Source organism: Schistocerca piceifrons, chromosome 11 (assembly GCF_021461385.2).
Source record: "Schistocerca piceifrons isolate TAMUIC-IGC-003096 chromosome 11, iqSchPice1.1, whole genome shotgun sequence".
Classification (NCBI taxonomy): Eukaryota; Metazoa; Arthropoda; class Insecta; order Orthoptera; family Acrididae; genus Schistocerca; species Schistocerca piceifrons.
The window spans coordinates 48,410,433-48,522,921 of record NC_060148.1 but is presented as its reverse complement, the minus strand read 5'-3'; the positions used below and the strand labels follow the sequence as shown (position 1 = coordinate 48,522,921).

General features: G+C 42.7%; 1 protein-coding gene and 1 long non-coding RNA gene across 2 annotated transcripts; both read right to left on the bottom strand.

Annotated features, from left to right (window-relative positions):
- Positions 1–9,488: 9,488 nt before the first annotated feature.
- On the bottom strand, positions 9,489–11,706 carry LOC124720099. Its single transcript, XR_007006063.1, has 2 exons — positions 9,869–11,706; positions 9,489–9,777 (listed from the first exon to the last, which is right to left on the bottom strand). It is a non-coding gene; the product is annotated as an uncharacterized LOC124720099 (long non-coding RNA).
- A 2,105-nt stretch (positions 11,707–13,811) lies between these two features.
- On the bottom strand, positions 13,812–67,485 carry LOC124720098 (ankyrin-3-like). The gene is made up of 6 exons (XM_047245391.1): positions 67,410–67,485; positions 46,824–46,993; positions 46,664–46,708; positions 39,312–39,888; positions 26,047–26,196; positions 13,812–14,347 (listed from the first exon to the last, which is right to left on the bottom strand). Exons 2-6 carry the CDS (start codon positions 46,909–46,911, stop codon positions 13,855–13,857), a joined length of 1,353 nt encoding a protein of 450 aa, XP_047101347.1. The 5' UTR covers positions 46,912–46,993; positions 67,410–67,485; the 3' UTR covers positions 13,812–13,854.
- Positions 67,486–112,489: the final 45,004 nt, after the last annotated feature.

The window sequence follows — 112,489 nt, the reverse complement described above, 5'->3', positions numbered from 1 at the left end:
CTTTGAACGTTTGGACCAAATTTTCCGGACGGTTCTTACATACATAAAAAAATATGGGAGCAGTATTCGAACACGGTACCTCCAACACGGTAGCCGTGAACTTTTACCGCTACCCTATACTGACTTGGTCGGAATATATGTAATTTTACGGGTATACAAAGCGGGCAATGAACTTCAAAATCGATTTTCTCAAAAACCAAGGCACGTCGCTAAAAAACCGGGTAGCCAGGTACTCAGGGTAAGTGCCTCTACAACCCAGTTGAAGCGCATCAAAATCCGTGATTTACAGTATGGAGGTTCCCCTTGTTAGTCGTAGAGAAGCAGGGACACTATATTGAAGAACTATTAGCGGGCGTTATTCATGAAATGTGCCTCGTATGTGTTGTTCAGAGAGGCCCTGCTGTACGGGCGAAAACACGAAGTAATAGGAACGGGCGCCCTCTGGTGAATATGGCGTGTGGGAGTAAGCTATCCCATTGTAGTCGGTTCAAGGTTTCCTTCACTCTGCTTGCAACATGTCGTTTGGCACCGCCAGGGAGCTCTATGACTGTCACTTCTCTAAGTGCACGATTTAAATCGAGCAACTGCACTTTGTAGCATTCAGCATTCGCCCCCGGACTCGGCCGCAGCAACTCACTGTAACTACACCGACTGGGACGTCTTTTGTCATTCAACTCAAAACCATTGTCTCTGAATCATCGAAAACAATCTCTGCACTTTCGGAAAAGGCGTGGCCTCCACACGTTTCCACTGCACTTTGTAGATCATAAGAATAAACCTGCTGTAAACAAACACAAGTCCGCAGCTCGTGGTCGTGCGGTAGCGTTCTCGCTTCCCGCGCCCGGGTTCCCGGGTTCGACTCCCGGCGGGGTCAGGGATGACTGGGTGTTGTTTGATGTCCTTAGGTTAGTTAAGTTTAACTAGTTCTAAGTTCTAGGGGACTGATGACCATAGATGTTAAGTCCCATAGTGCTCAGAGCATTTGAGTCTTTTTTTTTTTTTTTTGAACAAACACAAACGCGATCATTGGCTAGCAGCCATAACACACGTACGAGGATCACTCCAAAAGAAATGCCCACTATTTTTTTTTTTAATCCATCTTTTATTGTACATGTTTGAAAGTTTTACAGTGTGTAGATACATCCTTTAGGAACAATATTTTCATTTCTCCACATCATTTCCATCCCTCTCAACTGCCTTACGCCATCTTGGAACCAGCACCTGTATAACCGCACGGTAAAATTCTGGCCCAACCTGTTGGAGTCACTGTTTGGGACCGTGCACAAGAGAGTCATCATATTCAAACTTTTTTCCACGAAGAGAGTCTTCCAGTTTCACAAAGAGATGAAAGTGTAACGTTCCCTGGCAAACTCACACATTAACAAACTAAAATTTATTTGTACCATATACGCCACTCTGAGCAACTTGTATATAATGTAATTATTTAATAAAAAATATTATTGAATTTTGTGTAAAAGACATTTGTTATTATTGTAATATTTTTTGTAGTAATATTCTCTCTGTATTTAGGATGGTAATATTTCTATATTAAATATGTAATTGCGAAATGTGTCAATATCTGAGATAACAGAGATGTGAAATTCAGCCAGAGGGAAATAATGTCGTGAAATTACAAAGAAATGTTAATAGTCAGCAATACTATAAAACCACAATGCACTATGTATTCTTTGGTCTTCCTCGTTTAGAGCTGAAAGCGGTAGGAAGCTGTGTCGATGTATTTGGTGAATGGGTAGACGTCATTTGTCTGTATCTAGATTTAGCCGCCATTGAAAGAGAAATTACGAACTAATGTGAGTTGAATTATTGCTTGATCTAAATATATCAGAATTTATAAAAAGTGTGTATTATTAATGTAAATTAGCTTGCCCATGTCATCTATAATATTTCTTTAAAGAGTTTTCAGCATTTTTTAGCGGTGTTGCTGGGCTGTGCCGCGACCGATCGATTTACAGCGGCGGCACATTTAAAAAATTGTTCCGCTAAAGGAAAAATCAACCAAACCCGTAAATCGGGAACAGATAGATAAACATTAACAGTGAACTAAGAGAATGTTCTTCTTTTACAGCGATCCAGAGACTGACTGAGATTTTAAAAAAATAGTTACACATTTGTGCATTCTTAGACGGATAGTTAACATTGAAATTTAACAATTTTGGTTCTTTCAAATAACTTTAATGTATAGCGAAGTAGGTTTGATAAGTGATAATTAAATGTCGGCTTGGTAATAATTAACCATTTTCTGCTAATAGTGATAATCTTGTGTTCAAAAGCTAACGCCGGGAAAGAATTCAGTAAAAATATTTAACAAAAAATCCACTGCATTTAGAAAATGTGTGCCAAGGCCGAATGATGTAAAGAATTTAATTTTCAACCAAATATTCTTAATCAGTTAATATGAGTTCACGTAATTTTTAAATGTACGTAATTCTTTTGAAAGTGAAAATTTTTATTACCACACGTAAATAAGAGAGAGGTTCTACAACAAAGTTCGCACGCAAAGAAAGTAAGGTAAAGAAAATTAACTTAAAAGCAAATTTTATTCTTTAACGAAATTTAAACAGCAATTTCGTTAAATTGGCGCCCAACGTGGGGCACGAATATGCAGTGGCCACTAAATACCCATGAGATAACTAGGGAATTATTATAGTCGAACTTTGTTGGAGAACATTTAATAATTTTTCCATATATTGTATGTATTGCATAACCAATATTGTGTGGTAATACCTGTATATGATTTTTTTGCATGAGAACACTATATACCCAGAGGCAAGCTGAAGAAGAGAGCTCATTATTTCGAAAAATTAATTACCTACCACAACATCAGGGGGCAGCTGCACCCAAGATAGATCACGAAAAGGTAAAGCTACAGTGTAGTTGTCCTGTGGGTAGTACAGTAGCCTCAGTGCAGTGTTCTCGGATCATTAGTGGTGTGCTTGTTGTTAGTGCTTTGTTTTAAAATAACAGGACATTTGAGTAGTTAGTCATTGTAGTATATAATAAGTGTGTTTTAACAAATGACCATTTCTTGTGTGATTATGTCAGTGAAACCTGAGTGTTAGGATATTTAGTTCAGATTTTATTTCTTTTGTTTACTATGGTTAGATTGCGTAGTCAGAAGGATATCAACATGGATAATGAACAACAGTCAGTAAGTAGTGATACCGAGTTAGAAAGTGGGACACAAAGTAATGTTAGTGACGTAGTTCAGGAAGTACAATGTGAGAATCTGGGGGCAGAAGGGCAAGAAATGTTGCCACTGCTACCCAGTGATTCAGTTGATAGCGGAAATACTGTGCCACCCGCAAGCACTGGACATGGACCAGAGAGTGGTGAGGTGTCAGAAGTGCAATCATTAAGAGTTATGTTCGAGCGCATGCTCAATTTCCAGGCTGAATTTGTACGTATGCAAGCAGAACGCGAAAGAGAACGTGATACTAAACAAGCAGAGCGTGACCGACGCCTGCATGAGAGAGACTTGCAGTTAATGCAATCCTTGGAAGCTATGCAAAGTGAGATAGTTAGTTTGAAACAAAACTATGAAACCATACCCAAAACGGTGCAAGAACTAAGCGAAAGAGTAGATAGCATCCAAGTGGCTAACGCCAGTATCGTAGAAGAAATCAGTGTACTGACTAACAGGGTGGAACAATTAGAAATTGACACAAATCAAGTAATTGAGCACAAAATGTCCGAACAAGTGCACGAAATTGAAAACGAATTTATAAAAAAATAGACGAGAAAGTGCACGCCGCGATTGAAGCCAAAGATGTGGGCTCAAATGCGGAAATGCAGGACCTAAAAAAAGGTGGTACACACTGACATTCCGCTGTGGCAGCGGAATGTCAACCGTCGTCTTGCCGAGCTAGAAATCAGCTTGCGGCACGACCAGGCGTATGTCACGCCAGCCAGGTCCAACAATGATAGGCTTATAAATACTGCAGTAAAAAATTGCGACTGCGAGACAGAACAGGCAACCAATGTTAGCGAAACAAATAAATGTCGCCCCAAAATAGTGACTGAAGAAAGCCTGATTAGAAACCGACAGTTTCAGATCTTTACAACGGAGAAGAAATCTGTTCACCCTGTAGTGTTTATCAAGGGATTTAGAAACATTTTGCCTAGCGTTTGGAGTCATACACAGAAAATACAGTTCGTTATGTCTTACATACAAGGAGATGCTGCATTATGGGCAACCGAAGCAGCTGACAGTTGCGACACATATGAGCAATTTGAAAAGGCATTCTTGGCCAAATATTGGTCAACATGTATTCTGGAGAGATTACGGAAGGAGGTATATAATCCAGAGCCGTATTCTCCACGACTAGGCAATTTGCGAAAATATTTCGAGAAGTACATTAATAAGACCCGTTACTGGGACGAACAGATTTCATCCCGGGATTTGATCAGACTTTTGAAATCACACTTGCCAATACATGTAAAGGAAAAACTTATACACGTGCCTGAAAATGATATGGAACATTTCTTGTCTGTTCTGGACTCAATTGACCTGATTCAGGAGGATGTTAAGGCAGCCTCTGAACAGGCTAGAAGTAACGGAAACGGTTACAGAAATGGTCGAAATAACACGCCCCCACCAAATAATGGAAACGGCGGAGGTAACAATAGGAGACAAGATTATGTACAAAACGGGAATAGAGGTAGAGACCGGAACGGCAATAGTCCGCCGGTGAATAATGACCGGAACAGGAGGTTCGATGACCGGTATGAGACAGGCCCACCAAGCAATAATAGATGGAAAAATGCCAGGGGGCCGAGCAACACTAATACTTATAATGATGCAAACCGAACTTGGCCGCAGAACCAGAGGCCCAGTCCGGACCGGCAAAACAGTGATAGATATGACAATAACCGACCGCCACCACAAAATGCGCCAATTGCGCAACCGTGGCGGCCGACGCAACACAACGTGCACATAGTGGAGGTCAGTGACACAGAGCAGCCACGCCCATCCACTAGCAATAATTCAACAAACTAGATGCAGCCGAGATACGCTCTCCATCGTCGGCTGAGGTTTGGAGTGAGAGCAGCCCGACACAGAACAAAACACCGAACAACATCTGTATCCTTAGGTATAATGACGGGGTACAGATGGGAGATGAATTAATAACTGAACCATCCACGTGCATAAAGGAGCACAAAGACAAAGTACAAGCGATAATGGAGATCAAAATTAACAATATTGATGTGCAAGCGGTCGTAGATACAGGTGCTACTGTCAGTGTTATGAGTATGGACTTATTCAAAGTACTGGGGAAGGAAAGGCGTATGCTGACTTTTCCCGTGAATAATTGTAAAGTCACTGGAGCCATAAGTGCACAGCGACAAATAATTAAACTCCAAGTGCGGGTAGAGATGTATTTAGGGGATGAAGCCATAGCGTGCTCATTCCTGGTAGTAAAGGGTTTAAAGGTAGCCTGCATTTTGGGGGTAGATTTTTTGAGAGAAAGGGACGCAATAATCGACCTTTCTCGGGGAAAATTAAGTTTGATGAATGCTGGTAGGAGAATAGAATTGTCCATGCTCAGATCCGAAGAGGTACCTGTACCTAATTGTAATGCTATTAACATAAAGTGTAGGAATCAGTCGATACTACATTTAGACAATCATTGTCTAGGACAGAATCTCTATTATCCTGACGTACAAGGTGATCAATTAAAAGCAAATGTGGACGCACTTGTGAACAAAGTATCACAGTCCGAAAATTTGAATTCAATGCAACAACAGGATTTGGTGCAGTTATTATTTAATTATGCAGATGTATTTTCTGAACGACCAGGAATTGTTAAGGGATATCAGTACAATATCGAGGTGAAGCCTCACAAAAATTACTGTCGAGCCTCATACTCCATTCCTTGGCCCAAGAAGGAAAAAGTTTTTTTACGAACATTTGGAGAGTTAAATAAATTTTTCAGGTTATACATTGTATATAAGCACACAAGATAAGAAAAGCAGGATGCAACCTTACCAGGTGCGCTAAAAGAGGGAAGAAAAATATAATCGACATGTGACGAATAACCAAAAATTTAGTGTTGGGGACTTGGTACTCTTACGCAATCATCCTAAGTCCTCGGCATCCTTGAAACAGGATAGCAAGTGGCAACTGGTGTACAGTGGACCTTTTAGAGTAGTAAGTGTGCCACATGAGTGTAGCTATCTCTTAGCAGATCCCCACTCAGGGAGAGCACGGGGACTGTATCCGTGTAAGGATGTAAAAGCATTCCTACAGTAAAAGACTAATAGTCATATGTGGACACCATTCGTTTGTAAATAATGAACATTAATGATGTGTGATCTTTAGAGATAATGTACTAGTGTAGAAGTGTTTAGTTATAAGAATATGACTGACTTTCTCATGTGTATGGATATTTGTGTTATGTACTCTTTTAATTTGTGTTATCTAGAACATGCTCTAAATGTTTGCACAGATAATCTGATTAGTGCAATTATTTGTAGTGTTAAGCTGTGACAGAGTTCAATCAAAAAGAACATTTTAGTAATGATTAGTTAGTGTACTACATAATTTTCTATGTGCCCAAATTTGAAATATTTCTTGGCACAATCTTTTCTATTATGTGTATGTATGTAGATATGTGTAGCTGTCAGATTGAAAGATTCGAACCCAGAATAATATCAATAATATGAGGCCCTGAGAACTTTATTATCTCACCAATGTTATTAGAGAAAATAATGCACCCAGTAGTGACCCGAGGGCACCACGGGAGGCAAACTTGTTGCAAATTTATGTAATGCAAAGTTACGCACAAAGAAACTTCAATTGAAGCATGTGCAGATTCAAACAGTAAAAAAGAGCTAGCCAGATACAGTCCAAGTCAATTTTTGCCTACAGAGACTACACTGTAGTTACGTAGGACGTTGATAGTAAAGTGTGACATGAGTTCAAAGGAGTTATTGAACAATATGCCTGAATCCGGCTGGAATGCACAAATAAAATCTACTCGAACACGAATATAGATGACTTTTGGGCAAACTAATACCAAATTTTAATATTTTGTTACCATGTACGCAAATATCACACCTTGGTAAAGAGTTACGAATGTGCTATTACAAAAAAAAAAAAAAAAAAAAAAAAAAAAAAAAATTATTTGCACAGCGGACATTGTAAATAAAAATAAAGGAACTTAAACAAAAGTGCAGTATTGTGCGGCAGAGACAGACAGTGACCGTTAAACCTGCAGCAATACGTCACGGAGTAGTTGTGTATAAGTGATAAAAAACTGTATCATCGCCGTGTGTGCAAATGGACAAGGAACTAGCACGACACGAACAGTGAACCGATAACGGACGGTGGATCAAGCTAGTGTCAAACTTTAACTCTTTGTGTGTCAAGGGACGCTAAGAAAGCGCATTGACTACAGAGATACATTTTGTCCAAAGGTGAAAACTTGCGTGTGACTAATGACAAGTCATGACATGGTGAAAAATATTGTATGCCCATAAAACGTGTTACTGTGACAACGAAACATTGTGCAAACCAGACTAGTGAAGGCCTACTGAGTAATAACTGCCACTAACTGTGTGCGTTCTTTCCCACAGCAGGAAAAATGCCTATAAGGATAGTACACTGTTTCTGAACTTGTTGCATGTTTCCTGGAGCACTGCAAGAAGACGTCGCACGGGCGAGCGGATATCCAACGCGCATCCGGCTACATCAGCTATGCAGCGGCCGCAGCAGCCCGTAGCAGACCAGACAGACAGCCACGCCCCTCCGCGCCGTAGCTGTCAACGCCGGGGGCGGTGACCTACACGGAGTCAGCGCGCCGCGCCGAGCGCCGCTCAACAATCACTCCGCACCGCTCACCAAATGCAGCATTATTGATTTTTTTTTATGTTCACATAAACTGAATAACATGTCAATGACTTCATTTCGATAAACATTGAACATTTACTACGTAGGACAAGTGACCTTGTAGTGTATCACAAGAATAATAGTATCACACACAAAAAACTTCAGTCGAACTGTATGTGACTGTGATATTGTGTAATTGTGTAACCGTTTGTGACGAACTGCAAATTTAATTCAAATGAATAACTGTTAAAGAGGCAATATTGACCATGAACCAACTGGGATGGCTGGGCTCCGGCACAGTTTTGCCCAGGTTTTCTGTTTGCCTACGCCCAAATGGGGGAGCCATGAACTTATATAACCCTGGGACTAAATAAAAGAGCCATTCCGTAAAATATACAAGTGTAAAGAACGTTACTGGCACCATTGTGTCAAAGTGTAAAAACTCTTTGCCAAATGCTGCCAGGGGGCAATGTAACGTTCCCTGGCAAACTCACATTATTAAAGAACAAGAGTTTATTTGTACCATATACGCCGCTTTGGGCAAGTTGTATATATCGTAATTATTGAACAAAAATATTACTGAATGTGGTGTAAAAGACATTTGTTATTCTCCTTATATTTTTTGTTGTAATATTTCTCTGTATTTAGGATAGGAATTTTTCTGTATTTATTATGTGATTGTAAAATGTGTCAGTATTTGCGATAGCAGAGATATATATAAAATGTTGTCGGAAGAGAATAATATCGTCAATTTGCAAAGAAATGTTAATAGTCAGCAATACTATTTAAGCACAATGCATTATGTATTCTTTGGTCTTCTCTGTTCAGAAGTCATTGCGGTAGGACACTGTGAAAGAGTTTTTTACGAATGGGTAGACTTCTTTTGTCTCTGTCTGGACTTAGCCGCCATTAGACGATGCGTTACGAATTAATGTGAGTTGTATTGTTGTTTGCTCTAAATATATTAGAGTTTATCAAAAGTGTGAATTATTTATGTAAATTAGCTTGCCCACGTCATCTATAAAATTTCTTTAAGAATTTTTCAGCATTTTTTAGCGGTGTTGCTGGGCTGTGCCGCGACCAACAATAGGCGGCACATTTAAAAAATTATCAAACCCGTAAATCGGGAACAGAAGCATAAAAATCAATAGTGAATTAAGAAATTGTTCTTCTTTTTCAGTGATCCTGTGGCTGATAAAATTTTAATTAATTATACGTTTGTGCATTCGTAGGCGGATAGCTAATGTTAGTTAACATTGAAATTTAAACAGTTTGGTTCTTTCAAAATATCTTAAATGTGTAATGAAGTAGGTTTGATCAGTGATAAATGTCGGCTTGGCAATAATTAAAACATTTTCTGCTAATAGAGGTAATCTTGTGTTCTATGGCTAGAGCCGGGATAAAATTCAGTAAAAATATTTAACAAAAAAAACCCACTGCATCTGGAAAGTGTATGCCAAGGCCGAATGATTTAAAGGACTCAATTCTCAACCTAATATTCTTAACCAGTTCATATGAGTTCACGTAAATATTATTTTTTCTTTAAATGTACGTAATTCTTAAGAAAGTAAAAATTTGTATTACCACACGAAAATAAGAGAGTGGTTCTACAACTAAGTTCGCACGAAAGAAAATTAACTTAAAAGCAAAAGATAAAATTTATTATTCTTCTTTAACGAAATTTCAAATCAATTCCATTCATTTCGACGATTTCGTTAAAGTGGATGCGGAGAAGGAATTAGTTGCCAGCGTTCCAGCTGCCTGTGATGTGATCCGAAAGACACCAGCGATCTTTGTCAGGGTGCGTCAGAATCTTGTTCGCCGATGTTATACTTGGAGTGAGGTTGATGGCCCGCAATTTCAGCACATTTTGTAACACAAAGTATAAATGGCACGTTCATCGTGCCACTGATGGTATTTGCCGTTAACTGTAACAAATATAAATAAAAAAGTACACAGTAATGTGATTTTATTCCTATTATCTCTATAAGATGGTTACTCTGACCCTATGTTTCTTACCTGAAATTCTTTAGTGGAACATATTTTCTGTACTGTTAAATTTTTGCACCCTCTTACGGAAACACCCTGTACAAAAGGCCACCGAATGAAAGCATGCGAGATCGGTTTTGCCACAAGAGCGGCACTCTGGGATTAGTGCATATCCACTTCCCACACAGCTGCCAAAAGATGGGAGCACAGGGAACAGTATGATTAGAGAATATACTGTACGGATGGATAATCAAACAAAAAATGCACAAGAGATACTGCAAAGGGTATAAAAGAAAAGGGAAAAGGAGCGTAAATAAGGTAAAGAAATGACAAAGAAATTCGAGGAAGACATAAAAGGCAATCTGTCTGTACTCACGGAAAATATGTCTAAAACCAAGCAGAGAGCAACAGAAGGGAAGCAGTAGGCAGTAGATGCACAGAGAGATGCTAGGCTAGCGTGTATCCAGGTTATGGGAGACAGAAAAAAAAGCTCTAATAGTCATGTAACGCATGAGACGAGCGACGAATGTGGTTAGCCAAATGACAAATTTTGTTACTATGCTACAAAAACACTAGAAGGCATTGATAAAGGGAAAGAGCGAATAGGCATCACAAATTTCGTGTATGATGATTCACCTGGAGCAGCAGCAGGGAGAAATGAATGAAGTACTGAGGAATCTCTCTCAGATTAACTCACAGCAAAAAGAAGTGGCCAAAGATGTGAAGGAACTACAGGGTTACGTGAAGCTTATGTAATGTCGTTACAAAAGGAAAACTTCAGAATACTAGGACAGCAGGAGAATGTGGAACAAGATGAATGAACAGAAAGTGTGACCATCACACTGGACAACGTCACTGCAGACCGTTGAAACTGCTATGTTTTGCGCCGGCCGGGGTGGCCGAGCGGTTCTAGGCACTTCAGGCGACTGCTACGGTTTGCAGGTTCGGGCATGGATGTGTGTGGTGTCCTTCTGTTAGTTAGGTTTAAGTCTTTCTAAGTTCTAGGGGACTGTTATTGAAGTTAACGAGCGGTATCTTCTGCCTTGTGGCCATTGACGTTCCAGTTACCTGTCCTGGTCGTTGACGTAATTTTAGGCAGTGTTGTTGCTGTCTAGCACAGTGTGTAGTTCGGCGGCTGCGGTGTTATTGGTCGTTGTGGGCGCCAGTATTCTGTGTGTCAAAGTATTGAAATCTTGTGATCGTTTTGCTGGCTGCATGGAGCGGAACTGATCTTGTTTATTGGTCGGTCGGCTGTCTGTCGGCTTCGTTGCCGTCAGATTAAGAAGCTGTTGCACAGGCTGCCTGTCTTACCTAAACGGGCGTTAGCATTACAATTCCAGGCCAACCCTTGGAAACTTCTGAGCGCCGTTCCTTGTGTGTTACATAGTAATTTCCCTCTTTGGGTTTTTAGTTATTTGGTTAAATATGTGGCCTTCAGCCGAGTATCAATATCTCTCAATTAATGTTCTTGTCTTGCCCTTAAGGCATGAGTTTGTTATTTTTTTATATGTGGCCTTTATTCCAATTTTACGCGAGATGTTTTAAGGTACGGCTTTCTGCCTAAAAGGCATTAAGCCGTTAAACATACTTTGTCGGTATGTGGCCTTCAGCCGAGTATTACTATCTCTTAAATTAAATTTCTTGTCTTGCCCTTAAGGCATGAGATTTTTATTCTTTACAGGGCCCTTCAACCAACTTTCATATGAAATGTTTTAAGATACGGCCTTCTACCTTCTAAAATAGGAACTTTTCTTTCTAGGGACTAAGCCGTTAAATTACACTCCTGGAAATGGAAAAAAGAACACATTGACACCGGTGTGTCAGACCCACCATACTTGCTCCGGACACTGCGAGACGGCTGTACAAGCAATGATCACACGCACGGCACAGCGGACACACCAGGAACCGCGGTGTTGGCCGTCGAATGGCGCTAGCTGCGCAGCATTTGTGCACCGCCGCCGTCAGTGTCAGCCAGTTTGCCGTGGCATACGGAGCTCCATCGCAGTCTTTAACACTGGTAGCATGCCGCGACAGCGTGGACGTGAACCGTATGTGCAGTTGACGGACTTTGAGCGAGGGCATATTGTGGGCATGCGGGAGGCTGGGTGGACGTACCGCCGAATTGCTCAACACGTGGGGCGTGAGGTCTCCACAGTACATCGATGTTGTCGCCAGTGGTCGGCGGAAGGTGCACGTGCCCGTCGACCTGGGACCGGACCGCAGCGACGCACGGATGCACGCCAAGACCGTAGGATCCTACGCAGTGCCGTAGGGGACCGCCCCGCCACTTCCCAGCAAATTAGGGACACTGTTGCTCCTGGGGTATCGGCGAGGACCATTCGCAACCGTCTCCATGAAGCTGGGCTACGGTCCCGCACACCGTTAGGCCGTCTTCCGCTCACGCCCCAACATCGTGCAGCCCGCCTCCAGTGGTGTCGCGACAGGCGTGAATGGAGGGACGAATGGAGACGTGTCGTCTTCAGCGATGAGAGTCGCTTCTGCTTTGGTGCCAATGATGGTCGTATGCGTGTTTGGCGCCGTGCAGGTGAGCGCCACAATCAGGACTGCATACGACCGAGGCACACAGGGCCAACACCTGGCATCATGGTGTGGGGAGCGATCTCCTACACTGGCCGTACACCACTGGTGATCGTCGAGGGGACACTGAATAGTGCACGGTACATCCAAACCGTCATCGAACCCATCGTTCTACCATTCCTAGACCGGCAAGGGAACTTGCTGTTCCAACAGGACAATGCACGTCCGCATGTATCCCGTGCCACCCAACGTGCTCTAGAAGGTGTAAGTCAACTACCCTGGCCAGCAAGATCTCCGGATCTGTCCCCCATTGAGCATGTTTGGGAGTGGATGAAGCGTCGTCTCACGCGGTCTGCACGTCCAGCACGAACGCTGGTCCAACTGAGGCGCCAGGTGGAAATGGCATGGCAAGCCGTTCCACAGGACTACATCCAGCATCTCTACGATCGTCTCCATGGGAGAATAGCAGCCTGCATTGCTGCGAAAAGTGGATATACACAGTACTAGTGCCGACATTGTGCATGCTCTGTTGCCTGTGTCTATGTGCCTGTGGTTCTGTCAGTGTGATCATGTGATGTATCTGACCCCAGGAATGTGTCAATAAAGTTTCCCCTTCCTGGGACAATGAATTCACGGTGTTCTTATTTCAATTTCCGGGAGTGTATTTGCAGATGTGCAGCCTTCAGCCGAGTTTTAATGTCTCGTAAATTAATGCTCTTGTCTTGCCCTTAAGGCATAAGATTGTTATGCTTTTGTTTTCAGATAAGGCCTTCTGCTTTTTGATTTAAACTCTTCTTATTTCTTAATATGCAGCCTCGAGCCAAGGTCAATTAAAATTAAATTGCTAAGTCCTTCAGCCTGTTTGGATTGAAGATTTCGAAAATATTCTTGGGTGGAAGCTCCAGAAGAAGCTTGTATTTCAATTTCTTACTTAGGTCTTGTGTCTTGGATTTTGAGTATGGCCATCAGCCGATCTAAGGTTAATCAAAGGAGGTCGATTAAAGTTTTGAGTGGTTTGCATCCTTGTTGTAATATTGTGTGTGTTGATGAGTAAAGTTTGTATTTTGAGTGAAACTGACAGCAACTTATTATGGCCCCTTTCCACAACCTAATCTGCTCTGTCCTGTTAGCCCAGGCATTTCAAAAACTTCTATTAATTTTCTCATTTTATAGAAGTTCCACATAGCACCAAAAATGCACCTAAAAAGCATTTTCCACTAATAAAATACTGTAGAAACCTGGTGTTTATAAGTAATCGAGAATTATTTAATTTCTTTTGAATTTTCAGCAAAAGGAGTGCCCCACCTTTTACCTGTAGTAGTCTAGAAGCATTCTTGTTGTAATGGTACTGGGGTCGTTGTATGTACTATGTAAATATGGGTGCAAAGCAAGACTGCAGGATTTTCTTAATTCTTTATCTTAAAAGTAGCAGAGGTCGCATAGAAAGCTTTATTCATTTTACTCCAGATTCGTTTGCATTACACTGAACTTGATCCTAGGATGTATGTGAGCCGCTGGTGGTTGATCCGCTCGGCTAGGGCCAGCGGCGTGTCCCCATCGTCATTCCTGACTTCCCTGTCGGCCCCTGCCTCCAGTAGCGCAGTCGCCGCATCTGCGTGTCCACGCCGTGCCGCATAGTGCAGTGGTGTGATCCCACTTTGATCCCTGGCGTTGGGGTCGGCAGAGGATGCTGCCAGCAGCCGCACCACAGCCGCATTGCCTATCCATGCAGCCATGTGCAGAGGTGTGTTCTGCCAGCGGTCCCTGGCGTTGACATCTGCTCCATCCTCCAGCAGACGCCTCACCACCTCCACGTGTCCCCTCCTTGCTGCCCAGTGCAGTGCTGTCCACTTGTCGTCGTCCTTCGCCTCTACGTCCGCCCCCATCGCCACCAAAGTTCGCACCTTGCTCACTGACCCCTCCTTAGCTGCCACGATCAGCATCTTGCCCTTCTCTTCTCCGGAAAGATCCCTACAACAAAAGAAAGATACTTACAAATTTCTCTCAACACACATATCTGAGGACGAAGCACTATCGCAGAACTGTGATGAGTTCCAACAACTCATCTCTCCAAGAAGTTTACCACAATAGACTGGTGTCCAAAGTTAAAACAACAAACTGCGATTTCCGCATCGTGTGTCTCATTCCAATGTATTCATACCAACTGTCAGCAGATGCCTGAACCATGGTGTTCTGCATGGTAGCTGGCATTCCAGTCAATGAACAACTACAACGATGAAGTCAGTGAAACTACAAAATGGGGTAGTGTTTGCTGGGTAGTCCCACATCCACAATGTAGACACAGTCACAGACGGTGGAGTATGGTACAGAGAAGACGCCTACCAGGCTCCCTGCGCTCTGTTGTTTCTCAGATGTGGGGATAGTTTGTAGAGACAGAAACTGTATCTCAAAGGCGGGGGCAGGACCCAGCACGTGTGATACCAGAAAGAAAGAACCGCTATCTGGCTAAAAGGGCATCACAGCACCGCCTTGCAACTGCATGGCAACTGCCATATAACCTCGCAGCATGCACTGGGTGTGTTGAATCGAGGTAGACGTTATACAGAAGGCATTAGCAGAGTGGCCTTTATTGTCAGAGACCTGTTGTATATGTACCTCTGACACATCTTCACAGAAATAAATGTTAAAGTCGTCAACATGCCACCTAGATGGCCGAGCAAATAGTCCACGTCCTTTTCACAGGTGAGTTCCAATATAGTCTGTAGAGTGATTCTCGACGGATTTGCATATGGAGGGAATGCGGAACACGATTTCGGAAACCAAACAGCTTTGTAAAAGACTGATATTGAGGATTACCCCTGATGTTGACTACTCGAACACCTCTTCATGATGTTGTACGGGTGAATCGGCTAGGTTTAACTCCTGTCAGGTATCGCGACGAGATCTTGGGACCTCATATGCGGTTTTTGCGAGGTGCTCTGCCGTAGACTTCGTATTGGTGGACGATAATGCTAAGCCTCATAGAGATCAGGTGATTGACGTTTTCTTGGGAATAGGAGATATTGCACGTATGGGGTGGTTCGCTCGATCTCCCAATTTGAATCCCATAGAGCATGCCGGGGACACACTAGGGAGATGGGTTGCATCACATAAGCTTCCACCAACAATTCTATAAGAAACTTCCCGGCAGATTAAAACTGTGTGCCGGACCGAGACTCGAACTCGGGACCTTTGCCTTTCGCGGGCAAGTGCTCTACCAGGCAAAGGTCCCAAGTTCGAGTTTCGGTCCGGCACACGGTTTTAATCTGCCAGGAAGTATCATATCAGCGTACACTCTGCTGCAGAGTGAAAATCTCATTCTGGGAATTCTATAAGACTTGCGAGTAGCTCTGCAATAAGAATAGTGTAATTGCCTCCACATGAGATCGATGACATCATTCACAGCTTTCCCTGTCACTGCCAGGCTTGTATGAGTCAGAGGTGGTCACACCCGATGCTGAAAACATTAACCAGTTGTCGAATTTTGTGTGCAAATCGGTTAAGTTTAAAAAAAAAGATGAACATTTTTATCTACCTTTGTGCATTTTGTAGCTGTTCATGTTTTTATATTTTACATCGTTTCTATTTTACTATCACCTGTTTCTACTATTTTATGGCAAAATATACGCAACCTTGTAAAATTTCCATTTGTTGCTTTAATTTTGGACACCGGGGTACATCAAATTTCACGCGCTTTTTATACCATTCAAATTACTAGCCGAGCTGCGTGTTGGCTTCGTAAACATACTAAAGACCTAGTGATTGGGCCGGAACGTCGGTTTTAGTTTATTATTGTTGTTAGTTTTTAGCAATGACGCGGCATAATACCCAGAAGAATTTTAATCACTATGACACCGGCCGCGGAATCCTACGTTCTTATGACACTAAAGACCTGACAACATTTAGGTATATTGCTGTTGTTGTTGTGGTCTTCTGTCCAGAGACAGCTCTGATGCTGTTCTCCATACTACTCTAGCCTGTGCAAGCTTCTTCAACGACAAGTAACTTCTGCAACCGACATCCTTCTGAATTTGCCTTGTGTATTCATCTTTTGGTCTCCCTCTACGACATTTATCCTCCACGCTGCCCTCCAGTACTAAGTTGGTAATCCCTTGATGCCTCTGAACATGCCCTACCAACCGATCCCATCTTGTAGTCAAGTAGTACCACAAATTCTTCTTCTCTCCAATTCTGTCCAGTACCTCTTCATTAGTTACCTGATCTACCCATCTAATCTTCAGCATTCTTCTGTAGCACTGCATTTCTCTTCTATTCCCTTCTTGTTTACATCGTTTCTTGTCCATCTTTCACTTCTATAGAGGGCTACACTCGATAGAAAAACTTTCAGAAAAGTTTCTCTTCTTCTGAAACACTTCCCCTGCCATTGCCAGTATACATTTTATATCCTCTCTCCTTCGACCAAGATCAGTTATTTTGCTTCCCAAATAGCTTTACTCGTTTACTACTTTAAGTGTCTCATTTCCTAATTTAATTCCCTCGGCATCAGCCGATTTGACTGCATTCCTTTATCCTCGTTTCGCTTTTGCTAATGTTCATCTTCTATCCTCCTCTCAAGACACTATCCATTCCATTCAACTGCTCTTCCAGGCCCTTTGCTGTCTGTGACGGAATTACAATGTCATTGGCAAACGTCAAAGTTTTTGTTTCTTCTCCATGGCTTCTAATTCCTAATGTAAATTTTTCTCTTGTTTCCTTTACAGCTTGCTCAACATACAGATCGAATAACATCAGGGATAGGCTGCGAGGTACGCTACACTCTCAGCTCAAAAGTATCTAGATACCTCTATCTAATGTGTGTCTGGCCAACAAGTGTAATTAGAGGCCGATCCGCTAGTATAAAAGGAGGCAGAGAGACTTGTGTCGTCAGTACAGAACCAGAAATAGCAGAATGGGTCCATCACGGGGGTTAGGGACTTTGAATGTGCACTAGACACTGGATGTCACCTGAGTAACAAATGTACCAGGAATGTTTCGACCCTTACACAGTAGCTCTAGGCGACTTTTGGAGACGCTTTTGTGAAGTGGAAATGCAGAGCAACAACCATAGCAAAAGGTAGAAGAGGCATGTACTGATGGACAGGGACCATGAAGCTTTATGGAGGGTCGCTGTAAAAAATCGCATCAAGCACTGCAGCCAGCACAACGACTGTGCATAGGGAGGTAAAAAGAATGTTGTAAAATGGTCGAGCACCCCCCCCCCCCCCCCCAATGAGGCACACATTTCTGCAGTCAGTGCTACGCAACACTAAAATTGGTGAAATGCGTGACGCCACTGGGCAATGGATGAATGGAAACGAATGGTCTGCACAGATGAACCACCTGTGGCAATCCGATAGAAGGCTCTGTTTTTGGCTGATAACTGTTACCTGCCATATTGTGTAACGTCAGAAGTGAAGGAGAGAGGAGATGGCGTTAAATTATCGGCATATTTCCATGGTTATGGTATCATTCCCCTATTGAGCTTAAGAGAACACTAAATTCGACAGCATTGCAAGCACGTTTCCCAGCTTCGTGTACTGCACACTGTAGATCAACATTGTTTGCGTTAGCAAGACAGTGCTTCTTATCATAAATCATTACCTGTCAGGCAACAATTTTTGGACAACAGCTTTATATGAATGTACTGTCCGTCCAGAATTCCGAGCTAAATCCAATGCAATTGCTCTGGGATGAGTTAGAAGCTGGCTTCGCTGGAGACTGAAGCGCCAACGTTGAAGAATATTGGGTTCTCATTTCTCCATATAATTTCACACCCATTACTCAAAGTTCCCTCAGCAGAATAAAAGCCTTGATAGAGATGAAACTTTAACACACCCTTTATTAATTTTCTTTAATACGTGTCCATATACCGTCGATGAAACTGAATGTCTACTGAGAAACGGGCCATGTTATTTACATGTGACATAAACACCTACATTTTGATACTACGAACTGCGTGTTGCATGCTCAGGAATAATATGTAGCACTTCCTTTATGAAGTAAAGACAATTAAGTACAGATACATTCTATTAATCTGTCAAATGAGATTATTTTAGCCAGTAGTTTTCTACTCGGTTTGATGTGGCCTGCCACGAATTCCTCTCTTGCACCAACCTTCATCTGAAAGTAGCACTTACACCCTACACACTCAATTAATTGTTGGATGTATTTCAATCTCTGTCTTTCCCTTCAGTCTTTACGCTATACATCTCCTTCGTCTTGCCAGTGATTCCGTATGTCGCTGATTCTGGAGAGTACTCCCTCATTCCATATCTGACAAGTCCACCTAATTTTCAACACTTTTCTCTATCACCACATTTCACACGCTCCTAGTCTCCTCAGTTCCGGTTTTTTGCCACTGTCCACCGTTCAATATCATACGAAGTAGTAATCCAAACATAAATGTTTCATAGCAGCGGAATTATGTTGGCTAGTTGTACCCATATTGCCTTTGCTACTACGCTTCTCATGCCCTTCTGGCTTTGTATATCAAGGGTTATTTTGGTTCCAGAATTTCTTAATATCGGCTACTTCGTGACCACCAATTTAAGTGTTAAGTTTTCTGACATCTACTATTTCTCAGTAGAATTTTCTTTTAGTGATTCATTCTCAATTCACATTCCTTGCTCACCCGACTCTCCATTCAATCAGCAGATCCTGTAACTATTCACTTTCGCTGAGGATAGCAATGTCATCAACCAAATTTTTCATTGGCATCCTTTCACCGCGAATTTTAATTCCACCCTAGAACTTTTATTATATTTCCATCACAGCTTCTTGAATGTGTAGATGGAATAGCAGGGGCAAAAGACTGCTCCTGTCTTACACACTTAATCTGAGCACTTTGTTCTTTATCTTCCAGTCTTACTGTTCCCTCTTGGTTCTTGTACATGTTGTAACCTACCCGTCCTTCCCTGTAACTTAATCATATTTATATAAGACTTTCGAAGATCTTGCAGAGTTATATAATGTCGAACACTTTTTCTAGGTCAAAAAACTTTTTAGTTGCTTCCATTATAACGTACAACTTTCGAACACCGTGTCTGGTGCCTTTACTTCTTCTAAAGTCAAACTGACCGTCATTTGACAGTTTCTCAATTTTCTTTTCACTTTTTCCGTATATCATTCTCGTCGGCAGCTTGGATGCATGAGTAAGAAAGGTGATTGCGCACTAGTCCTCACACTTATCTGCCCTTGCTATCTTGGGAAATATGTGGATGATATTTTTGTAAAAGAGTGATGGTATGTCGCCAACTCACAGATTCTACTCTCCAACTTGAATTGTCGTTTGGTTTCCACTTTACCCAATGAACCTAGTAGTCCTGATGAAGCGCTAGGTACCCTGTCAGTTTTATTTGTTGTCAAATCATCCAGAGGTCTTTAAACTACTGGCTCTAATAGTAGATCCTGTATATCTTCCCTGTCGACACAGATTCCTTCCTCTATCAAATCATCGAACAAGGTCCCTATTCGTAGAGGCTCTCAGTGTAATCTTTCCACCTATGTGCTCTGTCTGCTGAGGCTGGCAGTGGAATTCCCATGGTGTTTGTAATTTAGATTTTTCTATATTATTTGTCAGTCCTGCAAAAGACTGTTTCTTTTTAGTTTTTTCACAATTTTTCTGCAGTTGTTTCACCTAGTCTACGTGGCACGTCCCACATATGTCATTTCTAAATGGCCTACACTGAGGTGACAAGCCATTCAATAGTGGTGTGCACATATACAGACAGCGGCAGTGTCACACACACAAGGTACAAAAGTGCAGTGCATTGGCAGAGCTGTCATATGAACTCAGGTGATTCGTGTGAACGGGTTTCCGTCGTGATTATGGCCACACAGTGGGGATTAACTTTCAACACCAAATAGTAGTTGGAGGTAGATGCATAGGACATCCCATATCGGAAATCGTTAGGGAATTCAATATTCCAGGATACACAATGCCAAGGGTGTCCCAAGAATACTAAATATCAGGCATTATCTCTCATCACAGTGAATGCTGTGGCTAACAGCCTTCATACAACGACCAAAAGCAGCGGCTTGTGCATGTAGTGGTCGGTGCTAAGAGACAAGCAATACTTTGTGAAATAACCGCAGAAATCAATGCAGAATATACGACGAACGTATCCACAAGGACAATGCGCCAAATTTGCCGTTAAGTGCTGTGGCAACAGATGACCAATGCGAGTGACTTCACTACCAGTATGTTACCACCAGCAATTCCTTTCCTGGTCTCGTGACCATAATGGTTGAAGGCTAGACGACTGGAAAAGCGTGGCCTGGTCAGATAAGCCTCGGATTCAGTTGGTGAGAGCTGATTGTAATGTTCAAGTGTGGCGTAGAACCCACGAAGCATTGGACTCAACTTGCCAAAAAGGGCCTGTGCAAAATGGTGTTGGCTCTGTAATGGCATGCTATGTGCTTACGTGGAATGGGCTGGGACCTCTCGTCCAACTGAACGAATCATTGACTGGAAATGGTTAAGGTTACCTACTTGGAGACCATTTTCAGCCATTTGTTGACTCAATTTTCTCAATCAGCGATTTAATGTCCGTGGGCAACAACTGTCCACGATTGATTTGAGGAACATTGTGGACAACTGGTGTAAATGATTTGGCCACCCGGATTGCGCATCATGAATCCCACCGATGATTTATTGGACATAATAGAGAGGTCAGTTCTTGTACAAAATCTTGCAGCAGGAACACTTTCGTAGTTGTGGATGGCTATAGAGGCAGCCTGGCAATGTATTTTTACAGGGGACTTCCAACGACTTCTTGGGTCCCCACCACCTCGAGTTGTTGTTCTAGGTTGCGCACAAGGAGGCCTGACATGACATTAGGAGGTATCCCACGACTCTTGCCACCTCAGTGAACGTAGCTTTATTCCTGTCTTTCTCTGAACATTTACATGCTTTCTTATTTTGTTGATCAGTTGCAGTCTTTCTACAGTTACTCAAGGTTTCTTCGAAGTTAGCTTCCTTTTATCTGTGTTTATCTGTCCACCACCTATGATTTTACGTTCTAGAGATGTCCACTCCTCTTCAATTAAATAGCCTACTGTGATATTCCTTACCGCCGTTTACACATCGTTCATTAACTTCAAGCACATCTCATCATTTTTCATTACTGCATGATGCTACATCCTTCTATGCTGATTCTTCTGGACGATTCTGCTAAACGTCACTCTACTCTTCATAATTATTAAATCTTTGTGTACATCTGGGTACACCTTACGTTCCAATATCTGATGTCGCAATCTCTGTCTGACCATGAAGTAATCCAGCTCGAATCCTTCAGTGTCCCTGTGTATTTTCCAAGCATATTTTTCCTCACATGATTCCTGAACAGAGTATTCGTTATTACCATTTCAATTTGACTGCATAATTCAACTAGACGTTTACCTCTCTCATCGCTGTGCCAAACCCATAATCCCCATGACAATTTCTTCTTTTCTTTCCTCTACAATCGCATTTCAATTCCATGCTTCCTCTCTTTTCTCCTTTTCATGTGTCGTTGCCATCTGTACCTGAACTACTGTTGTCGGTGTTCGTTTGATGTCGAATCGCCGGCCGGTGTGGCCGAGGGGTTCTAGGTGCTTCAGTCTGGAACCGCGCGACCGCCACGTTCGCAGGTTCGAATCCTGCCTCGGGCATGGATGTGTGTGATGTCCTTAGGTTAGTTAGGTTTAAGTAGTTCTAAGTTCTAGGGGACTGATATCTCAGATGTTAAGTCCCATAGTGCTCAGAGCCATTTGAACCATTTTTGATATCGAATCTGGTGAGAAAAACTCTGTCATTGAGCAGTTCACAGTAGCCCACACACTCCCCTGCTTTCCTATTTATAACGAATTCCATTATACAATTTGCTGTTGATATTACCCCAATGTATCTTATGACAAATCCTTTGCTTTCTTCTATTTCACATCAATGACCCCACTGTATCTACACTGGGTCTTTGCAGTTCCGTTTTTAGACTCCCTAGCTTTCCAACTACAACCAAACTTAGGAATTCAAAGCTCCAAGTCATAGAATGTTATCTCTCTGTAACTTATTCTACGGTCACTTCCACCTTGACAGTCCATTCCCAGGGATCCAAAAAGGTAAATTGTCCAGAATATTTTCGCAATGCAGATGGCGTCACGACAAGGTTCTTCTGGAGGTTTCACCCTAAAATATTTTCTAAATCCTCAACCGAAAGAGGCTGAAGGTCTTAGCAATTTAATTTAACTGGAACTTGGCTGGAGGCTGCATGTAAAACAATAAGGAGAGTTACCATCAAAAGGCAGAAGTAGCTATCTTAAAATATTTCATGTAAAAGGGCAAGACAACAACATTAATTTAAGAGATATTGAAACTTGGCTGAAGGAAGCACATCAGTAAATAATGTAATGGCTTAAGCCCTAGAAAGAAGAGTTTGAATTTTAAAAGGCAGAAAGCCTTATCTTAAAAATTTTCATACAAAATTAGGCTGAAGGGCCCTATACAAAAATAAAAATCCCATGCCTTAAGGACAAGGTAAAAACATTAATTTTAGGTGATATTGATACTTGGCTGAAGGCCACATATCAAACAAATTGTTCAACGGCTAAAGGCCTAGAAAAGAGTTTAAATTTAAAAGGCACAAAGCTTTATCTTAAAACATTTCATGCAAAAGGGCAAAACGAGGAAATTAATTTAAGAAATATTAAAACTCAGCTGAAGACCTCACATCAATAAAATAACTAAAACCCAAACAGGGAAATTACTATGTAGCACACAAGGAACGGCCCTCAGAAGTTTCCAACGGTTAGCCTGGGATCGTAACACTAATGCCCGTTTAGGCGAGAAAGGCAGCCTGACCAACAGTCTCTGAATCGGAAGGCAACCCAACCGACAGACAGCCGAAGAAGCAAGCACCTAATTTCGGTCACCGGACCAAAAACATTACAACCAAATTGCCAGCGAGGCGAAGAGACCATTAACACTCGTCTTCAAATATTGTTGTGTTAATAGGCCCAGGCGCAATAACTACTGACAGATATGAACATCGCAACGGCTTTGGAACTACACGTCGTGGGGGACAGCATCAACTCAGTAAGAAAACATTCACTCGCTGCTGTCTTAGCCGATCAACTGGCTACTGCAGTAAGCAGACAGCATTACAGAACTTCTACATCTACATCGATACTCTGCAAATCATATGTAAGTGCCTGGCTGAGGGTTCATCGAACCACCTTCGCAATTCATTATTCCAATCTCGCATAGCACGTGGGAAGAATGAACACCTATATCTTTCCGTATGAGCTCTGATTTCCCTTGTTTTATCTTGGTGATCGTTCCGCCCTATGTAGGTCGGTGTCAACAAAATATTTTCGCATCGGAGGAGAATGTTGGTGATTGGAATTTCGTGAGAAGATTCCGTCGCAATGAAAAACGCCTTTCTTTTAATGATCTCCAGCCCAAGTCGTGTATAATTTCTGTGACACTCTCTCCCATATTTCGAGACAATACAAAACGTGCTGTCTTTCCTTGAACTTTTTCAGTGTACTCCGTCAGTCCTATCTGGTAAGGATCCCACACCGTGCAGCAGTATTCTAAAAGCAGACGGACAAGAGTGGTGTAGGCAGTCGCCTTAGTAGGTCTGTTACATCATGTAAGTGTCCTGCCAATAAAACGCAGTCTTTCGTTATCCTTCCCCACAACATTTTATATGTGTTCCTTCCGATTTAAGTTGTTCTTTACTGTAATACGTAGGTATTTAGTTGAATTTACAGCTTTTAGATTAGACTCATTTATCGTGTAACGGAAGTTTAACGAGTTTCTTTTAGCACTCGTGTGGATGACTGCCACTTTTCGCACAATTCAGATATCTTTTCTAAATCGTTTTGCAGTTTGTTTTGATCTTCTGATGACTTTATTAATCCATAAACGACAGCGTCATCTGCAAACAACCGAAGGCGGCTGCTCAGATTGTCTCTAAAATCTTTTATATAGATAAGGAATAGCAAAGGGCCTATAACACTACCTAGGGTAACGCATTGCTCAGTCGAACTGACACAGGGTACACAGTGTTGCACGAAACACTGCCACAAGAAACTGGAACACTCGTGAAACGAATGACTGATGAACAACTAGGACATATCACAGGAGGACACACACACAAAATCGAAGGACAGTCGGTGACGAAACACGTCGTCTGACCACACGACCGACCAGCATCCAACCAAGGTCATTGGCACTCAAACCACGTGTATCAGCAATGGTCGGGCGAGTCTTGCCTATCCGGAGCTCACTGCAGCTCCAAACCGACTGAACCCGATGTCTGTCGGGAAGTGGGAGACACGGCGATCCTGGCACGATGGCTCTGACCTAATCATGCAGAGGAACTCTTGCCCATTGGCCAAGACGTTCCGCACAAGAAGGAACCAAACCACATCCAGCAAGATGAGCCAGTGATGAGGCCCAGAAGCGGTGAAAAAGACCAAATATATGTCGGCCGATGAGACGACCAGCAGTCGTCCCGCTCCAATCTCTGTCCGTCAAACAGTTCATCCTCTGTCACGAGCGGTCTGCGAGTACTTGCTGTCCGCGACTCACCTGCTCTCCGTGCCCGACTTCACTGCTGCTGCATCCCGACTGCACTGCTGGTGCGTCCCCAATTCAGCCGACTTTCTTCGGATGGACGACGTTCCAGAGACATTGGCTCGGTCCCAGCCATGCAGAGGGAACACAGCCGACATCTCTGCACAGGAAGGAACCGAAAGAAAATACACCTCGTCGATGAGGCGACGGACCGAACGCCCAACCAACGGTCGACCTCGCTGGTACTAGCTGTGCGGACCTCCCTGAGGCTCAGTATCTGACTGCACCTACGTTTCGACTGCACTTCTGCCGCGTTCCAACTCCAACCGCTCCAGGTCCGATCACCCTCACTGACTACCAGACACACGACGACACGGAAATACTGTCGGTCGCTCCAGAGATGGTACGACAGTGCACGTATCGAAAGACCTGCTGCTGCCACTCACGGACAAGTAACGTAGGAAGGTAGTGACGCTAGTAAGTAGAATAAGTAAACTAGGCGGGGGTATTGTAATAGAAGATGACATGGAATAAATGTCATGAAACACGAGCCATACACGGCTCAGGCGTTCCCACAGACCCTGTGAGAGAATATCTCGTTACAGTGTAGGGAGAGTAATCCTGGAGATGCAAGACAATGCAAGTTTCAGAAAGTCCTGGTCGTGTGGTGATGCATCCTAACAGTGAAGGTGATTGCTAGTCATAAGCAACAATCAAGATCCAGCCCCTACAGAATTAATTCATAAGATAGGGAACCTTCCCTGAAAACAGAAACTGCCTCCAACACACCAACACATTTGCTATCTTTGGGGATGTATTCAGTATTATCGCATCTTACAACAAGTAATTTCATTCAGCTGCTCAGTTGTGTTAGGAATTGAAAATACGACAAGTTGCAAACCTGTAGAAGAGTGCAGAGAATCCCTTGCATCCTTGCCTCGTCGAACGTCACAGTTTATAAAAGCAGTAACTTTAAACGAGAACTATAACTTCTGCTTTGTCAAAAACAGGAATCAGCGACATTCCATTTCTTTACTTTAACACTAGGCTATCTCCCCAACATGTCGCGCTGTAGTTGTGGACAGTCTGCACAAGAAGTGACGGAACTCACCGCAGCAGAGAGACGGCGGTGTCATCAGGCTGTGGAGTGGCCTGGGGAGTGGTGGCGGGCACAGCTGTGGCTGGGCTCCGGCCGTCGTCGCTGTGGCCACTGTGCGGCTGCGAGGAGGGGCCGGTCCTGCTCTCTCCAGCGCTTGGCGTGCTGCACAGAAGGAACACTGCTTCGAGTCCACAGTGGTCAGATTACCATACACGGTACTGCTGAGGTACTGTCCACACACAGATAATGGAAAACACACTCGCAACTACAGTAGCGAGCCCACTAAGATGAATCACTCAGAATGCAGATAATCAGTTTACACACTGCTTCTCCTAATTTTCTCATACCTGTAGCCTAGAATATTACACAGTATTTGGTACAAAATAAACCATAAATATAAGGCTCGTACGAAGCTCAACAATTGTTTTTATGACCGCTATGTGTTGACATAGTTTCAAAGCACAACAGCATAAATCACAAAGGAACTGGAATGACAGTTCCCCTTCAATGCACTTAATGTGTTGCTGCCGTCATGAGATGGTGTTTGTAGCTCGTGTGTTAAGGGGGGTTGAACGTCAAATGGGCAGACGTGGAGCAGGTGAGGCACCACAGGACACTTCAATTTTCACTGTCTATACTTTTACAAATAAATTCGTGTAGATGTGTCAGCACGAGCAAGAAGTTCCAGATTCACACTCCTAACAGTGGAAGTTCAAAAACATAACAAAATAATTTTTTTTTTACATGTGACATTTCATAATTTTTTTCACTTACTGTTGGCTGCATTTATTGCTATAGGTACACTTCCCTTCATAAGCATGAGAGATTCTTCGATGAATTTCGCACGCCATACAAACCAGTTATAGGTGTATGAAACTAAAAAAATTATTTAATTCATGAAAAAATTAATTAGGTGTTTCATTTTGAACTTCGTCTTTAGAAACAATTCAAATTTTGTAGTTAAATATTTCAATTATTACCATAATTTTTAATTGATTTGAAAAACTCTAGAATTTTGCCCTAAAGAATTTGTGTTTAATAAACATACCAGGTTAGAAAGTAATAGGATATTTATTTTGGATGTTATATGTACCCAAGTACAGAAATCTTTGTTTTGCAGAATATGGCAGTTAACGTTTCTCCTTGTATTTGTTATTCATTTACAGCTGCCCCCTTCCATAAGAAGGTCCTTTTCAATTTTCCAAAACCAGCTTTCTTTCTTTTCACATTTCTGTGATACACTCTTCTCTCATCCCCAAAAATAATTTATTTGTTTCACTACACTCTCTCTCTGTCCATTGCATAGAAAGCTTTCATGGAGTTCCCTCCTGGCTTCATTCTCAATTTCTCTAAAACGTATTTCCTGCTTTTCGCACCATCATTAGAACACGAAATTGGATCATAAACACCAATAGCATTTATTCCCGCAAAATATGGTTTTTATGACTCTTTCCTATACACATTGTTTAAAGTTTTGATTTGGGTTTTGAGTACCACCAAGAAGACATTTCTTCAATAAGTTTTCATTTGCAAGTCTCTGAACATAGGTTTGATGGCTTCCATTACAGCAGTTGGTAGATAATTCCTGTGATGATATTCTTCACTACCAGCACTAAGAGATTGCTGTCCTGAGCCACTGGTGTCATATTTGTTGCAGCACCCTTCACTGTGTATATGTTGCCCTGGTGACGTTGTTTAAGGTTGAAGCAACGAATTCTAGGCATCTTGTGCGATAATATGCCACAAACGAACACAAAACATTCTGTGTGAATTTGACCCGATTTTTCAACCACGGAAATAATGTTACATACTGTCTCAACCTGTGAAGAATCATTTCATTTCGTTAGCCATTGTGGATACTTTGGTTCTTGTTGAGGCATTGTATACTTAAAGATAGACTCTACATCATAGTCTTAGATGGAGGTTATCTTTCCAGTCTTACATGCTTCACTGTCTACAGACTCTACCCTTCTCTTCTGCTGCTGATAAACCCCATAAATTTATGTTCATGTATGTTACTCGTATAGCAATGCACCATCAACCTGCTTCCTCTTCCATTCCCTTCAGGATTAATTTGGGAGATATGTAACCAACAATGAAACTAGAAACTCTATCCACTACATCAATATATCCAGTATTGTATTGCGTTGTATTGTATGTTAACTGGGGACCTAGAAACGAAGGAGAGGCTCCATTCCCACCACAGCCGCAGTGGTCTAAAACCCCACGACGACTACCACAGTCCACTGCACCCCTCCGCCACCCCACACCGAACCCAAGGTTATTGTGCGGTTCGAGCCCTGGTGCACCCCCCAGGGAACGTCTCACACCAGACGAGTGTAACCCCTATGTTTGCGTGGTAGAGTAATGGTGGTGTATTCGTACATGGAGAACTTCTTTCCACAGCAATCACCGATATAGTGTAACTGAGGCAGAATAAGGGAAATCAGCCCGCATTCGCCGAGGCAGATAGAAAACCGCCTAAAAACCATCCACAGACTGACCACCGGACCTCGTCACAGATCCGTCGGGCGGATTCGTACCAGGGACCAGGCGCTCCTTCCCACCCAGAAAGCCATGCGTTAGACCACAGTCAACTGGGCGGGCTAATATATACGGTAACTTTGGAAAAGAACTTAGCTTAGCAAACATTCCCCATACTACTACACTGAGCAAACATTTGGTATGAAAATAATCTACACAGTCAGTGCAGATGAATACATGGAGATTCAAAGTCCTTACATTAAATCTGTAAATTGAACGCCATTCCTCTCTGAATCCAAAGAAAGATGGCGACATCGATTAAAACAACAAGTTTACTGTTAACCATCACAACCTCTGCTTTTAGAAACCAAAATATTTTCTCAGCATAACACTTCGCTAACGCCACCCCCTCTAATTTGTTTACATATATGGTTGTGTAGTGACAGAACTCAGGACATGAAAGAGACGGTGGTACCATCTTGTGCGGGGGTTGAGTGGGGACCTGTGGTCTGCGCAATTGTGACGAGTGTCTGGCAGTAGTTGCTGTGCTCGCTGTGTGGCTGTATGCTGGTGGGCTCGCATCTCGTGGTCGTGCGGTAGCGTTCTCGCTTCCCATGCCCGGGTTCCCGGGTTCGATTCCCGGCGGGGTCAGGGATTTTCTCTGCCTCGTGATGGCTGGGTGTTGTGTGATGTCCTTAGGTTAGTTAGGTTTAAGTGGTTCTAAGTTCTAGGGGACTGCTGACCATAGATGTTAAGTCCCATAGTGCTCAGAGCCATTTTTTTGTATGCTGGTGGTGGTCCTGTTGTGTCCAGTGGCTGGCACGCTATGCAGATGTAGACTGCTTGGATACATGTATTCACACAGAGACCAGACGCCATCTGCCCATCCACAGATAATGGGACAAATACAGCCAAAGACAACAGCTGGTCCACTAATTCACTAAGATAAATGACTTACTAGTGAGACAATCAGTTTACACGCTGCTTCTCCTGAGTTCCTCATACCAGCAGCTTAATATACCAAACAACAATTACACCGAGATTAGAAATGCAGTAACTCTTAGACGTACTTAATATGCTATTATGTCCATCAGATGGAGTTTGTAGGTAAAATGCTCCAGACCAGGCTGTGGGGGGAACATATAGTAAATATGATGACAGATGCTTCTGAAATAACTGGTGAAGGAAATTCAGAGAAAAACGTTTTGTCTTATTTGTTATATTACGAAGGAACTACAGTAAAAATTTGACTTCCATTAAAAACTTTATTACAGAATTGAAACATCAGCCAATAGATGTATTTGACACCAATGAGCACTCACACGAAACAGGTGATGTTGAATACTACCTGACTGGAAGGATGAATGAGCCTATGGGTATGATCAGTAAAATAAGCAGATACATCAATTCTATATATATATATATATATATATATATATATATATATATATATATATACCTACTGAAATTAAGAATTTAGATTCGTTACTGTGTTCAGTGTAATCATATTTATCAGAGTGTGATTAATGGATGTCATGGATGCAATATGAGTGAAAACCATGAGAAAGAGGTTACATAAGGCTATGCACGAAATATATCTATGTGAAGGCTCATGAAATCATGCTTTTATGTAGAAATTAGGGAAAATCCATTGAGTGTTCTCCAACTAAAGAGAAGATACAAGCAGATGTCTGGAAACTGAAAGGTCGGTACTGAAGTCAATGAACGTGTCTGTGTGTGTGTGTGTGTGTGTGTGTGCATCTCTGTGTGTGTGTGTGTGTGTCTGTTATATCAGTGTTTATTAATTGTAGATGGTGTTTGGATGACATGTAATTTACAATTGGTGCATATGATGCAAGTGTTGTCATGGTAAAAGACAAGAAGCAATTCAAGAGTTTTGTGAACCATGCTACATGTAACAGCGGTGTTTAATGGCTGTAACTGTTTGGAAATCCATGCATCAAATGAGTGAGAACTACGTTACTGAAGATGTGGCAGTTTCTAGTTTTGACAGCTGTAGTTGTGTTAGGTGTGTGAGTGTGTCTGTTGGTTAACGTTTGTGATTTCTCATGAGGAGCAATGAATATACCATTGACATAATAAGAGAGGCTTCATGTATATGCATGTGACATGGATGGATAACTGTGTGTGAACTGGTTGTCATTGTAAGCAGATGAATAGCTACAATGCAATAGTGTACATAGCTTGAGGCAATGAAGAAGATAAGGGTTCTGTCTAGTGACATGCATCCTATTTAAGTGAGGAACTGCATTTCCCAACTTTGCTTCTAAATAATTCAGATAAAATTACACATTTAATGCGTGAATAATGGGCATCTTGCAAAGCTAGCTGTGGCGATAAGCATTTTCTTTCAAACATTAATTTTCGCTTATAATTATAGAATACAGTTCTATAACAATAAAAAAAATGTCATTCAGTGTAAGGATTATTGTCTGAAGGATAAGAAATCCAGTTTTTCAAGCAACTCAGTAAGTAGTGCATAAATATTCAGATATTTCTAAAAATAAAAGTAATGTATAATAATTACTGGTCAGAAGCATTGTAGACCTGCCACATTAGCTGAGAGCGCTAATGCGCTGCTTCATGGACTCGGGTAGGCGTGCCGGCCCCGGATCGAATCCGCCTGGCGGACTAACGACGACAGATGTAGTTTTTAGGCTCTTTTCCACATCCCCCTAGGTGAATACCGGGGCTGGTCCTCACGTCCCGCCTCAGTTACATGGCTCGCAGACCTCTGAACACTTTCGCATTATTCCACGGACTACACTAGTCGCAGACAGGTGGGGTACACTAATTCTGTCCAGGGGGGTACAGGATGGTGGCAGGAAGGGCATCCGGCCACCCCTTAATCTAACATTGCCAAATCCGATTAACCATGCTGACCCTGCATACCTGCAGGACGAAAGCACAAGCAAAAGAAAGAAAGAAAGATAGTGAGAAGCATTGTAGTAAGTATTTATTATTTGAAATGTTTATAACAAAGAAAAGAAGGATCTAAAAATCTCTTTCATATTGACGTGGTTAGGGATGGACATGTAATTGGAACAGGCCATATATGGAAAATCCTAAGATCTATCAGAACAAAACACTGCAGGACTAACCTTTACTAAAGCCGCATCGAAAATTAAGCGAAGATTAGTCAGTAGATATTTGACAGCCTCTAAGAGGCAAGTACTTAGTTTTCGCACATAAGAGTGCCTTCCATTGTTGTTGCACAAGGGAGTGCACCGAAGTATGGCAATATCATGAGAAACAACACAGTAGAAGTGGGAAGGAAATGTGAAGGAAGACAGAGCGATATGCAGAACGGCCTGAAGTGGCAGTGCTGTTGTGGAACTCGGTCTCCTTTCTTGTGAGGTGTTCATGCGGTGTTTAGGTTCTTACATGACCTTCTTTGCCGGCCAGTGTGGCCGTGCGGTTCTAGGCGCTTCAGTCTGGAACCACACGACCACTACAGTCACAGATTAGAATCCTGCCGGCCGCGGTGGTCTAGTGGTTCTAGGCGCACAGTCCGGAACCACGGGACTGCTACGGTCGCAGGTTCGAATCCCGCCTCGGGCATGGATGTGTGTGATGTCCTTAGGTTAGTTAGGTTTAAGTAGTTCTAAGTTCTAGGGGATTGATGACCACAGCTGTTAAGTCCCATAGCACTCAGAGCCATTTGAACCTTTTTTTTTCTTTTTTACCTTCTTCAAGAGAAATGTTCCATATATGCTCCGACTGAGAACGACACCAATTTCCTTCAAGCATAGTATACTTCACAAAAGTTACTTCTAATTCCCTTCGACTACATGATTAGAGTGAACGAAGTTTTGTAACAGAAATGGTCACTGAATCCCTCATATGTATGTAGAAAGTAAAAGGGAGATACACAACACACATAAAACGTACAACAGACGAGGTTATTGCTGTGTTAACACTCCGCTATAGGCTGCGCATTATGAACAGGTTCTTGAAAGTGTTGAAAGATGCAAACGCCATTCCCAAATTGCTCTTCAACAGTGGAAAGGAAGAAGGTGCATAAAACATCAATGTAGGCCTGTGCTGTGATAGTGCCACGCTAAACCTCCAAGATAAATACGTCCACATCATAAAACCAGCGCCTCCGAATTTTACTGTTGTCACTACACACGCTGGAAGAAGACATTCATGGGGCATTCGCCATACCCACACCCTGCCATCGGATCGCCAGATTGTGTACCGTGATTAGTCACTCCACACAACGTTTTTCTACTGTTCAATCGTCCAATACTCACGCTCCTTACACCGAGCGAGGTGTCATTTGGCATTTACCAACGTGATATGTGATTTAAGAGCAGCTGCTTGACCGTCATATCCAAGTTGTCTCACCTCCCACCTAATTGTGACAGTACTTGCAGTGGATCCTGATGAAGTTTCGATTTCCCGTGCGATGGTCTAGATAGATGTCTGCCTATTCCACATTAAGACCTTCTTCAACTGTCGGCAATCTGTCAGTCAACAGACGTAGTTGGCCTGTACGCTTTTGTGTTGTATGTGTCCCTTCACGATTCAACTTCACTATCACATCGGAAACAGTGACCTAGGAGTGTGAAAATATCGCGTACAGACGTATGATACACGTGACACCCAATCACCTGACCACGTTCGAAGTCCGTGAGTTCCTCCTAGCGCTCCATTGTGCTCTCTCATGAAGTCCAGTGACTACTGAGGTCGCTGATATGGAGTACCTGGCAGTAGATGGCAATGCAATGCACCTAATATGAAAAACGTATGTTTTGGGGCATGTCCGGATATTTTTGATCACATAGTGCAGATGTTTCTCTGGCTCAGATAAGGTGCGACTAACTTGCTCCGCTTCTTCACTTTCTCTTTATACATCATAGCGCGATTTATAGGTACCACATTGTCAGTAGCGGGGTAGACAGCAGACGAGTAGAAAGGTTACTTTGAACTAATTGCCCTAGGTACCAACAGTACATGTCACTGCGTCTCTCTCTGATCTGAGCTGCCCACCATTGTGTCCATCACTAGAATGGCACCTGCAGTGTCCACAGCTCATTTTCCTTGTGCTTTAAACATATGATGATGTAAATAATAGATTGTTGTACACATGCAATTTAATAGAAGTGACGACTGCAATTAGGACCTAAATAATTCATGAAGTTATTAAAATCTTATCTATTGCATGATTTTTGTGGGCTAACCTATCTGCTAACAAACTCTGTTCTGTGCAGAGATTTGATGAAACTGTTGGGAGAATTCAACGAAAGCATCGTGAGCCATCAGAAAATGCTATTGCTATTTCCAGTGTCTATGTTTAAGGGTCTACTATGCAATGACCTGCAGACATGCATCTGTTAACAAACTCCGTTCTGTGCAGAGATTTGATGAAACTGTTGGGAGAATTCAACGAAAGCATCGTGAGCCATCAGAAAATGCTATTGCTATTTCCAGTGTCTATGTTTAAGGGTCTACTATGCAATGACCTGCAGACATGCATCGGTTAACAAACTCCGTTCTGTTCAGAGATTTGATGAAACTGTTGGGAGAATTCAACGAAACCATCGTGAGCCATCAGAAAATGCTATTGCTATTTCCAGTGTCTATGTTTAAGGGTCTACTATGCAATGACCTGCAGACATGCATCTGTTAACAAACTCCGTTCTGTGCAGAGATTTGATGAAACTGTTGGGAGAATTCAACGAAAGCATCGTGAGCCATCAGAAAATGCTATTGCTATTTCCAGTGTCTATGTTTAAGGGTCTACTATGCAATGACCTGCAGACATGCATCGGTTAACAAACTCCGTTCTGTGCAGAGATTTGATGAAACTGTTGGGAGAATTCAACGAAAGCATCGTGAGCCATCAGGAAATGCTATTGCTATTTCCAGTGTCTATGTTTAAGGGTCTACTATGCAATGACCTGCAGACATGCATCTGTTAACAAACTCCGTTCCGTGCAGAGATTTGATGAAACTGTTGGGAGAATTCAACGAAAGCATCGTGAGCCATCAGAAAATGCTATTGCTATTTCCAGTGTCTATGTTTAAGGGTCTACTATGCAATGACCTGCAGACATGCATCTGTTAACAAACTCCGTTCTGTGCAGAGATTTGATGAAACTGTTGGGAGAATTCAACGAAAGCATCGTGAGCCATCAGAAAATGCTATTGCTATTTCCAGTGTCTATGTTTAAGGGTCTACTATGCAATGGCCTGCAGACATGCATGCATGTTTGAAGAAACAGGTACAGCTGTGACCTACAGCTGCTTGAAGTACAAGAAACGTATCCACAACAGAGAATACTATGACACTGACTGTACAGTTTACTGGTGACGTAAGAAGCGTGATGGACCTGCACTGGAAACCGAATTTCCCACTTCCTCTATGCGTGCATGCTTCAGTGATCGACCCAAACCTGCAAACATCACCATCAGTTTCCATGTCTTGCTGTAGAACGATCACTGTGACACAGGAAGAAACTTACTCATTTTTAGTGCGGCCTTTGCCTGGGCATGCAAATACTACTTAACATGCTTGCTCTTAAGAGCCTTCTATGGCATATCCTTCAGACAAGGATGCGTGTCTGAAGGAACGGACACAGCTGCAGTTCACAGATCTACAAAACATAAGAAATGTGTTCGCAATAGAAAATACGATGAGATTCCAGCTCTACAATTTATTGGTGACATATGAAAATCTGCGCCAGACTAGGACCTGAACCTGGATTTCCCACTATGTGCGAGCAATGGCCTTAACAACTTCTGCTATTCGATCGTAATTTTATCATCCGGCTTGGAATCTCAGTTTCGAAAAAATAATTTGCTGTTTTTATACAGTGGATTGGTAGTCCGGGGCTCGTATTTGAGCCGTGCATGGCTCATGTTCCCGCTGTTTTTAACGTACTTCCACCTCACTACGGTAATTTAAATTACTACTGTCAGTGAGTTGTTGTTTTGCCTGACCGTGAGCGGCGTTAGCAGCGCGTATCGATATACCCCCTCTCGTAGTACCTTTGCTCGACTGCTATTACTTCCCGGTTGTTGTCTGTCGTAAACTGTTCGGCTCTGGAGTTCGTGACGGGAGTTTGAGTCTGCCAGTCAGTTGGAACGCGTGTGGAGCGCAGTCCAGTCATGCCAGTCGAGGGTTGCAATGCGGCATTAGTGCAGTCGGGTTGGAGCAGCAGTAAGGTTTGCGTCGACATGGCTCGCCCGACCAAATGCCGCCACGCATCACTTGAGCCGGGCAATGGTCTATCGTCGGTCGGTCGTCCTACCAGATGACGCGTTTTGGCTCGCCAATCGTTCATGAGTCGGCTGTGGAATTGTGCATCGACTCCCGATTTGTCTTCCTGTGTGCTTAGTTACCGTTGGGTATCGTTCAGGTCTTCGTGCAAGTGTTTGTCAGGTTGTGTGTGTTGTTGTTGTTGTTGTTGTTGTTGTTGTTGTGGTCTTCAGTCCTGAGACTGGTTTGATGCAGCTCTCCATGCTACTCTATCCTGTGCAAGCTTCTTCATCTCCCAGTACCTACTGCAACCTACATCCTTCTGAATCTGCTTAGTGTATTCATCTCTTGGTCTCCCCCTATGATTTTTACCCTCCACACTGCCCTCCAATACTAAATTGGTGATCCCTTGTGTAGTGGCGTTATTTCCACTGACAAATATTTTAGATGTTGTCGGCATTCCAAGGTGGTCTGGAGTGAGTCGGTTGGTTGTTGCAGACGAGGGAAGGTATATCCATGCGGTGCAGTCTTCTGGGGCCGCTGGCAGCCCCTGGCGAGTGTCGGAGCGTGTGTGGAGCTGTCTGATCGCTACGTGCTTCGTGGTTCACCGACCCAGGACGTCAAGGTTGAGGAGCGGTTCCAACTACCCAAGCCACGTCCATTTATGTTGTGCTGGTTCGCTTCGATGGTTTGCTGTTGGGGAGGTTTTCCGGTGAGCAACATCGAATGGTTCTGCTGCTGAGAGTTAGCTGGCATGCGGTGCAATTAACTACTTTGGTGGGCTACGATTTGAGTGCACCAGCGGAATTTTCTGTCTTGCGGCCATTAGTGTTCTGGTTACCTGCCTGGCCACTATCGTAATTTCAGGCAGCGTTCTTTCCTCACCTGTTGTCACAGTCCAACATGGTGTGTAATTTTGACAGCTACTACATACTCCACTGTCGACTTCCACGTTTGTAACATTACCGGTTTGAGTTCTCATGTAGTCATTGACGGGAAGCAAGTCGTTGTGTCGGTCGGTCCGTGGCTGTCCCCTGGTGGGGTTCCAATGGATCAAGTATAGTTGTGCTCACCACGCGTCTCACCTAAGTGAACGAGGGCAGACCGACCTCTCTGGAGGCCATCTGAGTGCCACCGGTTTTTAATTATCTGTTGTTAGTTATTTTAAATTTTAGGCTTATGGTTATTTGTTTTGTTTTCTTAAAATTTTGCAAAATTAATTTTTTAATTTATCTTTCAAGCTTAAACACTGCACCAGCCTTCTGCCTTTAAAGATTAAGGTTATATAATTTAAAATTTTGAAGTTTAATTGTGGCCCTCAGCCATTGGTACTGCACCTTGCATATGTTCCCCTTTAAATTATTTTGTTGCTATCTTAACTGGATTTTTATCTTGCTGGTTTGTAAGTTTTCTTGTTGTTAAACATGCTGGCTTTCTGCCTTTAAACGTCTATGGTAATATATTCTGAAGTTATGAAATTTTTGTCCCTCAGCCATTTCTGTTGCACCTTACATGTGTTGCTTTTTTGGGGGTTTTAAATTATTTTATTGCCATCTAAACTGAATTTTTGGTTCTTGTAAGGTTTCTTGTTCGCCTTCTTCCTTTAAAGGTCTATGCCAATATATTCTGAAATTTTCGAATTTAATTGTGGCCCTCAGCCATTTGTATTGCACATTGCGTATGTTGTTTCTGAATTATTTTATTGTTTTCTTAATTGGATTTTATCCTGTTAAGATTTCTTGTTGGAGGCCTTCAGCTATGAAAGAGTTACATTCGGTAAAGATTCGGCTATGTGCCATTTTAGTTGTACAGGTTATTAATGTAGAATGAATGACAGTTGGAAGCAGTAACTGACTTCAACCCTTGGCCCTTTCCACAATCTTATTACCTGTTCTGCCCAGCAGGTTTAGCAGGCGTATCAGTATTGTTAGACAATCAATAGATTGTTTTAATACCTAGGAATCGTATTTTTGTGCAAAGATACACGTTTTTAAATAGAACAACTCCTATTGACATTAACAGACTAAAAGTAGCGTAAATCAGAATGCCAGTGGTGTTTGCTGCAGGAGTCGTTTACGAGATACCGAATTTTGAAATGTTCCAGATTGGCACTTGTTTGAGGCATTTATCCTGCTTAGTTGCTAAGTATAGTTTCTTTATATTTGCTTACATTGTGCTTGCGTGTTCTTTGAGAGCATTTCAACATGCTATTCAGTTAGTGTGTGACAGTCCAATGGTAACAACGCTAACATACACTATCTGACCAAAGGCATCTGGACACCCCCAAAAACATTCGTTTTCCATATTAGGTGCATTGTGCTGCCACCTACTGCGAGGTACTGCATATCAGCGACATCAGTGGTCACTACACACCGTGAAAGAGCAGAAAGGGGCACTCTGCGGAACTCAAGGACTTCGAATGTGGTCAGGTGATTGATGTGTCACTTGTGCCATACATCTGTAAGCGAGGTTTCCACACTCCTAAACATCCCTAGGTCACTGTATCCGATGTGATAACGCAGTGGAAACGTGAACGGACATACACAACGCAAAAGCGTACAGGCCAACTACGCCTGTTGACTGACAGACTGCCGACAGTTGAAGAAGGTCTTAATGTGGAATAGGCAGACATCTATCTAGACCATCACACTGGAAATCGAAACTTCATCAGGATCCACTGCAAGTACTGTCACAATTAGGTGGGAGGTGAGACAACTTGGATATGACGGTCAAGCAGCTGCTCTTAAATCACATATCACGTTGGTAAATATCAAATGACACCTAGCTCGGTTTAAGGAGCGTAAGTATTGGACGATTGAACAGTAGAAAAACGTTGAGTGGAGTGACTAATCACGGTACACAATCTGGCGATCCGATGGCAGGGTGTGGGTATGGCGAATGCCCCATGAATGTCTTCTTCCAGCGTGTGTAGTGACAACAGTAAAATTCGGAGGCGCTGGTTTTATGATGTGGACGTATTTGTCACAGCACAGGCCTACATTGATGTTTTATGCACCTTCTTTCTTTCCACTGTTGAAGAGCAATTTGGGAATGGCGTTTGCATCTTTCAACACTTTCAAGAACCTGTTCATAATGCGCAGCCTATAGCGGAGTGTTTACACAGCAATAACATCCCTATAATGGACTAGGCTTCACACAGTCCTGACCTAAATCCCATTGAACACCTTTGGGATACTTTGGAAAGCCGACTTCGTGCCAGGCCTCGCTGAACGACATCGGTACCTCTCCTCAGAGCAGCACTCTGTGAAGAGTGGGCTGCCATTCCCCAAGATACCTTCCAGCACTTGATCGAACGAGAGTGTAAGCTGTCATCAACATTAAGGGTGGGCCAACACCATATTGAATTCGAGCATTACCGATTGAGGGCACCACGAAATTGTAAGTCATATTCAGCTAGGCGTCTGGATACTTTGATCGCATAGTGTATATCAGAAAAAGGATATCAATTTTACTGTGCAGGTACATCTAATTAAACTTAGTGGTGGACGTATTATACTTGGCAGTACACACACTCAGAGCTGTGCAACATAGATGAGTGGCTTACCTGGTGTCTGTTGGCGTCTCTGCAATCAGGTGAGTCAGCTCCACAACAGTTTGTGGGTCGTTGACTACAGCCTCACCCCAGCCCTGCGTCGCCACCACACGGAGCAAGTGGGACTTTATGAAGGCGATGGCGGCCTGCTTCAGCATGTTAGCTGAGTGTCTAATCGCGAAAACACCTGTGGCTGCCGCAGTCTCGACAGACAGCTGTGAGGCCACCTGTTGCTCGCAATGCGCCTTCAGTACCGACAAGCCGTATTTGTCGGCGGCGACCAGCAGCTTTGGGGCCATGCTGGCCAGCTGGGGCACCTGCAGGGTGTAGAGGTATGCCAGCACCTGGCGCAGCACAGGACCCTCTGTGTCCGAGAGTACGAGCTGGCTGCTGCTGCCCTCTACAGTGGCGCGACGGAGCATGTCCGCAAACACGGGACTCCTGGCGGCCAAGACAGCCCTGTGAGCCACGAGCCGCGTGTCTCCGGCCAGCAGAGTCACCACAGCGCCGTCCCCAGCGTCCAGCAGGGCGCCCAGATCCTCGGCCGTGGCCTCCTCAGCCTCATGAACTCGTCCCACTGTGAGCGAGTCTGGAACACAGTGTCACTGATCACTTCTTTGCCCTCACACAGCACTCTCTATACTTGTATGAGCCGCAATCAAATCTGTATGAACCTGCAGTTAGGATATGTTTCCAATCGCATGCCAGCTGCAACAATATGATATCTTTGCTGTGTCAAACTAATGCCGAAAGTGAATAGGTAAAAATAATTAACAATACTTTATAAGGGGGGATGTAACAGAAAATGATAACATTTATTTAAAAATCATTACCGTCATATTTATTAATGTGCAATCTAAAATTTTGTATGCATAAAGCAAAAGAGCTGTGTTTCAACAGCAAAATATAATAAAATATGCATCATTAATATTTTGCCTAAATTTGAATTTTTCATTTTTTATTGTCTTTTTTATAAAAAGCCATAGCTCATATTCTAATCATGTAATTAATCTGAAAATTTTATTGTAGTGTCCTGAAAAGGTTATAAGACCACTGAACCACAGTTATTAATTGTGATACAAATTGTATCATTAAGAGTTTTTAATTTTGTGCATCCAAATTTCCTTTTTCTACATACAATCATCTAAATATCCGAAAGTAAGTGGTGGATCCAGAATTTTTTAGTTCCAACGAGACAGCAGAGCGTTGTGAACAGTTCCTGAAAATTTCATAGCATTAGAGAATATACTTTTTGAGGCAAGGCTTCCAATAAAGTAAAAAAAATGTAAAACAGAGAAAATGATGTCCAAAGATTTTCTTCTCATACTTCTATATGTAATAAGCTTACCTCAATTTTAAAATCCTCCATACTGATATTCCTCATCCTCCAGGTTTATCTTCTCTCCTCTTAGAATATGCATGGTCTGTATTTGCAGGTAAGACACTGATCTGTTAGCTTTCTTGACCCTACTCTCGTCGATGGTGTAAAATGCTTTTCTTGTATACACAGCAGGATCTGTACCAACTCTCTTCAGAACTTCAATTCTGCCATTATTTCCATTATTGTAACATATAACGGCATCATAGACACCTATTTTAAGTACTTCAAGTCCACAGAATGTCCTTTTTAAGCATGTAATCCAAATTAAATTACTGAGGCTTTCATATGCAATTTTGTGACTTTCCGTGAAGACAGTTCCTCAATAAATCAGGGCTTGCAAGAAACTTGAATGTGGGATTAAATAAATTCATTACATATTCTGGTAATGAGTGTTATGGGAATACATCTCATTTTATATTGTTCAACTTACACTGATCGTCTGTTTGACACAGATTGTACATTGGTGCTTTGTCACTGGATAAGCTAAGAGCTTAAGTTCTTCACTTCTAATTTCTTCCTCTTTCTTTACGGTAACCCGAGTTCCATGAAACCTCCATTTCCTAAACATAGTTTTGCCACCACCAATTATGCATAAATCTGGACTCCCACGTAAAGATTTGTGAATATAACCTTCCACCTACTAATATGTGTTAGTATTGTCAAAACGTAAATGAACCACATGCAAGAAAGTTTTCAGGCAATGATATAGATGTCAGCCAAAGGAATCGAAAGAAAATAGCTTTGACACTGACAAATATTCCGCTGAAGCAACCAGTTTCCCAATTGTTGGAAAAGGTACCGGCTGTGTAGAGTTAATCAGTTTAACAATTTAATGGCATTTCTAAAACCGCTATCACGATAAAATTCACACACAGCATAGAGTAAACTGTGTAGATGAAGAAAATAATATTTTTGAAAAATCCATTTTTGGACCTAAATCTATTACATCCCCCCTTAGAACTTTCCTATTTGCTTGTACAAAAAGCCCAGAAGGAACAGACCTCTTATCGTTAATCTGTTTCTACAATTACCTGTGCAGAATATCAAAATGGAGATCTAGCACAATACTAAGAGCGTCAGAAGGTAGTGTATTCAACACACAGTCCCGATTTCTGCAGTTATTTAAGGAAACAACGATATTCTGCGCCTGAAATCTGTATCACTCCGCCCTTAACCGCTAATCCAGCATGTTTCTCTGCAGGAACTGATACTCACAAGGGATCAACTAACTGCTATCATGGTCTGATATGACTTTCTACAAACATAAGATCGAGATGGCGGGCATAGCCAGATCCAAATCCTGACATCCTCCAATCTCACAACACCCAACATTGTGTAGAGTAGAGACATAATTAGCCCCCCTCCCCCAATGGATAAAATTAAATTTATGAGGAATGAAAACAAATGTGTCTAAATGTGTTTCGCTCACAATACTAAATTACTTCCAAAAGATTACTTTTATTATTACTATTTCATAATGATATGATAGTTATTGCATAAGTTACCATTAATTAATGGTTATTTTCAAATAAAGCATTAACGAATTACACGATGTGGTGCAAATAGAAGTTGCCAAACGAATGTATGGACTTCATCTTCCACACATAATCCTCATGCTGTACACAGTAGTTTGTACTTTGTACCATGGACCTATGGTAGAGATATCGAGGCACATAAATTGCATACGGTAAATGTCTCATATAATGCACAGTAGTTTGTACCATGCACGTATGGTAGAGAAATCGAGATACACAAACCACATACCTTTAAATATCTCCATAACAATAAATGAAATAAATTAAACTTTAACTCAACACATATTATGTTGTGGCCCCTGTTCTGTTGTAGGGTGTGTACAGTATTATTATTATTACTATTATTATGATTATTATTTGTAGCACCTAGTAAGACACAAAACATTGGTAAAATGAAATAGTTCGATTTCTGACAGTACAGGAGTAAGGAGTCCAGCAATCAAGTGATTCAGAAAAAGTAAGTAGAGTGCAAGGATTTTAACTTGATTGATTTTAAATAAGGCTGTAGGTGAAGCAAGTGCCATGAGAGAGAGAGAAGTGGTGTGGAGGAAGCATGTTTTGCAACAAGTATATACCTTCACTGGAGACAGTTAACTTGCGTTTTCAAGGAGTAGTAGATGCAATGAGAAAGGCTACATCATACTACGAAAAATGGTTGTTACAAATAAGATGTACCAGTCATGTCATTGACTCATTCGTTATGGTGATGGGTATGACGCGCTGAGTCCTCCCTGATGCATGGAGCCCAGTCCTGCCACTGACAGGCTTCTCAGAGTCAAGTGGATGAGTGGTGACAGATCATGGACTTCCTGTAGAAGCTGCTGACAGTCCAGTGTATAAGCGGCGACAGATCATGTACTTCCCGTAGAAGCTGCTGACAGCCAAGTGGATAAGCAGTGACAGATCATGTACTTCCCGTAGAAGCTGCTGACAGCCAAGTGGACAAGCAGTGACAGATCATGTACTTCCTGTAGAAGCTGCTGACAGTCCAGTGGATAAGCGGCGACGGATCATGTACTTCCCGTAGAAGCTGCTGACAGCCAAGTGGATAAGCAGTGACAGATCATGTACTTCCTGTAGAAGCTGCTGACATTCCAGTGGATAAGCGGCGATAGATCATGTACTTCCCGTAGAAACTGCTGACAGCCAAGTGGATAAGCAGTGACAGATCATGTACTTCCTGTAGAAGCTGCTGACAGTCCAGTGGATAAGCGGCGACGGATCATGTACTTCCCGTAGAAGCTGCTGACAGCCAAGTGGATAAGCAGTGACAGATCATGTACTTCCTGTAGAAGCTGCTGACATTCCAGTGGATAAGCGGCGATAGATCATGTACTTCCCGTAGAAACTGCTGACAGCCAAGTGGATAAGCAGTGACAGATCATGTACTTCCTGTAGAAGCTGCTGACAGTCCAGTGGATAAGCGGCGACGGATCATGTACTTCCCGTAGAAGCTGCTGACAGCCAAGTGGATAAGCAGTGACAGATCATGTACTTCCTGTAGAAGCTGCTGACAGTCCAGTGGATAAGCGGCGAGAGATCATGTACATCCCGTAGAAGCTGCTGACAGCCAAGTGGATAAGCAGTGACAGATCATGTACGTCTTGTAGAATCTGCTGACAGTCCAGTGGATAAGCGGTGACAGATCATGTACTTCCTGTAGAAGCGACAGCAAGAGGCGATAGTAATTCAGGTATCTGTGGTATATCTGATAGATGACTGTTGAGAACTCACCAGAAACACCCATGCACAGCAGCTCCCAGTCGATTGATCCTAGCTTATGAACGTCAGCTGACTCTTCCCACATTCAAGGATAGTTTACAGAGTGTGGCTGCAGTATGGTTGGTGTAATGTCTTACAGAACGGCAAACAAGTATCGCTAAAGTAATCCTGCTATTCTTTTTTATACTCTGGACCAGTTACGTTCGAAGGATAGCTAGTTACCGTTAAGATCTGAAGCAGTCTGTACACAAATCGAGATTTTCTTTACGGCAGCAGTAGCACCTTCTATAAAAGCTAGTAATTTCCTGAAAGTGTTTAGATGTAGTAGTCGAAAACAAAATCAAAATCATCGTTAGTTTACAGCAAATGCAAACAACAGAACACGACATGTTACTTACAACAAGCACTACACACACACTGGTTTTCTATGACGTACCAATACACATCATTGGGAACTTACGAAAATTCTCAAAAATTTACGTTTATTCACGTTGATACACAATGAAATATTGGGTAAATGTGTCTTTGAATGGGGTTGCTAGTCCAAAGTTTTTATCGAGGAGAAATGTTAAACGCAACTGATGTTATAGCTCAAAGTACAGTTCCAGTGGCACACAGCGTACGAAAATACTTAATTTATTGCAACACAAGCTCAGATTTTGATGCAGTTGACACAAAGAACATGTTTAAAATTGATGTGAAGTTTTGGGACCTGAATTTTAGAGGCGAATTAATCTGACACATCTGATTTTACTTGGACACGAAGGAAATAGTGGAAATTGTGAGTAAATAGCCATGGGAAAAAAGTGCGGTGTGGAGGACAACTCAACTAAAGGAGTGTTGGTAAACTTTTGTGAAAATTCCATGTACAAACCCTAGGAGTCGATGAATGGGAGTATACGGAACAAAAACTGTCCAATGATGTCCGGAAATGCATGCTAGGCACTATTTATTGAATCATACTTTGTTACAGAAGCTACAGTGTAATTCCATGCAGCCACGGTTACAGTATTCACGGTTTCCTCCTAGAGGGTGATACTGTTTCTCGCACATAATGACCTAGGATGCAGAAAGTCATGAAGGACGTACCCTAAATGATCGGACACCAGAGTTGGAAGAAAATGTAATCAGCACTGTGGAAGGCGACCGCCATATCAGTAGCAGGCAGTTGGCCCAACACTACAGGGTAAGCCAGACGACCGTGTAGAACATTCTCCATGACAACTGGTACTACCCTTATCAGTTAGAGCGTGTGCAGGGCTTAGTAGTGACAGACTTTCCACATCTGTACCAGTTTTGTCACTGGTTTCTTCACCAGGTAACCACGATTCCGGGATCTGTGTCATCCATCCTATTCAAAGATGACGCCATCCTTACGTGATCTTCAGCTTTTACAACAGCCATCTTTGGGATGGTATGCAGAAGGCCCATGGTATGATGACAGCGAATCATCAGCATCGTGGCAGCCTGAATGTCTGGGCTCGGATAATTGGCGACCTATTTTGGGACCAGTCTTCCTCCCACGTCGCCTGACAGGTCGGAAATATCGGCGTTTCTTGTGGGTGACTTGCTGGAAACAGTGCACTGATGATTCTAAGGGTTATGTGGCTGCTACACGATGGTCCTCCAGCCCACTTCGCCATTAACGCCTGGACGCATCTCAATCGCATCTTTTCTGGTTGAAGGATCGGACGAGGAGGTCCAGTTATACGGTCTGCTCGTTCACAAGATTTCAACCCGCTACATTTCTGGTTACAGGGTCAACTAAGAAGTAGCGCGTATGAAAAGTCCATTCCAGACGTGGAGACACTGGCGCAGCGTATTCATCCTGCCTCTGACACTGTTCGGCTGCAGCCTGATCGATGTGAGCGTGTGAGACAGAGCACGCTACCGCGCGTATACACGCATGCGTTGGAAACGATTTTCAGCACACACTGTACTTGTCGCTGCGTGGTACAGCGCGAATTATACCGCAGTCTTTGTAACAGTATGTGACTGAATAAAGATTCTCTAGCGTGGAAACCATGCATTTTCGGACATAAGTTCGTTACATATTTCTGTTCCGTATCCCCTCATCGATCAATCCCTAGAGTCTGTACACTGTGGTAAAAATCACCCAGTATGTGCAACATGACGACTAAATGGCATTCCAACTGGAGCTTTCTACAATACCAGAGGCAATGATACACTGATACCCAACGGCGTTGCGTAGTTCGGTCGCAGAATTCTTGTGACTTCCCCTTGACACAAAGCAGATATTCCAACAAGTCCACGCCGGCGTGTACCACGGGTGGGTCGCGCCCGTCTCTGCCAGTTATGCTACTGGAAAAACAGTAGCGTGTGAGGCACGTATTGCCTATCATGTAGGAGCAACGAACAGTGCTGAATACAAGTTTGTGTGACCCTTGGACGAGAGAGATTTCTGAACAAATGAGATATCACATAATTTGTGATTAATTTAGTGTACAATCATCTTACATCCTCTTTCGCCGTTCTAAAAATAAGTAGCAATGCAGTGTGTTTGAATACGACCGCCACGCCACGGCGAGAAGCAGGCAACAGGTGGCGCAGGCAGCTGGAGGGAAGTTTGTACACGCTCGCCTCCCCACGGCGCCGGCGAGGACGTCTCAAACCACGAGATAAGACTACTGTGATTAAATAAACTAGTACCAAAAGAACCACGTGGACCATGAGGTGTCTGTAGCAGCAATGGATGAAACACTTACCTTTGTTGGTTGTTAAACTATGTGCGGTGACTTCTGTATAGAATTCTGAAAGAGAAATTCGTAACAATCTCAATGAAAAAATTAAAAATATATTTCATTTCTTATGGTTATCTACTATCATACCCAGACTCATATGGATCGAACAAAGTAAAATTTTTACCTGTAACAGAAATTGGGTGGCTGCAGCCAGTAGATATGACTACCGCCACAAAAATGAGGACGAACCAACTAAAGCTTCTGCAGAACATGGCGGAAGGTCTCAAGTGTCGCGACAAGTAAGGAAGTTTTCTGTGAAAATAACCTCACCAAACTTGCAGTCTGCTGAACAACATGAAATTTACGGAATAAGTGTAACCTAAAAAGACATTTTCTAGCAGCTAGCTTCATAATAAATAAATTAGCGTAAATTAATCTTGATTTCACCATTTTACGAGGCGGCTGCCACTCCGTTGTTCCGAATATACTGGGTGACTCATGAAGATATACAGTTGTTTTAATATGTTATTCTACAAGTAAAATCAAAGGAAAAAGTTCATATAAACATAGGTCCGCAAATGTTTATTTACGCAGTTACGGTTAATAAAGGTTTTTGCCTGAAATTTACCAACTTCGCTAATATAAAGGCATCGCAAAACTGTACGACGTTAAAGTAAAGCACGATTTCCATTTATCTTGTTGTTGTTGGTCTGGTGAATCTAATAAAACTTGTCCCAGGCGTGTATCTGCAGTAATTTTCCAGAACATCCAGAAAAGAAAAGAAACAATTTCATAAAGTTTTCAATTTATAAACTAGTTGGCCCAATTTGTTTTATAAATTCCAGATGTTTCCACAAAGTATTTAACAGAAGTTGTAGAGAATTTGATTTTGGAAAATAATGCTAATAACGTTAACTGAAACTCTATGAATGTGTCAGATAATCTGCTTTAATTAATACCACAGCACACATGAATTCCTGTTAAACCAGAAGAGACAAAGCTCACTGTTAAGGAAGTTGTACATTGAACATACAATTTCTCAATACATTATAAATAAATGTTCAAAAATGTCTCCACCGAGTTCAGTGCTTTTACCTGCATGTGTAGGAACAGATTTTGTTGCTTGTTTCAATTTCACAGGGTTGTTCTTAATTTCGCCTACTGCATTTATAACGTGAGCAAGTAATGCCTCACGTGTATTGACTTTTTCCTCAGAAACTATGTCTTTCATCCATCCCCATACAAAAATCCATTGGCGTTAAATCGGGCGATCTGGGTGGCCACAGACGTGTAGCACCACGACCAACCCATTTCTGAGGAAAATGATCATTTAAACGTTTAGTAACGGCGTTGGCGAAATTTGGGGGCGCACCGTCATGTTGAAAATACATTTGCAATCGCGTAGCTAGTGGAACACCTTCGAGGAAGCGGGGCATTTCTTGTTGAAGGAATTACAAGTACGTCTCGCCTGTTAGACGTCGTGGGAAAATGTTTTATTAGATTTACCTTATTAATAACAACAAAGTAAATGGAAATAGGTTTTTTACTTTAACCTCGTACAGTTTTGCGATGGCTTCATATTAGCGAAGTTGCTAAATTTCAGGCAAAATCTCCTATGAGCCGTAACCCCGTAGCTAAATATTTGTGGACCTATGTTTATTCGAACTTTCTCCTTTAGTTTTACTTGTAGAATATAATGTTAAAATGTTTGCATACCTTGGTGAGTCACCCTGTATACTGGCTGATCAGCTGAACTGTTTACGTCAGTTTCGAAACCGTTTAAGGGATCGTTATCATGTTTGCACCTGCTTAACTGCGAGGAACTGCTGGATGAGCGACTTCGTACTCATATTAACTGCAGGGGACGGGGATCAGTCTCTCTTTTTCAAATGAAGTTGCAGTGTGTGTCAATACGTGGTGATGTATTATGCAGAGCTGGAGGAGGACAGGGGGCTGTGTCTCGCCTACAGCAGTGTCGTTAGCCGAGTTAGGCGAGCCTCAGGCGGCTAAGGACACGCCAGCGGGTACATCCGAGTGCGGTGCTGGTGGAAACTGCGCTCTATGAAACACAGAGTGTGTCAAAAAGTGTCATCCGATTTCAAAAAGATCATAGCTATTATGGTATTTGAGATATGTGAGCCGGCCGCTGTGGCCGAGCTGTTCTGGGCGCTTCAGTCCGGAACGGTGCTGTTGCTACGGTCGCAGGTTCGGATCCAGCCTCGAGCATGGATGTGTGTGATGTCGTTAGGTTAGTTAGGTTTAAGTAGTGCTAAGTGTAGGGGACTGATGACCTCAAATTTTAAGTCTCATAGTGCTTCGAGCCATTTGAACCATTCTTTGAGATATGTGGGTGAACAACACACTCCTGGAAAGAGCAAACTTTCGAGTTTTACATGGTTACCAATAGGTAGCAGCAGTGTGCGCCACCTTTAGTTCCCCTAATAATAAAAATGGTGTCGGGACAACGGAAAGCGTTTTGCGAACTGCGTGTCAGTAACAACCATTCAGCGTGACTTTCGTACTGTGTACGATGTGGATCCTCCTACAGCACACAGCAGTAGTCGATGACGTGAACTATGGCGAGAAACAGGTTGTTTGTGTAAAGGCAAATCGCCAGATCATCCCAGAGTCTCTGACACACACGTCGAAAGCATCCGCCATAGTTTCCCAAGGAGTAAGCACAAATCCGTTCGCCGTGCATCTCGACAGCTTAACATACCCCCGATGTCCGCCTGGCGTGTGATGCGTACACGTTTACTTACGAAACCGTGCCGGCCGCGGTGGTCTCGCGGTTCTAGGCGCTCAGTCCGGAACCGCGCGACTGCTACGGTCACAGGTTCGAATCCTGCCTCGGGCATGGATGTGTGTGATGTCCTTAGGTTAGTTAGGTTTAAGTAGTTCTAAGTTCTAGGGGACTGATGACCACAGATTTTAAGTCCCATAGTGCTCAGAGCCATTTGAACCATTTGAACGAAACCTTACAAAATTCAGCCACTGCAAGCTCTTCGAGAAGGTGACAAACAACAACGTGTGGAGTTGTGTCATTTAGGTCTTAGCAAGATGGAGGATGAAAGTTTTCTTCCGCGCTTAGTGTTTAGTGACGAGGCAACATTCCATTTAAATGGAGAGGTGAACCGTCATTATGTGAGAGTATGGGGTAGCGAACAACCACATGAACTTGTACAACATGAGAGAGACTCTCCAAAATTGAATGTGTTTTGTGCAGTTAGAACAGTAAAAGACGTACGTCCGATTTTCCTTGGCCTAGAACTCTGTTACAAGAAGTACATATTTCGATATGGTGGAGAAAGTTCCTATCCCACAGTTGGAGACTGGATTCGAAAGACTTCATTTACCAACAGGATGGGGCACAGCCACACTGGCATCTGGAAGTGCGGGAATTTATAAATCCAAGGATTACCGAACGATGGATCGATCGCAATGGACCAAATCATTCACCCTTACATTACTGGCCTCCAAGGTTACCGGACCTGACTGTATGTGACTATAGGAGGGGATCTATGAAAGACTCCGTTCATGTGCCTCCATTACCAACAACAGTGAATGAACCGAGACATCGCATAACAGCAGCTGTGGAACCTGTAACTCAAGACATGCCCGCTGCAGTGTGGGAACAATCTGAATACAGCACTGACATATGCCGTACATTTCAAGGCCGGCATAATGAACACTTATCAGAAGGAATGAAAAAAAGAACTTTTTGAGTTTTCCGTTAATCAAAACACAAAAGTCATTGTGTAAGTTTGTTAGTTACAGAAATATAGACGTGTCAAATAGGATAAATATTTTTCATATACCCTGTATATGGTGACAACTGAGTGCTGACTCGAATGGGGGCAATCTATCATGAAACCGAAGATATCACAGAGATATTGGTGAAGAAATGAGCTCACCGCAACATTGATCACAATTTTGTGACAATTATTACAACATTTACGAAGCTTTTGATTACGGATATTGTCAGAGGCCACTGACAATTAACAACTAACACACTCTTCGAGCTGTAGTAGCATATGAGGTGTCACATCAAAGCTAAACACTACTAAAACCAGATTTCATTTACGCAACTTGCTCTGTTTTGTAGCAGTACGGTTTATTAAATGTGCCAATACTCTGAACTTGCCACAGTTGCACGTAATAAGGGGAAGGTTGAGATATTTAGATTCAAACGTAATCATAATCTATGATGATTACTGTAGCTGATGTTGAATGCTATTTAATCCAAGGTTTACTAATTAATGGAAATGGGCTTTAGTGAAAATTCTAAATGAAAAAGGAAAAGCTCCACTTTGTGTAACTTCTTAGAGAACAAATGAACAGATGGCGGATGGGCACTCCTCTTACATTAGCGACACGTTAATCGTATATCTCTAAGTAGCATATTTCGTGTGTGCACAGAACGACTTACTTGAATATGATTTACGTTTTTGTTAATATCTTATGTAATATCACACTGCTCATGCTTCGAGTGACCACAAAATGTCCGTGACGACTAAGATTATTTGGAATTTAACTATTTTGAATTTAATGTAAAGTACGTATGTGGGACAGCCTTAAATATGAATATTTCTCAGGGTCAACGCCGAGTCAGTGTTGGGCGATGCCACAGAGAATGTGGAAGGGCGTGGATCACTGCGCGTGTTCTCTTTGCGTCTTTCGGTTCATTCGGTACTTGGTGTTTCGTCGCTCGAGTTTCGGCAGCTTTCTGTCTCGGAGGGTCGTTCCGGTGATCTCACGAGAGGTAAACCCGTAGACAGATCTGGTCGGCGAGTTAACGCAAACTCTATCTGGGTGCAGAGCGCTGGACTCCAATTAATTTACTGAGCTCTGCCCCACGCTTCCTGCAGGATTTCGAATACTATAAATACAGTTTCGATGATTTATTTTGGAACACTTGTTGGACCTCTAGCTTCGTACTAGTGAGAACCAAGGCAGAAACGAACTTGCAATATTATTGAAATGAATGAATAAAATCGCAAAAAAAAAAAAATGGTTCAAATGGTTCTGAGCACTATGGGACTTAACATCTGTGGTCATCAGTCCCCTAGAACTTAGAACTACTGAAACCTAACTAACCTAAGGACATCACACACATCCATGCCCGAGGCAGGATTCGAACCTGCAACCGTAGCAGTCGCGCGGCTGCGGACTGAGCGCCTAGAACCGCTAGACCGCCGCGGCCGGCAATAAAATCGCCATAACTTGCCAACGGTTTGCTTTAGGACGTTAAAACTGCATGGTTAGCCACGGGCCATGATGGGAATTAATATCCGCATGCGTTTGGTTTGCTTTAGCGACGAAGCCCACTTTAATTTGCGTAGATTCGTCGATAAGCAAAACAAGCGCATTTGGGGGACTGAGAATCCGCACTCCGCAGTCGAGAAATCTCTCCACCCTCAACGGGTCACGTAATAATCGGTGCGATACTCGTCGATGGCACGGTGACTACCGAACGGTGCGTGCAGGGTTTGGAAAACGATTTCATCCCCATTATCCAAAGACACCCTGATTTCGACAAGATGTGATTCATGCAAGGCAGAGCTCGATACCATCGAAGCAGGAGAGTGTCTGATGTCCTGGAGAAGCGCTTTGGGGACCGCATTCTGGCTCTGGGGTCTCAAGGGTCTCTATTGGCTGCCATATTCTCCGGACCTGATCACATGGGACTCCTCATTGTGCGGGTATATTAAAGACAAGGTGTACAGCAGTAACCCCAAGACCACTGCTTAAATGAAGACAGCCATTCAGCAGGTCATCGACAGCATCGACGTTCCGAGACTTCAGCGGGCCATGCAGAATTTCCCTATTCGTCTGCGCCACATCATCACCAATGATGGCAGGCATATCGAACGTCTCATAACCCATGGACGAATATCAGTAGTGATATTCACATGCTGCACGCCCGACAGCTTGTGACTAATTCGCGATTTTTCTCATACAGTTGAATAATTCTGACCCTGTAGATAATTTTGCTACAGCTGTGTTATTGGTTGCATGTGAGCAGTGAACGATGTTTTGCATCGTGTGAAGGATCAAAATTTTTTGAAATGTTTGCACACAGTTTCGATAATTACTGCTTTGAGAAAAAAAGAAATCTGCAAGCATATGTTCTGCTTTTACGCTGTACTTCTGCACTTTATTTATGATTATTTGTTAATGACTTTGCTTTGAATCCACAATGAAGTGAGATCACCATTCACAGACATTTCAGTAATATCAATTAATATTTATGAATGATGAACTGTAATTCGATTGTGTTAGTCAACTTTATTAGCCCTACGGTTTTGATTGTTCAGTCCATTTCTCAATACTCCGCTAAACATCCTATAAATTGTTAGACAAATGGATCATTTCTTATCTGCGTACCGGCGCATTAAAACACCAGTGTGCGACTAACCTCTGTGACACGTAAAGGCGAGTCAGCCCGCAGTGCAGGTCAGATATTCCGGCCTTGCGAAGTCCAGACACCGCTGCCAGAAGGTAGGGAAGAGACTCATTTGTAAATAAAATCTACAGCTTAGGATTTATCTCCTTTGAACACCGAACCGAAAGTTTTGTTATATGTAAATTCGCTAATTCTTTTGACAGTAGCGTAATACGAAGTTTTCTACTCTCAGTACAGAACTCCAAAATTGGAAAAATAAATTATTTAATGAAGCAACTCAATTCTACTGCTCAGCAAGTCCTTTGTACAAAAGAAAATAAGCTGTATGATTCAACGAATTGGAAAGTTACATCACATCTGCTGACTTCAAATAAAATGCTGAGTAGTTTTATCCTTCTGTTAGGTCAGTGAAAATATTGAAGTGATAAGTCCCCACATTACGGCATCGAAATGGCGGATGACAGAGATAACTGACATACTACACTTTGTTCCAAAATTGTTTCTCTGAGGAAGATCTTACAGTGGTTCCTTCTTTAATTCGTCAAGCGAACGCCTGAATGACATATGCCGAAATAAACGTCCATTGGGCACAAAAACTACTGAAATCACTCTACAGAGGAATAGCCACTGGATCTGACAGAATGTCAATCTGTTTCTATTTAGAGTATGCGAAAGAAATTTCTCCTCTTCTAGAAGCAATGTACCGTATGTCATTTCAGGAGCGAAGCGTTCCTAGATTTGGAATTGTCTCTTCTCAGTTTCTGATTGTATTGTTGTTGTTGTTGTGGTCTTTAGTCCTGAGACTGGTTTGATACAGCTGTCCACACTACTCTATCCCGTCCAAGCATCTTCATCTCCCAGTACCTACTGCAACCTACATCCTTCTGAATCTGCTTAGTTTATTCATCTCTTGATCTCCCTCTACCATTTTTACCCTCCACGCTGCCCTCCAATACTAAATTGGTGATCCCTTGATGCCTCAGAACATGTCCTACCAACCGATCCCTTCTTCTGGTCAAGTTGTGCCACAAACTTCTCTTCTCCCCAATCCTATCCAACACCTCCTCATTAGTTATGTGATCTACCCACCTAATTTTCAGCATTCTTCTGTAGCACCACATTTCAAAAGCTTCTATTCTCTTCTTGTCCAAACTATTTATCGTCCATGTTTCACTTCCATACATGGCTACACACCATACAAATACTTTCAGAAACGACTTCCTGACACTTAAATCTATACTCGATGTTAACAAATTTCTCTTCTTCAGAAACGCTTTCCTTCCCATTGCCAGTCTACATTTTATATCCTCTCTACTTCGACCATAATCAGTTATTTTGCTCCCCAAATAGCAAAACTCCTTTACTACTTTCAGTGTCTCACTTCCTAAACTAATTCCCTCAGCATCACCTGACTTCATTCGACTACATTCCATTATCCGCGTTTTGCTTTTGTTGATGTACATCTTATATCCCCCTCTCAAGACACTGCCCATTCCGTTCAATTGCTCTTCCAAGTCCTTTGCTGTCTCTGACAGAATTACAATGTCATCGGCGACCTCAAAGTTTTTATTTCTTCTCTATGGATTTTAATACCTACTCCGAATTTTTCTTTTGTTTCCTTCACAGCTTGCTCAATATACAAATTGAATAACATCGGGGAGAGGCTACAACTCTGTCTCACTCCCTTCCCAACTTTCATGGCCCTCAACTCTTATAACTGCCATTTGGTTTCTATACAAATTGTAAATAGCCTTTCGCTCCCTATATTTTACCCCTGAAACCTTCAGAATTTGAAAGAGAGTATTCCAGTCAACATTGTCAAAAGCTTTCTCTAAGTCTACAAATGCTAGAAACATAGGTTTACCTATCCTTGATCTAGCTTCTAAGATAAGTCGTAGGGTCAGTATTGCCACACGTCTTCCAATATTTCTACGGAATCCAAACTGATCTGCCCCGAGGTCAGCTTCTACTATTTTTTCCATTCGTCTGTAAAGAATTCCCGTTAGTATTTTGCAGCTGTGACTTATTGAACTGACAGTTCGGTAATTTTCACATCTGTCAACACCTGCTTTCTTTGGGATTGGAATTATTATATTCTTCTCGAAGTCTGAGGGAATTTCGCCTGCCTCATACATCTTGCTCACCAGATGGTAGAGTTTTGTCAGGACTGGCTCTCCCAAGGCCGTCAGTAGTTCTAATGGAATGTTGTCTACTCCTGGGACCTTGTTTCGACTCAGGTCTTTCAGTGCTCTGTCAAACTCTTCACGTAGTATCATATCTCCCATTTCATCTTCATCTACATCCTCTTCCATTTCCATAATATTGTCCCCAAGTACATCACTCTTGTATAGACCCTCTGTACACTCCTTCCACCTTTCTGCTTTCCATTCTTTGCTTACAACTGGGTTTCCATCTGAGCTCTTGATATTCATACAAGTGGTTCTCTTTCCTCCAAAGGTCTCTTTAATTATCCTATAGGCAGTACCTATCTTACCCCTCGTGATATATGTCTCTACATCCTTACATTTGTCCTCTAGCTATCACTGCTTAGCCATTTTGCACTTCCTGTCGATCTCATTTTTGGGACATTATATTCCTTTTTGCCTGCTTCATTTACTGCATTTTTATATTTTCTCCTTTCATCAATTAAATTCAATATTTATTCTGTTACCCAAGGGTTTCTACTAGCGCTCGTCTTTTGGTCTACTCGATCCTCTGCTGCCTTTACTATTTCATCTCTCAAAGTTACCCATTCTTCATCTACTGTATTTCTTTCCTCCACTCTTGTCAATCGTTCCCTAATGCTCTCCCTGAAACTCTCTGCAACCTCTGGTTCTGTCTGATTATGCGGGTCCCATCTCCTTAAATTCCCACATTTTTGCAGTTTCTTCAGTTTTAATCTACAGTTCATAACCAATAGATTGTGGTCAGAGTCTACATCTGCCCCTGGAAATGTCTTACAATTTAAAACCTGGTTCCTATATCTCTGTTTTACCTTAATATTATCAATCTGAAATCTGCCAGTATCTCCAGGCTTCTTCCATGTATAAATCTTCTTATATGATTCTTGAACCAAGTGTTAGCTATGATTAAGTTGTGCTCTGTGCCAAATTCTACCAGGTGGCTTCCTCTTTCATTTATTAGGCACAATCCATATTCACCTACTACGTTTCCTTCTCTCCCTTTTCCTACTACCGAATTCCAGTCACCCATGACTATTAAATTTTCGTCTCCCTTCACTATCTGAATAATTTCTTTTATTTCGTCATACATTTCTTCACGTTCTTCATCATCTGAAGAGGTAGTCGGCATATAAACTTGTACTACTGTAGTAGGCGTGGGCTTCGAGTCTATCTTGGTCACAATAATGCGTTCACTATGCTGTTTGTAATAGCTTACCCACATTCCTATTTTTATTCATTATTAAACCTACTCCTGCATTACCCCTATTTGACTTAGTATTTATAACCCTGTATTCGCGTGACCAAAAGTCTTGTTCCTCCTACCACCAAACTTCACTAATTCCCACTATATCTAACTTTAACCTATCCATTTCCCTTTTTAAATTTTCAAACCTACCTGCCCGATTAAGGGATCTGACATTCCACGCTCCGATCCGTAGAAAGCCAGTTTTCTTTCTCCTGATAATGACGTCCTCTTGAGAAGTCCACGCCCGGAGATCTGAATGGGGGACTATTTTACCTCCGGAATATTTTACCCAAGAGGACGCTATCATCATTAACCATACAGTAAAGCTGCATGCCCTCAGGAAAAATTACGGCTGTAGTTTCCCCTTGCTTTCAACCGTTTGCAATTCCAGCACAGCAAGGCTGTTTTTTTTTTTTTTAGTGTTACATGGCCAGATTAGTCAATCATCCAGACTGTTGCCCCTGCAACGACTGAAAAGGCTGCTGCCCCTCTTCAGGAACCACGCGTTTGTCTTGCCTCTCAACAGATACCCCTCCATTGTGGTTGCACCTATGGTACGGCTATCTGTATCACTGAGGCACCAAGCCTCCCCACCAACGGCAAGGTCCTTGGTTCATTGGGGGGGGGGGTCTAATTGTATTAGAATTACTTCTAATTGTATTGTGTTAGAAGTAAAAAAAGGAAATGGAAAGTTATCTACACCTTGTACAGAAATTGAACTGCAGTTATAAGGACATGAAACGATAGCTTTGAAGCCTTTAGTGTACGTAATTGAATCTGCACATTGAGTGTCTTGCGAAGAAACCAAGGACAAATTGAGCAAGGAAATAAAAAACTAAGGGAGAAGAATTGTAAAATTTAAGGTTATCTGACGAAACTGTAATTATGTCATAAATAGCAAATGATTTGGAAGATCAGTTGAACGTAATGGATACAGTCTTGAAAATAGGGTGTAAAATGAGCATCAATAAAAGTGTAACAATAGTTCTGAAATGTCGTCGAATTATATGAAGTGATGACTATAGAATTTGGCTAGGAAATGAGTAAGTAAAAGCAGTTGCTAAACTTTGTTATACGGAGAGGAAAATAATTGTTGATTGCCAATGTAGATGGGATATAAAATGCTGACTGGAACATCAAGAAAAGAATTACTGAAAAGAAGGAATCTATTAAGATCTGATATCAATTTAAGTGCCAGTTAGTGGTATCTGTTACGAGTGCAGCCGTAATTGGAAGTGAGACGTGGAGGATGAATAGTTCAAGCAAGGAGATAATGGTACATTTTGAAATGTGGTGCAACAGGAGGACGCAGAAGATTAGATGGGTAGATTGAATAAGAAATAAACATGTAATAGATACAAAATGAAATACAGATATTTTATCTTGAGTGTAATCGTTCAACTATACAATAATTTCTGTCACTGAAATGAAATGTCATGTGACGAGCGCCTCCTGTCGGGTAGACCGTTCGCCGGGTGCAAGTCTTTCGATTTGACGCCACTTCGGCGACTTGCGCGTCGATGGGGATAAAATGATGATGATTGGGACAACACAACACCCAGTCCCTGTGTGGAGAAAATCTTCGACCCCGCTGGGAATAGAACCCAGGTCCTTTGGATGGGCAGTCTGTCGTGCTCACCACTCAGCTACCGGGGGCGTCACTGAGCATTTGTGTAGAGTCACAGATATAGAACATGCAGTATTTTCGTTGGATGAAAGGATAGACTCTTATTGTATAACTACTACTTCATATGGCGGACGGCCATGTATTTATTTCAGAAAAGGATCAGAATTCGAAGCAAGATATGACCTTAGCACGATAAGTACAGAAAAACTCTGCTACATCGGCTATTTAATGGCCAAGAAATTAATCAATATGTATGTGTTTATCTCGATCTCCTGGTGATAGTGTGGACATTTTCCTCAATAAATTAACAGAAGTACCAACTAAAATCTCAGGTAGAATAGTCTACATATTGTTGTGCGAAGACATAACCATGAAGATGAGTATCACAAAAGAAACTAGTAGCATCCCCACAAATATCCTTCAGGGTTTTGGGATATCCCAGTTGGTCAATAGTACAATAATGGCTACTACAACAAAGGCATCAGTGATTGACCATGTGGCCAAAAGTATAGACAGAGAAAAGTGTGAAATAGCTGTACTAGATCTTAGATTATCAGAGCGTTTCTGTCAAATAACAGTAAAATCGGGTATGGAAAATTCCCTAAACTGCAAACTTATGAAACATATTTATCAGAAATTGAAGTACAAGATTTTCCAAAAGAACCAGCAAACCAAACCTGGGATGAATTGTAGTGAGAAACGAATGTAAATGTAAAATCGTCTATATTCTCAACATTATTTAAATTGAATTTTCAAAAGACCTTTTGAAATATTTTTAATGTTTCACAAAAATAAATGGATAACAGCAGTTGTTAAGAAATCTTTCCAAATGCTTCTGTACCTCAGTTACATTAAAAACAGTCATAATGAGCCAGAATTATTAAATCTTTATCGCACGTGGCGAAAGATTTAAAAACGTTGCTACCTGCAGCAAAAAGTCATAAGTACACTTTTGTTGCTAGAACAACAGAGCAAGAAGCTAGTAAAACTATGCAAAACTAAAATATGAAAGGTCAAAAGGATTAGATGAAGTAACAACGTGTGTACTGAAACACTGCATAGAGAGTATACATGCTCCCTTAATACACACGACAGACGAGTTCTTGACATCAGGGAAATTTCCAGAATGTTTAAAACAGGCAAGATTTGCACCCCTGCTAAAGAGAGGTAAGCAGACAGTATAGAAAATTAGTGGCCCATTACCCTGTTTTGACCATTCTGGAAAATATGAACATTTATGAAAGATTAATGAGTTACTTGAATAAATACATTTTAAGTGAATAAGTGTTTGACTCTCGAAGTAGTAGGAGTATAGAATGAGCCATAGTGTAATCATAACTTAATGCTCTTGACACACGTAGTTTTTAGATGATTCGATTGCTTGTGATACTGTTGACCATAACATTCTACTAAATAAGGTAAAAACATTAGTGATAAGAGCAGTAGCTAGTGACTTGTTCTGACCATACCTATCACACAGGGTAAAAATCATACAGATAACACATTCCTCAAATAAGCCTAAGGTCTTAGTAAAGCATTTATCAGAGTCAAAACATATTAATACAAGAGTGCCTGAGGGTAGCATTTTAGGAACAATACTCTTCCTGATACACATCGAAGGCTCTCCCACTAGTGACAGTCATGGAGAAATAATATCTTTGCTGAACTCTGAGAAAACTAGGGAACTCCTTGTAGAGGGAGCAAACAAGGCCCTTAAGGAGTTTTACAATCGGAAAATAAGCAATAATGTGACATTTAACATAAAGAGAACAAACGTCATGAATTTCAGTTTGAAGAGGGAAAGTGATTCTATTCATTTAAATGTAGTGGCACCTCTATAGACAATGTAGCAAATGAAAAGCTTCTAGGGATGAATACTGAATCTCAGTTGAACAGCGAAAGGTACTTGCTACGTGATGTATTCAGCATCCTATTCCCTTAGAGACCCGCCGTCATTATACACTGAAGCACCAAAGAAACTGGTATAGGCATATGTAATCAAATACAGAGATACTTCAAAAAGGCAGAATACAGAGCTGTGGTCGTCAACGCCTACATAAGACAACAAGTGTCTGACGGAGTTTCTACATCGGTTACTAATGCTACAATGGCACTTCATCAAGAGTCAAGTGAGTTTGAACGTGAAGTTACAGTCGGTGCACGAGGGATGGACACAGCATCTCCGAGGCAGCGATGAAGTGGGGGTTTTCCAGTACGACGATTTCACAAGCCTACCGTGAATACCGGGAGACCAGTAAAACATCAAATATGCTACATCACTGCGGCCGGAACAAGATACTGGAAGAATGGGACCAATGATGACTGAATAGAATCGTTCATCTTGACAGAAGTGCAACCATTCCCCAAATTTCTGCAGATTTCAATGCAAGTGTCAGTGAGCGAACCATTCAACGAAACGTGATTGATACGGCCTTTCTGAGCCGAAGGCTCGCTTGTGTAACCTTGATGACTGCACAACACAAAGATTTTCGTCTCGCCTGGATCTCTCAATACCGAAATTGTGTTACTGACGACTGGAAACTTGTAGCCTGGTCGGGTGGGTCTAGTTTCAGATTATATCGAGCGGACGGACGAGTACGATTATGGAGACAAGCTCATGAATCCATGGACCCGGCATTTCAGCAGGGGACTGTTATGGCCCGTGCAGGCTCTGTAATAGTGTGGGTCATGTTCAGTTGGAGTGATATGGAACCCCACATATATCTACATCCGACACTACCAGGTGACGTGTGCGTAAGAATCCTGTCTGCTCACCTCCACCGATTCATGTCCGTTGTGCATTCCTACGGGGTTGGCCTATTCCAGCAGGACAATTCCAGATATGAACATTATTGAGCATACAGAATGAGAGCTTCTGTAAAGTTTGGAAGGTAGGAGACGAGGTACTGGCAGAAGTAAAGCTGTGAGTACCGGGCGTGAGTCGTGCTTCGGTAGCTCAGTTGGTAGAGCACTTGCCCGCGAAAGGCAAAGGTCCCGAGTTCGAGTCTCGGTCGGGCACACAGTTTTAATCTGCCAGGAAGTTTCATTATTGAGCATATCTGGGATGCCTTGCAACGTGCTGTTTAGATCACCACACTCTCGTACTACTACGGATTTATGGACAGCCCTGCAGGATTCATGGTGTCTATCCCCTTCAGCATTACTTCAGACATTAGTCGAGCCTGTGGCACGTCGTGTTGCGGCACATCTGCGCAGTCGAGGGAGCCCTGCACGCTACCAGTTTCTTCGACTCTTCAGTGCATAACAGCCAGCATCTTGTAGTTACATACTGTTCATATGTACGCTCAAATCTTGATTATAATATTCTCTTCTGGGAATCAAATGTACAAAATACGAACACAATTTTCAAAACTGCAGAAAAGTGTCATATCATAAGTAACCAACCGTAGAACTGGAGGTGACTGCAAAGATCTGTTCAAAACACTGGGGTCTTAAGTGCACCGTGTGTGTACATTTACAAACAAGTTGAACACATGATAGATAACATTCGCTTTTACTGTCCGAAGAGCTGGAACAAGATGAAGACGGAACATACTTTAGCAAGAAAAAATAAGCATAATTTTAAGTAAAGCAATAAAACTGAACACTAAGTTTCCGAAGGAGATTACGGAAATTGCTTGCTCAATATACAGATTGAATAACATCAGAGATAGGCTACAACCCTGTCTCACTCCCTTCCCAACCACTGCTTCCCTTTCATGGTCCTCAACTCTTACAACTCCCGTTAGGTTTCTGTACCTATTGTAAATAGCCTTTCGCTATTCTACCCCTGCCCCCTTCAGTATTTGAAAGAGAATATTCCAATCAACATTGTCAAAAGCATTCTCTAAGTCTACGAATCCTAGAAACGTAGATTTGCCTTTCCTGAATCTATCTTCTAAGATAAGCGTAGGGTCAGTATTGCCTCACACGTTGCAACATTTCTACGGAATCTAAACTGACCTTCTCCGAGGTCGACTTGTACTAGTTTTCACAGTCGTCTGTAAAGAATTCTTGTTAGTACTTTGCAGCTGTGACTTATTAAACTGATAGTCCGGTAATTTTCACATCTTTTAACGGCTGCTTTCTTTGGGATTGGAATTATTATATTCTCTTGAAGTCTGAGGGTATTTCGCCAGTGTCATACATCGTGCTCACCAGATGGTAGAGTTTCGTCAGGGCTGGTTCTCCCAAGGCTATCAGTACTTCTAATTTAATTTTGTCTACGCCCTGGGCCTTGTTTCGACGTAAATCTTACAGTGCTCTGTCAAACTCTTCACGTAGTATCATATCTCCCACTTCATCTTCATCTACATGCTCTTCCATTCCCTGAATATTGTCCTCAAGTACATCGCCCCGCTACATTCTCCGTCCAACTTTCTGCTTTCTCTTCTTTGCTTCGAACTGCGTTTCCATCTGAGCTCTTGATATTCATACCAGTGGTTCTCTTTCCTCCAAAGGTCTCTTTAATTATCCTATAGGCAGTTATCTTACCCCTAGTGATATATGTCTCTACATCCTTACATTTGTCCTTTAGCTATCCCTGCTTAGCCATTTTGCACTTCCTGTCCATCTCATTTTTGAGACATTACATTCATTTTTGCCTGCTTCATTTACTGCATTTTTATATTTACTCCTTTCATCAATTAAATTCAATATTTGTTCAGTTACCCAAGGGTTTCTACTAGCGCTCGTCTTTTGGTCTACTCGATCCTCTGCTGCCTTTACTATTTCATCTCTCAAAGTTACCCATTCTTCATCTACTGTATTTCTTTCCTCCACTCTTGTCAATCGTTCCCTAATGCTCTCCCTGAAACTCTCTGCCACCTCTGGTTCCGTCTGATTATGCAGGTTCCATCTCCTTAAATTCCCACCTTTTTGCAGTCTCTTCAGTTTTAATCTACAGTTCATAACCAATAGATTGTGTTGAGAGTCCACATTTGCTCGATGGAAATGTCTTACAATTTAAAACCTGGTTCCTAAATCTCTGTCTTACCATTATATAACCTATCTGAAACCTCCCAGTATCTCCAGGCCTCTTCCATGTATACACCCTTCTTTCATGATTCTTGAACCAAGTGTTAGCTATGATTAAGATATGCTCTGTGCAAAATTCCACCAGATGGCTTCCTCTTTCATTCCTTACCCCCATTCTGTATTCACCTACTACGTTTCCTTCTCTTCCTTTTCCTACTATCGAATTCCAGTCACCCATGACTATTAAATTTTCGTCTGCCTTCACTGTCTAAATAATTTCTTTTATCTCATCATACATTTCACCAATCTCTTCATCATCTGCGGATCTAGTTAGCATACAAAGTTATACTACTCGGCTAGGCGTGGGCTTCGTGTTTATCTTTGCCACAATAATGCGTTCACAATGCTGATGGTAGTAGCTTACCAGAGCTCCAATTTTTTTTTATTCGTTATTAAACCCACTCCTTCATTACCACTATTTTATTTTGCGTTGATAACACTGTAGTTACCTGACCAGTGGTCTTGTTCCTCCTGCCACGGAACCTCACCTAACCATTTCCCTTTTTAAATTTCCTAAACTACCTGCCCGATTAAGGGATCTGACATTCCACGCTCCGGTCCGTCGAACGGCAGTTTTCTTTCTCCTGATAACGCTGTCCTTCTGAGTAGTCCCCGCCCGGAGATCTGAATGGGGAACTATTTTACCTATGGCATATTTTACCCAAGAGGACGCCTTCATCATTTAAGCATACAGTAAAGCTGCATGCCCTCGGGAAGAATTACGGCTGTAGTTTCCGCTTCCTTTCATATACATTTAATTTCACTTAATGATTTCTTCATTTTTTGACAAATTATTTCATTCTGTTTGAATTTAACTAAATGCCTGTCTCGGTGTAAAGTTCGAAACAACCTCTTCTGTGAAGCATGAGTAATGTTGCCAGATGACCTCAGAGTAATAAGTACATTCAAATTTTGTTATCATGTAACACAGATAATTCTGTAATTTTTCAAGACATAGAGTGTGTTTGATGAATTCGTATTGTGTTGTAAACTGTTTCAGGTGGTAGCTTACCCCTCCAACCGAGTTCCCTGCCGCCTGAAGTACTGTACGCAAGGGATAAACCGAATTAGCTAGCACTGTCTTAAACTGACTGGCCTTGTATTCGGGAGGGTGGATGGTCCGCTCTTCATTCTCCCACCCTAATTTAGATTTTCGTGGTATCCGTAAATCATCTCCGATAAATGCTAGGTTTATTCCTACTATAAGGCCACTGCTAACTATTTGTCACGCTCTTGCCATTCTAGACCTATAAGCCTACAAATGTCTCTATATGTGAATTATCTTATTTTATCGTTCCTAGATTGTAATACCAGGACGTGTCCGATATGCCTGTAAATAGTGATCTACTAATAAACAACTACTACTACTACTACTACCACCATTACTACAACAACTACACACAAATGCTAAAGTACGCTTACATACCTGGTCAATACATGCATGGGAGTGTGATCACGTGTGTTCTGGACATAATGTAAAGCGCTCATGCGGACTTGTTACCTCATTCCTTCCTCAGTTTATCTGCAATCAGAGGTACAGTTTTCAGCCCTTTCTGGCCTTCTACTGATAATGGTCGACCTATCGTAGTCGCTAAGTAGAGTGCCATACAGCTATAACTGCTGTAACCAAGTGCGTACTTAGTATCTGAGCTAGGAGGTAATTCCTACTAATTTTGTGGATGGGGAATGTGTGGAGAAAACTAAGCATAATTTATTACGACGAGAAACTAAGAAATTATGAAAAACAGTTTATCAGTGCCACATCGTCGTAGTAGGTACCTACCAAAATAAATAGCTCCCTCATAACCTGATTACCGTGTGGGTCAGACCCGCTACCGTGTCAATCTCTGCCATACCGACTCTGGTTACTTCTTCAAAGTGGCAACAAGCCCAGTACAGGCGCATTAGATTTATTTCTATTTTAATCTGGTCCAGAGTTGATAGGAATATAATTAAGTCTGTTTGTAATCATTTAATGACTGGGGTCGTACTTGGTGACAGACTTCAATGAAGTTTGGAAACAGAGATCTGTAAAAATGCAGATAAGCGAAATTAGTTACAGACCTATTAGAGTCCTTCAATTCCTTTCAAAAGTCTATGAGAATGTGGTTCGGATAGAATACTGATTTGTGTGAGTGACCAAAACTTCTTACCAGCCGCACTGTTTGCCTTTCGCAACGAGTTATGTATAGAGAAAACACTACCGAGCCTCAGAAACTGAATGATTGCAGAGGTAAGCAAAATTAAATATCCCGCTGTATATTTTGCGAAGTTGTCAAATTCTTCCACTCTGTGAGCCACAAAGCTCTACAGAGCAGACAATTAGCTGTGGCATTAACGGCATCATTTCTACACTGGTGGAGTCAGACCTTCATAACAGAAATCATAGGGTGTCGCAGGAATGAAACTGCCTCGGAATGGGAGAAAATGTCGCGCGAGGTCCCTTAAATGGCACATTCTTGTTGTTAAACCTCATAAAACTATATCGCCGTCTAGCGACTTTAAAGTGAGGTCTCAGACATGCAATAATTACCTGTTACCAACACAAGTAGGCATTACTGATCTTAAACTAAATTAAACGCAGTGTGTATAAGATTCCTATTGCTCTGTGCGTAAACGAGAATACTTTAGTCCGATATGAGAATTTTAACCTGTGCAAATTTTGTGAAGACGAAAGCGAGTTAGCTGAACCAGGTGTGAGGCTGTGTAAAGGTGGGCAGAAGGGAAGTCTTGTTTTATGAGTAGGAAAAGTAATAGTCGGAGGGAAAAGAACTATAGCACGCAGGGAGTTGAAGTAGTTTGAGCACCCAGAGACTAAGGAAGAGGTTAAGTAGCCAGCATATTAACACAGCAGCACTATCGCATTACAGTACTAAAATGTAAGAGGAGATCACACTATTCGTTTCGAAACTATCGACGGGGAAGAAAAGTCCGAAGACAAGGAAGAGGAAAGAGAAAAGGTCCAAGAACTTAAATTTCAGCTGTGTATCGACGGAAACGATATAAGATTATCAAGAAGAAGGATGAAGACAAGGGAAGTACGAGAAGGTACCAATAGTTGTTACAGAACACGAGTATAAGTTACACAAAGAGAGGATGTGTACGAAATAAAACAGTTATATGGTCTCAGAAATAGAGTGAGATTTTGAACTACAGCAATGGTGCAGACTTTGATATAAAACGTGAGTGTGTACCGACTTGGAGCTTGAGCGAATGGGAAGTAATAAACTGATTAAGTATTGCACAAATTATTTAATGACAGGACCAAAACACACGTTCTCAAAAGTGTGAGTTCAAATAAAGTGACCCCATCCAACGTGAGTGACGGACTGTAAATTGTACGGCAACACGTGTTAACGAAACTGAACTCTTACAGACACCGTGTCATGTAGACGATGTTGTTGATATGACAAGAGATAAAAAACATTAAGAGGCGTCCGATGAGGGGAGCACAGGAGACATGCAAATTGGTCTCCACATTCGATCTAGTGACTGCGATATGTGGCATCGTGTATGTCACGTACTTGCACAGATAAGGCTGTAGGCGTTCCAATTAGTCGTCGTTTCGAACACCTACTGTTGTGCACAACGTTGCTGAGTAAACTTTGGGAATCAGCCTCTACATAAATTCAACATCCAACTTTCCTCCATGTTGTTACTTAGTTTAGTAAAAACATTTATGAACCCAGAGCATCTGAATTTCTTCCAGCTGGCAGATAGATGTTACGTACATTACCACTCTGTAGAAGTGTTCCAGCAACTGTCGCCTGAAACGTCCTGGCAGATCAGAGCCGTGTGCCGGACCGAGACTGGAATTCGGGACATTTGCCTTTCAAGGGAAAGTGCTCTGCCAGGTAGTTTCATATTACTCACACTCTTTTGCGCAGTGAAAATTTCATTGCGGAAGCCTCGCCTGCTTCAGTTGTCATTTAGGTCCGACAAGCATACATCAAAAGCAACATTCGTTCTGAAACCTGTATCCAAACCATCCAACTCCGTACAATAATAACTAATGCTGGCAGCACCATTATTTACATTGTGCTGTAAGAAGGTGTATTTACTAAAGATCATAGCTGACGTGAGACAATACAGGAGTTCATAATAAGAGCTGTCGCGCTACAGGTAGAGGAAAATAGTTGGGAAAAGTGAAAAACATCTCAGTCTCCCTTTAGTTTTCCCCCGCTTTCATACCCGCCGCTTTTAAGTGTGGATAACACTGAGAACACAAGAATGTCAAATAGAGGGAAGTTACACGCACAGTATATACCTACCGTACGTTGATGGAAGGAGTACGTGGAGACTCACCAGACACGTCGGGCGCCGGTGTAGCTAGTGCAGTGGTGGTCGCCAGCGGGACTCCTTCTTGTCCTGGACTGGGCTGCCGCCTCCCACCCACTCTGTCCGCAGTTTTCCTCGCGACCCCCTCCCTCCCCCACTCCTTCCCCCTCCCCCCTCCGCACCGACAACGATAACCCTTGTATAGGTCTGACGTTCGAAATATTTCTGCCATGTGATCTTAGCCGAAACACTAAGAATTCTTGCTCCTACGCAAAGGCTGTAAGTGAATTCATATCGCGTATTCTGTCGCCCAGTGGCCATTCTGGCACCGTAATGCAAAGTGATGCATTCGGTATTTCTAAACTGTTTCACCGTGAAATACGGTCCCTTCTTTCGACCATCGCACGAAGCCCCAAACTGCAGAGACTGAGATAAGCGATCGCGGAACAGAGTGGCTGGAACCTCTGACTAGCAGAAAGCCACGTGTGCCACATCAGATGCTGTTCGTTCCCAGCCTCTGTCCACTCCATTTCCCGGCAGCGACGTACTTGCCCACCACGAGGTGTTCATTTCAGTCGCCTTTCCCTCTCCTTCTCCGAGATACGCACCCCGGACAGACCATTATTCGCCCTCTGGAGGCGCCTCTCACATGCTGTCAGCACTGCGTCCAGCCATGACAGTGGTCTCGTTGCAGCGATGCGCCCTACAATTGATGACTAGATTTGTAGAGTTACAAAATTGAGAAGATCTTGACTGCTTATTTTCACTCGCTCTGCCTAACGGTCCTTGGCCTTTTCTATATCCTTCCTGTTGGACGAGAAGGGGTGCGCACCTGAAAGTGTACAAAACTATCGATAATTTTGTGATTGAGGGGGAAACCACACGAGGAAGCTGTTTGACACCGAATTTTCGAGATTCTTTTGGGGTAGGAAGATTTAATTAGAATTTGAAGCAATTTTTATACCACTTAATTCATATTTCGAACACTTTTTGTGAATTTTTTTCAATAATTTCAGCCAAAATTAACAAAGTTAGGCTGTGATGTCCGCTGAAGAGTGTGAGTATAGTTCTCCAATTGCGTGCAGTACAGCCATTCCGATTTTCATCTGAAATCAAAAAGTTTTTGATTTTACATTAATAGCTTATTTTCTAAGAATATGAAGCTCAGTGCAGGTGAAAATAATGAATATTAAAATGTCTGCAGGCGTTGGAACAATTTACTTCGATTTTCAGGATTGTTTTTCTCTAATTAAGCAAAGAAAAATACCCTTAAAACCATGATATCATCTCACACGGTGGTTCAAATATTTCGTAATTTTATAAATAATCATACTATCAAATTTCATAATGATCGGTTCTCTACCTTTTGAGTTAGATTGCACGCAAATGTCAAAAAAGTCATTTCGAGATGAACGCTTTTGAAAAATAAATTCTCGGAAACTAGAAATTCAAGGAAGTTAACAATAATGTAAAATGCTTTCCGATCAATCTGGGGCTACAGCAGCAAACAGTAACCCTTCCTCTTCCTCATATGCTTCGTTTTGCGCTTGCAGCTGTTCTTTCCGAGTTTTCTGACCTTCTTTCGATTCCAATCAAGTAAGTGTAAAATTCGATGACCCGGTAAAAATGCAACTATTACGTTACTTGAGATATGTGCGTGAATAATGTACTGATGGAAAGAGGAAACTCTCAAGTTTTACATGGTTCTCGCCAAGTAGCAGTAGTGTGCACCCACTTCAGTTCTAGTAAAGTCAAGAGAGAGCGTTTTGTGTTCTACGTTTTGTGCAGTGCGGGACGGTAATAACTTTTCAGCGTTACTTTCGTACTGGGTATGGTGTGGATCCTGCTACAGCAGAGCTACAGCACATTAGACGATGGCATGAACAATTGCGAGAAACAGGTTGTTTCCGTAAAGGCAAATCGCCGGGACATCTGCGAGTGTCTGACACAAACGTCGAACGCATCCGCCATAGTTCCACAAGGAGGCCGCAGAAATCCGTTCGCCGTGCAGGCCGACAGCTCAAACATGCCTCCGATGTCCGTCTGGCGTGTGTTGCGTAGACGTTTACACGTGAAACCGTACAAAATTCAGCCACTGCAAGCTCTTCGTGAAGGTGACAAACAACAACGTGTGGAGTTCTGTAATTTCGCTGTCAGCAAGATGGAGGGTGACAGTTTTCTTCCACCCTTAGTGTTAAGTGACGACGCAACATTCCATTTAAAGGAAAGGTGGACCGTAATGCTGCGAGAGTATGGGGTACGGAACAACGACATGAAGTTGTACAACATGAGAGGGATTCTCCAAATGTTAATGTGTTTTGTGCAGTTAGACGGTAAAAGATGTACGGTCCATTTTGCTTTGCCGAGAACACTGTTACAGGAAGCACAAGCCTCGATATGTTTGCGAGCGATCCTATCCCACAGTTGGAGACTGGATTCGAACGACTTCATTTACCAACAGGATTGGGCACCACCACACTGGCGTCTGGAAGTGCGGGAATTTTTAAATCAAAGGATTACTGAACGATGGATCGATCGCAATGGACCAAATGATTCAGCCTTACATTACTGGCCTCCAGGTCTACGGTCCTTACTGTATGTGATTATTTCTTATGGGGGTTTATAAAAGACTGTGTTTATTTGCCTCCATTACCAACAACAATGAGTGAACTGAGACATCGCATGACAGCAGCTGTGGAGGCTGTAACTGAAGACATGCTAGCTGCAGTGCGGAACAGTTTGAATACCGGATTGACATTTGCCATTCATGTCAAGGGAAGCATATTGAACACCTACGAAAAGATATGAAAAAGAAACTTTTTCAGTTTCCCGTTAATGAAAAAAGGATATTCATTGTACGAGGGTCACTGAGTAAGTAATGCTCCACATTTTGTTTGGAAAATGCGTTAATGTACAAAGACAAATGTCCTTGTTGATGCTTCACATTTTATGTTTGTTCTGTGCCCGGTGAAGTTTCGAACCGTTCTGGCAGATGGCAGAGCCGTAGTACAGCGTCAACATTGCGTCTACATACGACTCACGTTACAAGCAGCATGCTGTTATTGAATTCTTGTGTACAGGAAAACGAACTGGGGTCAACATCCATAAAATTTTGCGTACAGTCTCTGGCGATGATGCAGTTGATAGAAGTACAGTTGGACGATGGGTAAAGAAAGTTACAGGCTCAGGAAATTCAGAAACAGAACTCCATGATCAGCCATGCTCGGTACGTCCTGTCACAGACATTCTGAGTGGTGGGGAACCCATTATTCGTGCCGACCGGCGCAACGCAACTCGACAATTGGCTCTACGGTTGTCGGTCAGCACTGGAAGTGCGTCTGCAATGATCGAGACTCTCGGATATGCAAAGAGGTGCTCACGACTGGTTGCACGAATGCTCTCAGCGGACCACAAGATTAAAAGAAAAGCCATTTCATCTGAAGTTTTGAGACCGACGGAGGGACTTTTCTGTCACGGATCGTTACCGGTGACGAAAGCAGGGTGCGCCACTTGGCGCCGGAAACAAAAAGGCTGTCGATGGAGTGGCATCATCCTCATTCACTACAAAAGAAGAAATTCAAGACAACCCCCTCTGTCGGAAAAGTCCTGATAGCAGTATTCTGGGGTTGTCATGGCGTCATTCTGGTAGATGTGATGCCAAGGGAGTCAACCATCCGTTCATTGACATACCTGCAGACTCTGAAAAAAGTCATGATGACAGTATTTTGGGATTGTGATGGCGTCATTCTGGTAGATGTGATGCCAAGGGAGTCAACCATCAATTCATTGACATACCTGAAGACTCTGAATAAAGAACCGTTTCCGACATGTGCGATCGGACAAGAATCCAGATCTTGCTCCTAGACGATAATGCATGCCCGCACATAAGTATGAGTACCCGGGAACACATCGCCAAACTGGGTTGTACATCATTGCGGCATCCATCCTACCGTCCAGACCTCCTCCCCCCCCCCCCCCCCCCCACTTCCATCTCTTTGCGCCGCTTGAAGATTCTCTACGGGGAACACTGATGATGATGAAAGGTCAAGTTATGCAGTGAAAACATGGCTACGCCCGCAGGACAAGAGCTTTTACCAGCGGAGAGTACATGCTCTTCCACAACATTGGGGTACAGCCAAAGAGCGTGATGGAGACTACGTAGAAAAATAGGACATGAACAAGACATGTTGATGTATATTGTCACAAAATTCTGAGTCTTAACAAAATATATGTTCTGAGGAAAAAATGTGGGGCATTACTTAATGAACCAACCTCCTATATCTTTGTTAGTTTCAAAAATGTAGACGTGCCAAATCGGATGATTCTTTTTCATACACCCTGTATAATGAAAACGGCGATATAATCTGACGCGAACCTGTGTATTAAACATATCATAAAATGTGCAGACAGAGAGTGCCTTTACGTCTTTTTCCTCATGTGCAGCGCCCTTCTTCGCAGTTTGTCTGTTGCTCAGCTGCACTGGTGAGTAATTACTTCTCAGAAAAGAAAAAATAAACCTTGATAGCGACTGCTGGCGGTCGAGGGCAGTGGTTCACAAGCGATATGCGGCGCCTCGCCTTCGCTAAGTCGGCGGCTCCCTACGCCACACCGACAAAGCGCGGTGCACTCGAGAGGCTGTTTCAGTTCGCAGAGTTGCAACATGGCGAGCGAGGCAGGAACGTAGTGGAACCCATCCTCCCCCACCACCTCTAGTGTTTGTGATATGACGTAATAAATTTAAAAAGATTAAATTATTCAAACATATGTTCATTTTGAACTGCGCATCTTTCTCGAGGGTTTGATGTATAAAATATATATGTTCAAGGATTTGTAAGACAAGTTATTCGGTCTTAAGTATGCCAAACTGGAGTGCCACGCTTCTTCACACAGCATTCGTCTATCACACGTCACTGTATTTTGCTCTGTGGAATTCGATCGTGTATATTTTGCAGTGGAAGGCATCAAACGTATATTCAGGGTAGTGGAATTTAAATTGTCCTGAAGTGTCTTTCCTGCTCCTAGTCATTCGGTTTCACATCCTGCCTCCTCCTAAGGAAGAAAAAAAAACAGTAAAAACAAGAGACCATCAAAACAATACACATCTCTTTAATCCTTAGGTCCCAGAATTTTTTTGTCTCTAATCTTGCTACAGATTTCCATGGTGTGCCTTCCTTACTGTGAAAGAATCTACTACCTCATCAAAGTCCGTCAAACGGTCTGCTATATGCAAAATCAAGATGTCGTCTTCTAATACTGTAAAAGCTGTTAATACGCGTAGTACTCAAGACTTGTGTGGTTTTTCGACTTGATTATGTCTATTTTTCCACTGTCTGCTAGATAAAAAGAACTGCCCTTCCTAATATTGCTGCAATTGTGACACACACCAAATAAGTGAGTCCGTTTTCGCACAAATGATCATTTTTATTTACGTCGCTTACGTAAGTAACATGACAGCATAATTCACGAAGTATCAATATCAAATGCCTATTAGGCCTACTATAAGCAGAAAGTTTTATATTAGGAAATAGTATCACGTTTCGTTCATGAGATCGAAAAACAGTAGTACCAAATCTTTTACATAAATTTGCAGTCGTCATATTCTTCCACATAATTTGTGTGGCGTCGCCGTTTCCTCTCCTTCCTCGTTCTAACAAGAATTTTTTCATCAAATATTCTGTAAGTATTCCTTCCATTGTGAAAGCTTATTCCCTGCTTAATTTCAGTAACCCTGCCAGCACCACAGGTTCAATTATCACGCGTTTATTCCCCGTTCAGGCGTCATTACGTATTCGTACGACTCGTTTTCCGCTCTCTACCGAGAACAGACCTTAATGCGACTGCTAACCGGGGAGTGTACAACTGGTAATGTAGCGATCTGGTAAAAATTTTCTGTCAAAATTTCCTTTTATTGGATAAGCGCAGAAATATAATATGTAATCCGTCTTACCAGTTATTTCCACTCTGATAGTCTGAATTTATGAATTTAACTAATAAAATAACGCTGATAATTCGCACTGCCAATCAACCACATAAACAAACTGCAAATAGCATTCACCCGTTCGGGTTTATTCGGCTCAGCTCGTATAGCACCGTCCTCTGTTTTTATTTCTAGACGCGACGGAATTCCCTGGTAGAGATATCACTTAGACTTTGTATACATGCGAAAACAACTTATGATTCTTTCAGATACCAACGTAGAACGTGTTCAAAAATATCCAGAAAACAACTTAGATGCATTTCAAAATCATATGAATTATTGATAGACAACATGTACTGGATGCTCAGGAGACATGTGAAACAAGGTTTCTTTTTTCAAGAATATGTACTTGGCGCCCTGTGAAATTGCCGCTCTGGGCAGGTACTCCTGTCTGCCCCCTCCCCCCGCCCAAACCCGGGCCTGAACTATTTTCCTCGAGCAGTCCTCAGGTGCGTGCAGTGTATGTTGATATTTTTCACGTTAGGTTCAAATGGTTCAAATGGCTGTGAGCACTATGGGACTTAACATCTGAGGTCATCAGTCCCCTAGAACTTAGAACTACTTAAACCTAACCAACCTAAGGACATCACACACATCCATGCCCGAGGCAGGATTCGAACCTGCGACCGTAGCGGTCGCGCGGCACCAGACTGTAGCGCATAGAACCGCTCGGCCACCCCGACCGGCTTTCACGTTAGGTCGTTCATAGTCATGTGAATTAACGAGTTTTATGAGGCTATTAGCCTTGATTTTTTTCAGACGGCGATGTCATTGGTAGGGTGTGTGAATCATGTTCTGGTTTTTGTTCTATTCTTGTCCTTCCTTTTGTTCGATGGATCAGAGCTGGCAATCTGAAGGTTATGTCACCTCACGTTATCTTTTGAAGATAACACGGAGAAAACGAGTATTCTGACTATCAGTGGCGTGCTGTTGAAAGTTCCAATGGCAGGAAGATGAAGAACAGCGCTGAAACCTGAACAAGGACGAGCTGTTTATCGTATGTCGCATGGAGCAACCAAGCGTAGCTAGCGACTGAAAAGAAGCGCAGGTCATTTTCATTTCGAAGAAGGTTCATAAGACCGAGGTAAATAATAATACGCCTGTATCGTTGACATCAACCAAGAATTACGGAATATGAACTACGCTCACGGAAGCCTACTGTATAAAAATCAACATGGATTCCATGTATAGAGATCTTGGGACACTCAGCTCGCTGTGTTCTTCCACGTGGCCCACTACGGTGTATACACCGGTGGCCTTGTTTGTGACGTTTTCCTTGACTTCAGGGAAGCATCCGACACAGCTTCACACTGCCGTTAGTGATAAAGCAAAATCGACGCTGTTATTGTGGGAGACCAAACACTTCCTATCTCAGACTGCACGCGCGTCTTTATAGCATCTGAAGTGAGCTGCTGAGCATTGTCATGAAGAGGGTCACTGCCCAATGGCAGGGTTCCTCTCCGCTTCTTCTGGACTGCCCCTTAAGGTCGATTTTCTCGAATCGCCTTATCCAACCAGTGAACAAGGAAATCGGCTGTCATTCGCTTCCTTCCCTGACAGCCTGAATCATGGACATCCTGCTTCAAAGATCTTGCATGACTGCCACTCCTTGCTATCACACGTGAGGGTTGTGTTACATGGGCCGCATGAGATCAGGCGGAATCCTTCAGCATAAAGAAATCGAACTGCGGCACACACTTCTCAGCTGGAGCGTGTCTCCGTTGCTTACGCCGCCAGCAGCAGCCCATTTTGTGCTCAGAGCTGGAAAGTGCGACGAGGCGCGACCAGAGGCACTGCACAGCACAGCAAAGTTGCCTGGAGTCCATTTGACAGTGAAATCCAACAAATAACCAGCATTTCTCCGGAAATATGCGCAACCACCGTTGTGATCCTAAACAGCAGCGAACGAAAAAAAGGAAAAATAAAACCAAGTGCAGAAAAATCGTCCAAAGAAATCTTAAAGCGATTTTGTACAAGCTTCAATTATTACTGCTTACATTGATCAAAATTATGTTTGCTTCTAGATTTACGGCAGTATCAGGCCTAGGATGTATAGTTGCTGTTTCGTCCGTACGTTGGCCGTTTTCAACACAGCTTGGAACGCACAAATTGGTGTTACACTTTTTCCAGTGTGATAAATTCGGCGTTACAATATATCAGTACGGTTTTAGCGAGAGGAAAAACATCTGCGAAAGTATGTCGAATGAGGGAAACTAACATCTTGAATCGTGTTTTCAAATCCATGTGCAGAATTACAGGCTTCATCGTTCTACTTATCTAGAGCTATATTGTCGTTGAAAAGTGAAGCTAACTGTCTGCTATATGAGGATTTCACCAAACGATATGCTGTACTGCACCACACGGCTCATGCTCAAGGCATTCGTTTGTTTAATTTCTCCTATAGAGCTCAAGTGAATTAGGTTCAGGTGGAATGGAAGGAACTAGACCATTTAAAGTGAGGAAACTATTACTGCACTTACCTCTGACAAGACTAGCGACACCACTGAATTCAAATGATGAGCGAAACGGTGACCCGACATTGCATTAGAAGACGTGTCCACACAAATGACCGACAATAACTGCAGCTCCGTCGTAGCTCTGAGAATGTTCATTACCTTTAAAAAAAATCTTTGTTCGACTTCAGCAACAGCTGTGACCTAGCGAAGTATTGGGAAGACATACAAGAAAAACTGAGGCAAAATTCGATTCACATATCGCTTTCTCTATTCTATGCGTGAGCGTCTCTGCAACAGAAGTATTCAGTTCATTCTGTGTTAGATTTTACACTCGTGCAAGCACACCAAAAAGCTTCCAAATTTTGCTTAAGCTGTTTATTTGTTGAAACTTCCTGGCAGATTAAAACTGTGTGCCCGACCGAGACTCGAACTCGGGACCTTTGCCTTTCGCGGGCAAGTGCTCTACCAACTGAGCTACCGAAGCACGACTCACGCCCGGTACTCACAGCTTTACTTCTGCCAGTACCTCGTCTCCTACATTCCAAACTTTACAGAAGATCTCCTGCGAACCGCACATTCTGTTTATTTGTTGTATTCACAGAAAAGAAATTCCGCAGTCCAGCGTTAAACCAGCTTCTTTATAGTGGAACATCTTGAAAGTCTCTTGCGATGTATGATTCAGTTGTAGGTTAGTGTTATGTTCTTCTCCTGTTGCGAACTGCGGGCACAAAAACTGTGCCGCAGAGTCCCACGCACATACTAGTGCAGCCCTGCTTGAGGTTCCAAGGTTTCACCGCCTAGTTGTGGCTGCGCGGGGTAGCTGCGCGGTCAACGGGGGCGCGTTTCTACGGTTCGGTCGGTTACCCCCGTCGGAGGTTCGAGCCCTCTCAGCGCGTGTGTGTGTTTTTCGTAGCGTAACTTTCTTTAAGTTAGGTTAAGTAGTGCGTAAGCCTAGGGACCATTGACCCCAGCAGTTTGGTCCCATAGGAACCTACCACCACCACCGCTTGCCTGTCCTCCTGTGAATCGGTGCTTAGTTACTATTTTTTCTAAGAATCATAAAGAAAACAGCATTTATTGAAATCTATTGTATAACATCGAATGTGATTTTACCGAATATTATGTCTGCCTCCTGTAGCTCAATGATCAGCGCGGAAAAAGGGCAATACGAAAGGCCCGGGTTCGATTCCCGGTGGAGTCGGAGATTTTTCTCCGCTCGGGGACTGGGTTTTGTGTTGTCCTAATCATCCCTATTTCATCCCCATCAACTCGCAGGTCGCCGAAGTGGTGTCAGCTCGAAAGACCAGCATCCAGCGAACGGTCTACCCGACGGGAGGCCCTAGCCACACGACATTTATAAGGAATATTATGTTATTCAGTATGTGTAGCGAGCAAGCAGTAAAGCAAACGAAAGAAAAATTCGGAGTAGGAATTAAAATCCATGGAGAAGAAATAAAGACATTGAGGTTCGCCGATGACATTGTAGTTCTGTCAGAGACAGCATAGTAACAGGAAGAGCAGCTGAACGGAATGGACAGTGTCTTGAAAGGAGGATATAAACTGAGCATCAACAATAGCAAAACGAAGGTAATGGAATGTAGTCGAATTAAATCAGGTGATGCTGAGGGAATTGTATTAGGAAATGAGACACTTAAAGTAGTCCGCCGGTCGTTGTGGCCGTGCGGTTCTAGGCACTTCAGTCTGGAATGACCGCTACGGTCGCAGGTTCGAATCCTCCATCGGGCATGGATGTGTGTGATGTCCTTATGTTAGTTAGGTTTAAGTAGTTCTACGTTCTAGGGGACTGATGATCACAGAAGATAAGTCCTATAGTGCTCAGAGCCATTTGAACCGTTTAAAGTAGTCCATGAGTTTTTCTATTATGGAGGCAAAATAACTGATGATGGCCCAAGCAAAGAGGATATAATATCTAGACTTTCAATAGCAAGGAGAGCGTTTCTGAAGAGGAGAAATTTGTTAACATCGAGTATAGAATTAGTCTCGTGAAGCCTTTTCTGAAAGTAGTTGTATGGAGTGTAGCTATGTATGGAAGTGAAACATGGACGAAAAATAGTTTGGACTAGCAGAGAATAGAAGCTTTCAAAATATGGTGCTACAGAAGAATGCTGAAGATTAGATGGATAGATCACGTAACTAATGAGGAGATACTGAATAGAATAGGAGAGAAGAGTAATTTGTTCCGTAAGTTGACTAGCAGAAGTGATCTGTTGGTAGGCCATGTTCTGAGCCATGAAGGGATCATGAATTTAGTATTTGATGGCAGAGTGGAGGGTAAAAGTCGTAGAGGGAGACCATGAGATAAATACACTAAGCTGATTCAGAAGGCTGTGGGTTGCTGTAGGTACTAGGAGATGCAGAAGCTTGTACAGGAGAGAGTAGCACGGAGACCCACATCAACCCAGTCACTGGACTGAAGATCACAACAATAACAACAATACCGAATTTGTTAAACTATCTAAGGAGTGATATTAAATTCTAATTTTCGTTTTGGCTTCACCTTTGTTCAGAGTTTTAAGGTGATGGGGTGGTGGTAAGTTCCTTTGGGATCAAACTGTTGATGTCATCGGTCCCTAATTTTACACACTACTTAACCTAACTTACACTAACTTACGCTATGGACAACACACCCACCCATGCCCGAGGGAGCACTCGAACCTCCGACGGGGGGGGGGGGGGGGGGAGCCGCGCGGACCGTGACTAGACGCTTGAGACCGCGCGGTGTAGCAGCCTCTCCAAGGTCCATACATTATGTCACTTACAGAGTTAATTATGTGTGTTCCTTGTCATATTGCATACCGTCAACAACTATTATGTTAATTGCTGTTCTTCCTGGTGTAGCGATTTTAGAGGAAGGCAGTCAATATACCGAAGCGGAAGTTGCCTTGCCATCTGGGCAAGCGAGAACATGGTTACTGTGCATCGAGTATACTTTTCACCTAAAGCAAGTTAGCCATAATAAGGATTGCCAAAACTGGGGTTTAATGTCTCTTGCATCAGGGAGAGAGGGCAGTATCTAATTCAGTGGGCAGGCTGTAGAGCTGAACTTAACAACGACCTGCAATAAACCCTAGTGCCAACGGCCTCGCCGCAGTGGTAACACCGGTTCCCGTCAGATCACTGAAGTTGAGCACTGCCGGGCTGGGCTAGCATTTGGATAGGTGACCATTCGATCGGCTGATTGGTGTTGCCAAGGGGGCTCCACTCAGGCCTTGTAAGGCAAACTGAGGAGCTACTTGACTGAGAAGTAGCATCTCCAGTCTCGTAAACTGACATACGGTCGGGAGAGCTGTGTGCTGACCACATGCCCCTCCATGTCCGTATTCAGTGACGCATGTAGGCTTACGGTGACACGGCGGCCGGTCGTTGCAGTTGGACCTTCATGGCCTGTTCGGACGGAGTACAGTTTTAGTTTATAAGAATTCCTATTGTGTGTCGAGGGAACATAGATGTGTGGAGAGTATATACATACTTCATTAAATATTTTGTCGTCTTTTGACGCTGCAGGATCAGGAAGAAAAGCTATTAACAAAATATTACTAGTTGTCTTCACTTTTCTGAGCGCCTGCAGCTTTGTTGAAATGTGTGTGAAATCTTATGGGACTTAACTGCTAAAGTCATCAGTCCCTAAGCTTGCACACTATGTAACCTATATTATCCTAAGGACAAAGACACACACACATACACACACACACACACACACACACACACACACACACACACACACTTCCATGCTCGAGGGAGGACTCGAACCTCAACTGGTACCAGCCGCACAGTCCATGACTGCAGCGCCTTAGACCGCTCGGCTAATCCCGCGCGGCCCCTGCAGCTTTGCTGTATAGTTAAATAATGAGGGCACACTGTCAGGTAAAATGTTATGGAGGTATGGTAGTCCTCAATGAGGATCTCTGGGCGGGGGAAACTCGGGAGGATGTCATCAACAGAAAAAAAAAAACGAAACTGGCGTTCTAGAGGTCACAGAGGGGAATATGTTAGCCGTTTAAGTTGGTTAGAGAATTTAAAAAGAAAATGAACAGGTTCAGTTTATATGCAGTGGGAGTAGTGAAGTGTGGTAGGACGAAGGATAGGACTTCTGGGGAAGTCAATATAGGTTTACCAATACAAAGTCAAATGGGGTAATGTACGAGGTGTGGCTAGAAAAAAACCGGACTAGTACTGGTGGAACAATAAAACGAATGCAATAAGGCTGAAAGTCGCGTGGCCTGTCACGTGACTCTCGCTCCGCCTACTGCTCGAGTTTCATCTGCCTCCTGCACTCAGTCTGCCCGTGGCGTCTGTTTTAAGTAGTTGACGTTTTGTCTGTGCGTCGGAAAATGTTGAGTGTACAGAAAGAACAGCGTGTTAACATCAAATTTTGTTTCAAACTAGGAAAATCTGCAAGTGAAACGTTTGTAATGTTACAACAAGTGTACGGCGATGATTGTTTATCGCGAACACAAGTGTTTGAGTGGTTTAAACGATTTAAAGATGGCCGCGAAGACACCAGTGATGACACTCGCACTGGCAGACCATTGTCAGCAAAAACTCATGCAAACATTGAAAAAATCGGTAAAATTGTTCGACAAGATCGCCGTTTAACAATCAGAGCAGTGTCTGAGTTAACAGGAGTTGACAAGGAAACTTGTCGAACAAGTTTACCGATTTTTTCAATGTTTGCATCAGTTTTTGCTGACAATGGTCTGCCAGTGCGAGTGTCATCACTGGTGTCTTCGCGGCCATCTTTAAATCGTTTAAACCACTCAAACACTTGTGTTCGCGATAAACAGTCATCGCCGTACACTTGTTGTAACATTACAAACGTTTCACTTGCAGATTTTCCTAGTTTGAAACAAAATTTGATGTTAACACGCTGTTCTTTCTGTATACTCAACATTTTCCGACGCACAGACAAAACGTCAACTACTTAAAACAGACGCCACGGGCAGACTGAGTGCAGGAGGCAGATGAAACTCGAGCAGTAGGCGGAGCGAGAGTAACGTGACAGGCCACGCGACTTTCAGCCTTATTGCATTCGTTTTATTGTTTCACCAGTACTAGTCCGGTTTTTTTCTAGCCACACCTCGTAGATGCAGGTCTAAGAATGAAGAAGAAAACGGAAACGTGGCTAACGCACTGTAAACAGTGCAGAGAATGCATTATCATGGCGAAGATAAACAGGAAGCTAAAACCAACCAGAGCAGTACAAGTTTTATACGTCAACCAACTTCGCAAATGATACATAAAATGAAACAATTTAATATGAAACAACAGAAATTATTCATAAGTTAACGGAGAGCAAAATTTAATATTGGTAGAGGACTGGTATTCGAGTGTAGGAAAAGGAAGGGAAAAAAAATTCGCAATGAGATCAAAAGTACCCGGACACCAGCAAAAACATACGTTTTTGGTATTAGGTGCATTGTGCTGCAACGTACTACCAGGTCCTCCATACCAGAAACCACAGTAGTCATTAACCATCGTGAGAGAGCAGAATGGGGCGCCCTGCAGAACTCACAGACTACGAATGTGGTCAGGTGATTGGGGTGTCACTTGTGTCATACGTCTGTACGCTAGATTTCCCCATACCTAAACATCCCTAGGTCCACTGTTATGGATTTGATAGTGAAGTGGAAACGAGGAGGGAGACGTACAGCAGAAGAGCGTACAGGCCGACCTTTTGACTGACAGAGAGCGCCAACAGTTGAAGAGGGTCAAAATGTGTAATAGCCAGACATTCATCCAGACCATCACACAGGAATTCCAAACTGCATCAAGATCGACTGAAAGTACTACGACAGGTATGTGAGAGGTGACTGAAACTTGGATTTTGTGGTCGAGCGGCTGCTCATTAGCCACACATCACGCCGGTAAATACCAAACGACGATTCGCTTCCTGTAAGGAGCGTAAACACTCGACGATTGAACAATGGAAAAACGCTGTGTGGAGTGACGAATCACAGTACACAGTTTGGCAATCCGATGGAAGGGTGTGGTATATCGAATGCGAAGTGAACGTCTTTTTCCAGCGTGTGTCGTGCCAACAGTAAAATTCAGAGGGCCAACAGTAAACTTCTACACGTGTTAGTTGTAAATAAGCTGGAAAACAGTAACACTAGACAGAACGGTGGACGAGTATACTCCCATATCTTGTTAAGCTGGTTTCTCAGACCCCAGCTTCCATACCTCAAATTGTTCAGTGGAGCAATCTCTATGTCCTGTTGAATTTTTGTTCGGCCTTACGGAAACACCCGGTAAGTAATGTTAACAGTATCGGTCCTTCGACACGTCCTTCTGATGCGAATGAAATCACCTTTCCACTTGACGATGTAGTTCCTTTAAGAGCAGCGTGCTGAATTCTGGCCGCAGGGAAGGCTTGAGCCTGGTCCCCTGACCGGCGACGTCTTGTTTCCTCAGCAAACGGAGAGCCTGCACTGTCCCAAGTGACTTCCTGAAGTCAGTAAACTAGGAGGAATCAAGCTGGCCGCCGATGTCTACAGCGCTGTGACACTCAAGGAGAGTATGTGATACGTGAGCATAAAACTTGTTCCATAACTCAACAGCAGTTTGACGTCAGCAACGATTGCTTCTAATTTAATTCTTGGAAAATGTCATGACTTGTGCTTTTTTCATTTACTTCGTTGCTCCACTTGTTCTTGTTTTAAAGCTGTTCTTTTGGTTTTTTCCATTCGAATTTTCATTAGAACGGCAACAAGAAATAAACTCTCCTTTACTTCGTGTTATCTGGTCGCAAAACGGCACGCTCTGGTGAAGGCGAGGCCAGCGCTATCGCTGGCGACTCCTACGCTGTTGACCCGCGACGAGTCCAGGGAGCGCCTGAGTGTTTTCCTGGTGGACAGTCACTCATCAGTGCAGCTGGCCAGTGGTTTCAAGCAAGCTGCGAAACCACAACTAAATAATTCGACTGTCATTCTACGACGAAAGGAGTTCCACCAAACCTTCAAAAATAATTGTATCTTAATGTCTGATGATGTGTTCATTGCACTGGTATGATTTCACGTTGTTACATTTCATCTCTCTCATTCTATTAAGTCCATTCATTTCAGATAATTTATTTTACTCAAATATGATCTATTATATTTATTTTTCTCATATTAATTGAAAATATATATGGGTTTTGGGAAGATCAGCTATTAACATTACCATATCTACAGCATTTATTGCAAAATTACAAAAAGTCTTAATTGCATCATATATCCTCTAGGAGCTGAAGATACTGGTACTCCTGCATATTTTCATAGAGGGCCCCAGTGAACACGCAGAAGTGCCACAACTCGACGTGTCATGGACTCCACTATTGTCTGAAGTAGTGCTAGAGGGAACTGACCCCATGAATCCGGCAGAGCTGTCCATAAATCCGTAAGGGTACGAACGGGTGGAAAGTTTTTCTGAACAGCACACTGCAAGGCATCCCACATATGCTCAGTAATGTTCATGTCTTGGTAGTTTAGTGGCCAGCGGAAGTGTTTAAACTCAGAAGAGTGTTCCTGCAGCCACTCTGTAGCAATTCTGGACGTGTGGTGGTGTCGCATTGTCCTGCTAGAAATGCCCAAGTGCGTCAGAATGCACAATGGACAGAAATGAATGCAGGTGATCATACAAGATGCTTACATACGTGTCACTTGTCAGAGTCGTATCTATACATATCAGGAGTCCCATATCACTCCAACAGCACACGCCCCACACCATTATAGAACAGTGAACAGACCTCCGCTGACATGCAGGCCGCATGGATTCATGAGGCGGCGTCTAGACGCTAGATACAATTTCAAACGTGACTCTTCCGACCAGTCAACATGTTTCCAGTCATCAACAGTCAATATCAGTGTTGACAGGCCCAGGCGAAATATCCTCAGACCACTGGAAGAATGTGAGAGTTCCTATTTCACATAATGCAGATGCTCACAAGTGAAATTTCTACAGACTCACTAATTTAGTGAGGTACAGTGGCCATATGTTCAGACGAACTATTTACGGAAGAATGGAAAAAGTGACAAAAAACCCATGTCGGGGGAGATAAGCATATGCTCCAAGGAAATGCAGGTATACACCAGGCTGCACTTACCCTGCAACTTTCTCTAGAACAGAAAGGCAAACATTTTTTATAGCGTTTGTAGATTTAGGGAAATTTTTTGACAATGTTGATTGAAATACCTCTTCGAGTTCTCAAAGACACTGAGATGAAATACACACTCTGTGATCCAACATATCCGGACGTCCCCAAAAACGTGCGTTTTTCATATTAAGTGCATTGTGCTGTCACCTACTGCCAGGTACTCCATACCTTCGACCTCAATAGTCATTAGACATCGTGAGAGAGCAGACTGGGGAGCTCCGTGGAACTTACGAACTTCGAATGTGGTCAGGTGATTGCGTGTCACTTGTGTCACACGTCTGTACTCGAGATTTCCACGCACCTAAACATCCCTAGGTCCACTGTTTCCCATGTGATACTGTAGTGGAAACGTGAAGGGACTCGTAGAGCACAAAAGCGTACAAGCCGACCTCGTCTGTTGAGTTACAAAGACTGATGACAGTTTAAGAGGGTCGTAATGTGTAATAGGCAGACATCTATCCAGACCATCACACAGGGATTCCAAACTGCATCAGGATCCACTTCAAGTACTATGACAGTTAGCCGGGAGGTGAGAAAACTTGGATTTCAGGGTCGAGCGGCTGCTCGTAAGACACACATCACGCCAGTAAATGACTAACGACGCCTAGCTTGGTTTAAGGAGCGTAAACATTGAATAGTGGGAAAACGCTGTGTGGAGTGACGAATCACCGTACACAATGTGAAGATCCGATGGCAGGGTGTGGGAATGGCGAATGCCCAGTGAACGACATCTGCCAGCATGTGTAGTGTGGTGGTGTTGCGGAGTGATGGTGTTTTTCTTGGAGGGGGCTTGCACCCCTAGTTGTTTTGCGTGGCACTATCACAGCACAGGACTAAATTGATGTTTTAAGCACCGTCTTGCTTCCCACTGTTGAAGACCAATTCGGGATGTTGATTGCATCCTTGAACAAGATCGAGTAGCCGTTCATAATTGACGGCCTGTGGCGGATTGGTTACACGACAAGAACCGGGATGAACTGGCTTGCACATAGCCCTGTCCTGAATCCTGTAGAACACCGTCGAGATGTTTTGGAACGCCGACTTCGTACGAGGCCTCAGCGATCGACATCGACCCCTCTCCTCGGTGCAGCACTCTGTGAAGGATGAACTGCTGTTCCCCAAGAAACCTTCTAGCACCTAACTGAAGGTATGCCCGCGAAAGTGTAAGCTGTCATCAAGGCTAAGGGGGGGCCAACACCAAAAGGAATTCCAGCATTACCGATGGAGGGCGCCGCGAACTTGTAAGTCATTATGAACGGGGTGTCTGGATACTTTTGATCAGATACTGTACGTAGTGAAAGGTTATTCACATTAAGTACAGAAACAAGAAGGTGGTTATAAGTGTCGAGAATGGAGAGAGACAGGATTGAAAAGAATCGCCGCTTCTATTGAGTGTGTACGTGGAGCAAGCTTTGAAGTAAAATCAGGAGATATTTTGGAAGGTAATTAAAGTTCAGGGTAAAAAATTAAAAACATTTAAGTATGGTTACGACATCCTAATGTTATAAGGCTTGCGAAGGACTTGGAAGAGCACTTGGAATAAATGGATAGCGACTTGATGATATATTATAAGATGAACATCGAGATTAGTAATCAACGACAATAAAGTGTGGCAGAATTACATGAGGCAGTGCCATGGTAATTCGATTAGGAAATGAGACACTAAAAGTAGTAGATGTCTTATACTGTTTGGACAGCAAAATAACTGATGAAGACTGTAGTGCAGAGGATATTCAGTGTAGAGTGACAATAGCAAGGATAGCTATACTGAAGAAGAAGTGTTGGTTTAGGTGTAATATCAGTTTAAGTGTTAGGGAGTATGACATGTAGATATTTGTTTGGCAGTAAATCGTGGATGATTAGCAGATCAGACAAGAAGTGAATATAAGGTTTTACAGCATGGTTCTATTTTAAAAAATGTTGAAGGTACGATGGACTGAATAACATATGAAGAAGATAGAAGAGACAGACAAAAATTTGTACCAAGGCTGGGATTTGAAATGAGGATCCTGCGCACATCGGAGAAGCAGTAACCACTGCGCCACGCTGGCACAATGGCTTTGCACAACTCCACAGACTATCCTAGAGCACCTCCCTCCCCAAACCAAATCCATATTCACACCTGAGGCCGTTTGGTAGGAATGGGAACTTTAATTGAACATTGAGGCATGCAAGGGTAGTGCGCACTGTTCTGCAAACCCACTGTAGCAGGGTGCCGTACTAACCAGCACATCTGCCTAGTGTGCAGGCCAGGCAGGTTCAGATCCCGGCCTTGGTATGAATTTTCATTTCTCGCTCCAGTCTACACACACACACACACACACACACACACACACACACACACAACACACACACACACACACACACACACACATATATATATATATATATATATATATATATATATATATTTTACACAGATGTTTCAGACTTGAAGAGATCTCTGGAACCATATACTTTCATTTGATTAGGTGACGAAGTACTTAACGGAATTGAGGGAAAGGAAATTTATGACGCAACTTGAGTAAAGGAAGAAGCTAGTTGATAGGAGACGTGTTGATACAATAATGAATTGTCGATTTCATTGTGGAAAGATACGTGGTCAATGGTGGTAAGAGTTGTGGAAGGAGACAGAGGCTTCAATAAGGTAAGTACGTTGAAATGGATATAGATTGCTGTAGTTATACAGAAATTAAAAGACTGACGACCTCATCAGAAACAATCAAGGGAAGTATGAGGTAGGACTACAACTTGAATAAAGGTGGCTGATTTGAGTGTATACCAAAGCGGACTGCCCAACGTGTCTTAACGTTCACCTCCATGTAATGCGACGTGGGGACAGTGATCGTAAGAAACAAGACGAGTGTCACACCTCGTTAATGACAGCAGGCATCAAACCTATTATTAATTGCTGCTGTCACTGTATGTCTGGCCATTTCGACAAGTTTGCGAGTGAACTTTGCGAATAGAACCGTATACAATGGCCATTTAGCGCTAGTAGCCAGCAGCACACGAGACTGCAGGTCTTCAGCTGTGCCAGACAGCACAGGAACAGTTTAGTAGCCGGCTGGAGGTGTGCCGTTTGGCCCGACGTATCACAGGTCTGCTCCCTCGTCAGATGACGCGAGGCCCTGAGTGCACCGAAGAAGCAACGAGGCGTTCTGCCCGGTACGTGTGGAGGCTGCAGTTCACGCTGGAAGCGGCTCAGTCAGCTTTTGCGGTGTTTCGCGTACCGTCACTCAGGCCCGTTCATTCAGGTTACCGTGAACGTGGACCACCGTGTGTACTTTCGTACAATCTCGGTGTCCAGGTGTTGCCGTTACTGAGCCGTGATTTCCCGCCTGCGATGCTCTTGGCAGGATAGTTTCCCTGTCGAAGTAACGCTCTTTGCGGCGTCCAGGTTGGCCAGCGCCCTCTAGTTAGGACGGCCGCGGCTCTGGAGGAGAGGCGGCAGCCACAGGAGGAAGAAGGCAGCGCGCGGGGCGCCGCGAGCAGTCGGCCGGCGCTCCGTGTACTGCGGGGACGCACCGTGCTGACACTCCGGCGCCTGGGTCTGGCGGCGAGCGCAACTGGAATGGAGAAGCAGTCACCGGCCAACACAGGCTCCGCTTGAGAGCCGGGTCTGTCTGGAATCCTGAGCAGAGCGTGGGGATTTACCCTGGCGTGCAACTTAACGGCGATCTCCTGGACTGACTTTAAATGGTGAGCCATTTGTTGTAGAACTTTAGAATGTCGTTGCTCCGTGTAGCCTCTTTGATTTTCACTAGTCATTCCTTAAATCACTTGGACGTGGGTTCGGGATATTAGTCCATCTAACTGCCCTGGTTCCGTTGCCTTACGAGTGTGGCCGATAATTGACGATTCCTTGTTTTATTACGGTTGCTAATTCGTTAAGTGGTCAGGTTTATGAATCAAAGTTTATTGTCAGTATAAAACTTCAGCCACCAATTTAAGTCGGAATCGCCAACTTCCTTGTCGCTTTCAACTATAACAGTTTCAACTTTGCACCGTCAAACGACGCTTTGGTATTTAAGGTTGTGTGCGGATTGTCGGATCATTATCATCTTGAACTGGTTGTGGTTTGTAAATTTATCAAGTGAAATTTGACGTCAGTCGAGATTGTGTAATCAACTATTGCTTTAACAGTAACTGCAATTGACACACTACAACGTTTAACATCTCCTCCTGCGTTTGGAGCTATCCAGTGCTCGGCTGTTAGTTTTAGTATTTTGGTGAACAGTGTATTAATACTGGGCCTGTGTGTTCTAGAAGCCGTTTTTGGCGTGCGCGGGTCCTCCTGCGTGTCGTTCTCACTTGAGCTCTCGAGCACGGAATTCACACGCGCGGCCATCGAGAATGTGCTGATTGATGTGTAAATCTTTCAGGCTATCATAACATCATATTCCAGAACGTTTCCCATAATAGTTAAATCACGTATTTATGAGACCTTGCTGTTTGAGTATTGTTCTTGAGACCAAATACCTTTTACAAATTGTAATTTTTCATATTCACAGGTCACTAGTGAACTCAGATCTGTAGTTATGATACGGTTATATTTGTGTAAAGTAATATTTTATGAATTTAAAGTTGTGGCCATGTGGTTGTTTCTCTTTAAAATTATGTTCTGAATTATTCTCATTGTTTTATACAATTGAATAAACGCTGTAGATCATCCCAATTTGCAAATCCTAATTAAACACTGTGTTGTTAACAGTGCTCTGTTTTAATTATCGTTTTGAAAATAAATTCTTGTGTCCACAAATGAGATCAGCATTCCACTCCAGAAGCCCATGTGCCCTGCGTAGTGTTGTACCACCTTACCACTTACTTCTGCACTTCCTGCTGACCGTGCTGTAGACACTCCCGTTTGGATAGATGCCAACAGCCACATTCACAGGACTGAATGGACACGTCCCCCTCTTGACAAACGCTCAGGAACGCGATCACATCTTAATAGCCCCACTAAATAAATGGATCTTAGTCCCATAAAAATGCGAGTCTGTGAGTTCCTGGGACAGCGTGTGATCGCAGCCCATCACCGACAACTAGCTCTAGAGATGTAGTCATCATTTGGTGTATATCATACGAAATCTGTGAACTTCATTAGTCGCCGAATGGAGGCCACTGTCAAGGGCACACGCAATGTTGACGGTATTTGCATCCTCAGGGCGTGCCTCTCAGGGAATGGGCTGGAACGGGCTCTGATGTGAGCAGGTACCTGGCTAACACGGAGTCGTTTTGGAAGATGCCGCGAGGTCAGAATGGGCAGCAGAGCGGTTGCCATAGTTATCACGTGCCCTTGAGGTCAGTGCTGCGAGGCGTTGCGCAACAACGCTTCCAATGTCGGATGTCAGGAAAGTTTGACGACGCTTGAGGGGGTGGGGGGGGGGGGGTGAGAGGGGGAGGGGTTGTGGAGCAGAGGGCAGACTGCGGATACAGTAGGTGGGAGGTGTCAGCCGAGTCCAGCAGTGGCCAAGATAAGGATAAAAGGCTGTCTTCGCGACAGCCCACTACACTGGCTGCAGTGGCACAGAGCAGAACTCACACATCTGGTAAGTCTCTACGTGTTTCTTCCAGCACTGTGGCGGAGTGCTCAGCGTATCACTTTCCTCAACTTGACGGTCTCCTGCTCTCAATGGTACCCCCCTCAAAAACGGTACCTACGACCCATAGCGCAATAGCTCTTGATATGCATTCCATCATCGGTTCACGTCATCTACGCATTTCAGCAGCTACTGATTCTTACGGCGTAGTCTACGTAATGGCGTCACTAGCCGCACTAACTATTGGTATATGTTGTATGCCGTCGAAACAGATTCACGAAAGCATTGTACTTTCGATACAAACTTGTCAGATCGGACAATGGAAGTAGTAGAGATCTGCTGGAATACGGCTGTACAGGCCTAATTTACAGGGTTATTCACGAAGATATGAAAATACTTTAATATGTTACGCTACGTTTAAAACTAAAGAAAAAAGTTCATAGGTCCGCTAATGTTTAGTTACGGAGTTACGGGTAGTAAAAGATTTTGCCTGAAATTTAGCAACTTCGCTAATATGAAGCCATCGCAAATCTATAGATGGTTAAAGTAAAGCATGATTTAAATTTATTTTGTTGTTATTGGTCTGGCGAATCTAGCAAAACATGTCCCATATGCGTATCTACAGTAGTTTTCCAGAACATCCAGAGAAGCAAAGGCATAATTTCGTAAAATTTTGAATTTATTAACTACCTGGTCTAATTTGTTCTTTAAATTCCAGACAACTGCACAAAGTTTTCAACGGAAGTGTGGAGAATTTAATTTTGGAAAATTTATGGTAAAAGCGTTATCTGAAACCATATGAATGTGTCACATAATCTGGTGTTATGTATACCACAGCACACGTGAATTCGTGTTAAACCGAAAAAAAACAAAGCTCACTGTTAAGAAACTTGTACAAAGTACATACAATTTCGCAATACAATCACAATCACAGTAAATGTTCAAAAACGTCTCCACCTAGTTCAGTGCATTTAGCTGCACGTGTACAGATTTTGTTGCTCGTTTCAGTTTCACAGGGTTGTTCTTAATTTCTTCTATTGCATTCATAATGCGACCGAGTCGTGCCTCACGTGTATTGATTTTGTCATTATAATCATTATCTTTCACCCATCCCCATACACAAAATCCGTTGGTGTTATATCGGGAAATCTGGGTGGCCACAGACGTGTAGCACCACCACCAATCCATCTCTGGGAAAAATGTTCATTTAATTGTGCAGTAACTCCGTTGGCGAAATGTGGAGGCATGCCGTCATGTTGAAAATACATTTGAATTTGCGTAGCAAGCAGAGTATCTTCGAGTAAGTGGGGCATTTCTTCTTGAAGGAATTGTAAGTACGACCCGCCAGTTAGACGTCCTGGGAAAATGAATGGTCCACTAAAGTGTTTATACCATCTCGAGTAAACTGTGCCTCATCAGAAAATAAAACGTATTTGTGTAACTGTCAATTAGGTTTTAACCAGTTGCACAACTCCAAGCGGAAGGCTGGATCTCCCGGATAACTGATGCACTTTTTGTTTATGGCAGAGACACACATTATTTTACTTCATTGTACACCATATCTTACATTGTGAAATGCCTAATAGTTGAGAGATACGCCGTGTACTGTACACAGGCTAAGTTGAACAGCATCCATAATATCCTCATAATCGTCTTGACGTATCGAGCTCTCGTACTGATTATGAAAGCTAGGTAGAGAACATGTCTCCCGTAACATCGAAATCCACTAATGATTCGTCCATTTGGAAGCCATCGAGTTGAATAACGTGCGCCATATTCGTTAATTTCAGCTGTATCATTGCCATAACATTTTCCATAAATAAACACCATAGTGGCGTATTCCTACGTCGTAAATTTGAAAGGCATTCCTATTTCATAAATAATCTACAAACTACAACAGTTACTATGTGGTTTTACTTAAATACACTGTTCTCATTGTGTTCTTTCACTGAACAGTACAGAAAACTAAGTCGTTTCAAGGTTAGGGAACGTCTGCAACAACTCACTAAAGGTAGCCAACAATGACACACACGTTTCTACATTCTTAATGAAAAATAAACAAATTTACTTGTATTACAACCTTTCCTTCTCTGGACGATACACTGCAGGTACACGTCTGGGACATGTTTTATTATATTCAGCACACCAGTAATAACAAAATAAGTCGAAATCGTGTTTTACTTTAACCTCTTAAAGTTGTGCGATATCTTCACAATATCGAAGTTGCTAAATTTCTGGTAAAACCTTTTATTACCCGTAACTCCGTAACTGAACAATTGCGGACCTATGTTTATAAGACCTTTTTTTCTATATTGTTACATATAGAACGACATATTAAAATATTTACATATCTTCGTGAATCACCCTGTATGGAAGATGTATTTGTGATGTGGCCCAGCTTGAGACACTCAGTATTGATAACTGACCCAACATGCAAATTCTTGAGTTTTGTTTTCGAACGTCGGACGTCATTAAAGCTTGACAACGGTGCGGGAGGAGGCTTCATATCAAAGTCCCCGGGTATGTGCCACCAGTTTCTGACGTTGGACCTCTTCTCGCTAGGTTACCTGCTGCATCTGACGAAGGTTTTGCCCCCTGTAGATGCCTAATGGACTCGGGAGAGCGCACCAGACTTCTCTGCAAAGACGTTATGCACTTCAGTGAATGTGACACTCGCAATATTGAAGACATTCTGCTGTACAAAACGTAAAATGTGATTAAAAGTGTCTGGACACCTGGCTGAAAATAACATACAAGTTCGTGGCCTCTCCATCTGTAATGCTGGAATTCAATATGGTGCTGGCCCACCCTTAGCCTTGATGACAGCTAACCCTCCCGCAGACATACGTTGAATCAGGTGCTGGAAGGTTTCTTGGGAATGGCAGACAATTCTTCATGGAGTGATGCACTGAGGAGAGGTATCGATGTCGGTAGGTGAGGCCTGCCACGGCGTTCCAAAACATAGCTAAGGTGTTCTATAGGATTCAGGTCAGGAATCTGTGTAGGCCAGTTCGTTACAGGGATGTTATTGTCGTTTAATCTCTCCGCCACTGGCAGTGCATTATGAACAGGGGCTCGATCTTGCTGAAAGATGCAGTCGCCATTACCGAATTGCTCTTCAACAGCGAGAAGCAATGAGATGCTTAAAATATAAATATGGGCCTGTGCTGTGGTAGTGCCACGCAAAACAACAAGGGGTGCAGCCCCCTCTATGAAAAACAAGACCACACCATAACACCACCGCCTCAGAATTTTACTGTCGGCACTACACACGCCGGCAGATGACGTTCACTAGGAATTTGCCACACCCAGACCCTGACATCTGATCTCCACATTATCTACTTTGAGTCGTCACTCCACACAACGTTTTTCCACTGTTCAATCTTCCAACGTTTACACACCTTACACCAAGCGAGGCGTCGTTAGACATTTACCGGTGTGATGTGTGGCTTATGAGCAGCCGCTCGACCACGAAACCCAAGTTTTCTCACCGCCCACCTAAGTCATAGTACTTGCAGTGGATCGTACTGCAGTTTGAAATTCCTGTATGAAGATCTGGGAAGATTTCTGTTTATTATACATTACGACCCTCTTCAACTCTACGCGCTCTCTGTCAGTCAACAGAAGAAATCGGCCTGTACGCTTTTGTGCTGTATCACATTGGAAACAGTGGACCTAGCGATATTTAGGATTGTGGACATCTTGCGTGCAGGCATATGACACATGTGACACCCAATGACCGGGCCACATTCGAAGTCTATGAGTTTCGCAGAGCGCCCATTCTGCTATCTCACGGTGACTAATGACTACAGAGGTCGGTCATATGGAGTTCCTAGCAGTAGGTAGCAGAACAATTTACATAATATGAAAAACATATGTTTATGGGGGTGTCCCGATACCTTTGTTCACGTAGTGTATGTCTATGATCTCCCATTAAATCACTGGACCCATTTCACCGAAACATGGCAAACAAACAAACTACATGACTGTACGAGCATCATCACTGCTTGTCTTGTAGCCTTCCAGCTCGACAGGAGTGGGAATAGAGACAATATCGTATTTTGTCAGCCCATGCCGTATAATAGGCAAGTTGTGTTTAAGTAGTAGTGGATGGCCTTAGGAACCTGCTTTACTGTGAAGCCTACTAACCGAGAGTACGAAATGGTTTGACAGTGGGTAGGCTGTACTGAACGATAGTGTGTTGGGTTCAAGTAGAACCGACCTGCTTTATCGATCTTCTTTGCATGACAACTTATTTGACAGGAGCAGTGATTGGTTTCAAGCCCCTGATGTGTAAGCTGCACTTCACAATACGTATGTGGTGGGAATATTATCAGCCTGCTTTATCGACATGTTTAGTGGGGGCTACATTTGTGAGTGGGCATGGCTGAGGAATGTTGAAATAGATAGAGGAGGTGATAGACTGAGGTAGGGACCAGGAAATGATGGACAGGGTAAGTGGAGGCAGGGGGAGATGATAGGAGGTGATGGACCGAGAGAGGAGGGGCAATAGAAAACATAAAGGGAGATGGGTGTGGGAGGAAATGAACACTGATAGGCTGGGAGTAGAAGATGAATGAGGAGAGGGGACTACAGTAGATAGGTGGGAGAGATGGGCAGGAGGAGAGGAACAAAGATGGGGAAGAAGAGATGGTTATAAATGGCTCTAAGCAGTATGGGACAACATCTGAGGTCATCAGTCCCTTAGACATAGAACTACTTAAACCAAACTAACCTAAGGACATCATACACATCCATGACCAAGGCAGAATACGAACCTGCGACCGAAGCAGCCCTGTAGTTCCAGAATGGAGTGCCTAGAACTGCTCGGCCACAATGGTCAGCGAAGAAGAGATGGGTTTGGAGAAGAGGGAGATGAGGACAGAAAGGTAGAGAGGTATAGGTGATGATGGAAAGAGAAATGGTGGCAGAAGGAGATGGATAAGAGAAAGAGGCCAGGAGGATATGGACAGGGAAGGATGGAAGATGCGAAGGGAGAGGGTGCAAGAGGAAATGGATATAGAGTGGGGGCAGATTTAAATGGAATAACAGACTGGGGGCAGGAAGAGATGGAGAGGGAGAGTGAGGAGAGGCTGTTGACAAAGTGGGGTGGAGGATATGTACAGTGAGAAAAGGGGAAGGAGAAAATGGAGAGAAGGGGTGGAGAATATGGACAGTGTGAGAGAGGGGAGGAGGAGATGTAGAGAGAGAAAATGGAGGAGATAATCAGAGATAGAGGGAGAATGAGATGGGGGGATGCAGGAGCCAAATGAATAGTGTAGATGAGTAGTGGTAAGATGGAAAATGATGAGAGCATAGGATTAGATGGACAGACAGAGGGGTGAAGTGGAGATGGGTGAAGACAGCGAGTAGGCAGAGATGTATACAATATATGAGCCATACAGGTTCGCAAGTGAAACTGTGGGGACAGTGACATACAACTGGTCATCTAAACTGTACACATATATCACAGACATTATAGTCAGTACGATTTAGGAGCATACGGGCTGTTCCAACTTTATAAAGTACCTTGAATTATTGGCACATGGACAGCACTGACTCGGAAAATATCTTTCTTATGGAACGCTAGTGGATTTTTGTTCACACAAAGTAATTACTGCTATCGACAGAGGACCTGCAGTTGATTTCATAATTCTAGGCCTACCGATAACTATTGAAACAGTTGCTTACAACCAGCTTCTAATAAAATTACAATCCTATCTGCGACTGAATTCGTGATTTCACGCTATAAAGCTCTCATTATTCATCTCTTGATGCTCCATCTCTCTTTCCATTCCTCTTTATCCCAATCCATCACCATCTGCCCTTGTCTCTAGCATCCCCTTTTCCATGTATTTCAACCTCCCCCAGCCATGCTCACCCAGACATGTAGCCCCTATTAAACGTGACGACAAAACAAGCCGATAATACTCCCACAACACACCTATAATACTGGGTGGCTTGAAACCAATTAATTCTCTTGACATATATGTGGTTGTGCTCTGTATGGCGTCTGCAGGGTGAACCATCTAAAGCTTGGACTGCAAATATTATGGAAATGGAAAGTGCTATTGACGTGCAGTTTTCACAGAATGAATTCGAAGCCAGGGTCTCGTACTGCTATCCAATAAACAGATTGTAATAATACTTAGAAAGTGTATTTTCTGTACCTGCGAGTTTCCTAATGAAAAAATCTTATTGCCAGTAACAAACTAAAAATAGGGTAAACTAGAATTTCGGTGCTGTTTGCTGCAGAAGTCTAGTGCAAGCCAGTTATGAAATACCACATTGTGAGAAGTTTCCACACTGACACTTCTTTGTGCCATTCGACCTGCGTAGTTGTTAGATCGATGTTGTTATGTTCGTTTACAGTGAGCTTGTGTGTTCCCAGAGAGCAGTGCTATCAGTTTTCTATGTGACAGTCTAAGCAGTAGCTCATGTGTATACAACGGGATTTATCAGTGCAGGAAAAGCTGACACGCTCATGGTGCATGGAGAGTGTAGGAAGAATGCAGTTTGTTCTTCTACAGTGCTTGCGGCAGGATCCCAATCTCGACCATCTTCTCAATCAGTTGTGTGAAAGTGATAGTGTAAGAACTAGGGAACGTAACAGAATGAAGCAAGTGATGACAGAAGAGCGGGAAATTAACGTTCTTCCTGTTGTTGCAGTTGATCAACACTTTACCTCCTGTGCAATCGCATGTGTAAGTGACATGGGTCAGGCAAGTGTCCTACACATTCCCCATCAGCCTAAATTCCATCCCCATTACATCTACCTCAATGAAGAGCTCCATGGAATCAATTATAAGAATCGTGTTAACTTCTGTACATGGGAATTGCGACTAGTACTCCATATGTATTACGTACCTTGTTTAGTGGTGAAGCGAGGTAAACCACCAAAACGTGCGCTATTGGTGTGTTGACAATCCCCATTGGCTTCCTCAGGTGGAACATCAGCGCCCATGGAGTGTAAACAGTGCTGTGGGATAGTAAACCGTCAGATCATAGGCATGAGTTTCATAGATAGAACACTGAATGCGTACAACTATCACAGCCTCCTAACAAACCATCTCCCACAGATACTAGAAGGCTTTCCTCTGCACACAGAGAGGAACCTGTGTTACCAATATGACCGCTGTCCAGTACATAGTGCGTGGAGTATTACAGCATGTCTTCACAAATTGTTTCCAAAACGTTAGATTGGATGCAGAGGACCAATACGTTAGGTGCCCCATTTTCCAGATTTGATGCCTGTTGACTTTTTCTGTGGGGAAAGCTGAAAGACGCTGTCTGCAAGGACATACCAACTACACCCAATGATACATAACGACGCATAACTGCAGCCTGCTCGGAGATGTTCGACGAAACGCTAGCATGTGTGCAGCAGTCGCTCCATACCAGATAGGAAACGTGTTCTGCCACTGCTGGTGGTCATTTTGAACACAACCTGTGATGGACAGTTACCTCGTTACGGCCCAGAATGCACATAACTAGTGCATGCATTTGTGTTGTTCTTTGGTGTGTACTACTACAGGTATTGTACAAGTGACAGTGTGGCAACTTTCCAAAGTATTTATATTGTAAGCAGCTTGCACTAGAATCCTGCAACAAATCAACTAACATAATTTACGCTATTTTTAGTTTCTTAATGTCAATAAGAATTGTTCCATTCAAAAAGTGTACTTTTGCACAAAAAATACACTTTATAAATATTATTACAAACTGTTTATTGGCCAACAATAAACAGCCCCTGACTATCTGCACGTTCTGTGATAACTGCGCATCAACAGCACTTTCCATCTCCGCAATATTTTCGGTGCTAATTTTATTTTAGTCGCCCTGTTTGTATACTTTAAATTTTCTTTTACACACATATCTGCAGCCAAGCTGCTGTCCTGGAAACTAGCATGAGTTTTTGCAGCGCCTATGTGACCAATCGGTACATCCGAACATTATGAAGCACCGAGAAGAAAACGATTTATTGACACATAATCAGCACGGACTCTGAAAATATCATTATTTTAAAACACAACTAACTCTTTTTACTCACGAAGTAATAAGTGCTATCGACAGGGGATTCCTATTTTTAGATATCCAGAAGGCTTTCGACACCGTTCCTCACAAGCTTCTTCCAACCAAACTGCGTGCCTATGGAATATCGCCTGAGTTGTGCAACTGGATTCGTGATTTCCTGTCAGAAGGGTCACAGTTCGTAGTAACAGACGGAAAGACATAGAGTAACAGAAGTAATATCCGGCGTCCAACAAGGAAGTGTTATAGGCTCTCTAATGTTCCTGATCTATATTAACGACATAGGGAAAAAACTGAGTAGCCGTCTTAGGATCTTTGCAGATGATGCTGTCATTTATCGTCTTGTAATGTCATCAGATGACCAAACCGAATTGTAAAATGATTTAGATAAGATATCTGTGTGGTGTTGAAAATGGGAATCGACACTGAATAAAAAAAACTGTGAAGTTATTCTCATGAGTACTAAAAGAAATCCGCTAAATTTCGATCACGCGATGACTCACACAAATCTGAAGGCTGCAAATTCAAGTAAATACTTAGGGATTACAGTTACAAATAACCTAAATTGGAACGAGCACATAGATAAGGTTGTGGGTAGAGCAAACCAGAGACTGCGATTCGTTGGCAGAACACTTAGAAGGCGCAACAGGTGTACTAAAGAGACTGCTTACACCACGCTTGTCCGCCCTATTCTGGAGTATTGCTGCGCGGTGTGGGATCCCCATCAGGTGGTACTGACAGATGACACCTGATAATTTCAAACAAGGGCTGCTCGTTTTATATTATCGCGAAATAGGGGAGATAGTGCCACAGAAATGATATGTGAATTGGAGTGGGAATCATTAAAACAAAAGTGTTTTTCGTCGCAATGGGATCTTCTTATGAAATTTCAATCATCAGCTTTTTCCTCTGATTACGAAAACATTCAGTTGGCTCCCACCTACATAGGGAGAAATGATCATCACTATAAAACAAGAGAAATTAGGGCTCACACAGAAAAATTTAAGTACTGGTTTTTCCTGCGCACCATTCGAGAGTGGAACGGTAGAGAGACATCTTGAAGGTGATTCGTTGAACCCTCTGCCAGGCACTTTATTGTGAGTAGCTGAGTAATCACGTAGATGTAGATGTAGATGTAGAACCCTGCATAGCATATGGGGCTCTATCTAGAAAAATCCGTTGACAGGGTACGATTTCATTCCTCTGCTGAATGTACCCCACAGCCATTTGGGAAGCTTGAGAAAGGGGTCACATGTTGCCACTGGGCGCGTCCTGTGGAGCAGAGGACACTGAAGTGTCGCCCTCTTGTGACGCAGTCGCCATGCAGAGCAGACGCTCCTGTATTTTCAGCCTTCTGTCGTAGCTGACCGCACTTTGCGGACTGTTCCCTTCTCTGCTCTCTGGTACCAGAAACCAGCTTTCTCTAAACGTGCGCTACCTTCTTCTCTCTTTCCTGCACCAGTACTTCACTAACAGACTGATGAACGACCCTCAAGTCCAGCCTGGACAAGACCTCGCGTACCCCGTAATTTTCAAAATGTACCAGAATGTTGGTTTCTCTGCCAGTGCTCTTCCCTCGCATTCTTGACACAGTGCACTTCCACAAGTGGTGCGATTTGTACAATTATTGTGAACTGGTTTTGACTTTACCACTATACAGGAAACTGGTAACATTCTGTGTAATGATGTGTAAATGCTTTGTTGTACATAAAGACAGTGAGTGAGTAATGTATGAGGGAGTGCCTGATTTTCTCTTAATATATGCGAGATGACTCATGTAAGATTTTGACCTTGAAAATACACAATGCGATCAAAAGTATTCAGACACCTGGCTGAAAATAACTTACAAGTTCGTGGCCTCTCCATCACTAATGCTGGAATATAATATGGTGTTGGCTCACCCTTTGCCTTGATGACAGCTTCCATAATCGCAGGCATACGTTCAATCAGGTGGTGGAAGGTTTCCTGGGGAATGGCAGCACATTCTTCATGGAGTGCTGCACTGAAGAGATATATCGATGTTCTTCGGTGATACCTGGCATGATGTCGGTGTTCCAAAGCATCCCAAAGGTGTTTCATAGGACTCATATCAGGACTCTGTGCAGTACAGTCCGTTACAGGGATATTATTGTCTTCTACAGACGCCTTAGACTCTGCATTATGAACAGGTGCTCGATCGTTTTAAAAGATGCAATAGCCATCCCGAATTGCTCTACAACAGTGAGAAGCAATAAGATGCTTAAAATATCAGTGTAGGCCTCTGCTGTGATAGTACCACGCAAAAAAACAAGGGGTGCAAGCTCCCTCCATGAAAAACACGACCACACAATAACACCACCGCCTCCGAATTTTACTGTTTGCAGTACACGCGCTGGCAGATAACGTTCACTGGACATTCTCGATAACCACACCTGCCACCGGCTGGCCACATTGTGTACCGTGATTCGTCACTCCACGCAACGTTTTTCCACTGTTCAGTCGTCCAATGTTTACGCTCCTTACAGCAAGCGCGGCTTTGTTTGGCATTTACCTGCGTGATGTGTGGCTTACGAGCAGCCGATCGACTGTGAAATCCAAGTTTTCTCACCTCCCGCCTAACTGTCATAGTAGTTACAGTGGATCCTGATGCAGTTCGGAATTCCTGTGTGTTCGTCTGGATAGATGTCTGCTTGTTACACATTACGACCTTCTCCAACTGTCGGCAGTCTCTGTCAGTCAACAGACGAGGTCGGCCTGTACGCTTTTGTGCTGTATTTGGTGCTTCACGTTTCCATCTCACCATTACATGTCAAATAGTGGACCTAGGGATGTGTAGGAGTGTGGAAATCTCGCATACACACGTATTATAAAAGTGACGTCTAATCGCTAGACGATGTTCAAAGTCCGTGAGTTTTTGTGAATTTTTTGATCAATTTCAGCCAAAAATAACAAAGTTGCTCTGTGATATCCGCTGAAGATTGTGAGTATAGTTCTCCAATTACGTGCAGTGTAGCCATTCCGATTTTCATCTGAAATCAGAGAGGATTTGAATTTACATTACTAACTTATTTTCTAAGAATATGAGCCTCAATGCAGGTGAAAATAATGAAAATTAAAAACTGTGCAGGCGTTGGAACAATTTACTGCGATTTTCACGTTTTTTTCTCCATTTACGCGAAGAAAAATACCCGTGCAATCGTGACATCTCCTCATAAGTTGGTTCATAAAATTAGTAATTTTATACACAATCATATTATCACATATAATAATGATCGATTCAATACTTTTTGAGTTAGACTGGACGCAAATGTCAAAATAGTCATTTGGAGATGAACGCGTTTGAGAAATCAATTCTTGGAAACTGGAAATTCAAGGAAGTCAACAATAATGTAAAACGCTTACCAATTGATCTGCGATTCCAGCACCATATAGTAACCATTCTTCTTCCTCACAGGCTTCATTTTGCGCCTGCAGCAGTGCTTTCCTAGCTTTCCGACTTTCCTTCGATTCAATGAACTAGGTCGATTCTGCCGGCATACGCGCTGGTTACCCATTTGTTCGGCATAACTGAAGCTTTACGTGTCTCCTAAAATTCCTGCCTCGTTCATGGCCATCAGAAGGGATGAATTTCCTTCATTGAATAAGCCAGCTGCTAAATACGGCGCCAAATCAACCACTTTTAGTCCGGAGTGCAAGTGTTTGGGAGCTAATCACCAAATAGTGGAATTAAAAGTTTCAGTAGCATTTTGTGTGTGGCCACCTACACATTTCTCCAGTAATTCATCCCCTGATAAATCTTATATGGGAAGAATTTCCTTCTGTACGAATGCGAATTTCGCTTTGAAATTTTGACAGAGTACTCTTGGATAGTTAGCTTAACGATTTCTCGAACCTCCTAGTGTGGTTTCCGCATTAACCATCGTAATCCAAATTAGGTTATTATATTAATTTAGATTTTCTATCCAGTTTGTTGAAAGTAAATGAATTGTGGAGATATATTTACTCATAAATTTACAGATTCTCCAGCAGTTGTTTATTTGGCCTGACAGCATTGTCCTTACATCATGTTCTGCAGAAGCGTTAGTTGGTTCATCTGCATTTTTGCCGCAGTTCTCACTGCTGCCGACTATAGCGACTCTCATCCCAGTACAGGTAAAGATTTTACTTGTATAAATTGACGTAAGTCTGTATATGATAATGAATAACCAGTTTTAGTAGGTAATGAAAAACATATTCAATATTTTCATTAAGTATTTTATATATTTGTTTTTCAGGATTAGATCCCGAAGTCACAGTCTACCACTTTGGAACTGACAATATGAGTAAGTGTCATAATTTTCCATTATTTCCAGAAACTTTTCATGGTTCAAGAAAATCATGCAGTGCAAACTTATCTCATTGGTAGGCGTATTTGATGATTTAATAACTGATTTGGGTCATTTGATTATTATGCATAAAATCTCTAAGTTCACTGAGTTTCTATATTATTACTTTTGTTTTTATAGTCGGTATGAGTTGGAATACAGTTTACATATGTGTTACATACGTGTTGGTAGACCTTGAGAGTGGTAATCATGGCCTTTTTCTAAATTATTTTCATAAAGGTTTAGTGTTCCCGTCTAGATCAATATAACACATGAATAGACGAAGCTAAACAGAATCTATTTCACATAAGTAGTCGTGATATACAGGTATTTGACATATCTTCCAGGATTACAGTAGTACATTGTACACCGCCTTCCATAAATTTATATTGACTACAGAAAAACCTTCTCACGTTCACAATATTTATATAACCAATTAGAAACAGGAATCTGATAATGGTAATCATCTCAGGAGGTATCCATCAGAAATTGTAATGCTTGTGCTGACTACGTTATATCCCTGTTTCTTATCTGTTTAAATTCATTGAGATATGGGTTCAAAATTATGGTACGTTTGCTTACAACGTGTCCTTTCATAAGTGGCAGAGTTTTTAAATTAATAGTGGATGTCATTATTGTGGTTCAGCTGAAGATTTGCTTTCATGTAAAACATAGTTCCATAGAACCTTCACATGGACACAAACAGTAAATTTTGAAGGAGTGTTAAGTATTCCCATCTATATAGATAACTTGTAGCACTTACTCCTTCAGTTTATTTTGAACAACATACTAGTTTCTCTTTTCTTGGAAATAATGGTTATTTTAGGAAGACAGGTACGACCTTAAGAGCCAGTTACATGGCACATACTGCAACTATACCAGTAGCATTATGATTCTCTTGTTAGTAACATTAGTAAATCAATAATAAACCATGTTCCTCTTCACAGTGTGAGATATGTCATGTTCCCTATTATGATTGCTATCTGAGTGAATGTCCATCAAATTATTGCTATTTGCTTTCTGTAACAATACGTTACAGAAAGTAACTACAAGTTGGTCTACATTTTCGAAGCAGTATGTAGTTCAAAAATGGTTCAAATGGCTCTGAGCACTAAGGGACTTAACATCTGTGGTCATCAGTCCCCTAGAACTTAGAACTACTTAAACCTGACTAGCCTAAGGACATCACACCCATCCATGCCCGAGGCAGGATTCGAACCTGCGACCGTAGCAGTGGTGCGGTTCCGGACTGAGCGCCTAGAACCGCGAGACCACCGCGGCCGGCAGTATGTAGTTGATACGTACACTGTTTCAAGGAACCACATGGTAAACAAAATGTCATTCTAGAATGGGACGTAATTGATGTCTGTAGATCATAAATTTTAAGTAACCACGTTGGTGTCGTCTGTAAGCATTAATTTAATTTCACACATAATTAACGCCTGCTGTGTGCAGATTGTTACCAGAAACTTGAAGCGTAAGGGGACGCTAGGCTATACAAAAATGTAACTCCTTGTTCTGATGTCACAGAAACTTCCTGTGATGAGACAAGTTTTTAGCCGGTTAACTGATGAGTTACTGATTTTATAATTGCTAATAGCAGGCTGAACAGCACAAAGGCTTTAGTCAAATCACGCAAGCTATTTACAGAAGAACAATTTCTGTGTCAACGCTCTAAGGTATACAGAAATACAAAGATAGGAATATTCCTCTGAAAGCCAAATTATTTTTATTCCTAATTGCAAAGAATTCAATACATTTGATTGTATGAATTAATTATTTTAATAATTTGAGGTTCTCCACATTTGTAACATCCAATTAGAGTTCCCTGGAATTTTGTGTAGGGCACCTTTTTCTAAAGAGTTCATATGATGGTGTATTTCGTTTTGATAAGACAAATACTGTGGTGAAGTGTTGCATTAAAACATGAATGATATCTATGTATTCCATCTAGTTCCCCAGAGTAGGTTTTCAGCTGTTTACATGATGTACTGCCACATCATGTGATGTATATTTCTGGAAGGCAGGATGGTTTGGTTGAGTTACCCAGTGGTTACAGACAGGTGACTCATAACTTTCATGTAAAATATTGGGAGTTAGTTGTTGTAGGATATACACTGCAAGTCTAATGTCAGTGACATCTGAGCATCTCATGTACCTGTTCAGTTTGTGTCATTTACCTTCTGCCTAGTCTGATGCACTGTCGCAACTTCCACCCTGTGCCAACCTCTTACCTTCAGAGTAGAACTGGTTATCTCACGTTCCATGTTGAAAATTCGTACCAGGACGTAAAATCTTAGAAATATTTTCCTTATGTTTGGTTGTAGTAGACACCTTCGACGGAGGAAAGCCATCTTTCCCTCTGCATGTCTGCCTCTGAAATCCGCCTTACTTTGTCCTTCATCTGTAATTTTGCTTTCAAGGAAGCAAAATTCCTTCATCTATTTTGTGATCCCAGACTTTGACGTTAAATTTAACGCTAATCTCGTTTCTGGTATTCCTCATTACGTTAATCGTTCATTTGTTCACACTAAGTATATATTTGCATTCATTTGACTCCCCATTCCACACAACAGACCTAATAATTCTTCCTGATCTTCACTGACAGTAATGTTTTCAGCGAATTTTCCCCATGGCACTTATAACCATGACTGTTAATCCATCTCCTACGTTTGTCTTTTATTTAATTACGGTTTCCTAAATGTACAGATTAGACAGTGGCGGAGAAACACCGTTCCATTAAGTTACACCCTCATTAAGCACATCTCTTTTCTCATAGTCTTCCGTTCTTATAGCTTCTTTTGTATTCCTATATATATCATTGTATACCCAAATTTCCCGGTATTTCTAGTCATTTCACGCTGTAGAACGCTTTTCCTAGGTAGAAGAATTCTATACAAGTATCTAGATTCTTATTAACTCTTGAATACATTACGAAGTGCAATGCAGCACATGTGTTTTGGGTTCTGTCGTGTTTCCTATGCACTTACGCTACATCTGTTCTCCAGAACAGAGCTTTCTTTGTGGACCAAAGTCTCCTCCAGCCACTCACCCTTCCACGGATGCAAGACTCTTAAGCTCAACATCGAGGTGATAGCATACAGGAGGATGGCACCCTGTAATACTTGAGAATCGAGACAATCCTCTTGGCGGCCAGATCTGTCCTTTCATTCCTCACAATTCCGATGTGTTTTTGTACCCAGCAAAAAGACACCTAAATCCCCAGTCGTTGTAGATGGAGCAGAGACTAGCTTCCCTGCTGAGTACAAACGTCTCACAGGGTGAAGGGAACGTAGAAAATCGGATGAGACAAGAAATTTATCACTGGAAGAACGTCTCACCCACTCCAATGACCGCAAGATCGCATAAAAGTCTGCATAAAAGACAGTAAACGCTTAAGGCAGTCTGATCTTGAGGACAAGATCTGTCAAAAAAACATAGCAACCAACAGGATCCCCCTGTAGCGATAAGTGCATAAAAACAGCTATATTGTTGTGGTGCCCAGGTAAAATGTCAGAGAATATGTCATTAAAAGCGGAAGTAGGAGTGTAATCTCTCTTGTAGCGCCCCAAATCTAAAATCACTCTGGGTCTCTCCAGTAACCATGGCAGCAGGCAGTTAAAACCCTGGATTTGGGGCAGTACTGGCTCCTCACTGAGGGACTCCAGCACATGGTGCACGTGGATCGCAAATGGCATTGTGGCTCTTCAACGGTAGGAAATAAGTGGGATGAGCAACGTTATAGAGTGTGGGTGAAGTTGGAGCTGTGAGGAACTTGCATGCCTGATGCAGTAGGTGGAGCTGCTGGTGACCCCCCCCCCCCCCCAGCTTCTGCACATAGGCTGAGTATGGGACTTGTCCTATAGCGACCTGTGGCCAACTGCAGACCCTCAAGGTGGACAGTGTCAATTCAAATCAAAAGGCCTCGTCAATGCATAAACCATGCACCCATAGTCCAGCCATGAATGCATGAAAGCTGTATAAAACTTCAATGCTCAGATACACATTGCTGCGGCTCAATGCAAGTTCTTTAGCTGTCAGAATCTACATTCCTAAATCAATATCTAGGGTCCGGGGTCTCTCCCAGGAAAGCTGGTCCCCATGTGCCACAATGCATCCCTTGTGCATCAGCTCTCATCTGTGACTAGATTTTAGCTCACTTTCCTGATGAAAACCTCCAATAGAATCTTCTGAACCTCAAAGATCCATTGCTCATCTCATGACTTCCTATCATTCGAGCTTCTGAGCAGGCTGCCACAGCAGCAGCTTTTATCGAAGACCCAATTCTGGTATTTGCCACATAACCCAAATTGGAAGAACATTGGTTGTAGCACAAGTCAGGGACAGTCCTCAATGCCATTTCCACAAGGTGAATTGTGTTACTAGGTGTTAGTGTGCCCACAAAGCTGAAATTTGCCACACCTCCACTTCTATGTCTGTGGACTGGTGACTGGGCGACACCAAGGAATATTCTTCCCAACCATATTTTACAGAAGCGGCGCTGGTACCTATCTATACTCTTGCAGTCCACTCAGTTGCTGTCTATACAAGTCAAGTTGTAAAGCAAGCCAGTCACCTTCCAGACTAACACTGGGTCATCAGCTACAGTAATCGACTGGGCTACACAAGCCATTAAGTCTCCTCCAGGCACCCCTGCACAACAGAGTTATGTAGTTTTAGTAAAAACACCATTTCTGTTACAGGACATACCTGTTAGAGGACTTTTCCATAGCAAACGCTACTGTGGCGTTACAGTAACTCCAGCTTGGATTCTGATGGTTGTGGCCCCTCAGGTCTCTAACCTGTCCAGCATAGACTTATTCCATGCCTTGGGGCTTGAGTTCTGCGCCAATTCTCATGCAGTCCAAGCACTGGGCCTCTCCCTACACCACCTACATCTTGGTTAAATTAGGACCAGTGTTCTGCCAGTGAGCAACCTGGGGATCCAGTCGCATATATCCCTTACACCTACTGCAGCTCCAAACTCCAAAATTATTTAAGGTCCGTAGCGTCGAGTTTGCATACCAGGATAAGCCTCAACAGGACTTGCAACATCTTCAGGATGCGGGCGTCTTCATCCCAGTAACACACAGCCAAAGGGCCCTTCCTATTTGACTGTGGAGAAACCATCAGGCGCTGGCTGCATTGGTGGTGACTTCCAGGACACTGTGAATGCCCAATCTGTAGTCGTCAGATATACCACTCCCATGCTTCAGGACACTGTTTACATCTCGCTGGGTCTATGGTATTTGCCAAAAATGATCTTCATTATGCTTATTTGCCCAAAATGATCTTCATGATGCGTATCTACACCTCACACTGCGTAACGGCTCCCAGGAGACTGAAATCATAAACATCATAGCCACTCCTTTTGGATTGCTCCAATATACATAGCTTCCGTTTGGCATCGACAAAGTTACATCAATTTCTTGGAGGTACTATGTTGTTGGTGTGGTCTTCAGTCCTGAGACTGGTTTGATGCAGCTCTCCATGCTACTCTACCCTGTGCAAGCTTCTTCATCTCCCAGTACTTACTGCAACCTCCATCCTTCTGAATCTGCTTAGTGTATTCATCTGTTGGTCTCCCTCTACGATTTTTACCCTACACACTGCCCTCCAATGCTAAATTTATGATCCCCTGATGTCACAGAACTAGTCCTATCAACCGGTCCTTTCTTCTTGTCAAGTTGTGCCACAAACTTCTCTTCTCCCCAATTCTATTCTATACTTCCTCATTAGTTATGTGATCTACCAATCTTCAGCATTCTTCTGTAGCATTACATTTCGAAAACTTCTGTTCTCTTCTTGTCCAAACTATTTATCGTTCATGTTTCAATTCCATACATGGCTACACTCCATACAAATACTTTCAGAAACGACTTCCTGACGCTTATATCAATACTCGATGTTAACAAATTTCTCTTCTTCACAAACGCTTTCCTAGCCATTGCCAGTCTACATTTTATATCCTCTCTACTGAGACCATCATCAGTTATTTTGCTCACCAAATAGCAAAATCCTTTACTACTTTAAGTGTATCATTGCCTAATCTAATTTCCTCAGCATCACCCGACTTAATTCGACTACATTCCACTATACTCGTTTTGCTTTTGTTGTTTTTCATCTTATATCCTCCTTTCAAGACACTATCCATTCTGTTCAACTGCTCTTCCAAATCCTTTGCTTTCTCTGACAGAATTAGAATGTCATCGGTGAACCTCAAAGTTTCTATTTCTTCTCCATGTATTTTAATACCTACTTCGAATTTTTCTTTTGTTTCCTTTACTGCTTGCTCAATATACAGATTGAATAACATCGGGGAGAGGCTACAACCCTGTCTCACTCCCTTCCCACCAACTGATTCCCTTTCGTGCCCCTCAACTCTTATAACTGCCTTCCGGTTTCTGTACAAATTGTAAATAGCCTTTCACTCCCTGTATTTTACCCCTGCCACCTTTAGTATTTGATAGAGAGTATTCCAGTTAACATTGTCAAAAGGTTTCTCTAAGTCCACAAATTCTAGAAAAGTAGGTTTGCTTTTCTTCTAAGATAAGTCATGAGGTCAGTATTGCCTCATGTGTTCCAACATTTCTATGGAATCCAAACTCATCTTCCCCGAGGTTGGCTTCTACCAGTATTTCCATTCGCCTGTAAAGAATTCGTGTTAGTATTTTGCAGCTGTGACTTATTAAACTGATAGTTCGGTAATTTTCACATCTGTCAACAAGTGCATTCTTTGGGATTGGAATTACTATGTTCTTCTTTAAGTATGAGGGCATTTCGCCTGTCTCATACATCTTGCTCACCAGATGGTAGAGTTTTGTAAGGACTGGCTCTCCCAAGGCCGTCGGTAGTTCTAATGGAATGTTGGCTACTCCTGGGGCCTTGCTTCGACTCAGATCTTTCAGTGCTCTGTCAAACTCTTCACACAGTATCGTACCTCTCATTTCATCTTCATCTACATCCTCTTCCATTTCCATAATATTGTCCTCAAGTACATCGCCCTTGTATAGACCCTCTATATAGTCCTGCCACCTTTCTGCTTTCCCTTCTTTGCCTAGAACTGGATTTCCATCTGAGCTCTTGATATTCATACAAGTGGCTCTCTTTTCTCCAAAGGTCTCTTTAATTTTCCCGTAGGCAGTATCTATCTTAACCCTAGTGAGATAAGCCGCTACATCCTTACATTTGTCCTATAGCCATCCCTGCTTAGCAATTTTGCACTTCCTGTCGATCTCATTTTTGAGACCTTTGTATTCCTTTTTGCCTGCTTCATTTACTGCATTTTTATATTTTCTCCTTTCATCAATTAAATTCAATACGTCTTCTGTTACCCAAGGATTTCTACTAGCCCTCGTCTTTTTACCTACTTGATTCTCTGCTGGCTTCACTACTTCGTCCCTCAGAGCTACCCATTCTTCTTCTACTGTATTTCTTTCCCCCATTCCCGTCAATCCTTCCCTTATGCCGTCCCTGAAGCTCTGGAAAACCTCTGGTTTAGTCGGTTTATCCAGGTCCCATCTCCTTAAATTCCCACCTTTTTGCAGTTTCTTCAGTTTCAATCTACAGTTTATAACCTATGGATTGCGGTCAGAGTCCTCATCCGCTCCTGGAAATGTCTTACAATTTAAAACCTGGTTCCTAAATCTCTGTCTTGCCATTTTATAACCTATCTTATACCTCCTAGTATCTCCTGGATGATTCCATGTATATAACCTTCTTTTATGATTCTTGAACCAAGTGTTAGCTATGATTAAGTTATGGTCTGTGCAAAATTCTACCAGACAGCTTCCTCTTTCTTTTCTAATCCCCAATCCATATTCACCTACTATGTTTCCTTCTCTCCCTTTTCCTATTCTCGAATTCCAGTCACCCATGACTATTAAATTTTCGTCTCCCTCCACTACCTGAATAATTTCTTTTATCCCATCATACAGTTCATCTATCTCTCCATCATCTGCAGAGCTAGTGGGCATATAAACTTGTATTACTGTGGTAGTCATGGGCTGCATGTCTATCTTGGCCACAATAAGGCTTTCACTACGCTGTTTGTTGTAGCTTACGTGCACTCCTATTTCTTTATTCATTATTAAACCTACTCATGCATTACCCCTCTTTGATTTTGTATTTATAACCCTGTATTTACTTGACCGAAAGTCTTGATCCTCCTGCCACCGAACTTCACTAATTCCCACTATATCTAACTTTAACCTATCCATTTCCCTGTTTAAATTCTCTAATCTACCTGCCCATTTAAGGGATCTGACATTCCGCACTCCGATCTGTAGAACGCCAATTTTCTTTCTTCTGATACCGACATCCTGTTGAGTAATCCCTGATCGGAGATCCGAATGTGGGACTATTTTACCACTGGAATATTTTACCCAAGAGGACGCCATCATCGTTAACCATACAGTAAAGCTGCATGCCCTCGGGCAAAATTACGGCTGTAGTTTCCCTTGCTTTCAGCTGTCCACGGTAACAGCACAGCAAGGCCGTTTTGGTTAGTGTTACAAGGCCAGATCAGTCAGTCATCCAGATTGTGGCCTCTGCAAGTACTGAAAAGGCAGCTGCCCCTCTTCAGGAACCACACATTTGTCTGGCCTCTCAACAGATACCCATCCATTGTGTTTGCACCTACGATATGGCCATCTGTATTGCTGAGTCATGCAAGCCTCCCCACCAACAGCAAGGTCCATGGTTCACGGGGGGGGGGGGGGGGCGATGAGCTACACTTAAAGACGTCTCAGGGACCATGAGCTACCTTGACAATTTTCTGGTTGTAGGAAACTATACAGCTGATGTTGTTCTTCTCCCCATTCACAGAAGCTTACCTTTGTTGTAAACTTGGCATATGTTGAAACTTCCTGGCAGATCAAAACTGTGTGCCCAACCGAGACTCGAACTCGGGACCTTTGGCTTTCGCGGGCAAGTGCTCTACCAACTGAGCTACCGAAGCACGACTCACGCCCGGTACTCACAGCTTTACTTCTGCCAGTACCTCGTCTCCTACCTTCCAAACTTTACAGAAGCTCTCCTGCGAACCTTGCAGAACTAGCACTCCTGAAAGAAAGGATATTGCGGAGACATGGCTTAGCCACAGCCTGGGGGATATTTCCAGAATGAGATTTTCACTCAGCAGCGGAGTGTGCGCTGATATGAAACTTCCTGGCAGATCAAAACTGTGTGCCCAACCGAGACTCGAACTCGGGACCTTTGCCTTTCGCGGGCAAGTGCTCTACCAACTGAGCTACCGAAGCACGACTCACGCCCGGTACTCACAGCTTTACTTCTGCCAGTACCTCGTCTCCTACCTTCCAAACTTTACAGAAGCTCTCCTGCGAACCTTGCAGAACTAGCACTCCTGAAAGAAAGGATATTGCGGAGACATGGCTTAGCCACAGCCTGGGGGATATTTCCAGAATGAGATTTTCACTCTGCAGGGGAGTGTGCGCTGATATGAAACTTCCTGGCAGATCAAAACTGTGTGCCCGACCGAGATTCGAACTCGGGATCTTTGCCTTTCGTGGGCAAGTGCTCTACCAACTCTACCACGACTCACAGCTGTGAGTACCGGGCGTGAGTCGTGCTTCGGTAGCTCAGTTGGTAGAGCACTTGCCCGTGAAAGGCAAAGGTCCCGAGTTCGAGTCTCGGTCAGGCACACAGTTTTGATCTACCAGGAAGTTTCATATCAGCGCACACTCCGCTGCAGAGTGAAAATCTCATTTTGGCATATGTTATTTTTTCATCCACCAGATCGAATATTTAGGACACATCTTCAGGACATCAGGCGTATGGCTCACACTACATTGTGTGCCTACCATCCAAAAATTACTAGCCTCGATAGATGCATTCCAGCCGAAGTCAGCCAAACTGTTATAGACCATTCATGCCCCATGCTTCAGCGATGCTGGCACCACTCGCTCTGTAACAGAGTTCCCTGGAAGTGGCCATCCTAATGTAATAAGGTGTTCCAAAACCTGAAGAAGGCCCTCTTCGACCTACCTGTCTCATGGCATACAATCCAACGAAACCATTGGTATTAGTGGCCGATGCTGACTGGCAGACTTTTGTCCCATATTGAGAATGGCGTGGAGCGACCCACTGCATTTGTATCCAAGATACTTACAGCAGGATAGCGGAACTACATAGAAAAGGAGGCTTTGGTCATCATCTTTGGCAGCAAACGCTTCCCTGCCTGCATCTATAGCCACCGTTTCACACTCATGACATATCATAAGCCTCTAATGCGTCTCTTCAAGTATTCAGCAACTTGCTACTGTGGGCCCCGTTTCTCTCAGGATATGCCTATTGTATCCAATATCACCCTAATGCCGCCCATGCCAATGCCGATATCCTATCGCGATTTCATGTTAGTCACAACCCAGAATTTCATGAGGATCCAGAAGTCTGTTTTCATGAGGACAGTGAGACTGCCATCATCAAAGACCCATCTTCCAAGTGATGCACGCTTTGTGGGATATCACACAGTGACAGGCCATGTCCTCCAGGAGGATTTGCATTATACAACAGAAAGACAGCCTGCAGACAAAGTAATGTCTCATGTACCC

Coding starts and splice junctions, on each gene's coding strand:
- LOC124720098 (XM_047245391.1), bottom strand. CDS start 46,911: ATGTTCTGCAGAAGCTTTAGTTGGTTCGTCCTCATTTTTGTGGCGGTA. Junction 46,709..46,823: donor CCACCCAATTTCTGTTACAG/GTAAAAATTTTA, acceptor TTTCTCTTTCAG/AATTCTATACAGAAGTCACC. Junction 39,889..46,663: donor TAGTTTAACAACCAACAAAG/GTAAGTGTTTCA, acceptor ACTGTGTTCCAG/ACTCGCTCACAGTGGGACGA.